The sequence below is a fragment of the Squalius cephalus genome (genome assembly GCF_949319135.1).
Source record: "Squalius cephalus genome assembly, chromosome: 2".
NCBI classification, from domain to species: domain Eukaryota; kingdom Metazoa; phylum Chordata; class Actinopteri; order Cypriniformes; family Leuciscidae; genus Squalius; species Squalius cephalus.
This window is the reverse complement of record NC_137123.1, coordinates 11,802,609-11,946,787: the sequence shown is the minus strand read 5'-3', so window position 1 is coordinate 11,946,787 and position 144,179 is coordinate 11,802,609. Positions and strand designations below refer to the sequence as shown.

Genomic DNA, 144,179 nt, shown 5'->3' with positions numbered 1-144,179 from the left:
AGGACAAACGCGCGCACGTTCTGGAGATTATCACGTGAAACGAAACAATATCCAATCAGAAACTGAGATGATGGAAGACGGTCATTCTCACACACACACACGCACACGCACACATGCAGGAAGCTGAGTGTTATAAGGGTTCAGTGAGGGATTAAATAGGCTAACTTTTTCTAAAGAGACAATAAATACAATAAAGAATAAATAAAGACAATAAAGAATGAATATATTTCTGTATAAAAGGTTATATATAATGGTGGGTACAATGTTTTTTTTTGTTTTTGTTTTTTTATGTGAATTTTCTGTGAAAATCATTCCAAACACTATCATCATAATTTCTTCCTGCATATCATCCGACATGCTTATTCTGAAGTCTCGCGAGATTTTGCGAGATTTCCTGTGTTCACAGTCGAGAATCTGGTTGAAAATCTGTTTGTGTGTGGTGTGCTGTCTTTGTCACATCATGGCACACCACACACTAAAGGAGCAAAATGCTTAAATCTAGGATTTTTTGTCCTCATGTCTGTGGTCTATCACATTTTGAAAATCTTATAAGATGTAAAAAATCTTTTGGTGTGTACCCAGCATTTGTCATCAAGTCATACCAAGTCACACACAGGCTCGTTTTACACATTCTTTAACTCTGGGACTTTTATTTCTTATTTAGACACAGAGGACTGATGGGTAAAAAAATAAATAATAATAATTAATTCCTTTTTTAAAAAATAAAACTTTTCCCATCTTGTGCTAGCCCTACATAGTTATTTTGCTGTGATGTCCTCTATGAAAGTGTAAACGAAACAAAAACATTAAAAATGTCAATTTAATCCAATTAGGCCAACGTGAACACACTCAAAAAAAAAAACAATTGTCTAAACATAAGATTTATGTATTTAAATTGCATATAGAATTTCCATCCATTACATAGTTTTAACATAAACCAATTAATAATCTGAATGTAATTCATATTTTTAAGTCATATATAAATGAAACAGATAAGATTTATGTAATTGTATTAATAAACTGAATGTGATTCATATATGTCAGTCGTATGTAAATGAAACAGATAAGATTTATGTAATAGTACACAGAAAAACGCCCATGTTAAATTAACACTTCTCAGTGTTCATATGTGTGCACACTACAGAGTTAAAGTACCATTGAAGCAGTGTTGAAGTTAATGAGATAATTAAGTGGTGATTGAGCATTAATTATGAACACCTGCTGTTAACAAGCAGAATCACTGAAGAACAGAGAAACACAAGAACTACAACTGACTTCAGACACAGGCTGAGTCCCAATTCGCCTACTTATACTACGACCTAAAAGTATGTACTTTTTTTGTGATGAAAAAGTACATACTTTTGAGTGTGTAGCAAAAAAGTATGCACGTTCTGGGACATACTTCGATGACGCCATGCAACGTGAACTTGAACGTGGTTGCCTAGTTACGCACACCGCGACTGTTAACAAAACATTTAACATTTCATTAATTCTTATATATCCAATATAATTTTATTTACTATTCCCATCTTTTTTTCCACAATACATTTACAATGTGTTTACCAAATTGAGGAGTGAAGCAGGGCGTCGTCGTGGATCAACCAAACGCAGGTCGTTTGTGAGGCGGCTGGTTCTGACGTTCATGTGCAAAGTGTGTAACGAAAGCTAGCGCTACTTATTTTCTGAGTTAAAATATTTAAAGTTTATAGTGTAACTATTGTTTAACGTATTTTATACTTAATCTTATACTTATGTATAATACTTAAAAATACCCCGATGAAAATGAACCATGCTTTTACTATAGTAAAAGTGTAGTAACCATGTTTCTTTGGTTGGACTGATAAAGTTAACATATGTACAGCCACAGTATTACTACAAATAAGTCAGACAGAAACATCAAAAGAAATACATACAAAAAGACACTTGCATGACACTGTACTAGAGCCTTTTTATTTATTGTTTTGTAGCCTGCAATGAGGCGCTCGGTATCTTCATTGGACCTTACAAGATAAACACGGTACTTTTTTGGCACAACATAAACCCATTAATATTACGAGACAATAAAATATAACTTTAATTAGGGTTAAACATTTGAATTCTTACACTTAAAAACTGAGGGCGCATCTCCGTTGCTGCATCCGACTGCCAGGTTTACATCACCATCATCACCGCAAAGCTCCTCCCTCCCGCACGCAATGGGTTGTGGGCAATATTAGCCGTTAGAGTGTGCATTGATCTGCACTTCGAATTCTAACCGGAAATAGTAGACCATCCGGGTATCTTTGGAATACTCATTTCAACATGCTACGATTTGGGACGTACTAATTCTAGTTTCGCATACTATTTAGGACGGATAGTATGCGAATTGGGACTCAGCAACAGTCTTAGATGAAATCAACAGAGGTGGAGAGTCCAGGGGTCAGAAAGTAAAAGTCCTGCCATATTTTTATTCCACCCATGAACTCACACAGCAAAAACTCCAGTGTTAAATGAACTCTCCTGGGAGTTTATTTGGCTCCAGACTCAAGAGTGTCAAAGTTAATAAGCTAATTAAGTAATTGATTGAGTGATGATTGTGTCACGGGGTGACAAATAAGCCCGGGACGATCCCCGCTAGAGAAACGTCCCTGTTGAGATTTGGGAAGTGAAACACCGTCCCAAAGCCGAGTGAGTGCCTGTCGCCATGGTAATTAGTGGCGGATTGACAGCAGGTGTGGGTAATTTGCGCTGAGCTTTTGAATGAGGCCACGCTGGCTCATGAGAGTATAAAAAGTCAGAGGAAGAGAAAGTTGGGGTTGTTCTTCTCCTGCTTGTGGTGCTTTTGTTCCCGTTTGGATGTGGCTGGCTCTTGTTAGGAAGCGTTCTCAGAAGTGTGTCGTTGAGGGCTCGTTGCGAGGAAAAAGGAATGTCGTGTGTATGAGGAATTGAAGACGGAGAGAGAGAGAAGGAAAGAGGGAAGTGCCTCGTCTGGATGAGAGAGTGAAGATAAGTAACCGATTAATTGAATCTCCTACCACACGTTTGATATTGAGATAGATGTGGGTTGAAGTGCTTGGAATGTGCTGTACGAATATCACTGAGTGAATTAAACTGATTCTCTGCCATTCTTATCTCCTCTTCCCGTTCGGACGGTGAAGTGAATCCAGTTTATGCCTATGAAGAAGTGTTTAAAATCTCCTTCCTCTCGCCGCCGATCCTTTGCTCTTTAAACCGAGACCCAGGGTGAGTGCTGGCCTTAAGTACACTAAATGAGTGGATTTGCAGTGTTTGAATTGCCGTTCCTTCTCTTCCCTCGCGTTGTATATTGGAGTGGAATTCCTGTGAGTGTGTAAAAGTCTGTTTTTAACCGCCGTGCGCTCGCCCAAGAGGCAGGCTGGTATATTGTACATCTTCAGAGCTTGGAGAGATCGAGTACGTCCAACTGAGGAAAGGTTTGGGAAGGACAGCTGGCGTGAAATCCTGTTTCCTCCACGACATACGTAAGAACGTTATATTGCTGTGTGAAGCATTGACTCTGTCTGCCCTAGAGAAAGCCCAGCCCAGTCTGTGACTGTGAGTTCGCTGCAGCCCTGAAGCCCACCTGTATGGAGCGAAGTTTCTGTCTTTTCCACGACACATGTGAGAACGTTATATTGCTGTGTGAAGTGTTGACTCTGTCTGCCCTAGAGAAAGCCCAGCCCAGTCTGTGACTGTGAATTCGCTGCAGCCCCCAAAGCCCACCTGTATGGAGCGAAGTTTCTGTCTTTTCCACGACACATGTGAGAACGTTATATTGCTGTGTGAAGTGTTGACTCTGTCTGCCCTAGAGAAAGCCCAGCCCAGTCTGTGACTGTGAGTTCGCTGCAGCCCCAAAGTCCACCTGTAAGAGGAAGCTGTGGTTATCCCTTCACTGGAGAACTCACCTGTCCATCACCTCCCACTGTGTACCTGATACCAGCGTGGAGAAAGGAACCCAGTTAACCTACTTACCGTAAGACACCTACCTGAATCCTATCGACTGCTGTGAACTGCCCCCTACTTCAAAGAGAAGAGGAAGCTGTGGTTACCTACTCACTGGAGAACTCACCTGTCCATCACCTCCCACGGCGTACCTGATACCAGCGTGGAGAAAGGAACCCAGTTAACCTACATACCGTAAGATACTTACTTGCATACTATTGACTGCTGTGAACTGTCTCCCACTTGAAAGGAGGAGAGGAAGCTGTGGCCATCCACTTACCGGAGAACTCACCTGTCCGTCACCTCCCATTGTGTACCTGATACCAGCTTGGGGAAAAGAACCCGGTTAACCTACTTACCGTAAGACATCTACCTGTATCCTATCGACTGCTGTGAACTGTCCCCTACTTCAAAGAGAAGAGGAAGCTGTGTTCATCTACTCACTGGAGAACTCACCTGTCCATCACCTCCCACTGCGTACCTGATACCAGCGTGGAGAAAGGAACCCAGTTAACCTACATACCGTAAGATACCTACTTGTACCCTATCAACTGCTGTGAACTGTCCCCTACTTCAAAGAGAAGAGGAAGCTGTGGTCATCCGCTCACTGGAGAACTCACCTGCTCATCACCTCCCATTGCGAACTTGATACCAGCGTGGAAGGAGCCTGGTCGATCTACTTACCGTAAGATATCTACCTGCATATTTGACTGCCGTGAACTGTTCTCTATTGAAAAGAGGAGAGGAAGCTGTGGCCATCCATTCGCCGGAGAACTCACCTGTCCATCACCTTCCATTGTGTACCTGATACCTGCTTGGAGAAAGGAACTCTGTTAACCTGCATACCGTGAGATACTTACCAGTCCGGTACTCCTTACTGGGAATCGCCGTCTGTGGGGAAGACTGTGTCCTCTTGCCGTCTTGGACTCCTCCCTGGACGAGGGAGAGAAGAAGACTTTTAGATTAGGATTACCAATTGTTTTATTCTTAATAAAATTTGTTACTCTTTATTCCTTGACTCTGGTCTCGTCTCTGGCACGCTCCTCAAAGTGTTCTGGGTCTAGGGGTGGGCATAGTCTGGTTCGGCCCATCCCGACCTGTGACAATTGAACATTATTGAAGACACCTGATGTTAACAAGCAGAATCACTGAAGGAGAAAAATCACAATTTTAGTCACCATTATGGAGATGAGTGTTCGATTTAGTTGGGCAGTTGACCTTCAAATGATTATCTTTAGATTTTGTTTGGCTGTTGATCTGAATTATAACAGCCAGATGAACAAAAAGAAAAGTTGATCAGGTGGTGTTGATTATATTTTAACATAATCATAATTTGATCTGAATCACTGATCTCATTTAGAGCCTAATCTCTGACTTAAATGTATATTGGTCATTACAACATTACAGTAATTCTACAGATTAAGATCCAGATTTTTCAATATAATTCAAATTATTTCTTAAAAGTTGTTCTGATAAAGAAAAAGAAAATCTTTCTTTAAGGCACACAGACATCAAGATTCAGTCTATGAATCTCAACAATGGTGACAAAAAGAATATTCAATTAGGAAAACAAGACAATTCAGATCATAATTTATTCATACCGCAATGCATGATAGGAGTCATGGATGAGTTTTGATTGGTGGCACCCAGAATGCACTGCAACATGCTTTATTATTGTCACCATTGTTGAGAATCACAGGCTGATTCTTGGTGTCAGTGTGTCCAAATAATATAATTTTTCAAAGTCTTTTGATCAGAACAACTTTCAAGAAATCTTTCTGATTACATTGAAAATGATTAACATGGCATAATATTAGAATCACAGGCAGCTATAATCATTAAGGTAAACTTAACTCTCTAAATGACTTTTGTGATTCAGGTCAAATTATGATTATGTCAAAACATAACCAACACCACCTGATCAACGTTTTTCTTTGTTCATCTGAGAGTTGTAACCCAGATACAACAGCCAAACAAAATCTAAAGCTATTAGTTTAAGGGTCTAGAGCCCAACTAAAGCCAACACAGATCACCATAATGGTAACTTAAAAAAGAGATTTTCTCCTTCAGTGATTCTGCTTGTTAACATCAGGTGTCTTCAATAATGCTCAATCATCACTCAATCAATCACTAAATTATCTCATTAACTTTAACACTCTTGAGTCTGGAGCCAAATAAACTCACAGGAGAGTTCATTTAACACTGGAGTTTATGCTGTGTGAGTTCATGGATGGAATAAATATATGGCAGGACTTTTACTTTCTGACCCCTGGATTCTCCACCTCTGGAAATCAACTGAAGAGAAAAGAAGACATTAAATCTGTGAAGATCTCAGCAGAGGAGGATTAAACAACTCAAACAGCTTTACCAGCTTCACCTATTAGTAACCAGACTGACTTTATTTAATATCCGTTTTAATGAAATCAATAGTTGTATTTTAAAGTCACCACGATGGTGGTTAGCATTTGCTTTAGTTGGACTCTTGACCCTTGACTCTTTAATGTAAAGAGTGCACTGCAGCATGAAACATTTCATTGATTGTCACCATTGTTGAGAGTCATACACTGATTCTTGAAGTAGTAATGTAGAGAAAAAAAGTTTAATGCACTAAATGTTATTTGACTATCAACATTGCTCTCATGCTGTAAATTAACATGGCTTCTATTATATAACAACATTACAAACACAACTTGTATATAATCAAAGCATTAGACACAGAGTAAGATCAGAGATTCAAACAATTACATGATGATTAAACATCCAATATCACCTGATCTAATCTTCTCATGGCTTTTTTTGCCTCAACAAATGTGCTTTATATACACACAAATGTAGCAGCCAAAGAAAATGTAATACTAAAAAGTTAATGGTCAAGAGTCCAACTAAAGCAAATGCTAACCACCATCATGGTGACTTTAAAATACAATTGTTGATTTCATTAAAACGGATATTAAATTAAGTCAATCTGGTTAGTAATAGGTGAAGCTGGTAAAGCTGTTTGAATTGTTTAATCCTCCTCTGCTGAGATCTTCACAGATTTCACAGTTGATTTCATCTGTGTCTGAAGTCAGTTGTAGTTCTTGTGTTTCTCTGTTCTTCAGTGATTCTGCTTGTTAACAGCAGGTGTTCATAATTAATGCTCAATCACCACTTAATTATCTCATTAACTTCAACACAGCTTCAATGGTACTTTAACTCTGTAGTGTGCACACATATGAACACTGAGAAGTGTTAATTTAACATGGGCGTTTTTTTGTGTACTATTACATAAATCTTATCTGTTTCATTTATATATGACTTAAAAATATGAATTACATTCAGATTATTAATTGGTTTATGTTAAAACTATGTAATCCAAATGGATGGAAATTCTACATGCAATTTAATACATAAATCTAGACATTTTTTTTTTTTTTTTTTTTTTGAGTGTGTTCACGTTGGCCTAATTGGATTAAATTGACATTTTTAATGTTTTTGTTTCGTTTACACTTTCATAGAGGACATCACAGCAAAATAACTATGTAGGGCTAGCACAAGATGGGAAAAGTTTTGTTAATTCTTGTTTACTTGTGTTCATTTAATTTATTTTTATTTTAGAGCATTTAATGTGCTTCTTAACAATATTTTATTTATTACACACAAGTAAATTTTTTTTTTTTTTTTTTTACCCATCAGCCCTCTGTGTCTAAATAAGAAATAAAAGTCCCAGAGTTAAAAAATGTGTAAAACAAGCCTGTGTGTGACTTGGTATGACTTGGTCCGTGTAACGCTTTGCAGTTCTTTGTTCAATTTGAAATTTAATAATCAGAAATGAGAAAACGGCCCCTTTATTCGTTTTTCGTTTTTTCAAAAAAACGAAAAAACGAGATTTCGGCTTGATTTTTCGTTTTTTGGTTCACAGTTAAAAAAACGAATAAATGACTTCAAAATTTGTTTTCCACATCTGGGCAGCCTGACACGCCCCCTTCCGCCGATTGGTCAAGCAAATCTGAGCATGTGACGTCATCAGTTGTCGCTCAGGTCAGGTCTGTTCAACAAAATAATAGTCCTCTACTATGGCTACAGATACAGATTCTTAAACTGTACAGGGCAGTTCCGGGCTTTCTTCTGTGCAACTTTACACGTTTCACAGAAATCATTACATCAGAAATATTAATTATTAGTCTGCCACCAGCCTGTTTTATTTAGCTGTGTGTGGTGAAGCTGCGCTTGACAGCGCCGAGCGGGAGAGGCTCACTGACCAATGTCCAGTCAGCAATCAGAACTTTTCTTTTAGACGCTCCGTTTTGCCACGGGATGGTGATTTTGCAAATACTGTAATGCCAATCGGCTGATGGTGAAATACATTTTTACTGAAACTGTAATCATAGCCGCGACCCGTGAGAATGAGACAGATGATTGACAGGACGATAGCGGAGGCAATTAAAGGCGCAAGATAACTTCTGTTAACAAACTGTTTCTGTTTTTCTCCACCTCTGATAATATATGAACTGAACATGCATGAGTTACTTTGCATATTATATTATTGCAGTGAGGGAATCTGCATACATTTAAATTTCACTGTAAATCTTTTCATCTACACATGTAGGCTACACAAAAAAAAAAAAAACAATTAGTAAATTTACTTCATTTTTATTTGGCAAGTTTTTGAACGCATATTTTTAAGTAAACTCTACTTAACTAAATTAAGTGAAAGTAACACAAAAATAGGATAAGTAATTTTAACTTGGCTATTAAAAGGTTGAATAGTATCTATTTAGTTGAAGTTTCCTTTGAAATACAGCTCACTCAAACAACATAATACTGAACTAAACCACACTTCTAAACCAACATCTGCTTTATTTAAAAAAAAAAGTAATACAAATAATAGATATTGTGTGAAACACCATATATACATATAAAAAATTATATGCAATTTGTGAACGCAGAGACATTTGATGGATGGTTTTTGTGTTTGAATGTGTTATTTTGAGTAGAAAATAAACTCCAAATGTCACAAAATGGCAAGTTACTAATCCTAACAACAAAAGCAATGATAAAACACTGTAAATACAGTGAAAAATCAACCTCATTAATTATTCAAGGCCCAGTGCATGATGGGTTTTATAACGTTGATATTTATGCTTTCATTTCTACACGCTTGAATTGAGTACTAATATAGAATTTACTTTTTTTAATTCTTGCCTTAACTAACTTTTTCATGTAAATTACATGTTTTTTTTTTTCCGTAGTATTTACTTCACCACAAAATCATTTTTATCAGTGTACATTACATATCAAACACAAGGCTGTTTGGCAGAGAAACTGGTTATTCCTATTGTGCTGATGTTTTAAAGAGCTAGAGAGGAATAGTTAGGTGTCTCCATGGTGACAGGAAGTGAGGTGACACTTAGAAAGTTTTTACAAGTTTTTTTTTAAACAAAAAATGAGCAGAAAAGATTTGCCAGATGATGTGGCTCCCTCACCTGGCCAAAGAGATAAAACACATCTGTGTGCAAAACTCATAGTACACGTGTACACAAAATGAATTAAATTAAATATACTGGTGTGATTAAGTGGAGGCGAGGAACAATTTGCATATTCATGGGACAGATAGACCTAATTAGTGAAATCAGCTGGATGAGTTCATGGAATAAACATCTAAAAATGAATAAAAATCATGAGAATAAAATATTTGGATTAAGTTGATCAAACAGTCACACTCAGACATCAAGATTTTGCATATGAATCACACCAATGGTGACAATCAAAACAAAAAAAGCTTCATGCTGCAATGCATGATGGGTGGCTTCATATATAATACAAACTCATCCTTAATTCCCAAGCTTCTTTGTTTTTATTGTCACCATTGTTGCAACCAGCAGTGGCTGGAGAGAGCTGTGGTGAGGAGATCTGAAGCTCCAGCCAGCAGCGATCAACCTGAAGCTTTCGCCTGCACTCCCACCGAAGCTCAGGAGGGTTGAGCCCAGTCTTCATCTGGTTGGGAGACCTCTGGGAGACTGGGTCGCTGCTGGAAGAGGTGTTAGAGAGAGCACAGGTCTGATCAACCTGAGGCCTGAGTGGGTCCTAATGCCCCAGTACAGTTGCAATAAGCTGTACTGTATAAAGGGAAACCCTGGTGTAAAATAGTCCTTACAGCACATATCGCCAACGCCCCAGTACAGTAGCCATAAACTGTACTGAATAAAGGGTTAAAATAAACCCCAGACTATAAGGGGTGTAACCCTGGGGCAAAAAATAATCCCTAATATCACATACTTATTTTTTTAAAATTTCACATCACAAATGATCTAGTACTTTATTTAGTTCTTACAACTGCATTGAAGTGAAAAAAAAAATGCCATGAAAGAAGTCTCTTATGCTCATCAAGCCTGCATTTATTTGATCAAATATACAGACTGTCAATCCAAATACGATTTTTGTGCATATCCAATTGATCCAATCAGATACATTGTATGTAGCCTTTGAGTCCACACTCTTACCCCTACCTTTTTTCCGAAAGACATCCTGTTAGTGAAATCAGCTGCACAGCAAAAACTCCAGTGTTAAATGAACTCTCCTGTGAGTTTATTTGGCTCCAGACTCAAGATAAGAACCCTGATAAACTCTCCTGTCTGTAGCTTTCTAGTAATCCTGAAGACATTGATTAGCTGGTTCAGGTGTGTTTGATTAGAGTCCCAGATAGACAGAAACCATCAAAATAATGTTAATGTGTCAATGTTAATTGTACTGAATCAACATCTCTTTCAAATCTCCAGCAATTAATGTTTTTTTTAATTATTTTTATTATTTGCATCCATAAATAAATGGTGATGGCATTGAGTCAATGTTGCAATGTGATGTTGGTTCAACATCATGCTTGCACTCTCAGAAAATGAAACACAACAATTACAACTGACTTAAAGCCTGAAATCAACTGCACATTTTTTGAGAATTAACAGAGGTTTAGTAGTTGATGTTTTAAAATGTTTGGTCACCATTGTTGTGATCAGTGTTTGCTTTAGTTGGATAGTATGACTCTTGGCTTTTCTGTGCGCTTCTGGTCTTTGCAGTGTTTACCTAAAAGTAACTTGTTGCAAAAACGCAAAAATCAAGGATAATCAGGTGAAACAGTTTTCAGCATGATTAGAAGTAGAATAACTTACTAATTTTTCTCCTCAAATAAAGTGGGTATTATTTTCTTACAACAGATCAAATGTTCAGAATTTTGATCTTTAAATACATATAATAGTTGTAATTTTCTTCTTTTTTTTTTAGACACACAGACATCAAGATTCAGCATACAAATCTCAACAATGGTGACATACTTCATGCCAATGCATGCTGGTTTTATACTATGGTGGCTCCCAACATGCATTGCAGCATGAAGCATGTCACCATTGTTGAGATTCATATGCTGATTCTTGATGTCATGATGTGTATCTAAAATAATTTGTCTTTTTATGTATTTAAAAGGAGTGGTTTGTTATGATATCACTTTTCTAAATTTAATCAGCGTGTAATGTTGGAGATATTTGCTTTTAAAGAAATCACTTTTCAAGGACTACAACAAACGGCTGGTAGGAACTACACAACATTCCTCCTGGGTTAATGACATCACCAGCCCTAAAATTTACATAAACCCCGCCCCCTGAACATGATTTATAGATCATCAAGACAGAATATGGTAATCAATGACTAGAAGATAAGTACACATAACCTACATAAATTCATCAACTAACCATTCAGAAATGGCCTGTTGCATTCTACATGTTGTCACTTCTTCTTGAGTAGGGCTGTGCGATATATATCGTGAGATTGTTATGCGCATCTCGTCAGTAAAGCCGGTTCCTTGATTAGTAGTAAATCACCATCACCTGCTTTCAGATGGAGCGGCATTTAGGGCTGAGGAGATAATTAAGTGATTAATTTAGTGATGATTGAGCATTATTGAAGACACCTGATGTTTACAAGCAGAATCACTGAAGAAGAAAATCACAAATTGTAAGTTACCATTAAGGTGATGGGTGTTTGCTTTAGTTGGGCTCTAGACCATTATATGTTTACTTTAATATTTACTGTTGTTTGTCTGCTGTTATTGATTTATAACAGTTAAATGAACAAAGTAAAATGTTATCTATCTTATAGTGTTGGTTATGTTTTGACATAATCATGCTGTGATCTGAAAAAGGAAACTTATTGAGATAGTTTGGTTTAACTTGTTAGCTGCAGTTTAGTGATTCTTCAGCCTATGATTATCAGTATTTTACTTATAATTCTAAATATTTAATAAACATTGTTCTGATCAAAAGACATTCAGATAAATTCATTTAAAACACAGACATCAATAATCAGCCTGTGAATCTCAACAATGGTGACAATAATAAAGCATGTTGCAGTGGCTGCCACCAATCACAACTCATTAATGGCTCCCATCATGCATTGCGGTATGAATAAATTATGATCTGAATTGTCTATGTAATTTACTTTTCCTAATTGAATATTCTGCTCCTCACCATTGTTGAGATGCATAGACTGAATCTTGAGATCTGTGTGTGCCTAAAAGAATGATTTTTTTTTTAAAGCAACTTTTAAGAAATCCTTTATATTATATCAAAAATGCTGGGCATTTATGCAGATTCACTAACCAACAACATAAATCGAAGTCAGAAAGAAGGATTTTAATGAGTTCAGTGATCAAGTTCAAATGATGATTGTCATAATATAACCTACACCATCAGATCACTTTTTTTTTCTTTGTTTATCTGTCAGTTATAACTCAGATACAGCAGCCAAATAAAATCTAAAGTACACATATAATGGTCTAGAGCCCAACTAAAGCAAACACCCATCACCTTAATGGTAACTTACAATTTGTGATTTTCTCCTTCAGTGATTCTGCTTGTTAACATCAGGTGTCTTCAATAATGTTCAATCATCACTAAATTAATCACTTAATTCTCATTAACTTAAACACTCTTGAGTGTGGACTCATACACTCCCAGGAGTGTTAATTTAACACTGGAGTTTTTGCTGTGAAAGAGCCGTAGTTAACTGACAAGCTGAGCCATATCGCATTAAGTATCGCTGGCGATACGTCCGCGATATTAATGCGATATGGCTCAGCTTGTCAGTTAACTACGGCTCTGTGTAGTAAATGCCGCTTCATCTGAAAGCAGGTGATGGTGATTTACTACTAATCAAGGAACCGGCTTTACTGACGAGATGCGCATAACAATCTCACGATATATATCGCACAGCCCTATTCTTGAGTCTCTCCATCATTGTCTGACTCTGGTTTGAACATAAAAGGCTAAAAGTTTTTGAAATTAGCAGTGCATGACTGTGTGTGTGCAAGCTGTTGAAGCTCCGCCCCCTGTGCCGGGAGCAGCAGCTCATTTGCATTTAAAGGAACAGACACAAAACGGTGCGTTTTTGCTCACCCTCAAAAAGTTAACATTTTAACATGCTATATAAAAATATCTGTGGGGTATTTTGAGCTAAAACTTGACATACACACTCTGGGGACATCAAATACTTATTTTACATTTTGTGAAAAGGGCAGAATGTCTGATCTGTGTAAAGTAAGTATTGTTTGTGAATGTAATTTTATTAATGAATTACCACTTTTGAAATTATTAGTAAATTACTGAATTATGATGCTGAAAACTTGTTAAACTGATTATCTTTGTTTCTGGCTTTCTTTGCACAAAATTATGTATTTCAGCACACACTGTTGCAAAGATCACACACTCTCATAAAAGCCAAGAGTCAAACTGTACAACTAAATGAAACACTGATCGCCATAATGGTGACCACATATTTTCAATTATCATCAACATCTAAACCTGTTAATTGTCAAAAAGACCTTCCGCTGAGATCTTGAGATATGTATTGTATTTTATTTGCAGTTGATTTCAGTTTGTGTGGCTTTAAAGGAGAACTTGGTAACTTTTTTAACTAAATAAAACTGTCTAGAATTCATTTGGATGGTTAAACAACCTGTTCTGATGATATTGGTGACTTTCCCCGCTCCCCCCAGCGTTCCCAGGCGGAAAACCAACCTTGCAACTTGGGGATTACCGTCCCGGCAAGATAGAAATTGGAAGTCTCGTGAGAAGCGAGAGAATGAGAATGAGAACGAGCGCGAAACACGAATTGCTTTACGGCAATTCGACATAAACACGCACGCATGTATGATGTATTACCAGATTACCCACCTCGGTAAACATAGCTCCACACGATACAGTTGGCTTGCTCCGATCAAAACAAACGCACATGAGCAGCGGTAGAGAGGGGGAGGAGGCCGCCGCAAGTGAGTTTTTTACGACCGTGTTGTGAAATATACGCCCCACCACAGCTGTAGGGGGAGCTCGTGGGAAAAACATGCGACAACAAAAGGGAAAATCAGCGAAGAAGTGACTAGAGTTCACTAGAGTTGCCGAGTTCTCCTTTAAGTCATTTATAGTTGTTGTGTTTCATTTTCTGAGAGTACAAGCATGTTGAACCAACATCACATTGTAACATTGATTCAATGCCATTACCATTGATTTTTTGATGAAATCTTAAAAAAAAAAAAAAAAAAAAAAACTTCATTAGTTGTGGGAGCAAAAGTGACGTTGAGTCAAAAATGTACACATTAACATTGATTTAACATTGTTTTGATGGTTGCTGTCTATCTGGGACTCTAATCAAACACACCTGAACCAGCTAATCAATGTCTTCAGGATTACTAGAAAGCTACAAGCAGGAGAGTTTATCAGTGTTGGAGCTAAACTCTGCAGGACAGTGGCCCTCAAAGGCTAACTTTGTAGAGAAGCAAGGACTCATTCTTTAAAGAACTGTGAGTTTGCCTATTGTTTGTTCTATTAACACCTGTATAGTTCACCTAAAAATGGTAGTTATCTCATAATTTACTTAACCTTGTGTTGTCTCTTTCTCTTGGAGGAAAAATTAAGATATTGTTGTGGAGAAATGATGTCTGTTTTCCCAAACGATGGAAGACGAATGGGGACCAAACCTTCAAACTCCAAAAGGAACATAAAGGTACAGTACCATTAAAGGGATAGTTCAACCAAAAACCCTGAAGCCATCCTAGGTGTATATGACATTCTTCTTTCAGACAATTACAATCGGAGTTATATTAAAAAATGTCTTGGCTCTTCCAAGCTTTATAATGGGAGTGAATGGGCACCATTTTTTTGAAGTCCATCGAAGTGCATCTGTCCATCATAAAAGTGTCCCAAATGGCTCTCGGTGGTTAATAAATGCCTTCTGAAGTAAAGCGTTGCATTCTTGTAAGAAAAAATGTAATATTTAAAACTTTATCGACTAAAATAACTAGCTTCCGGCAGATGGCTATACGCAAGTCGACTTATGCCAGTTCAAACAAACAGGGCTGAGCAACCGCGTTCGTCATTACTTCGTGCGTCATGTTCAAGTGTTACTCTTTCGCCGTAAATCGATGCGTACGGCCGCCGTTGCGTACGAAACTAGTTATTTTAGTTGATAAAGTTATAAATATGGATATTTTTATTTTATCTTACACCAATGCATCGCTTCACTTCAGAAGGCCTTTATTAACCCCTCAAAGCAGTTTTGGGACACTTTTATGATGGATAGATGCACTTGTATGGACTTGCCATTCACTCCCATTATAAAGCTTGGAAGAGCCAGGACATTTTTTTTTTTTATATACATCATCTATTTTGAATATGTTAGGCCTATTGTCTCTGTAGAATATAAGCAACAAGTAGCACATTAAGTTTTACATTTTTTATTTACAGATACAAATACTGTCAGTCATCTTAAATTGTTTTCTTTACCAATAGATGTCTGCCAAACCTGCTGACCTTGAGAAAATGCTTGCCTGTGTCTCCTTGTTTGATCCTTCTTGGCAAGTATGTCATATTAGACAAGTTAGACATGCATTTTGTTTCTCTAAAACAAAGCTCACACTCCAGACTGACACATAACTTTTGTTTATCAGGATAAGATCCACATTTATGGGCCTCATGCTAGAATCTACTGACTATAAATGTACTCTGTATGATCTCTGCAGTTAATTCCAAGTCTTCAGTGAATTATCCAGTAGTTTTTGGTTAGAAATTTTTAGATAATCAAAATTATACACTGCAAATCATTTTAATTGAAAATTTTCTCCTCTTATTTTTCAGATACTTTATTGGAATAAATCCGGAAAAGAGAACCAAAGCTGCACAGAGAAAAGAGGTGTGTAAAATAACTGGGAAAACTGCAGAAAAAGACTTTAACCATCAGTCCAAAAGTATAAAATGCTGATATATATTTTATAAACTATTTGTTTTGATATAAAAAAAAATGGCTAGTGTTCACTGAAGCCTGACTTAAGAGTATATTTGTATTTTATGAACAGGTTATGTATGTATGTATGTATGTATGTAATTATGTATGCCTGTTTTAAGGCATATGGTAAAAGTCTATCTAATGTTGTATGAGAATAAATCTAAAAGTTTATCTAGTGTTGTGTTGTTCTTAAATGTATTAGCTTTAATAAAAGCATGTTTTAAGGTCATCTTTTGTTTGAGCCATTTGTTTGCAAGCAATTTTCAGTGTGTTTTAGAATGCAAATTTAATGTAAATGTTTTAATTACAATGTAAAGCTCACATTTTAGAGTACTTTAATACACTTTTAGTAATGCACAGTTTGTGTATATGCAGCTGAACACCTGACAGTATTATACTGTGCAGCCTATATTTTCTACAGCACAGTACTGTAATATTTTTTGCAGTAATAAACTGTTACTTCAGATTACAGCATTCTACAGGTAAATCTAGCTGCCTGTAGTTTACTGTAAATTAACGGGAAAATTTTTACAGTAATAAACTGTTGTTTCAGATTACAGCAGGTCCACTGTAAAATTACAGCATTCTACAGGTAAATCTAGCTGCCTGCAGTTTACTGTAAATTAACGGGGAAATTTTTTACAGTGCAGTCAAGTGAGAGCAAATCTTCAAATGCATCATATTTTTGCCAGCGATGAAGATCTTTATTAGTTGAACATCTTCGTAAGCTGTCTGTGAATTGTTTTGCGCAGTGGCGTGCGAACTCGACTTGAAAACGAATGCCTTTGCCTGCCGTATACAGTTAACCAGTTTAAACATGCTTGCAGAAATATACAATAGGTTGGTTTCACATGACGTCACGCCGCTGCATGGCGAGAGCGCGAAACTCAGATGGAGGGCAGGAAGTGAATTAGCTGAATCTGCCGTCTGAAAAAATGCCAGTGTATTGTGTAGTTTACAGCTGCTCCAACCATTCTAATCGAGAAAAGGGAAAGGGTTTTTAATAGAGTACCTAAGATTGTCACTTATAAAGGTGAGAAATGTAAAAAGCTCACAGACCAATGCCGTAAAAAGTGGATTTTTAACGTAAGTTACGTCTGCGGTCGGGAGGAGCAGAGTCTGTTAAAGCCCAAGTCTGCAACGATCACTTCGTCGGAGGTATGTTAGCTAGCCAACGTGTTTTTTGTGTCTGTGTTTATATAGCATTAGGGCTCATTTACCTCGTTTACACTGTCAGTGAAACGTGATCCAATTCCGATTTTTTGCTCATATGTGACACAGATCTAATGTGTTCTATGACAGTGTAAACAGGAAAAAAACGCATGCATTCGGATATTTCGAGATCCGTTTCAGGCCTCATTCATATGTGGAAATAAATCGGATATGTGCCAATGTGACTGTCATGTAATCAGGCAGATCGCATTTTCTGAGGCATTACGTTAGGCAACGACTCCGCGGTTAAAGCCAATATTTAAACACAATATGCTCCCACAAGTCCTGAGATCTCTCTCACACACAATAACTGAAGCATATGTGCAATGATGCCACTTTTCGTCCTCCTTCGCCTCATAATCATGGTATGTATATCGCAGAGCATCAAGCATATTTCGCGTTCGTCCATCTGTGCAAGAGAATTTAACCCTTTAAGCATGCGCGATGTTTCAGATAGTATGGCAAGTGTAAACACATGAATCGGATATAGATCAGAGTTGAAAGAACGTGTAAACGGACGGTCAAAAAAATTGGATAAATGTTCAATACGGACACTCCGCAACAGTTTCCTCCATAGACGTATTCTCCGTGTTTACTGTACTTCCTGCCCTCCATCTGAGATCGCCCCGCCTTCGTGCGTCATAATAATCACGTGACTGAAACCCAGCTATTGATTATATTTTGGAGAACAGTCAGAAGAAGATCCGTCGATGTACTTTTATTTTATTTATTTTTTTTGTGTTCAGATGTTCAGTGGCAGTCATGAGCGCGAGCACATGTGAAGAGTTTTTAACTCTTCTCTGTCAATACATGCATTTGAATGCAACACTCTGCAGATTCACTTTATTTCGATATTGTTTAATAATCCAAATGTAGTTGTATAAGTTACTATTATACAAATCAGAGGACAGGCAATGATTTTCGAGCTATACAGATGGCAGAAATAATGCTTACGTCTCTCTTCTGTTTTTGTTGCAAATATAGCCTATCTATTATGATAATAATAGTCATTTAAATAAACAAAATCTAAATAATATAATTTTATATATATGACGACTTCAGAGGCAAAAGCCTCTAAGTACCATCTGAAATTTTCTTCAGAAAAGAGCATTTTTATCAAGCTTGTATGTTTATGTTCACACTTAAATGGCAATGAAAAGTAGCCTACCTATTAATTGTCATTAAAGTGAAATTACTGAACTTAAATATACGAGCTTGATAAAAATGATTGTTTTAGAAGAAAATTTCAGATGGCACTCAGAGGCTTTTGCATCATGAAGTATTCATACACACACACACACACACATACATATATATATATATATATATATATATATATATATAGGCCTATATGATCTGAAATAACTAGTTACTCTCTACTTGAGTAGTTTTTTCATTGGATACTTTTTTACTCTTAGTCAAGTAACTATTAAGATTATTACTTTTACTTTTACTTAAGGTAAATATTTCTATAAGTACTTGTACTTTTACTTGAGTACAGTTTTTGATACTCTACCCACCTCTGAATTCAACACAGATGAAAACAAGGCTGAGGGATAGACAAACAGTCTTTTAAAGTTTAAAAAGACTTTAAAGTTTTTAAAAAAGACTCATAAAGTTGTTGTTTTTTTCCAAAGACATTTAGGTCAACATCTTAGTAAACTATCGGTATGTTGTTGAACATTAGTAAAAGATAATGCACTGTATTCTATCTATCACAGCCTCGTTTTCATTGCTGTCAAAAATGACAAAAAATCTGCACAGACTCACAACCAGCGGAAAACACGTACTGACATGTGGAAGAAAAAAATAATAATTCACTGACACACTCATGAACATAAAGTTGTATTTTTTAAACTTTAAAGGAGAACTTGGTAACTTTTTGAACTTAATAAAACTGTCTAGAAATCATTTGGATGGTTAAACAACCTGTTCTGGTGATAGTCTGAAGTCTGGTGACTTTCCCCGCTCCCCCCAGCGTTCCCAGGCGGAAAACCAACCTTTCAACTTGGGGACTACCGTCCCGGCAAGAAAATTGGAAGTCTCATGAGAACGAGAACGAGAACGAGAAAGAGCGCGAAACACGAATTGCTTTATGGCAATTCGACATAAACACACACGCATGTATGATGTATTACCAGATTACCCACCTCGGTAGACATAGATCCACACAATACAGTTGTCTTTCTCCGATCATAACAAACGCACATGAGTAGCGGTACAGAGGGGGGGAGGCCGCCGCAAGTGAGTTTTTTACGACCGTGTTGTGAAATATACGCCCCCCCCACAGCTGTAGGCGGAGCTCGTGGGGAAAACATGCGACAACAAAAGGGAAAATCAGCGAAGAAATGACTAGAGTTCACTAGAGTTGCCGAGATCTGCTTTAAAAGGCTGCTTCTGTGTAGACTAGTCCGATTTTAATTACAGAAACATGCCGTTATCAGTTTTCTCCACTCTTCCCTTAATTCACGCCATGTTGTAATTACCGTAATGATTATGAAGTGTTAAAAGCCTGCACAGGATGATTAGTGTGATCAAAGAGCGATTAGAGAGCAGACGGCTCCTTATTGTATTTTCTGTAATGTACACAGCAAAATTCCCAGTGTCCACACTACAGAGTGTTAAAAAGTTAATTAGATTAAGTGATTTTGCTGTGTATTTTCAGGTCTCCATTTAATGTTTTTTAGCAAAAATATTTACATATATTTAATTCTCAGTTAGTATTTAAAATGTGCCATACATTAGTTCCAAATCAAAATAGTAAAAGAAAAATACCCACTTTTATAAACAATGAGCACCATAATGGATTCTGATGGTGTCCACTGTTTATTATTTTATACATCAATCCAGTTCAAGAGTTGATCTTCTGAAATAAATTTAGAGACAAAACAAAAATTAGCTGTGATGAGGAGATTGAGGAATGTAGTAATAAAACGTTATCCCTGAGAGAAAGGAATGAGTATTGCGTAAGTAGATTGCGCTATGGGAATATTTAAGCCAAATTTTTAAAACGCAGTGCAGCTCCACAGCATAGCTGAGCCTCCAGCGTGGCCATTGGCTGTGGTACGGCAACTGCATGAACCTGTGGCGAGGTGGCTCAGGCGCGTTAATCTATCAGGCCGCTTCACGCCCAGGTGCGGCAGAGCCCGCCATAATGGGTGTGGCTTATAGCTATACAAGCCCCCATTTTTGCCATAGAATCAGGGTTAAATCGGCTGAAACGATCCCCTGATTTAAGCACAGTAGCACGGCGGGTTACACAATACTCATTCCCTTCTCTCAGGGAACCGAGGTTACGTCAGTAACCGAGACATTCGCTTTCAAGTGGTCTCTTGTATTGCATAAATAGCTTATGCTATGGGAACCCCTTTCAAAATGCTGTGCGTGCTTAAAATTTCGAGTCCTAACAGAGGCTAGACTAGTGATGAGCCTCATACAGAGAACCAAGGAATGGGCCTTAAAAAGGGCCAAGCTCCTTATCTATAAGGTATAAAGAACTGTAGTTCGAGTTCAACTAGGACCAGATATACATTGGGCGGCTTGGGTGGTGGGCTAGCGCATCCCTGTCTTTGGAGAAAAATGTTTGGCAATGAGTGTTGTCTTCTGAGGCAAAAAGGGTTAACCTATGCCTCACCAAAGATGCTCCGATCAGCTGAACCATTCGTGGGTGAAGCGACCATTCCCCTGGGGGAACATTGTCTCTGGATATCATATCCGCAACCTGGTTCAGAATGCCTGGCACGTGTGCCGCTCTCAGCGAGTGCAGGTTGTTCTGAGCCCATGTAATGAGGTTTTTGGCCATGGTGTGCAGGTTGCTCTACCTGAATCCACCTTGGCGATTTATATAGGACACTTCTGACATGTTGTCTGTCCGGACCAAGACGTGGTGGCCTTTTAGGGATGGGAGAAAAGCTTACAGCGATAGAGCGACCGCTCTCATCTCTAAACAGTTTATGTGTATGAACCTCCCCGGGCTTGACCATAGGCCGGAGATGGGCCTGCCCTCGTAAAGGGCCCCACAACCTGCGCTTTGTTCAGGTGTCTGAGACCAGCAGTGGCTCAGTGGTTCATGTAGGTTGTCTACAAACCGAAAGGTTGGTGGTTCAATCCCCGGTTCCACCTGACCAAGTGTCGAGGTGTCCATGAGCAAGACACCTAACCCCAGCTGCTCCCGACGAGCTGGATGACGCCTTGCATGGCAGACACCGCCATCAATGGGTGAATGTGAGGCTATGTAAAGCGCTTTGGTGGCCATAGGTCTGTGAAAGCGCTATATAAATGCAGTCCATTTACCATAAAAGCCTGACTCGCTTTGTGATAAAGGGACTGGCTCTACAGCCCCTTTTGCTAACAGTTTCGACACTTCGGTGCGAAGGACATGAGCCACATCGCTTCTCAATGTTGTCTCGACCACGGCTAGAAAGTGCGGAGGTCTGCGAGTAAACTGTAGCGAGTAGCCTCATTTTATTATGTTCAACACCCATTCTGATATCCCGGGGATGGCCTCCCAGGCCTTGACCCGCATAGCTAGGAGCTGAATGTCTGGGGATGGGCCACTTTGTGATAGGGACCCGGCCACCCAGCTGCTCTGTGCTTGTGATTCTTCGGGAGCAGTGCTTATGTGCAAGAGAAAAGTGTTCTTTTCGTGATTTATTTTGCATGTTTCAAAACAGACTTGTTTACTGCAATATTGACATTTCCAGCCACCTGAACTAAAGAGGGGACTGGGAGATGTATAAAAGGCTTTTTGGAGGTTGGTCCGGCCTCGGCGGGACTCAAAACTCTCTTTTCCTTCCTGTCACCATGGCTACGAAGGCTTCCGAGGCTCGGGGTCCAACACAATGTTGGGTTGGGGTCCCTGTCATTCTGGGAACTGATGTCACTTCGTTGAACGAGAGTGGTGGTGGACCTCAGCTGCTGGGTGGGGCTGGGAGACAGGCGGCACTGGTTTAACTAGCTGAGGGAGTGGTGCCTTCTTGTGGCGGCCCGAAGCACAGCTGGAGCGTTTTGGGAGGAAGTAACGCATAGCCTGCAACGCTTTCTGAGGACCGCTAAACCCTTGACTGCTGGGCCGAACAGACCGGTGGTGGAGATAGGGGAGTCCAGAAAACCTGCCGTTCAAGCACCGTCAAATTCGCCATGGTCCTACCAATCGCCTGGGCGGTTGATTTGGTGGCTCGCAGAGTCAGGTCTGTGGCACTGTGCTGGTCCCTGAAAGCTTCCTGTTCAGGTCCAGACTCATCCATCGAGTGGAGAAGTTTGGCCTGAAAAACTTGGAGGACAGCCATGGTGTGAAGCGCCGAAGCAGCTTGGCCAGCGGAGGCATAGGCTCGGCCAGCGAGCGGTGAAGTGGTGTGGCAAGATTTGGACGGGCAAAGGTGTGCGGCCACAGCTTCTTCGAGGGGAGGAATTGCTTCGTATCCTTTCTCCACAGCACCGTCAATAGTCGAGAGCGTTGAGGAGATGGAAGGCTTTAGACAAGCTGAATGTGGCGCTTTCCACGACTTCGTTAGCTTGTCGTGTACCTCGGGAGCAGGTCTTTGCCGAGGGGCCTGCCGGTGCCCCTGTAGGAACCATTCGTCTAGCCTGCTGCGCGTGGGCTCCTCAGACAAAGACCACTCGAGCCCGAGGTCTTCAACAGCCTTAGTCAGCACACGGAGAAGCTCTACGTCAAGGCTGGTTCTCACGTCGCTTGTGCTGGTTTGTGTTTGTATGTCGGCTCCTCGCATTCGGATGCAGCGAGAGAAAGGCTGTCATCCTTCTAGTCTTTCTCGTCTGATCCCCCGAAAGAGACGAGACCGGCCACTCACTGAGAGGGGCGCTGGTCCACCTGAATGAATAGGATCGGCGAGGGGGTTTCTCTGGGAGAGAGAGCGAGGCACGCGGGGACTGGGCCAGCTTGTGCTCACTCGTATTTGTCCGCTCTGGCATCCTCTGTGCACGCCGCTTTTTCTTGCGCGGCTCGAGCAAAGCGTGGTCACGTGGTCGAGTGTGGTCACAGCCCAAACAGGAAGCGCAAAGGATGTGACAATCTCTGCCGAAGAGAGGGCCACTGCATGAGGCGCTGGTGACCCGAGGCATTTGAAACAACGCCTAGAATTTTTTCTTTTAGAAAGTGAGTCACAGCGGAGAACACACTAGCTTAAAAAGAAGCTGAAGGTGGCGTCCAGTTGAAACCAGGATGCCGGCGTCCTCAGAGCTGCTTAGCAGGTGGCTTGAAGGCTTTTCGACGGCGGCGAAGATGGCTTCTCACTCTGGAGGTCAGCGAAGTGAAACTTGCTGAAGAAGATTAAATCTGATCTGATATCTATGGCAAAAATTGGGACTTATATAGCTATAAGTGATGCCCACTCTGGCAGGCTCTGATGCACCTGGGTGCGAAGCGGCCTGATTGGTTCACTCGCCTGAGCCGCCTTGATAGGTTCGTGCAGTGACCGCGCTAGATGCTCAGCTATGTGTTCAGCTGCAATATTCTCGAGAAAAGGAATTTTCCCATAGCGTAAGCGATGCAATACGAGAGACCCCTCGAAAGGGAACTACAGTTTAACCAAACAGAAATGAGCTGCCTTTATAGATTTGTTTTTTTTTTAAAGGTGCTACTTCATATTTTTACCATTTTGTATTCAATTGCTGAAAGTGAAATACATCCAGATTCAGAGATGTTCTAATCTTTGTTCTAACAACAGCCATGCAAATAATTGACTAGATGTACAATTACAATTTCAGCAAGTGCAGATGAACCACTTGAAAAGAGCCGCTTGGCTCATAGTTCAGTCAGTTTTTCTATTTTTCTTTTTATTCATTAAATCACATGGCTCATACTGGTCTTACTGTATAGTACAGAATTATGCATACTCATACACAGAGACATTTTTCATTTGAACTTATTTTACCTTGTTATTCCATGTGTCTGTAACCCTTTAACTGTCTTTGCAACATTGAACATCCCTTTAATATCGTTAAGCATGATTACAATTAAATCACACCTCAGTATGATGAAGTATATATGTTTTGAAGAGTTTGATTGTCCAACCTCAGGATAAATTTATCAGAGATTAGATAATCTAAAGATGAAAATTTATTTGAGTATTTCAATGTTTACATTTCTCTTTCTTTATTTTTCTCTCTTTCTTTCACGAGTTGCAGTAAGAGCCCATGTGCAGTTTATTTAACATAAACGTGAACAAAATAAACAGATACCTGACTTGAAATTTGCCTTGAAATATACATGAACTTATAACAACAGCAGTTTCATGAACAAAGCTAAACAAAAGACAATGGAAATATTAGGGCTGTATATACTAACAGACTATTGACTAACAAGAAACACCTGTGAGCAATCAAACAATGAATCAATGAGAAAAAACAGGAAACACGACCAGAACAACCAATCAGGACATAATCATGGTATGCACATGACAAGAACACATGAGGGGCCAGGGAAACACATGACAGGAAAAAGGTACTAAACTATTCACCTTATTCCGGAAGTAGTGGCGCCATCCGCGTAATCTCACTTCCTGGTTTAGCTACTTAGCGCTTTGTTTGCCCTGGTCCAATCTGTTATCTGTCTTGATATAAGTAGATAGACTATAATGTTATAGCCAAATGCGTTGGCCTATGGTTATTAACAACTGCTGCAACGTACTAAAGTACATTTCACTTGAATCTTTTGAAACAATGCCACAATCAAATTATTTAATAGCTTTCTAATAGCTATTACTTAGTTATGAAGATGTGCACAAACACTACTACATGTAAAGTTTGAAACATTATTACACCACAGTTTGTTTGCTTAATCACCAGATACATTTGCATTTGCCAACAGATGAGAAAAAAATAGCCACGAACTGGTGTAGAAAGAAAGTAGAGCCTCAACTAGATGAACAAGAGGGTAACGTTAGCTTAGCTAACTGCTAGCTGCAATTTCTTATGGTTTGATCTCTAACACAAGTAATGGCTGTAAAATAAATCCAGCGACTGAATTCTAGAGGACCATAGCTTTCAAACAAGGTATAGCATGTGTATGTGTCCTGTAGTGAGACCATTACAACATTAGATGTTTGTGGCTAATGTAGGCTAAACACTACACATCGGCCGGGCTGCGATCAGACAGGCAGACGGGTCATATAAACACCTAAAAGTCGTTTAAAAATTACCCCGAGAAACAGTGCATTGCTGTGCTGTTGGTACACACGTACATAGCACATTTGGCACAAATTAGCTTAACTTATGTGACATTTTATCAGTGAGACTTCTCTGCAGTTCTCCTCGAAATTGAATGAGGGTCCGCTAAACCGGAAGTTGGTTTACATCGGAAGTACTGGACAGAAGTAAAAGTGGGCGGGGCGGAATAAGGTGAATAAAAGACATGAAACATGAACATGAAACAAAACCCGAAACCAAATGTGACACTTAAAGCACATTTTGAAAACTCATACTGACCCAGAGTGCTGTACAATACACATACCCACTAAGCAAAATGATGTCCGAAAGACGTCTTTTCAATGTCTTTGTTACAAAAATCGGACGTTGAAATGACGTCCACTGAGGAGCCAGAATGAAAGTTTTTATGACGTCTTTTTTCGACGTGTTCTGCACGTCCGATATAGATGTTCATCGAACCTTCGTGCAAAGTTAAAACTAGTTCAGATGTGGACATTGTGGACATATTTCAACATCATTTATGGTCTCATTTAGACATAATTACTTTGTTAATTCTCACTAAGATCATCTGACAGCAATAGTCAGAGGTTTAGATGTTGATATTAGTTTCATTTGAAGTGTCACCATTGTGGTGATCAATGTTTGCTTTAGTTGGGCTCTTGGTCCCCTTTCTTTTTACTTTAACTTTTCTTTGGCTGCTGTAACAGTGTGTTTGTGTAACACAATTGTTGTGGCAGAGAAAGCCTAGAAAAAGTTAGAGGTGATATCAGCTCAATGTTGATGATGAAATAATCATCACAAAATGGGCCTTTAATATTGTGTTTAAAGTTTTGTGTTTATATTTGGCATTAATAACCACCAACCTTGTGGAACTGCATTATTGGTGCCAAAAGCATTAAAATGATCACTTATTTGAAGGTGTATAAAAAGCATGTGCACATGATGTTTTGAGCTAATGTGTCATATAGTCACACACAGACATCAAGATTGTGCATATGATTCCCAACAATGGTGACAATTAAAAAAAAAAAGCTTCATGCTGCAATGCATGATGGGTAGCTTTCATAGTACAAAACTCATCCTTAATTCCCAAGCTTTTTTGTTTTAATTGTCACCGTTGTTGTGATTCATATCCAAAATCTTGATGTCTGTGTGATTACATGATACACTTGCTCAAAACATCATATGCACATGCTTTTTATACACCTTCAAATAAGTGATAATTTTAATGCTTTTGGCACCAATGATGCATTTCCACAAGTATGGTGGTTATGAATGCTAAAGCATCTGACAAAATTAGATACTTTTTTTGTGATGATTTCATCATCAACCATAAGCTGAAAACAGCTGAACTTACTTATTATTGGCTTTCTCTGCCACAACAATTGTGTTTTACAAACACACAGTTAAAGCAGTCAAAGAAAAGTTAAAGTAAAAGGAACGGGGACCAAGAGCCCAACTAAAGCAAACACTGATCACCACAATGGTGACACTTCAAATTAAACAAATATCAACATCTAAACCTCTGTTAATTCTCACTACGATCATCTGACAGCAATAGTCAAAGTAATTATGTCTAAATGAGACCATAAATGATGTTGAAATATGTCCACAATGGCCACATCTGAACTAGTTTTAACCTTGTACGAAGGTTCGATGAACGTCTATATCGGACGTGCAGAACACGTTAAAAAAAGACGTCATAAAAACTTTCATTCTGGCTCCTCAGTGGACGTCATTTCAACGTCCGATTTTTGTAACAAAGACATTGAAAAGACGTCTTTCGGACATCATTTTGCTTAGTGGGTATACTCAAGCAGAATAGAAAAGAAAGTACAATGCAATATAATACAATAAACTAATTTATAACTAGTTGAAAAGTAGGGAGAATAAATGTTTCTTTGGCAAGAACTGAGTCTTAATGCCCAGTACTGATTTTTTGGCCCGCCTGTTTACATTCACTTTAGACAGGACTGGTGTCCGATATCTGTGTTTACATTAATTCCCACCCAAAACCGTGACCGTTTTACTATCCACATGGTAGACCTTGCCCAGCAAGCAATAGTCATCATTTCACCGTCTCGGTTAAATATAGACCCGATATAGTCCGACTATGTGTAACCCACTTTTAGCCAAAATAACATTGAATCTGGTTAAATGTCATTTTTTCCTAAATAACTTGCGAGATGTATGATATTCCATCATGTAGGCAAAGTCAACTGTGATTACAAGGTGTTTGGTTTCATTTCTTTGACATGTTCTATGTGTGGGCTGTGCATAGCCACGATTTACCTCATAGTCAGACCGGCTATTTGTAGCCCACTTATAGTCAAAACTGATTAATTGTAGTTTTTTTTTTTATTGTAGCCAAAATAATCTTAAAACTGTACATGTTTTCCCCCCACGCAGCTTCATGTTTGCTGTCACACATAACATTCATACACAATCTACGATATTATTTGAATGTCTTTCATTTTAAATTAAATTAAATTAAATACAAATGCAATTACATTTCTCAACCGCTAGATGGCAACAGCCCTACTGAGACATGACTACTGGCAACGCGAGACTTGATAATTAGAGATCACTGACTACGTTTACATGCAGCCAATAACCGGGTTATGGTCGGGTTAAGGTCACTATTCGAGTTTCTGAAACATTCGGAATAACCCGTTTACATGCGTGAGCAGAGAGAGTTACTACTGTATACATGGAATTTGTAATCAATTGGTAATGTCCCGATGTAAACGGCGACGCACGGTTAGCGTCTGGACGTACAGACAACCTTAAGACGCAATATGCGTAATTTCCGATTCTTCTTCCTGTATCCAAAGACAACAACAACAGCAGCAGCATGCGGATAATGAATAGTTCGGGGCAGATAGCGATCGCGTTTGTTTGCGCTTTCCTCCTCGCTCCAAAAGTGTGGTGCTGTGCTGCGTCTCGCCATGTTTACCTCTACTTCTTGTTTACTTCCGGTATACTGCACGCGGGTTTCTGTATGCGCCGTCTCTACTCAAAAGACCAAGATTCCTTGTGAATAGAACATGCGCAGAACACAAATCAATGTTCCTTTTGATGGGGATATGCCGATACGCGTTTATATGACCAAATATTCGGGTTAGAAAAGGGGTACCCCAGGGTTCATATTCGGGTTTTTAAAAACCGGGATATGAGCATATTCGGGTTTTTGCCGGTGTTTACATGGCCGTGCGCGACCGGGTTATTGCTAATATCCCGGTTTTGAACGGGTTATTGGCTGCATGTAAACGTAGTCACTGTTCTTGCAATCGCGCGATAAACATTTTCACCATTTTGAAACATTTTAAACGAGACAGAGCATTGCATTCACTTATCTGTCGGTCGAAGAGAACAGGTAAAAGACATTCCTCCTTTTGTCTTGTAAGTATCTGTGTTTTCGTTTTGACGTGCTAATTTTTTTAATCTAAATGATTTGTTGTTGTTGGAATCGTGACATTTTAGCAGGTAACAGTGTACAGTGAACTGTAACCTGTTTCCATGTGCCCTTAAACTCGAATTATCTGAATTCAAAGGGGTAGACATGAAATATGTGCAACCTATTATAATGTGTTATGAAAGCCACAAATATATTTTACTCTTTTCTTTAGATCATTATGATATGAAAATAGGACTTTTTAACTTGGCAAGTTTATTTGTATAGCACATTTCAACAACATGGCAATATAAAATGTAACGAATACGACTCTGGGTAAATGTGAATTAGCTCAAGAATATGGGGAATTCTGGGAATATTAATATTTATGACTCATGGTCATAATTCATAAGTCGCATGTACATTTATTTGATCAATTATCGAGATTACCTTGTTCTGTAACTGGTCTGACCAACATTTAATTCGTCCAGCGAAACAAATGTAAAATCATTACAGTCAGAGGTATTCACAAACTTCAAGGAAGTTTATGTCCTGGCCACGAACATTAAACTTTATTGAGTTTATTAATTGAAACTACTGAATGTAGTCTAATATCGAGCTTGTAGCTTAAGATCTTTTGTTTCATTGACTTTAGAATGGTGGGTTTTCAAACACGGAGACAGTGAAAAGTATTTATGAATTTTAATAAATGCAAAACTATAGATTATATGAGCTACGAATATAAACGTACGTAAAGATGCAAACAATAAACAAACAAACAGATAACCAAACAATAACATAAGTGATCAGAATGAAATGAAAGAAAGAAAGAAAGAGAAGAGAAGAGGAAGAAGGGTAACTTAATTCACAGACCTAAGAGATAGACACCCGGAAAACAGCTTTTATCAAACTCAATATACTTGCAGAATTCTGTGCTCTTTCTGGTGAGGCTGTAAAAGAGGCGCGCGTGTGTCCGGCTGGTTTGCGTCTGGCTTCGTCTTCTGGGTCGTTTCGCAAGATGATGTAAAGGCTTACTTGAATTTAAGTTACCGCGAAAGTTAGGTTCGTCTCCCGGGATGGGAGAGGTTTCAGATCTTGGTTGCAGAGACGGCAGGCTTTTTCATGGTGCGGGCCATGTGTCCCAGAGGCCAAGGCAAGGCCAGTTCATCTGGAGCAGCGCTGCACGTGGAGAAGGAGGAGGAGGTCAGCGGGATCGATGAGAGAAGAGCGGTGAGCGAAGAAGGAAGAGAGTGTGATGAGGGGGTTTCTGCCTTTTAACAAACATCTGTTTACGCCTTCTCTTGGAACGACAGCGAATCAGATTGTCTTTTCTGAAGCGGGAAAATTCTCTTTGTGTGAAGAAGAAAACGCCTACTTTCACCATATGTCTTATGAGAGAAAGAATTCATATTTCTTCTTAAGATTGTACACCCGGAACAATACATCTTACTGTAATTTACTATGTGTGACGGGTTGAATTAAAACAGGACGGTCAGACAGATACTAATTATGACAGATAAAGGTCGGGGAAACATGATGTTACATCTATATGCATAATTACACACACACATAAAGTTTGATTAAACACACAATAAAATTGTCAGCGTTTCCGTTATGGCAAGTGAAGGCACCTGGGAAACAAAGGAATATGTTTTCTCTGAAGAGTTCCATGAAAAGTAAATGTGTTGGAATGTTGGTTTGCCAAGGAACTGGATGAGCTGCAGCTTTGGGGCCATAAAATTTTATGAGCAAATTACCAGATCGAACCAGGTCGAGTTACAAGACACTATGGAGTGATTTTCTTTCAATGAACCTTCAGAATTAAAGATTTTACTCTAGCAAGCCACACCTCTATTATAAATTTGTAATGAATGGTAAAATGACATTTTACTATGTGGAAGTCCATATATGGCAATGTGCTTCAGTTGCATCTCGTGGTGGGTTTCTGGTTGAAAGTCCACGAGTGTGTGTGTGTGTGCGTCTGTTGGAATGTATTTGAGGCTGTAAAGTCACAGGAAATCCATGCTGAACTGGGGGGTTTACAAAGGGGTTCTTAAAAACAGGGTCCTCTTTATGGCTCAAATGTCCCTCTGGGGAGATTATTAACCAGATTGCAATTTTGACATGTCCAAGTAGACTTAGCGACGCCATGGACAGACCCGTTGTCTAAAAAGACAACGAAGGACGTGTTTGGAGACAAGGAATTACTAATTGGAACAGCATGTGACCGCATGTCAGGCATTGTCGCTACAAAAAATACAATATAAGAAAACAATTAAAAACACTTAAATACTTAAACAAAAACAAGATAAGATAAAAGTTACAGTGCATTGTAAGAAATTTATATATTTTCCCAATTATTAAAAGGTAGTGGCAAACAAAATTAAGCTAAAGGTTAGCCTTAACTTTAAATAAGTTTTCTTGGAGTTTGTTCCAGATATATGGTGCATACAAACTGAAGCTGAACACTGCTTCTCTGTTTAGTTTTGACTCTAGGGAGTCTGGGACAGAAAGCAGACAAGCAGAAGATCAGAAATGTACTTTGGTCCTAAACCATTCAGTGCTTAAACCAACATGAGTATTTTGAAATCAATTCTTTTACAGACAAGAAGCCGGCGTAAAGACCTCAGAACTGGAGAGATGTGATCCGACACTGTTTCTTGCAAATTATCCAGCATTACAGTCAACTAAGCACAACAATAAATATACAGAACATAACACTTAAATTTACAGGCAGCACATTACTCACATAAAAGAATAAAAGCAGCTTTCCCAATTGCCTATCTCGTTGTTCTAATGCAACACGATGGCTAAAAACATGTGATGTGTTTAAGTATACTTACATCTACATTAGACATAAATGGGATAGTGATGAATGCCTTAAAATTTATGAAAACGACTAAAATGAAAGTTGTTTTTACCTCCATATTAATTAGAAATGTATATTTTAATTTCAAATCCTATGATGTTAGTAGTCAAACGTGTCTTATGCGGTAACAGTGATTAATTATCATATTCAACAGTTATGGATCTCAACTACTTAAGAGAATGGCATCGACTGAGAGGCCGAGTTTTTTGGGCAGATGCCGTGATGACCAACTTCCCGGCGGCAAAAGAGTTTGACTTGAGAAATGCAATTGGGGAGCATTTTAAAGGTGCAGTGTGTGATTTTTAGCGGCATCTAGTGGTGAGATTTGCGAATTGCAAACATTCAGTCACTCACGGCCCATTCCTTCAAATTGCAAACTCGAATGAGAAGCTACGGTGGCCGACGTAGGATCGGAAGATGTCGTTGTCTGAGTCAGCAGAGAGTAGCAAGTCAAGCAATGAGGTTTCTTTATATTATATTTTATATTAAATTTTTACCATTTTTACCGTGCGATTTTTAGATGACATTTAAAAAAGCTAAACTCTGCAGAGCTGTGGCCCTCCAGGACCGAGTTTGCCCATCCCTGGGTTAGAGTAACCCTGAAGCAGTATTGCAGTAACTGAGATAAGTAAGTGATGATTGACCATTAGTGATGAATACCTGCTGTTAACAAGCAGAATCTCTCTGTAGTGTGGATTTTGCAGTGTGAGTGTTGTCAGCATAAAGACAAAAAGTTTCTTAAAAAAATCGATCTCACTGGGCAATATTTATAATGAAAATAAAATCATAGCAAGAACTGATCCCTGGGGTACACCACATCTGTTTGTTCAATAAAGAAAATAACCATTTTAAAATAACGCCCTGTAGTCCAACACAACTCTCCAAGAACATTGTGCTTGACCATGTCAAAAGAGCTTAAATCTAAAAGCACCAAAACAGGAAATGTTTTCGCTAATTTTTTTCCCCAGAAATACCATGTAGCCTACTTTATCACAACCAGCTATTAATTACAAAACTGCAAAAACTGGTAGATTGATAGTTTCATTAAAGCATTAAATTCTCATTTAAGCATGTAAAGAGAGACTCACCTGATCTGAGCTTCTTCACCCAACTAGACTGACTACACATAAATATGTGTGTCAGAAGATTATGACAGTTTTCTGTTCATCTAAAGAGGAAACAAACATATTTTGTCAACCCTTCCTGCTTAAATTCAAATTTACATTCAAATTTAGATGGAAAGCACTAGGGCTGGCCGTAGGGCTGGGCGATTTAAATCGCGATATTGTTATGTGCATCTCGTCAGTAAAGCCGGTTCCTTGATTAGTAGTAAATCACCATCACCTGCTTTCAGATGAAGCGACATTTAGGGCTGAGGAGATAATTAAGTGATTAATTTAGTGATGATTGAGCATTATTGAAGACACCTGATGTTAACAAGCAGAATCACTGAAGAAGAAAATCACAAATTGTAAGTTACCATTAAGGTGATGGGTGTTTGCTTTAGTTGGGCTCTTGACCATTATATGTTTACTTTAATATTTACTGTTGTTTGTCTGCTGTTATTGATTTATAACAGTTAAATGAACAAAGTAAAATGTTATCTTATAGTGGTGGTTATGTTTTGACATAATCATGCTGTGATCTGAAAAAGGAAACTTATTGAGATAGTTTGGTTTAACTTGTTAGCAGCAGTTTAGTGATTCTGCAGTTTAGTGATTCTTCAGCCTATGATTATCAGTACTTTACTTATAATTCAAAACATTTAATAAACATTGTTCTGATCAAAAGATCTTCAGATAAATTCATTTAAAACACAGACATCAATAATCAGCCTGTGAATCTCAACAATGGTGACAATAATAAAGCATGTTGCAGTGGCTGCCACCAATCACAATTCATTAATGGCTCCCATCATGCATTGCGGTATGAATAAATTATGATCTGAATTGTCTATGTAATTTACTTTTCCTTAATTGAATATTCTGCTCGTCACCATTGTTGAGATGCATAGAATGAAACAACTTTTAAGAAATCCTTTAGATTATATAAACAATTCTGGGTTTTTATGCAGATTCACTAACCAACAACATAAATTGAAGTCAGAAAGAAGGATTCTAATGAGTTCAGTGATCAAGTTCAAATGATGATTGTCATAACATAACCAACACCATCAGATCACTTTTTTCTTTGTTCAACTGGTGATTATAATTCAGAAACAACAGAAAAACAAAATCTAAAGTTAATAATATATGGGTCAAGAGTCCAACTAAAGCAACCATTGATCGTCATAATGGTAACTTACAATTTGTGATTTTCTCCTTCAGTGATTCTGCTTGTTAACATCAGGTGTCTTCAATAATGCTCAATCATCACTAAATTAATCACTTAATTATCTCATTAACTTCAACACTCTTGAGTGTGGACTCATACACTCACAGGAGTGTTAAATTAACACTGGAGTTTTTGCTGTGTACAAAGAGCCGTAGTTAACTGACAAGCTGAGCCATATCGCATTAATTATTGCTGGCGATACGTCCGCGATATTAATGCGATATGGCTCAGCTTGTCAGTTAACTACGGCTCTTTGTAGTAAATGCCGCTCCATCTGAAAGCAGGTGATGGCGATTTACTACTAATCAAGGAACCGGCTTTACTGATGAGATGCGCATAACAATATCGCGATTTAAATCGCCCAGCCCTAGAAAGCACACCATTTACAAAAACATATGAAATGAATACAGTGATCACATTTCTAAAAACATGGTACATTTGCTTTAAAGCAGATTTAAATATCTATCCTTGTTATCATTTATTCTCTGTATCCTTAGACCTTTATATCAGGCCTTCATATTTGTCATTATGCATATTTTTGATGTTTTGCAAAAGTGTGATTGCAAAGACGACCACAGCTTCACATTCATCTGTAATTTTAAAGCCCAGGAAGAGTGACCGAAAGCTCATCAAACTGCTCTTCATTACAAACTTCAGCATGTCTAATATTCATGACCATTGTGAATTTATAGGAATCCATTGTTTCTACATTGTAAAATATTGTTTGCAACAAATATTCTGTCATAGTATTAATAAGTCCATTGGAGTCTGTTTATGTGAATATGAAATGCATAAATAGTTCTATAGAAACATTCATTTCTTTATATAAACAAATCAATCTCTCAAATTCTGAACACATTTTAAACCAGGTTTCCCAAACACACTAGTACAACATGAAGTTCTTGTTGTCAATTATCTGATTTTTAACATGAAGCACTTGAAGGCTAATACTGGAAATCATACTTTGGAATGACAATATGGTGAGTAAATTATGATCAGTTTTATTTTGGAAATGTGTCACTTTAAAGTGCCATTTGATAATGTTTTGAAAGCAGGAACCTTGAGAAATAATCAGTGTTTCATCTCACTACTTTACATGTTGTATCACATATGCAAATCCTAAAAGAGTCAGCCCAAATTTTCCATATGTTAAAATGTGTGTAATATTATTATTTAACCATTTATTTGTTCAGCTAAGTTGATTCAACAGGGGTAAAAGGCAACAAATACACAACAAAGCAACTAATTTTTCTGATTTTTCAGCATCTATAAACATTAGAAGTGAAAGAGGCAGATTCTGAAGAGATTCCTTAAAAAAAGCTGCAATTTATAATATCTTGTGAATAGATTAAAATGTAACATGTTTGTTATTAAAACATTGTAGGACTGAAAATAATCCAAGATATTTTAAATGAACAAAGATATTTTCTTTACTGTTTCTACCCCCTCTTTCTACCACAAGGACCATTTGGAGCTCCTAAAGGCACAGAGGGGCTGATAGTGATCTAGGCCTGTAGGCCAAGTTTGTACTTTGGGGGTCGATGAATTGGATGAATACCTTTAGTACAGTGGGGGAAGTGTAATTATCTGATTGGTCAGTTTGAATGTCTCACATCTGTTTTTTAGTCACATGGTCAGGAAAGGATAAAAGAAGATTGCAACTGTTGCTGTCTCTTTTGATGCTCTGGCTCTCTTCTTCTCTGGGTCCCTTTCTTGGGTCTCTCTCTCTCGCTCTCTCTCTCTCTCTCTCTCTCTCTCTCTCTCTCTCTCTCTCGTAACATTTTACATGCTGGGTAAGATTAATGGTATAAGTTATCCTCATCTCATACATCTATTTTGTAACTATTTTAAGTGTAACCATATTTTGTCATTAAACCTTTTCAATTACAACTAATGTGCTAGCTAGTTTTGATTTGGTATTGACGTTGAAGTGCAATACAATATTGTCATTCTCTATAGCAACGCTCTCCCACAAATATTAAGCTATTGTAACTGTGCTTATTTCCGTCGTTGGTATAAGTGGCAGTGGGTGGAATAGACAAGAAATGTGCAAGCTATGGGTTTAACATTTTATTTAAGTTTGTTTAAATGTGTACATCTTACCCGTGGTTCCGCCGGGATCCATAACTGCAGCATGGAACAAAGGCTTGGAATTAAAAGGGCATGGCCTTTCCTGGTGTCCTTTATATATTCCGTTGGGAATTATGGGAAATGTAGTTCTTGGGACAATATGTTTTGGGGGGTTGTGTGTTAATTTGAATGTGTTTAAAAGATGTTTGTGTGTGTGTATGTTTAAGTGTATGTTCATTATGGCTTTATGGTAAATGTGATTTTTATTTTGTTCATTTGAGTTTGTGTATATTTCCTCCTTCCCCCTTTAAGTTTGATGTAATTGAGAATTTGTGAGACCCCTGTAATTATAAGAGTGGTTTGGTCCGGCTTGTTAAAAGGGCTTAATTTTCTGTGGCTGGGTTAGTTTGGGTGAGGGATCTCTGAGAAACATCTGAGACCCAGAACTCAGTTGTGTACTGATGCAACATTTATCAGTCAGTGTTTTTTTTTTTGTTTGTTTTTTTTCTGCACAGTGTTGTCAATAATTAAGTGTTGCAGTCAATAAAATGACACTTTGTTGACTCCATGAATGTCTCCTGAAAATTTAATGGAAGAACCCTTACAAACATTAAAGTAAAACATCCTGCATTTAATAAACTGAAAAACACTGTTATTTTACAGGTATTTCCTGAATAATCACGATCTTATACCTTCATTGTAAAAACAAATCATAAAAAAAATGGTCAAATGATTGTCAGCTGTGGCTGCCAAACAAAAACCATAAAATGTAAGTAAAATATGATCATTTAAATAAAGTGCAAAAAACTTTAACAGAAATTTGATGTCACGGTGATGGTGATCAGTGTTTGCTTTAGTTGGGCTCATGAACCTTGAGTTAACTGTGTTACTGATACACCTTAATTATGGCAATTAATACAGGAGAAAGTTGCTTATTGGTGAAGATATAGTCATCATGTGACTTATAGTCAAATCTCTAAGGATATTAGTTGAGTTTAAGTAATATATAGAGATAATTTATTTATGATTTTTTTTATTTAGAATTATAGAGTATGTTTAATGTACGTAACAAATTTTCACATGACCCTTGTGTTATTTTGGTATCAGTATTAAGACAATCTGATAATCTGAAAGTAAGGAAAAAATATATATATATATTATACTGAAAATGTTTTTTTGTTGTTGTTGTTGTTTTTTTCAGTATAGAGACATCAAGAATCAACATATGAATCTCAACAATGGTGACAATCAACAAAGCTTTTTTGTGACTTTAGTAGCTGGTTTTGTGACGAGTTCAGAGTTGAGCTGATTTTTTTAATTTATTTTTTTATTGTCACCATTGTTGCAATTCATACGCTGATTTTTGATATCTGTGTGAGTCTGTTAAAATCTATGTAAAAACTTTTTTAAATCTTGCAAAATATCACATGACAGTATTGGAATAATTCAGACCATTACATGATGATTATCATCACTAAAAATTTACCAGCATCATCTAATCTCAGTTTCTCTTGGATTCCTATCATAACAAATATGTATCAGAGACACAGTTAAACCAGCCAGAGAAAACCTCAAGGGTCAAGAGCACAACTAAAGCAAACACTAATCATCAAATTTTATTATTTTCAATAAAACTTCAACTTCTAAACCTCTGTTAATTCTCAATAAGAATGTTAGTATGAAAGAAATAAAGTCTGGATTGTAATAAAGTCTGGAGATCCTGAGAGATCTGGTAGTGTTTAATGTTCTTTTGGGGTTTAAAGTGTTTCTGTATGGTGTGTTTCGTGTGTCACCATTGTGTTGAAGAGTAGAGCCTGAGCTTCAGTTCAGGATGAGCAGAGAAACACTGATGATATGCTGTGTGATGCTTTATTTAACATTCATCAAATGTGTAATTGCTGATGCAATGCCATTTAATCACATGCATAATATCATGCATGTAATTTAATGATCAATAATCCCAAAAATGAATAAAAATCATGAGTGTAAAATATTTTGATTGAGTTGATCATGCAGTCACACTCAGACATCAAGATTGTGCATATGAATCACAACAATGGTGACAATCAAAACAAAAAAAGCTTCATGCTGCAATGCATGATGGGTGGCTTCATATATAATACAAACTCATCCTTGATTCCCAAGCTTTTTTGTTTTTATTGTCACCATTGTTGCAACCACCAGTGTCTGGAGAGAGCTGTGGTGAGGAGATCTGAAGCTCCAGCCAGCAGCGATCAACCTGAAGCTTTCGCCTGCACTCCCACCGAAGCTCAGGAGGGTTGAGCCCAGTCTTCATCTGGATGGGAGACCTCTGGGAGACTGGGTCGCTGCTGGAAGAGGTGTTAGAGAGAGCACAGGTCTGATCAACCTGAGGCCTGAGTGGGTCCTAACGCCCCAGTACAGTTGCAATAAGCTGTACTGTATAAAGGGAAACCCTGGTGTAAAATAGTCCTTACAGCACATATCGCCAACGCCCCAGTACAGTCACCATAAACTGTACTGAATAAAGGGTTAAAATAAATCCCAGACTATAAGGGGTGTAACCCTGGGGCAAAAAAAATCCCTAATATCACATACACAGCAATTATATTATTAAAGATTCTGAAGACTTCTGAATTAAGAAAAATAATATTAGCTTCCTATATATTTTACCAAGCTCTCATGTACATACTCATTCATGCTCAAATCACATTCCATTTAATCAACTCACAGCCTTGAATTAAGACCTGCATCGGGTTACATAAACCTCTAAGACTAGTCTTACAAGTTAGACATCAGTTAGACGGACTGCCCCTGACTAACTGGGAGTGGGTCATACTTGAACTTAAGACACTGCCTTAACATAATGGCTATGTTTATGCAACCGGCGCCTGGTTATCTTTCGTAATCACTGACTGGACAAGTAGGTTGTTAAGATAGCTTTGAATAACTAGTCTAGCTGCTAGGTCTGCTGTTAGCTTAGCTGGCAGATCATTTGGCTTCATACTAGGGGTGGAACGGTACACAGAAGTCACGGTTCGGTTCATACCTCGGTTCAGACATCACGGTTCGGTACAATGGAGGGAAAAGCAAAACAGAAATGCAGAAGGCTTGTGCATGTCTCAGGCTGTACCATCAAAGGAAAATAAATTACTTAAGCCTTGTAGTTTTATAAATAAGTTTTATTAATAGAGTAAAGGCATAGAACCAGTTTATTTGTAGTGAACTGACAATAGTTTTATATAATTAGTTTATTAATTCAATTAATAACAAGACAAAAAGACCTTGAGATATGTTTGGTAACGGTACCTAAATTAATTGAAAATTAATTTGCTACATTTCAGATTAATACATTTGTTTTCCTTAAAATTTTAACTAACAGTAACTTATTAACTTTTTATGAAAAGTAACTTTTTATGTTTCCAGTGTTCGATCGCGCCCGCCCTTCACACACACACAAACAAATATAAGTAAACACTGCGACTTTTCGATCGCGCCCGCACCTCCCTACCTCCCTCTCTCCCTCTCTCCCTCTCTCCCTCCCTCCCTCTGGTTCAATACGAGTACATGTACCGTTCTACTTCATACACATACAGCTAGCAACAGGGCTGCCAACTTTTGAGTTTAGCTTGGAGTGAGTTTTTTTGGGGGGGGATATTGCATCACAATAAGTGTAATTGTGATTGTATACTGGTAGTATACAGTTTTTGTTATTGCTTGACAAAAATTTCAAGATTTCAATTCCATTCTTGTGATTTGATTCCGATTTTGATTCAATATTGACTAATTTGGATACATGTTTATTTTAAATTTTATTTAAAAAAATAATCTCACCTAATGCTGTAAACATAGAGGGCCTAATCTGCTGGTATTATTAAAGGTTAAAAATAACAAATTAAATTAAATATAATGCAGTTTTTGTTATAATAACAATTATTTAATGGCATAAGTGAAAATATAATAAATAGCCTATGTAATATAGTGCTCAGCAAAATCTCCTCTCAAGCTATTTTTTTCTATTCAATTAACATGCTATGGTTATTAAATGTCTTTCCTGAGGTAAATGTAACGTTCTCTTACGAGAGGTCTCTCGTATTGCGTAAGGTTAGCTTACGCATCGGGAAAGTCTTCTTTCTTCGAGATCTGAAGTTAAAAAATTATCCTTAATTGTCAACGCAGTGCAGCAGCCGACAGACCTAGGCAGGCTGTATAAGCGTGCTCATTGGCTGCTCGGCAGCAACTGCTTAAGCCTATCGGTGAGCGCCCTCCACACCCTTCTAACCGTCAGAATGGGTGTGGCCAGCGTGTATATATTCAGCGCTCATAGGCTAAAATTCTGATTTTCTTGTCTTCAGCGACGCTCTTCGCATCGCTGGATCTTGAGAGCCGCTGCCGTTGAAACCAGCGACCAGCAAGCTTAGGACAGCGCCTGAGGAAGCCATCCGTGCCTGCTATGCTATCCGGCGACATATCCTTTACATTATTACTGTTTCTGTGTGTATTCTAAAAGAGCACGAGGCGTTTTTGTAAAAACGCCTCGTTTTTGCGGCTCTTGCCGCGCCCCGCTCAGCAACGGAGACCGCCACCTCTCTGCGCTCTCCGCCTGGGCCGCGGGCACGCCGCCACCGCACTCTCCGAGTGCGAAGAGCTTTCAATGTCGACCCTGCGGGCTCGACTTGAAGCTTCCGACCAAGCTGTCGCTCCGCCTGTCCCTGCCGGGCCGCGCAATAAGAAGCGCCGCTCGCAGCGACCACCGGAGACTGTTGTGACTGAGGAGCTCGCCGGAACCTCTCCCTCGAGCTCTCTCTCGCCCTCTCCCTCCCGGCCGCTCAACCGCCGGCTCTCGCCCGCGCCGCCACCGCGTCAGGAGATGAGGCGAATGTGATAGATACCCGTACTCTCCCTCTGTTCGAGCCGTGCAACTGCGCCGCTCACAAGGGATGGCAGAAGCGGACGGTCTCGGAGCGAGTTTCCTCTCCCTCTGTTCGAGCAGTGCAAACTGAACCGCTCACGAGGGATGGCAGGAGCGGACGGTCTCGGAGCGAGACTGGAATTGTTACTATTGCAGTATACAAGCCTGTTATAAATACACGCTCGCCTGCAAGCAAACGCCGTCACAAGACATGATGATGCTAACCGAGTGCTAATGTATTCTCCCCTGTGACTCAGTGGCGGAATCCTAGACTGTCAAACTAGAGACCCGGGTTCGGTCCCCGCTCTCGCGGCAGATAAAGTTTATGCTGTTCGCTTCTCCGAGCTCGCGGCCAGTTTTTCTTACATACAGAAAACAAGCCTGCTCTCTCCCTCATTGGGCCGCGCAGTTTGCGCCGTTCAAGGGATGACAAAGCGGACGGTCACGAGCAGCGTTCAGCGTGCGTGCCTCACTCACCGGCGAAAAGAGAAGAGAGTGTGTTAGTCTCGCTACGGCTGGACAACCGCCAATCCTCACACATTTCTCAGTCCCCTCTTAAGTTCAGGCGACTGGAAATATTACTATTGCAGTAAACGAGCCTGTTTTAAACACACGCACGCCTGCAAACAAACGCCGACGCGACACATGAGGTCGCTTTTTATATGCTCGCGCTAACTGAAAGCTAATGTGTTTTCCCCTGTGGCTCAGTGGCAGAGTCATACGCTTTCATGCGGGAGATCCGCGTTCGATCCCAGCTCTCGGGGCAGATAAAAATGTTTGCTGCTTGCTTCTCCGAGCTCGCGGCCAGTCTTTCTTACTTACAGAAAGCGAACCCGCCTCTCGCACCACACCTTCTCAGGGTGCTCGAGTATTTTTGAGCGTCTAAACACGAGAGAAGAAAAGACGGTTAAATCCCGCAGCCCTGCGGCTGGACCACCATCGAAGCTTAACGCTCTGTCAGTCCCCGTTGACACGGCTACTGCAGCTGTTTACCTCGCAGTCAACCAGCCGGTATATCTACCCGCTCGCCTGCGCGCATCCGCCGTTCTCACGGCAACCCAGAGAAATTTCATAAGAGCATAATGTCTGGTTGCACGGCTGACGCCGTATGTGTTTCTAGTACAGTGAATGTGCCCACGTTTCTGTGCTCACCCCTGTACACAAGCACTATACATCCCGTGCCTCTCACAGAGCCCACTCTCATGAAGCAGGCAAAAGCCGCTTTAGTGTTAAAAGTAGGTCACGTGTCCACTTCTCCGTGCCCACACCTACTCACTGCCCGCTCTGTCACATCATTGTCCGTACGCCGTATCTAAGCACCAAGAGCGTGCGCGCCACGCCCGCCCCTGAATGTAAGTCCTGTGCCCACCCTCGAGCGCTCACACATACTAACGAACATTTTCGCCCCCGACGCCGCCATCGCGCGTCGCGCCTCACACTTTATGTTCCCCGTCTAAAGCCACCGGGACACTGTGTGTAAAACGGCCAGCTATCGCTGCGTGCGATCCGCCGTATCTAAGCACCAAGAGCGCGCGCGCCGCGCCCGCCCGCCCTTCCGTTTCGAGCTCTCGAGCCCGCGATGCGCGGCGATCGGAGCCCGTAGGCCATTCTGCCCCTGGCTACACATGCAAAAGCGTGGGAAGCTATTCCAGGCGCATCAGAACGGGTGCTAAGCACAGTAAAACAGGGCTATACTCTGCAGTTCGCTCGCCGCCCTCCGCGCTTTCAAGCGCGTATCGAGACCAGAGTGAATGGGGAAGTAGCACATCTACTTCGAGCAGAAATAGCTACACTTCTGTGCAAAAGGGCTATAGAACCGGTTTCCCCTTCCATGAGCGAGTCGGGCTTTTACAGCCGTTATTTCCTCGTTCCCAAGAAGGACGGAGCTCTCAGACCAATTTTGGATCTGAGACGTTTGAACAAGGCTCTTATGAGAAGACCGTTCAAAATGCTCACAACCAGACAAATTCTCGCGCAAATTCGCCCGAGGGACTGGTTTATATCTCTCGATCTAAAAGACGCGTGCTTTTCAGATCCAGATGATACCCCGTCACAGGCCATTCTTGAGATTCGCCTCCGACAGTCAGGTATATCAGTACACGGCCCGCCTGTCGACACAGCGCGCGCGCTGCATTCGACGCCTGGCCGCGTCCCTCCGGCCGGGCAGCACCGTACCTCTCAAAACATTTCAGAGGTTACTGGGTTGTATGGCCTCAGCCGCAGCAGTGCTTCGGCTGGGTCTTTTACGAATGCGCCCGCTACAATGCTGGCTGAATGCCCGAGTGCCTCACAGAGCATGGGCTTCCGGCGGTATTCGCATCAGAGTGACTCAGAGCTGCGTTTCAGCTCTGAAGCCCTGGTTAGCGGCCGACTGGTACCAGCGGGGAGTGACAATGGGAGCTATCTCACACCGCAAAGTTATCTCGACGGACGCTTCCACCTCAGGCTGGGGCGCTCTGTTCGAGGGCAAACCGGCTTTTGGCCTATGGTCAGACCGGGAAAAATGCCTCCACATAAACTGTTTGGAGATGATAGCGGTCGAGAACGCGCTCAGGCGCTTCCTCCCATTCATACGGGATCACCATGTGCTAGTCCGCTCGGACAACACGTCCATGGTATCCTATGTGAACCGACAGGGCGGTGTCAGATCCAGGAATCTGTGCAGGCTGACAGAACGCCTTCTCGTGTGGGCTTACCGCTCGCTGCGCTCGCTGAGAGCCGCGCACGTGCCGGGCCACCTGAATGTCGGTCCAGACAGACTGTCCAGGGACAACATTCCCCCGGGAGAATGGTCTCTGCACCCCCAGACAGTCCAGTTTCTCTGGCGCCTATTCGGCAGAGCGGAAGTCGACCTCTTTGCGTCGAAAGACAATGCTCAATGCCCGAAGTTTTATTCAAAGAGCGAGGACGCGCTGTCCCAGACATGGCCCAGCCTCCCGCTGTATGCTTTTCCTCCGATCTCCCTGTTGCCACAGGTCATTTCGAGGATCAGAGAAATGCACCACTCAGTGCTGCTTATAGCCCCGCGATGGGAAAACCAAACTTGGTACCCAGAGCTAGTGAGGCTGTCGCACTCACCCCCATGGCCGATCCCGGTGAGACAGGATCTCCTCTCCCAAGCCGGTGGATCGATCTGTCATCCCCATCCAGAGCGCTGGTCGCTGCATGCATGGGTGATCAACGGATACCCGTTGACCTGTCAGAAGGGGTCGTGAACACGATCACACAGTCGAGAGCCCCCTCCACGAGACAGCTCTACGCGTCTAAATGGTCGGTGTTTTCTAAATGGTGCGCTACTAAAAACTTGGATCCGCGCGCATGCGGGGTCCCGCGGGTGCTCTCCTTCTTACAAGAGCTGTTGGAAAAGGGCAGATCCCAGAGTATATGTGGCCGCTATTGCAGCGTTCGCTGAGACGACGCGCGGCCGGGCAATGGGAAGGAATGAGCTCATTATCCGCTTCCTCAGAGGAGCTAGACGGATGAATCCCCCGCGGCCCCCCTCGGTTCCCTCGTGGGATCTGTCCTTGGTCCTAGCGGCCCTAGAGGCTTTTCCCTTTGAACCGCTTGAATCCGCGGATCTAAAGTATCTGTCGCTTAAAACCGTTTTTCTGATAGCTCTGTCTTCAGTCAAACGAGTGGGTGATTTGCACGCGCTATCTGTTAGCCCTGCATGTCTTGAGTTCGGGCCGAATGACTCGAAAGTCATTCTCAGACCGAGACACGGTTACATCCCCAAAGCAATTGGAACCCCGTTTAGGGCACAAGTTATGTCCCTCTCGGCTCTGCCAGCATCCGACAGTGGGGACAGTGATAACCTCCTATGCCCTGTCCGGGCGCTGAGAGTTTACATCACGCGCTCCGCCGCTTTCAGGCGTTCAGAGCAGCTCTTTGTTTCCTTCGGCGGACGCACCAAGGGTCTCGCCGCCTCGAAGCAGAGCTTGTCCAGGTGGATAGTGGACGCGATAGCAGCAGCTTATGCCTCCAGACACCTGCAGTGCCCTCTGGGCATCAGAGCCCACTCCACTAGAGGCATGGCCTCGTCGTGGGCCTGGTCCAGCGGAATTTCTAATCACGGTATTTGTATGGCGGCGGGCTGGGCCTCCCCGTCAACATTCGTGAGGTTTTATAACCTGGAAGTTCCTGCCCTACAGGCAAAAATACTGTCAGCATAAGTGACATGTATGCTCTGCCCATTTCTCGTGTGCAGACTACGTTCATATGCTGGCGCTATTCTGGTACTATACTCAGGGTGAAGTGTTTGACTCAGACCGGCTGATCCGCTCTGTTTCCTACTTCCCGTTACGCACTGTTGTCGGTGCTGGCCCGCGCTGCTGGCCGCCCGTATTATTCTCTGTCGCGCGGGAATTTTTCCCTTCATGTGAGACCGACTATGTCGTTTTTCTCCTACCCTTATGAGTGCTTATGTACTGTATGGGCTCGCTCTGCCGGCCCTACTGTTTGTACTGTTATATGTTTATAGGCCGGCCGCGCCGCTCTATTTCATATGCTGCATGAAGTGCCTGTACTGCGCTGGCCCGTCTCTCCGACCGGCCACATTTCCCAGCAGAGTGTTTTCCCCGGTTTCCCTGGGATTCATGGGCTGGATGCTCGGCGCACACGGCGTTGACAAAGGGTTCCTGATGCGTAAGCTAACCTTACGCAATACGAGAGACCTCTCGTAAGAGAACGTACTCGGTTACTAATGTAACCTCGGTTCTCTCTAGAAGAGGGAACGAGTATTGTGTAACCTGCCGTGTCGCGCCACGAGCTTTTTGCGCTTCAGACTGCGAAAACCAGAATTTTAGCCTATGAGCGCTGAATATATACACGCTGGCCACACCCATTCTGACGGTTAGAAGGGTGTGGAGGGCGCGAAGCGCCCTCATTGGTTGCCGCATTCAGAGCGATCACCGATAGGCTTAAGCAGTTGCCGCCGAGCAGCCAATGAGCACGCTTATACAGCCTGCCTAGGTCTGTCGGCTGCTGCACTGCGTTGACAATGTATACAAAATTAAGGATAATTTTTTGGCTTCAGATCTCAAAGAAGGAAGACTTTCCCGATGCGTAAGCTAACCTTACGCAATACTCGTTCCCTCTTCTAGAGAGAACCGAGGTTACATTAGTAACCGAGTACGTTATGTGACATAATTGTTCTCCTGCTGTTATATATTGACCTCTTTCAGTGGTTGAAAAACACTAATTGGTCGATATTATGTATACTTTCGGTTGTACTGCAGTTGTACTGCATCTTTAAATAAAAAAGTAACAGATAATCGGTTCACGTGCACTTGAACTGAGGCGCTCAGCGATCTGTCACGTCACATTTACAAGCGCCAAATGTATTTTTGTCTGAATTTCGTAATAAAATTTACGGAATCTAAGAGCTGAGAATTAGTTTAATATTAAAAGTACCTCTTTGCTCTGCAATTTTTCTGTGCGTGAGAAAATGGATGTGTGGCGTGAGAGCGTGTGAAATGTGTCAATTGTGTGAGTCTCACGCTCAATGCGTGAGAGTTGGCAGCCCTGCAGCAAGAAACGTTGACAAATGTACTCTTCTAATCATTACACTGGGTATCGTTAATGCAACTTTTGATATAGGAACTCAAACTCCTAATATTTTACTATAAGCAATTATGGAGATATAAACATAATCGAAGCACTTACAGGATTTTCGTTCAGGATTTCACTCTTTGTGAGGTTTCGTTCTGCCGCGTTCAGCTACAGTAAAGAGCCTTTTATACATTGTTGTGTTTCTTTAGAAATAAACAATGGACAAATGGGGTCTTTAAACGCCTCAGATGTAAAGTTATTCGCTGTCAAAGTGACGCCAAAATGAATGGGAGTCAATGGAATGCTAACAGCAGGTGATGGCTTGTTAGCCAATGGATGCCCCCATAGAAGGTACGCTCTCCGGGTGCTGGATTACTCCTTTGTGTCTTTCACGGGGAAATGAAGGGTGCATTTGGCTGCGCTTTTGAATCAGGGCAGCCTTCGTCGCGCAGCGATGATGCAACCAGCCTTCGAGTACGGCCTTCGAAGGATGCAGAATTAAATTGGGACAGCCTTCATCGCGCCGCGGTGACACAATCGGCCTTCAAATGTGACCTTCGGACGATGCAGCCTTCGCATTGGGACAAAGCTATGAGTGCTGAAGAGTGATGACGAGGTGACGGCTTGCAGGTGCAGGTGATGGAGGAGTGTGTGCCGGTGAAGGAGGAGTGTGTGCAGGTGATGGAGGAGTGTGTGCCGGTGAAGGAGGAGTGTGTGCAGGGGATGGAGGAGGAGTGTGTGCAGGTGGTGAACAGGAATGATTCTGGGAAGTGTAGTGCTGAGGGAGACTGTGCCTGTGACTTTGACAATCATTTTGTTAAGATATTTTGTAACAAAAATGCATTTGAATAATACAGGAAAGCATGAATGTGACCTGAACAAAAAAGCAAAAATCTTTTGTGTTTTAAAACAAAAACTCAAGACACAGATTTACTTTGAATGAGACATTAGTTGCACATTAAATAATTTTTTTTATAGCTTAGTTTTTAAATTTATATCACAATACCAATAAATCCTCTGGCCCTCCCTCTTGAAAATACATTTATGACATATTTTGTACGAGAAAATTAAAGTTGTGTAGCCTACTGTAAAATCGGTCATTACAAAAAGAAACAGCTTTCTGACCTTCACAAACAAAAATATAATTCTGCAAGATTACCAAATTTATAACTTTACAACTCTGAATGTAAATTCATTTATTTCCCTTCACCATGCACACAAGAAACAGTTTTTAGTCAACATTTACTTGAAAATATTTCAGCTTAATTATTCTGAGGAATCTGTATAAAAATAATATTTTCACCCTCCACCAAAAACATCCTAAGACTATTTAATTTTTTTTTTAAAAAAACATTAACAGCTATAAAATAAGACACTCGTAACATGTTTTCTGTCATTCAAGTTGAATTATGAATTTAAAAATTACGAAACATTCACTATGTTATATAAAATACCCATATAATAATGGCACTTTTTATTTCCTGATCGTGATTGCTGTAGTCCTCAGTGTTGTTGTTTGACACAGCAAAGACATCTGAAGAACTTCCTGAACTGCTGTCTGACCTGGACAAGAATGAGACGAGAGGAGCTGAGTGACTTCATGACATCCATTTAACCTCTGAAACTCATCAACCACAGTGGAATTTCCTTATAATAAACACGTAAGAAAACATGTTTAAAGAGACTAGATTTGAATTTTCAGAAGTAAATATAGATACTTTACTTTTATATACTGTCTCTGAAGAGAGTGAAACGGTTTTCCTATGGAGTGTGATGATAAAATGGCTGAAATAATTACGGAGGACAAAAATGATTTTAAACATGTCTGACCTCATTATTGAGGACACAATAGACCAGGAAGATGAAGGTTCCCTGCTGGGAGTTCAAGATCAGGAAGAGGATCTCCAGCTCCTTCCTGCCATTAGTGAAGAAACCCAGAATCCAGGAGCAACCAAGAATCACAAACTGAGCCAGTGTTTTAAATACCATAATCCTGCAGAGAAAGAGTTAAAGTGTCTTTATTGACTATTTTTTTTGTATGGAGTGTTTGAATCTGAATGTTTGTTACTTGGTTTGTTTCATCTGTGAAACTTCAGCGTTCAGATTTTTGAGAGTTGAGTTCAGATTGATGATGATGTTGATGAAGAGAATCATGTTTAACTGAAAAGTAGAACAATAATAATTAATCACCTTGTTTTCCCTGTAATATAAATTAAAATCATGAGGAAAAAAGATATGTGCTTACTGCTAGTATGACACAAACAGGACCCAGAAAACTCCAGATAAAACCTTTATCCATTTTAATCCAGCAACTGTTTAGAGGAAACATAATATAAAAACTGAATGAATTTGGCAAAAATACTGTCTGGTGTTGACTTTTTTTTTGTCTTTTTAATCTTGTATGTGCTTTTACAGTGTGTGTAAGTTTTTTTATAGTTTTTTTATCAGATTAGAAATGTCTCAAAAGTCCCAAGCTGCATTATTTGCCTTTAATCAAATGAACTTAAAACAACAACAACAACAATAACTCACTGTTCGCTGCCGTATCCTTCAGGAAGCAGCCCGATAGACACGGCCACCACAACCAGAGCAACCGTATATCCAATCACACACAGGAATCCACTGCTAAGCACCTCCCTCTTTTTGGAGCTGATCTGTGATAGGTTCTTGACACAGATGAAGAGCAGCACAGCTTCAATGAACATCCACACAAAGCCGGAGAGAAAGAGGAAGTGCAGCACACCTGATATCACGGCACACAACTCCTGGAGATCATGAGAGACGGTTATGATGATTCTCAGTGAGACCGTGCTGAGCTGTAGGGCTCCTTCATCATTCTCACCTGATGAGGGCGTATGAGGCTCAGGAACTGTTGTGTGAGCAGGAACAGAAGGTGAGCCAACAGAAGACTCACACAGAGGTTGATTCGAGCCACATTATTCACTCCAGGACTCCACTGACAAAGGGCAAAGGTCAACAGGGCCAAACTGAAGAACACCAGCCCCACGATCACACACACCAAATTCAACAGGTCCAGCATTGAGTCGCTCTATGAAAACATGTTAGAGTACATGAGTGCCAAATCTGTGTTTCAATGCTCACTATAAATGTTCTCGTACCTCTGATGGGCGGCTGGTTTGCATGATGAGAGCGAATGTGGACAGATGAACACAGGAACACACAGTGTAGTTGCTGTTGGTCTTTAAAACAGAACAACCATCTACAATCCACTCGCTGATATTCCAGTACACACAGGACAGAGAACCGTTGGGGTCAAACTCCTGCAGAAAGAAGAAAGAACATGTAGAAAATATAACAACACTGAATATTAGATGTTTTCAGATGTTCATCAGTTCTCAGGTTGGACAAAAACACATTTCAGTCTCTCACTCTGATGTGTTTGAGGGTGAAGTTGACTGGTTTGGTGAGTTTAGTGTTGGTGGTTTTGGGAAGAGTAGCTGAGATCACAGTGGACATCATGGTTTTAATCGTGTCATTTGATGTGTTGAAGAAGTCTGGCTTCAGTAGATTCTCCATTGTGTTATAACTCATGAAAGCCACAGCAGCTGATCCTGTGTGACACAAACAGAAGCTTACATGTTTACAATACTAAAACAATAACAACAATCAAAAAAACAAAAACAAAAAAACATTTATAATAACCAAATGTGGCTTAGTGGTAACCCACATAGCAACATTGTGTCGGCCCAGATCCGGCCCACATTTGGCCCACATGCAGCTTGGAATTACGGCACTTGGGTGGGCCGCTCCTGTTTGCCAGATCTGGGCCACAAGCAGGCCATAGCAATGCCACATGTCAGCCAAGAGCAAAGAAATAAACCAGAACTGGACCTTATCTGAGCCACAAAGTCTGTGTATATTAAATATGGAGTCATCTCAGCCTTAATAAGCCTGTTAACAAGCAGAATCACTGAAAGAAAGAAGAGAACAGAAAAAGAGACGAGCAGAAACACAAGAACTACAACTGACTTCAGTCACAGCCTCAGATGAAATCAACTGAAGAGAAAAGAAGACATTAAATCTGTGAAGATCTCAGCAGAGGAGGATTAAACAACTCCACAAACAGCATTACCACCTTCACTTATTACTAACCAGACTGACTTTATTTCTGTCAGACGTCTACAGAAGTTTTATTGAGAATTAACAGAGGTTTAACTCTAATGTTTCATTTGAAGTCACCATAAGAGTGATTAGTGTGTCCATTAGTTGGGCTCTTAACTCTTATTATATATTTTGTCGGTTTTGGCCGCTGTGACAGTGTGTTTGTCAGACACATTTGCAGCAGCAAAGAAAGCTAAAGTGAAATAAGATCAGGTGATGATGGTTTTATAATCATCTAGGCCTGTCGCGATAGTCGATAAGTCAATTAATCGCACGATAAAAAAAAGAGCTCGATAATTTTTCCGGCCGCGATAATTCCATTTGCATGCTTGTTTGTTTTCCTCGTCTCTCTCTCTCTACCAAAGAGACTGGATGACCACTCTCGCCTGTTATGTCACTATTTATGCCTAATGTCTAAAGCCTAATGTTTAATATTTTTTGAAGTGCAATTTTGTTTACATCCATTTTATTTATTAACAGACATTTATTGTGTTAACAGACACTAAGAGTCCATTGCTTTTATTGTTTTTGGTTGTTTTGTTCATTTTTTTGGATATCTAAAATGTTTTCCGTTTTTAATGTTTAATATTCTTTAGAAATAAAAGTTTATAGATCGTTGAAAAGGTGTACCTGCATTATTATGCCATTATAATTATATTAAATGAAAATGGTCTCAGAACGACAATATTATCGTTTATCGCGATAATTTCTTGGACAATTTATCGTCCAGCAAAATTTGTTATCGTGACAGGCCTATAATCATCATGAAATAACCTTATTCACTGATGTCTTTTGAATCTAACAATTGTGTTGTACCATTAATATATTCACATCACAAACCCTGTGTTTCTGCAGAATGAGATCCAGGAATATTGATGATAACTCTAAGATGTTTCAAACCTACAGAAACATCTCACATACTTGTTTCATTGTTGTTCTTGGCGATCCCAATGAGATCGATGTCCACAGAAGAATTTGTTGTGTCAAGTTGAGGGATTTCATCTAAGGTGACCTGTGGTCCAACCATGAAGACTTCAACCTCTGATGAAAAACAAACAAGCAGTTATGTGATATATTAATTTATTTACAATTATTATCTTTTTATGAAAGTCCAATTCCATTGAATTTGCACAAAAGACAAACAAATAAAATAAATATTCACTATTGTTGGGTTTTCATCTCTAATGAACCCTTTAGGTTTACTTATATTTACATTTATTCAGTTAGCAGATTCAATTAATCACTATTAACTGTAATGTCATCTTGAGGTCAAATGTTAGATCTTACAGTACACTGTATAGTCAAGTACTGTACAAGTGATTTAGTTCCCAACTGGTTTAGCTTCCAAATGTCCAAAATGTCCTTAAAATCAAACATTTTTCATGGTTTTTCAGGATAAGTGTTTTTCAGGACACGACCTGTCCATCTGGAATCTGTCTACACAGTAAATTCCCCAGTGTTAAATCAACACTGCTCAGAGCACATATGGTCCCACTCTACATGGTGTTAAAGTAACACTGAAGCAGTGTTAAAGTTAATGAGACAATTAAGTGATTAATTGCGTGACGATTGAGCATTATTGAAGACACCTGATGATAACAAGCAGAATCACTGAAGGAGAAAATCACAAATTGTAAGCCACCGTTATGGTGATGGGTGTTTGCTTTAGTTGGGCTCTTGACCCTTACTGTATATTACTAACTTTAGACTTTGTTTGTCTGCTGTTATTAATTTATAGCAGTCAAATGAACAAAGAAAAAGTGTGATCTGATAGTGTTGGTTATGTTTTGACATAATCATGCTGTGATCCGAAAATTAAACTTATTGAGATAGTTTGGTTTACCTTGTTAGCAGGAGCTTTTTGATTCTACAACATGTGATTATCAGCATTTTTCTTATAATCCAATATATTTAATAAACATTGTTCTGATCAAAACACTTTCAAATGTATTCATTTAGAAACACAGACATCAATAATCAGTCTGTGAATCTCAACAATGGTGACAATAATAAAGCATGTTGCAGTGGCTGCCACCAATCACAACTCATTAATGGCTCCCATCATGCATTGCGGTATGAATAAATTATGATCTGAATTGTCTATGTAATTTACTTTTCCCAATTGAATAGTCTGCTCCTCACCATTGTTTAGATGTATAGACTGAATCTTGACATCTGTGTGTGCCTAAAATAAAGATTTTTTATTAAAAAAAGCTTTTAAGAAATCCTTTATATTATATCTAAAATTCTGGATATTTATGCAGAATCACAGTTATGCTGTAACCAACAACATAAATAAAAAGCATAAAGTTCAAATGATGATTGTCATAACAACCAACACCATCAGATCACTTTTTTCTTCGTTCATCTGGCAGTTGTAAGGCAGATACAGCAGCCAAACAAAAATGAAATGAACAATTTAAGGGTCAAGAGCCCAACTAAAGCAAACACCCATGACCATAATGGTGGCTTACAATTTGAGATTTTCTCCTTTAGTGATTCTACTTGTTATCATCAGGTGTCTTCAATAATGCTCAATCTTCACTAAATTAATCACTTAATTGTCTCATTAACTTTAACACTGCTTCAGTGTTACTTTAACACCATGTAGAGTGGGACCATATGTGCTCTGAGCAGTGTTGATTTAACACTGGGGAATTTACTGTGTAGGTAAGGCAAGGCAAGGCAAGTTTATTTATATAGCACATTTCATACACAATGGCAATTCAAAGTGCTTTACATAGAAGAAATTAAAATAAGAAAAAGAAATAAGAATAATTAAAACAGTTTAGAAAAATAAAAAATAAATTAAAAACATAAAAACATTGGCACAGTGCTCATTCAGTAAATGCACAGCTAAACAGAAGTGTTTTGAGTCTGGATTTGAAAGTGACTACTGTAGGAGCACATCTGATCTCCTCTGGAAGCTGGTTCCAGCTGTGGCTGGCATAATAGCTAAAAGCGGACTCACCATGCTTAGAGTGAACCCTTGGTATTTCTAGCTGATATGATCCTAGTGATCTGAGTGATCTGTTGGGTTTATATTCAATATAAAGAGCATATCTGCAATGTATTGAGGTCCTAGGCCATTGAATGATTTATATACCAGTAATAATACTTTAAAATCAATCCTAAGTTTAACTGGGAGCCAGTGTAAAGACCTGAGGACTGGTGTGATATTTTCATATTTTCTAGTTCTGCTCAGAATCCTGGCAGCAGCGTTCTGTATGAGCTGCAACTGTCTTATGGTCTTTTTGGGAAGGCCAGTGAGGAAACAATAATCCACAATAATCGTTACAATAATCCACCCTGCTGGTGATGAAAGCATGCACAAGTTTCTCTAAGTCTTGTCTGGAAACAAAACATCTAATTCTTGCAATATTTTTCAGATGATAGTATGCTGATCTAGTTATTGCTTTGACATGACTACTGAAACTAAGGTCTGACTCTAGTGTCACACCAAGATTCCTGACTTGATTTTTAGTTGTTTGACCCCTAGAGTGAAGGTATGCATTCACCTTGAGAACTTCATCTTTGTTTCCAAATACAATGACTTCAGTTTTGTCTTTGTTTAACTGAAGAAAGTTTTGACACATCCAACTGTTGACTTCGTCAATGCATTGGCACAGGGAGTCAATGGGGCTGTAATCGTTAGGCGATAGGGCTAAGTAGAGCTGTGTGTCGTCTGCATAGCTGTGGTAAGCAATTTGGTTCTTTCTCATTATTTGGCTCATTGGGAGCATATACAGGTTGAACAGGAGTGGCGCAAGAATTGAGCCTTGAGGGACTCCACATGTCATGGATGTCCACTCAGACTTATGATCTCCTATACTCACATAATAACCTCTCCCATCTAAGTATGACCTGAACCATTTTAGGACTATCCCAGAAAGCCCCACCCAGTTTTCCAGCCTGTCAAGAAGTATGTTATGATCGACAGTGTCAAATGCAGCACTGAGGTGGAGTAGTACCAGCACTGATAATTTGCCTGAATCAGTATTTAAGCGAATATCGTTTATTATCTTTATGAGCGCTATCTCTGTGCTGTGGTGCGGTCGGAAACCAGATTGAAAATTGTCAAAGTATCCATTAGAGCATAATAATTTGTTCAGCTGATTGAAGACAACTTTTTCAATGATCTTGCCTATGAAAGGAAGATTTGAGATGGTCTATAGTTGCTTAATATGTGACCCGTCACGGAAACCAGGGACTCGAGTCGGCAGCACAACTTTCGAGCAAAATGAGAAAGAAGCTTTTTTTTTCAAAATTTGTGATTTTCATTTTTTTGCAGAATCTGTTAGTTGAGATCACGAAGAAGCCTCTGCATGTTTGAGATAGCAGTATTGGTATATTTAAAAGCGTACATTTTGATTTTGAAATCAGCTTGTTTTTCGGAGATTCTAGCACGCAGTATGGGCGTGTCATTGTCGGTGTGTATTTCCATACTGAATAAGCCGGCGTGGCTACTTATTATGCAGCGCTCTGGCCGGCTCTATCTGATTTCAAAATTCAATGAAGATGGACGCCAATAACATTACAATGTCCAGCAATCGATTTAAATAGTAGGTTACATGGGGTTTAATTTGTCATTTAATGAGATGTAGCCTAATACATGTTGTCAGTGGCAATATATAGATCCGCCAACTTATCTAACGTGTATCTTAATGGTCCAGTGGTAGAGCTTTCGCCAGCTGTGTCAGAGGGTCTGAGTTCGAATCCACCCTTGTACAGGTTTTATTTTTTTTTCGTATAGTTTTTTTCTCTCATCAAAACGATTATGTTCAGCAGTGGTTGTATATCAAGCAGGGACACGCAAACGTTTGCATTATGTTTTGTGATATTAAACAGAACGAATAGAGAGTATACGCAACGGATTGAAGCGTGCGTCGAGAAGACGCGAGCCACATGAGAAAACACTGCATCTGCGCCACTGATCGCCGCGGCAACGAGCACTTTGATCACTTGATTTAAAAAAAACACATTTCAGCTAGTATCTTATTTAAAAAACGAACGAAATGAATGTTATAGACTACTAATAGCCTACTCATACTATATATATATCACATAGCACATCTTGTTTTTGATTTGAACATTGTCTAGAGTTTATCTTATTTTTTATTCAGTGTACACAAGAGTTGCCTATACAGTTTTATCGGTAGATGCTAAGAGACATTTATTTATATATTACCTGCAAACTTTTTTTTTCATTTTTCTTTGATGGCACATTTTCCTGGCCTTTCTGCTCCCCCCGTGCTTACAGCTTTACAGGGGGGTATGGCTTATCTAAATGAGATGTAAATGAGCCCTATTGTCACTCCCAGCAGGAGAAAGGTGAGAATCTTCAGACGCTGTTTTCTCCCCTTTGTGCATTTTTGAGTGCCTACCTTTAAATGGCCATAACTTCTCCAAATATTATCAGATTTCCTTGTGTTACACATCGTTGGAGACTACACTTTCAGAATATGTGAATAACTCAAAATGCCCCAGAACCGACATGTGTCCTTACTTTCCGTGACTGGTCACATATGGTCTTATCCAGATTGCTCTTTTTCAGGAGGGGCTTGACAACTGCAGTTTTCAGGGAGTTTGGAAAACTCCCAGAGAGAAGTGAGACATTTACCACTTCTAGAAGATCTGCTTCTAAACTGTTTAACACACTTTTGAAAAATGATGTGGGAAGTGTGTCAAGAGCGCAGGTTGATGTTTTAAGGTGCTGTATGGTTTCTTCCAAAATTTTGCCATCAATTTCTTTGAAGTCAGACATAGTAACTACTTTCTCAGGTGGTCTGATCTGTCTGACCCCAGCGCAACTCAAGGATGTGCTGATCACCTTTCTGATATTATTGATTTTCTCAGAAAAGAAAGAAGCAAACTCACTGCACTTGTTGTCTGAGAGCATTTCACTGGGAATCTGGCTTGGGGGGTTTGTCAGTCTCTCTACAGTAGCAATAAGAGTGCGTGTGTTGTTTAAATTATTGTTTATAATATTTGAGAAGAAAGTCTGTCTACACAGCAAAATCCCCAGTGTTAAATTAACACTCCTCAGTGTTTATATGTGTCCACACTACAGGGTGTTAAAAATTAACACTGAAGCAGTGTTGAAGTTAATGAGTTAATTAAGTTAACACTGAAGCAGTGTTGAAGTTAATGAGATAATTAAGTGATTAATTAAGTGATAATTGGCTATTAGTGGTGACACCTGATGTTAATAAGCAGAATCATTGACGGAAAGAGAAAAAACAATAACAGAAAAAAGAGAAACACAAGAACTACTGACTTCGAGTCATTACACATTGTTGCACTTATTATTACCAGTTTGACTTTATTTCTGTCATACATCGACAAAAGTTCTTGAGAGTCAACAGAAGTTTAGACGGTAATATTTTATGGAATTTTTCTTTTCAAGTTACCATTTTGGTGGTCAGTGTTTGCTTTAGTTGGGCTCTTGACCCTTTTTTATATTAGTTTTTCTCTGGTTGCTACAACTTTGTGTTTATAAAGCACATTTGTTACTGCAAGAGAAAATATGACCTGCTCACAATATGTTTTGATGATAAAAACATTATCATGTAGTGTCATGATTCACTAGCTGCGTTTACATGGACACAATCGGAATGAAATCAATCCGACTGATGAATCCGAACAAGGTGTTTACATGAATGATAAATAAAGTAATCGGGTTGATGCGCGCGTTTATATGTCACAAGTTTCAAATCGGATCTGATGTTTTGACATGCGCACACTGCACAGTTTCCCGCTTTTTCGCGCATAAATATTCTCCTCTATTGGATCTTTATTTGTTTTAAACAGCAGACGTAATATTAATTCGTCTCTGGTCATAATTTAGAGCATATTAACCGTTTTGCCGTGCTGCTTATTGATCACGCAGTAAAAATGCCCCTCCCCGTGGCCAAAACCAGACGTCTGTGGATGAGAATCCAAAACAAGCACTGGTGGGACGTTGTCCTGCTTTACTTCACAGACGCGCGAGTGAAAAATTTAAAATTTTTGAATGACGGGAAACTTATTAATATGACACTTTATTCAACAGGATGAACAGCTCGTTCCGCGCGTCATACGTCATTACGCTATTTAACGTCATTGCACATGCGCAGTCCTTTCAGTTTCGGTTTTCAATCCGATCAAGTGTTTACATGTTCTCTCGATCGGATTACAAAAGGGATAAACCACCCCTTTCAATCCGATCGAAATTGCATTCGGATCGAGCTCAATCGGATCAGTTAAGGTGTTTACATGAAGGTTTTTTAGTCCGATTGAGCCGTCAATCCGATTATAAGTGTCCATGTAAACGCAGCTACTGATGTGAGAGTCTAAATTTTTGACTATCTGCTTGATGTCTTGTTTTAGTATTGGTGGTTGTAGCTCTGAGATTCTACAGTTTGAGATCCAACAGCAATATCAAAAATTTTGAAAATACTTTGAGCAAAGAAGTTATTGTGTTTAAACACACAGACATCAAGAATCAGCATTTGAGTCTCAACAATGGTGACAATAAACAAACTAGTGACAAACAGATCAACTCTGAACATCACAAAACAAGCTACTAAAGTCAGAACAAAACAATAGCAAAATAAAAGCCAACAGAAAAAACAATGAAAATTACAGGACAATTCAGCTGCATAATTTATTCATGCTGCAATGCATGATGTCAGCCATTGATGCGTTCTGATTGGTGGCTCCCATCATGCACTGCAACATTAAAGGTAGGGTAGGTAGGAATTGTCTAAAAAACTTCTTTTCCAAATTTGTTAAATTTAAAAAAATTAAACTTTATTTATATATCAATACATAATTAAAATGTAAGTACTCTGAAAAAGAAAGTATAAAAATCGTATCTGTAGACCTCTCACGACTGTTTTAAAGACAGCTCATTATTTCCATTCACTCCACCCCCTCCCTTCTGAGCTCCTTCCAAAGCCACGCCCTCAAAAGACATGAACGCGCGACTCCGACCGCTGAGCTGGAAGACGCATTTATTATTTACCTGAGACGAGCAGAGAGGAAGGAGCACAGTGCATGTAGTGACATCATGTCAGAATCACATGTAATAAAAAAAATCTAACTTTATCATTATGAATATAAACAAATAAGATGTATTTTAGTACTCACTATCAAGCTAGCATATTGATATTGGTAAAGTTTAAAAAAATAAATTATTTTGATTCGCTAACGAGCTAGTTATATCTAGAAGGCAAAGCTAAAAACAGGTTGCATTGATACACGTTTTTCCATTACCATCAGTTACACTGTGATGAAGGTGAATTTCGTGTAAGATTCATAACATATATGGTGGTGTTCTTCATGTAAGAGTTTCCATGATGAAAGCATTGTTGACTCTGATGAGGACTAACATTACACTCCGGTGACAAGTACCGCATAGTCAGCTCGAGGACAGGTCCGGGGTCGAGGGCGAAGCAGAGGAGGTCGTGCAAGCAGCCGTGCAACTAGGGTCCGAGGAAGTAGAGGCCGAGGGCGGGGTGGTCGAAGTGCAGGGCAAGGAGCACTTCTTGGACATGAGGACCTGCGGTGAGTTTTGCATTCCGTTCCTCTTGAATTCCTCAACTCAAACTGGTGCGCGCAGCCGCGCACGTGGGCAGATCCTTAGCAAAAGGGTGGTTGCCATGGTTGCGAGAGAGAGTGACAGTCGCCTAAGCCAATCCTTTGTTTCGTCCCGAATGGAAATAATGAGCTGTGTTTAATGCAGATTAAACGGTCTAGAGTCACTCGATTTTTATACTCTTTTTTTTCAGAGTACTTACATTTTAATTATGTATTTATATATATAAAGTTTAAACAAATTTGGAAAAAAGTTTTTTTATAAAATTCCTACCTACACTACCTTTAAGCATTTGTTTGATTGTCACCATTGTTGAGATTCATATGTAGATTCTTGATGTCAGTGTGTGATTTTAAAATCCTTCAGATCTTTAAAACATTGCTGGAAGTAACTACTGTAGTGTAAAATTAATAAAACAATTAGATAATCAGTTTATAATGCTGGGTGACATTGAATCAGGTCACTAGTAATTTCATCATTGAAACATAACCAGGGCTGCATTTCCAAAAGCATCTTAAACTTAACTTGATTGCAGACCAACTGCAACAAATGGTCTGTACGATCAAATTAGGCTTGCAATGTTTTCAGGAAACACAGCCCAACTCATAGCTTCTCTTGCCACAACACATATGCTCTATAAGCACAGAGTTGGAGCAGCCAGAAAAATACTAATGTTAAATAATAAAGTGTCAAGAGCCCAACTAAAGCAACCACTGGTCACCATAATGGTGACATGAAATGAAACATTCCATAAAACATTACCATCTAAACTTCTGTTAAATCTAAATAAGACCATGTGTAGATGTATGACAGAAATAAAGTCAAACTGGTAAAATAATAAGTGCCATAATGTCTCGAAGTCAGTAGTTCTTGTGTTTCTCTTTTTTCTGTTCTTGTTTCTCTTTCCTTCAGTGAGTCTGCTTGTTATCATCAGGTGTCACCACTAATGGCCAATCATCACTTAATTAATCACTTAATTATCTCATTAACTTCAACACCGCTTCAGTGTTAATTTTTAACACCCTGTAGTGTGGACACATATTAGGGTAGGGCTGGGCGATTTAAATCGCGATATTGTTATGCGCATCTCGTCAGTAAAGCCGGTTCCTTGATTAGTAGTAAATCGCCATCACCTGCTTTCAGATGGAGCGGCATTTACTACAAAGAGCCGTAATTAACTGACAAGCTGAGCCATATCGCATTAATATCGCGGACGTATCGCCTGCGATATTTAATGCGATATGGATCAGCTTGTCAGTTAACTACAGCTCTTTGTACACAGCAAAAACTCCAGTGTCAAATTAACACTCCTGGGAGTGTATATGAACACTCAAGAGTGTTGAAGTTAATGAGATAATTAAGTGATTAATTTAGTGATGATTGAACATTATTGAAGACTCCTGATGTTAACAAGCAGAATCAGTGAAGGAGAAAATCACAAATTGTAAGTTAACATTATTGTGATGGGTAGTTGCTTTAGTTGGACTCTTGACCCTTTTATGTGTACTTAAAATTTTGTCTGCTGTATCTAGTGAGTTATAACTGCCAGATGAGCAAAGAATAAAGTGATCTGATGGTGTTGGTTATATAATGACAATCATCATTTGAGCTTGATCACTGAACTCCTTATTTGCTGATTTCTGACTTAAATTTATGTTGTTGACCACAGAATAACAGCTTTTCAGCATAAATATCCAGCATTTTAGTTGTAATATAAAGGATTTCTTAAAAGTTGTTTAAAAAAATAAAAAGTCTTTCTTTTAGGCACACACAGACATCAAAATTCAGTATATGCATCTCAACAATGGTGACGAGCAGAATATTCCATTACGAAAAGTAAATTACATAAACAATTTAGATCATAATTTATTCATACCGCAATGCATGATGGGAGCCATTAATGAGTTGTGATTGGTGGCAGCCACAGCAACATGCTTTATTATTGTCACCATTGTTGAGATTCACAGACTGATTATTGATGTCTGCGTTTCTAAAAGAAAAATTTGAAAGAATTTGAATCAGAACAATTTTTTATTAAATATTATTGGTTAAAAGAAATATACTGAAAATCATATGCTGTAGACTCACAAAGCTGCTGCTAATAAGGTAAACCAAACTATCTCAATAAGTTTCATTTTACAGATCACAGCATGATTATGTCAAAACATAACCAACACTATCAGATCACAACTAATGGAAACACTATTCACTGTAATGGTGACTTTAAATGAAACACATTATAGTTAAACCTCTGTTAATTCTCAATAAAAACTTTTGTAGACGTCTGACAGAAATAAAGTCAGTCTGGTTGGTAATAAGTGAAGCTGGTAATGCTGTTTGTGGAGTTGTTTAATCCTCCAGTTCTGGTTTATTTCTTTGCTCTTGGCTGAGATGTGGCATTGCTATGGCCTGCTTGTGGCCCAGATCTGGCAAACAGGAGTGGCCCACCCAAGTGCCGTAAGTCCATGCTGCATATGGGCCAGATCATCTTTCCATGTGTGCCAGATGTGGGCCGGATCTGGGCCGACACAATGTTGCTATGTGGGTATCTATGTGGATGTTAAAATCTCCAGCAATGGCAAAACAGTCAAACTCTGAGGTAATTGTTGATAACAGTTCTATAAAGTCCTCAGCAAAGGCTGGAGAGTATTTTGGAGGCCTGTAAATAATGAAAAGTAAAATGCGTGGAGCACCTTTTAACACAATACCCAGATATTCGAAAGACAAGTAATTTCCAAAGTGAAAGGGCTGTTGCTCTGGTGTTATCGGAGGCTGTAATATGATGTCCAGGCTTCCCTGGCTGTTTTCCAGGAAGTCGTCCTTGGGTGCTGAATCTTCAAGCAGTTCTGATATGTCTGTCTGTGGTGAGCTCTGTGGGCAGGGCTCAGCTGAGATTGTGTCCGTGAGCAGAGGTTGTTGTGGCGGAGTGGTGTTATCATTGTCCTTGTGTGATATGTCAACCACATGTCCATTTTGCTGCTGAAGTGAAGTCCCGTGGTCATTCATACTGTGTCCAGGTGTGTGTGTGCTGTTCAGATTGAGTGGATTGGCACAAACTGCAGAAGGATGATTGAGGGAGAAGTAGATATTGTCCTTTAACACTCTTGAACCAAGTTTGTTTGGGTGATGGCCATCCCAATGAAACTGTTGTCTCTGACTCCAGAAAAGATTGAAATTGTCAATGAAGTTTACTCCTTTTATATTGCAGGTTTTTTGCAGCCACGTATAGTCCAAGTAACCATGAAAACCTGTTTGTTCCTCTTGCTGGGAGTGGTCCACTGATGAATGTTTGAACTTTCAGTCTTTTAAGTGTTTCAAAAAGTTCATGGAAATCCTTCTTAAGGAGTTCTGACTGCTCTTTATGAATATCATTCTTCCCCACATGTATGATGAGTCGATTTGCAGTCTTATGTTTCATCAGAATGTTCTGAAGTTCCCTGTTTATATCAGAAGTTGTTGCTTGTGGAAGGCAGCACGTAGTTGTATCCCTGCTGCTAATGTTTCTGATTATGGAGTCCCCCACTATCAGAGTCCTGGGCTCGGCTGCGCTCTGAGCTGAGTGCCGCTGTCTGCTCGACCTTGAGCGCCAGTTAGCATCAGTGTTAGCTACTGGCCCATTCAGTCTGTGTTCGATCACATTCATCACGTTTGGGGATTCCTCATTTACATTCCTTAGTACTTCAAATCTGTTCTCAAGATGTATAGGCGGTGGTAGGAGACCACTGTTTGCAATCCTTGTCAGAGCTGTATCTGGGGTAGAGGATGCTACTGCGGCAATTTGTGATGCTCGTGACAATCTGATGTTTCGAGTGCCTTTGGGTCTAGCTCCCTGTTTGTGCCATCGATTAGTAAGTCGATCGGCTTGTTTCTCTATCTGTCGAGGAGTACTAGTTTCATGGGACTCATCGGTATGCTGAGGGTGTCCATGACGAAGCTCTGTTGTGTGCTTCGTCTGGTTTGGTGGTCCCGTAAGTAACTTTGTTTCAAGAACTGCAATCCTTTGTAAAAGTCTGTGGCAGTTAGTGCAGCAAGTAGATTCCAGAAGAGGCATTTTCTCTTATCCTTGAGGCAGTTGTGTTTTCCTTTCCCGGAATGTAAGCTGGTCGGGTAAAAGAATTCTCAGTTTTTGTAGTAATCCAAACTTTGTCGTATGAGCACTGTGCTGATTTGCTGAAGTTAAAATTAGGTGATAAAAGGAAATAAAATAAAGGAAATAAAATATAAAAAAATAGGAGATAAAATGTAAAAGTGATAGAGCAAAGCGCAGGGCAGTAAGCAAGAGCGTCCGAACAGTAGCTGAGCAGGAAGTGAAGCAGTGAATAACCCAGTCTACTGTGACAAGCTTCTACCAAATGATGAATGACTTTGAACCAAAATACTGACCTTTGACATCAACAACAAAAGACACAAAAAGAGCAGAAAACACTGTCTAAAATATTTGTAATTCTTCACAGTTATATAGTTACTGTAGCTGCATTTATCATCCTCACCGTCTGACACCCGTGATCCACTGCTGCTCTCTAGACTATATAAACTCCCTGATATCATATATAATCTCAGTTTCATCATCAATAATAACAGTTTCTCCACTCACCTACAACAGCAAGAGTCAAACTGACATTGTCACTCGTGTCTGTCGGCTTCACCAATGTAGAGATGAGTTTCTCACTGGTTTTTAACACACGGTTTCCATAGGAGGCTAGTTCAGCTGGGCTGACTGATGATGAAGATGATGAAGATGACTCTAAAATCTTCCCTGAAGCGTTGAAGGCCACAGTCAAAATGTTGGTCACAGTCTAATTTATTGATCAGACAAACAGTGTCACAGTAAATGTCAACAGAGCAAATAAGACAGCACTGTTTTGTCAATCATATATTATCCACAGTATATAACTGACAAATGTTTGATTATTTGATTATTTTTCTCTTGAAGACTTACAGTCACAGAGAGCACTTGAGATGTGATGTTCTCGATCTTCTCAAGAAGATTTTGGAAACAGTTCTGACTCTGAAATCACAATTGTGAAAGCAGTAGGCTGTTGATTTTGATCATGTTTTTCAATATTAACAGAGAGCCAAACATGTATTGTTACTGCACTTAAGGTCACTGTGAAGGTTCAGTGATGTTAGTACAGACACACAACACAAATCTAGCATAGTGATGTTACGTTCGTGAACGAATCGTTCTTTTTGAACGAATCCTTTAGGTGAACGAATCGTTCTCGTTCACGTAATCCAGTGACTCATATTTCTCGTTCACTGAAATGTGAAATCCCTCCCTCTACAGCGCATGCGCAGCTCAGTGAACCAGTGTTTTCAACCTGTCAAAGAATGAACCTCGAGCCAATAGCCTTTGAGTATGAGATGTGACGGGCATGTGATTTGTTGGATGTAGTGAACGAATACGCCCTTCACTGAGTCTATGACCGAGTTGCTTTTGAGTCTGAACGAGAGAGAGATCTTATCATTTGTGAACGAGTTGAACGAACTGGTATGTCGTTCATGAACGAAAATAACCAGTTGTTTGAACGATAATGATGGCGAACCCACAGTCTATGTGGCGAACCGATAGAGCTAGGTTTGTGTAGTTAACATGTTTGCATCAAAGAAAGAAATTTACACTTTACCATTGTAATGAAAACAGTTTAATAACGCAAGTTAATGGTTAAATATAACAAAGACAAATTAACATCGTCATTTTTTACTTGGTTTGAGCTAAGGGGGGTGCACTTGGCTGTTTACTTGATTTAAATTTACACTTCGTTACCTGCTTTTCTTATATTTTGTTTGTGTGTTTTAGTCTTAGTTTTGTGGTATTTTGCACTTTGAACAATTTACTTGACTACTTGTGTTCATTTTGTATTATCAAAAATGAATTCATTACGTTTTATTCATGTCATATGCACTTAAAAACTAAAACAAACCAAAAAAATATGACAGTATTGGTTAGGTCTAGGGTGACCACCCGTCCCGCGTAGCGCGTGCGCGCACAGCGTTTGAAGCCCAATTCACGCGTCACGCAAATTGAGACCGTGTCACGCATAATCTATGCTTGCTCAAAAAAAAGTTGGTCGCTCTATATACACGAGCCCCAAGCAGACAAACGAACATTACTTGACATTTCAGCACGCTATTGTTGCCACACAAACCCCTCAGTTGAACTGCTGACTAGGTTGTTGTCAACTTTTTCGTTGTTGTCATGACAGCGCACGCACGCGCATACCAGACACACTTGGAAGGAAGGAACTTTTAGATGCGCGCTTTCTAATTCGAAAAATTCTAGAAAGAGACTGTCTGAGAGGCAACGCCATCATCAATTAAAAAGAGAAGGTGTGAGTACAAGAAACAAGAATGGGGAAATGAATATTTGTGGCTGAAAGGTGTTGAGGGGGATACCGAGAGGGCTTTTTGTGACCTTTGCAAAACGTCCTTCTCAATCGGACATGGAGGGAGGGGAATACGAGGTCAATCGTATTTTTTTTTTTATATTTTTTTTTTAACTGTTCCTGTGGTGTTGAGCAACTACAATTCCTGTAATCCTATAAATTTATATTATAATTTATTAATTTATTTAAAGTAAATAAATTGTAATGAAAAATAAATAAAATTAAATAGTAAATCTTAAGTGGAAGTACATCTGTCAATTCATTGAATGTTCAAAATATTATGAGTCTTTATTTAGAAAAAAAATACACATTGGTTGGCCTATTCATGAGCATACATCAACAATTACACGTTTAGGAGAATAGGGCATTATTAATACTATGCAAGGTGGTATGTGCTAGAAATGGGTAAACCACTATCAGTGAGTCTGCCAGTGGGGCACCGCCGCGCCAGACAGTGTCCCACATTGTCCCTCAGAAACATACCCCTTGTCCCCCCTTGGGCTTATTAGCAGGTGGTCACCCTAGTTAGGTCTCATTTGCGTATAACGTCAGCAAATAGCATTTCAGTTTGGGCTGTGAAGGGGCATGTATTTGGTTGGATCTACTGAACGAGTATGCCTATCACTGACTGAGATCGCTCTGTTTTGAACGAATTGAACTAACTGGTACTTTCGTTCGTGAATGAGAGTACTGGGTAGATCGGTCGTTTAGCATGTGATTCAATCTCATTCAAAGCGCAGTTATAGGTGTGCACATATAATTTTTTATATTCATATTCAACATACAGACCATCAACGTTTAATATAATGCCTGATTTATGAATGTGTATGTCTGACTAAACAATTAAAATGTTAATTATGCAAGAAAACCTTGGTTTGGTCATCTGAACCACTTATTTAGATTTATGTTATTAATTTAGTAAATAAGGCACACATTTTAACAAAGCCAAATCATTTTTTTTGTAACAAGTAAATACGTTTGTTAAAACATAGCATAAAATACACTCTTTTTCGCCACCTGCTGCAGTATATATGTAATATGAAGAAATTATCACTGAACGAATCAGTGAACTGAAAATGAACGAGTCTCTGGAAAGAATCTAAATTTCCACCACTAATCTAGCAACAATAAGTAGAACAGCACATTCATATTTTACATTACAGATATCTACAATGCATATTTTATTGCACTACTCTTTGAACTAATAAACCATTTCCAGTTACGAATTGAGCAAAAACATTTAATATTGCATAAAATATATAAAAGATTTGTGCAGAAAAATGCTCCTCAAAGCTCAGATGAAACCAAATAATAACCCAGTCAACACATGATCACAGTGACATCACACCATTCTCATATGGTGATGCTCACAGTGTCAGTAATATTTGAACTCATTGTGAATTAAAAATGTTGAGCAGGTTGAGAGCAGAGGTGGAGAATCCAGGGGTCAGAAAGTAAAAGTCCTGCCATATATTTATTCCACCCATGAACTCACACAGCAAAAACTCCAGCGTTAAATGAACTCTCCTGGGAGTTTATTTGGCTCCAGACTCAAGAGTGTTAAAGTTAATGAGATAATTTAGTGATTGTTTGAGTGATGATTGAGCATTATTGAAGACACCTGATGTTAACAAGCAGAATCACCAAAGGAGAAAATCTATTTTTAAGTTACCATTATGGTGATCAGTGTTTGCTTTAGTTGGGCTCTTGACCCTTAAACTAATAACTTTAGATTTTGTTTGGCTGTTGTATCTGGGTGATAACTCTCAGATGAACAAAGAGAAACGTTGATCAGGTGGTGTTGGTTATGTTTTAACATAATCATAACTTGACCTGAATCACAACCTTGACCTGATTCTACTTCCTGTTTCTCAACACTATCACAGTGATGTCACAGTGATGTCACATGGTGAGCTCTCAGTATGAGTGCACACCCAGATAACAGATTTTTCTTATAAGAACATTCTCCAAACATACAACTGACTTCAGCCACAGCCTTAGATGAAATAAAAGAAGACATTAAATCTGTGAAGATCTCAGCAGAGGAGGATTAAACAACTCCACAAACAGCATTACCAGCTTCACTTATTACTAACCAGACTGACTTCAGACGTCTACAGAAGTTCTTATTAGGAATTAAGATGTTGTTTATTAAGATGTTTTAGATGTTGACGTTTTACTATTTAGTTTGACGTTACCATGATGGTGATCAGTGTTTGCTTTAGTTGGGCTCGTGACTTTTATACATTGCATTTTTTTGGCTGCTGTAACTGTGTTTGTAAGGCACATTTGTTATGGCTAAAAGAAAATGTATCCAGGTGATGTTGGTTTGTTGTTGGTAAAGATATCATCATCTAAATTCAGTATGTAAGTCTTTGTGAGGTATTTTAAATTATAACATAACTTTCATTATACAGTTTGAAATTCAGCAGTGTCATAATCATTTATGAACGATGATGATTGCATAATTAGACAAAAACATGTGAATTACTGTGTCATTTAGACACAAAGAGACATCAAGGGCCCTATTTTAACGATCTGAAACGCAAGTATCAAGCGCGAAACACAAGTAACTTTGTGGGCGGGTCTTGGGCGCTGTTGCTATTATACCGGCGGGATAAATGACTCTTGCGCCCGACGCAAATCTAAAAGGGGTTGGTCTAAAGTAGCTTCATTATTCATAGGTGTGGTTTGGGCGTAACGTGAAATAAACCAATCAGAGCGACATCTCACATTCCCTTTAAGAGCAGATGCGCTTTTTCCATGGCGGATTGCTATCATAACGGCGGATTTGCCAGACGCGCGCCAGGAGCGGTTCACAGCCGAGGAGACCGGTGTTGTGCCGAATTTCGACCCCCGCCAAATGATTACCCCCCTAGTATTGGTAGGTTTAAGATTAGTTGTGGGGGAGGGGTTAGGATTAGGGGAGGGGTTAGGATTAGGCAATCAGGTACTGACTTCAACGAGGGGGGTAATAATTTGGCAGGGGGTCGAAATTCGGCACAACACCGGCGTTCTCGTCAGGGCTGTAAAACACAGAGAAGTGACATTGGGGATGGAGAAACCCCCGGGAGCGCAAGTGTATTTGCTAGTTTACCGACGTGCGTTTGTGGAGGGAAAAGTCCGCTTTGCGCGGGTGCAAAATAGGAATGATACATGCGTCGGTGTACAAAGTCAATTGCGCTGGGTGCAAGATTGGGCCCCAAGTATTAGTGTATGAATTTCAACAATGGTGACGATCAAAAGCTTCATGCTGCAATGCATGCTGGGTATCTAGGCTTTGTGCACTTTGACCTCACATTGTGGCCATAGTATGAGTATCCTGAGAGCTCATGGTGAGATCACAGTGAGATCAAATAGTTGACTGGGTAACACTGTCATGTTATCTTTTGTTCAGATGCCTAATGTGTGTGACAGTTCTGGGAGATAATCAGACCAAATCATTTTGATGACAGGCATTTCAGAATGACCAAAACAAAACTTTAGATGGTGTGTGATGAGATTGATCAGTCCAGTTATCTAATCACATAATCGTATGCAATATCCCAAAAATTACATAGGCTACAATACATTGATGGAAAGATTGCCATTGTTAGTTCAACTCTAAGGCTCTATCCCACACCCGGTGCAATGCAGCGCCAGGCGCTACGCAAGTGTGTTTTGCTAGTTTCAGCCCGACGCAGTTTTCATTTTCACGTCCTGCGCCACGTTGTTTAAACAGCAAATGCATTTGCGCCCATTTGTGCGCCTATGGGCTTCTGGTCTGAAAACGAAGTGTGTTCAGGCACATTGATGGTGCGTTTCTATTTTGAGGAACTGAAATAGACGCGCCATTGACCAACTGAAACCTGGTCTAAAGTCAATGGTGCAGTATTTATTTATTTATTTTTATTATTTAAAGAGCACGTTAGTAATATGAGCCTATAGGCAAGTCCACAACGCGCATACACTCTGCTTATTACACACACAGGGACGCGCAGCAGCACACAAACATGTCAAATATTAAAAACAAAAGGATTACAATGTAAAAGATTAATATTGTGTACATAAAGATAACGTGGAATCCGGCTTGTTCCGTAGATGGTGTTCTTGCGCTTTAACCTCGCACATAAGCAGATCCGTTTCCTCTCTGGAGAAGCGTTCAGTCTTTCCGCTTCCAAATTGCGTAATGTAAATAGCGAATCCACCATGGCGCGAGCGCAACTGACTTTTAAAGGGAATGGGAGATGAGACTCTGATTGGTTTGTTGCACATTATGCCCAAAACACACCCAATACTCATTAAGAGAATAGAGACGACCCTTTTAGACCATGCACTTATATTGTTAAAATTAGGGCTGGGTGATATATCGCATGACATTGTTAGGCGCATCTCGTCAGTAAAGCTGGTTCCTTGATTAGTAGTAAATCGCCTTCACCTGCTTTCAGATGGAGTGGCATTTACTACACAGCAAAAACTCCAGTGTTAAATTAACACTCCTGGGAGTGTATATGAGTCCACACTTATGAGTGTTAATTAACACTCAAGAGTGTTAAAGTTAATGAGATATTTAAGTGATTAATTTAGTGATGATTGAGCATTATTGAAGACACCTGATGTTAACAAGCAGAATCACTGAAGGAGAAAATCTCAAATTGTAAGCCACAGTTATGGCGATCAATGTTTGCTTTAGTTGGGCTATTGATCCTTATATTATTCACTTTAAATTTTGTTTGTCTGCTGTTATTGATTTATAACAGTTGTAGCGACTGGGCTATTTGAATCATTCGTTCGTTTGATCCTGAATTAACAAATTCGGACTCTCTGTGTTTTCTAAGCACATTCCTGCCCAAAACGTTCTTTGCTAAGCTTATCAGAGCTTGTAACCTCCTGACTTCGAAATTACAAATCATACGCCAGGCTCCATAAAGACTGGAACAAATTGACTTTTACGACACTAATTTCACCTCAGAGACATTCCGAACCCCCCCCTTTCCCCTCTCTGGACCACAGAGAGATAACGAAACTTGAAACTTTCTACACACAGACACACACACACACACACACAAACATCCTCCTATAGAAATATAGTTTTAATGTATGTAACTCAGATTTGGGTTTGACCTTCCTGTATGCATGTTAGTAATTTGTTTGATCATATAATTATGATTTTCTAGAGGTGTGGTTTTGAAATGTATTCTTTAATCAATAGTGTTTTAGTTAGAGAAGGTTCACTAACATTCTCTTGCAATCCCTTCCCCCATGTGTTGAACTGTGTTTTATTGCCTAAAGGAATGTCCAGCAACAAAGATTTGAGGAGTGGAGCAGTGTTAATCTTTAACCCTACTTAAATCCTACATTTTCTATATGTATAACCATTGAAGAAATATGTAAACCTGAATGTAATTTCTCTTTTCCACGATTGTTCTTCTCTGTGATGGGTTGTTGTATTCTTGTAAACCTTAAAGGAATAATGTTTCAGATGTGCACCCTGTTGCAATCATAGATATGCCATGTGGATCTTTTTAAAAAGTCCAATTTTCATTCCCACTTGTAAATGCACATCACATTTTAGGTTAGTCTTATTCCCAGTTTGTTAATCGAACTTTTAATACTTATCTTACAGAGTAAGAAGGTACTTCTAGGCCGTAGCTTTTAAACATACCAAATTTGGTCTTGAATTAAACCTCCATATACCCGTAGGAAAGATATGGATACCAAATTATGATAAAATGCATTTTACTGCAGTTATAATTGTTTAACGTAGAAATGGCATGATCCTAAGACTGCCATAAAACATGCAAATCAAACTCATAGTGAGACAAAGAACTTTTCTCCCGCCTGGAATTTCGCATTCCAATTGGCTCAAGCCCCAGGGAGGAGTGAAATTCCTGTGCCCTAGAAAAGTGGTTACACTCCGCGTTCCGTTCAGTTGAGTCCGGTATTTTCTTTCGTCTTGTTTGTTCCTGCTTGTTCGAACCCTCCTCATCAGGGAGACCATCAATGGCTCCCGTTTAGGGGGCTTTATATTTTATTTAAGTCTTTTAGTTTCGTTTCGTCTTCGAACTTCAGCCGACAACTTCAACTCAAAGTGAACCTTTAAACTGCGCGCCCCGAAGACACGAGGAAACACGGCCCGCTCTTAAAGGAGCTCTTCTTCAGCAAATACAAAGAGAACCATGTGCATGCAAGTATCGATTATTGAATTGAACTTACAATGTGATTTCTTTGTTGTCTCTTACGGGTTACTGTCTGTGATTTTTGCCATGCTGAGATCATCTCGGTGATCTCTCTCGTCCTGAAACTTTAGTTTCACTTTCTCCCTTCCTCTCCCTCTCTCATCTGTTATCCGTTTAGTCTTGTATTTTGTTTACGTGTCCTGTACATACATATTTACTCGTGTAAATTGTAGAACTTGTATTCCTTAGTTCGATGTAGTATTAGTCCAATTATTAAATTCCATATGCCCTTGACTGACTCTGATTTAATTGCCCATGTTACTTAGTCCCTGAAATGTTCGATCTTAGCTATATGCTTTATCTTGGTAGGCTACGCTTTAAGTAACCTAATTTTAGTCTACAAACACCGAGAGTGTCTTTTCAAGGCCTGGAAAAGATACTCTTTCTCGTGTTTGTAAGAAGGATAATTTTCCTTGAGAGTTAATTTAATCTTACGTACAATCTGTTCGCTGGACAAACAGATTGTTTGATAACTAAATTAATTCCATTAAAGTTATCCCATAACTTCGAGCTGAAATAAGAACAATTGATGTATTAATGACGAACCATAACCCGTTATGGTAATCGTTCATATATCAATCTAGTTCAGCTGCGATAAATTAATGTAACTGTAACGTACAAAATATTAATCATATTCATGATTAATTATTAAAATTCCCTATAGATCATTTGAGCTAATATTAATATTAATGTACGACCCATTGTTCTTACAGTTTTGGTGGAGAACGCGACGCATTTCAAACTTTGTTTATGGGCAATATTCAGTTTCAGTCTGTTTATATGGTTATTAATAATTTTTGCGCATTATGAAATTATGAATTTGTGAGTTAAGTCGCTAACGCGAACTCACTCCTAACTGTCCAAGGCAAAAAGCCGAAGTCAGTAGGCCTACGTACATTTTAACAAGTTGCTAAAATATGCCTAGACGATTTTAGCACTGTTAAATGCTACGTACACTGCAGTATTTAATATTACAAATGTCCTGTTAAGAGATGAAGAAATATCTCTGCAGTTGATACATTTCTAATATTTGTTTTAAATCGCTGTGAACGAAGAATTCTCACGTGCGTACTACCGGTATTAATAAATATGTTTTCTAAGCGAGATTCCTTATTAAACATAGGCCTTGCATGCATGCTATATCGTTATTGAATTCGTGGTTAGTCCAGTGATATTCAACAAAACGGTAAACTCCTGGTTAACATTGACCTAGCTAATCAATCGAAAACCTAAATACACAAATGATAAATGTGTAATATGGGAGTCTAGCAACAGACGGAAAATTCCTGTTGTCCACATTTGAGTATTTGCGGGGAAGAAACCCCGCCATACTTTCCTGTGCAGTATTAATAGCACCAAAAGGTCCGCCGAGACCTCTGTCCTATTTGTGAGTGTTGCAGAAATCAGCGCGTGACGCGAGCTGGAAAGCTCTTAGCGTTTGAATCACATTGAAGTTGTGTAATTCCATTTACTAAACGCCAGAGGGCGTAAGTGTTTAGCAGCCTCAAATTACCCCTTTTGCCCCCTGATTTCCGCCTGCATGAGCGCAACAACGCCATCGCGTGGCCAGTTATCAGATAACGCTCTCTTCACGGCTGAATTCATTTCCCTGTGAATTAATGTTTAAACTCTAAATAACTATTCGCATTTATAGCTTTGCTCGTGCGTTTATTATTTTGTGTTAGACAATTTTCCTGCTTTTGGACTGATACATTTACTCTGAGTTTGGTTCAAACAAGATTTGGATTAAAACTCAGATTAAATCTCAGCCATTCCCTTAGAGGAAACAACGGCACCTAGTGGCCGCCACCCGCGAGGTCGGTTCACTCAGCTCTCTTTCCTCTCTTTTCAAATCCTTTCGTGAATTGTTTACTTCTACTTTTCTCTTTTGGTTATCTTAATAAATTATTGATGAGACTTCACTGTTAACATTAATTTTTATGGGATATTATTCTGAGTTCTCCGTTTCTTTACATGCTCATTTAAATTTGATTTGAACTAGTTTGAATTTTAAATTTAAATTGAGTTGTCTATTCAGCCACTGGTATCCACTTGGAGGAAACAGCGCCACCGTGTGGCCTTGTGGATACTAAGTCGGCATCACTGTTTCCCTCCTTTCACTCTTTTATATCGTCTTCCTCTCCTGATTATTTTTATAAATAGGACTGATACTTTAGGGTATCTGGATTACTATAAGAGATCATTCTTATTTTTACATTTCCTTACATGCTTATTTTAAATTTTAATTTAAACAAGTTTTGAATTTTTAATTTGAATTAAGTTTTATGTTTGGCAGGTTGAGCACAGAGAGGGAGCACGCCCCCTTGTGGTGAAAACCAGCTACTGCGGCCTGCTTCTTCTCCCGTGTTTCAATCCTGTTCCTTTCTATTTTGATTTTTACATTTTTTTTTTTTTTTTTTTTTTTTCCTATTATTTTATTCCTACTGTTATTCTTTTCCTTCTCTCTTTCGGGTTAGGTCATTTTGATAATTAACATTATCATAACTTCCTATTGTTTTATCATTATTTAGTAAAACCTTTGACTCTCCTTTCTACATACATAACTACTCAATTGGTTTTAAACAAGCAAGCCTTAATTCACTTTAAGTTTCCCTTGTTCATCCTTCTGTGTATTTATTGTAGTACTCCCTTTGTGATCTGACAGCCATCTCTGCTTGGTCTCCGGCAAGCGAGCTCACCTGTCCGACGCTACCTGACACTGGCCGTGTGTCTCGGACTCTTCCGAATCTCGTACCTCCGGTTGTGGCACGCCACCCCGACATCAGCAATTTGGCCCGCCAAAAGGTTAAGTCAACGTCAGCGACACACAAGGCAATTTTGAGACAATCACTCGAACTGGGGTCTGCTGAAAGGACCACTCCGAAAGGAGAGTTCTGAGGAAAACTCAATCTTTCCGTGCCGTCTGATGATTGACACCTTGGCGTTGCCACTTTGTGTTTAAAGTCGCAAGTGGTTTGAGTGGGCACACCGTGGTACCGAGAGACGAGGTTGCCCGGGAGCACTGCGGTCAAGTGTTGGAGAACTGTCGGAGAGGTTGACCGAGCCACTGGTTTCCACCTGAGTGGCCTCAATTCACATCAGGTAAACTAAATGTGATAAAACCCATTCTCTTAGTATAAGCCCCAGAATATTAGATATTCCCCCGGATATATTTTAAGTGTTTTGACCCACCTTTCCTCTCCAAGCCACACCCTCTTCCTAGGCTTCCTGCCCCGATAGCCCCACTCACCTGTTGGCCCTATCCTAAACCCTAGCAGTGGTAATAGCTTAGGTCTCGTTACCCTCTCTAACACGTACCGTGTTACTGTTCTGTTTCATTTAATTCCAGACCTAGTCATCACTAGTGTTTTGTTTCACTTTGATCTTTTCTATCCTTTGTTTTGTTGTGATTTGTTTCTTTCAGTTCACCTAAAGACAGTAACCTGTGAGAGCCACCAAAGAAAACTGAATAAGTAGAGCGACAACCAGAGCCGGCGTCACAACACGTGACCCGCCAGGCTACTGCCTGCCAAAATCTCCATTTCAGGTCCTTTGTCGACCCGAGTTAATTGGCACAGTCTAACTGTCTGCATCAGTTAGCCCAAATTCTAATAGACGGCATAGCCGTATTAGCATAGCTCGTTAGCCTTAGAACGAACTTGCATTGGTCTCTGTGTGTGTGCTGTGTTTCTCTCGCCTACAGTAAGCCAGTATGTCCCGCTCATCCAGCCCTGTAGTTCGCTGGAACAACCTCTCGACATGGCTGAGAGCAATGACAACCCCCTTCCTGCCCGAGGGTACCGAGGACCTGCAGCACCGGAGCCAAGAGCAACTGGACGCCGAGCTAGAGAAGCTGATAACCCAGGATCCGACACAGAGCTACAACTACAAAGACTGGGCCAGGATCGTCGGAAGCGTCGCCCACAATCTCGTTGCCCAAGCACAGCTCAGCGAAAGGAGCAACATCGACCTGGAGCAGGAAGCCGCAGCGCTAAAGCTTCAAGCGGACGAGGCCCGGAAGGACCAGGCCAGAACCCAGAGCCGTCTAGATCAGCTCCTCCTCGAGACCCAGTACCAGCGCGAGAAAGAGGACGCCACAGATCCAGAGCTACAGAAAGAAGTAGAAAGACTTCAATATACCCTGCAAGATCTTCGCCTTGACACAGACCAAAGAGAACAGTCGGCGAAAGAAACCAGAAGAGAACTCGACGAAAAACTCCAACAAGGTGAAGCTCTCCTTGCAAGAGCAGAGACTGAAATAAAAGACAGAGACGCTAAAGCCAGAGCCTGCGAGAAACACTTGCAAGCGGCCCGAGCTGAGATCCATGAGCTTACTCTGCAGAAACACGATCTCAAAGACGAACTTGACATTGTTCACAGAGAGCTGAAACATTCTTACAGACTGCAGAGTAGCTGGAACGGAGAAACACACATCACAGAGTTTCTCCCGGCCCGCCACTCCAATTCTTTCAGCCAAGAACCCAGAGCTGAAAAGGTAGATGTAAGCCCACGGCTCAAGACATCACCAGCCAGCTTTCCAGAACACCTGTCAGCAGCAAAAGGGGGAGGACCCCTTCAGACAACCCATGCCACTAACCACGGCACGACCCCCCGAGAACTTGACAAGCTAGCTCGAAACATTCCTATGTTCGATCCAGATTCTGCAGAAGGTCGTGACGTTCATGCTTATTTAAAAGACATCGACTTTCACTTGCAAACTGTCGCCGACATGACAGCTTGGGACAATTTGTATCTGTTAAGAATAACGGCTAGCAGTGATGTTCGTAGCTTCCTAGACCGTCAACCTCAGACTGTCAAAACGGACGTCCAACAATTACGGCAAGCTTTGATCCGTGAATTCTCTGATCCAGACTCCGATCAAGGTTTCTTCGCTGCTGTAGACCTCAAGCAAGGTCGGCGTGAACACCCCCAGACCTACTACAACCGACTCCGACAAGTCTTCTTCGGAGCACGGAATGAGCCCGGGATGGAACAGGACATCAACTTTAAGACTCTGTTCCTCAGAAACCTACATCCCACTTTAAGTTACCATTTGGGCGTGGCCGTGTGCCCACGTAGCATGTCTACACAACAGCTGCGAGAACTAGCCCATAAAGCCTACACCAAGCAAAAGACTATTTCTGAAAAGACTGTGAAAAACCCCACAATCTATTCTGTCTCTGAACACTGTTCAAAACTGACTTTAGAGGGTGTCCCACAACACCACAGTCACAGACATTTTTACAGAGAGTCACGACCGTTCCAAACCAGCAGAGGGCAACACAATCGCGGTGGTGCTCGTCCAAAGCACCAGAGCGAGCGCTCTAAAAGATTCCGGGAAACCGGCCGGCGACCCAAGAAGAGCCGATCTCCACCGTCCAGGACAACAAGCCCCGACAGAGAGTGGAACCACTCTCGACACGACACTGGTAAGCTCAAGCCTGAGCTCACATCAGATAACCACAGTGCATCCACGTCTGAGACAGCAGAGATCCTAAAGGTGCTGAAAGAGCTTCTTCACCAGAAACGTTGCAAGAAAGACAAGAAGGACGAGCCAGACATCTTATGCCTAAGCATAAGAACTGAAACCAAACCGTCTGTCCGCCATCTGACTGAGCCAAGCACCTCTAACACTGCTCATCATCCACAGACCACAGAGCTAACTGTCACATCACAACGTGACAGCATCACCCAAGCCCCACAGCTGACAGCTGCACACCATGAACGAAACAGCACACCTCCTCACACCAGGTACCAAAATACCCAGGTACCAGAAAACGCTGTTCTGTCTAACTGCCTCCACAGCAAGCTACACGAGACCGGTCCTAACCACCAATCGACCGTCACACCTGCCATGCCAACATTCCTGGGCAACCTAATCAAAAAGGGGGTGGCCCAAAAACTCTACCTGAACATCACGTTGGAAGACGAAGTGAGCATGGAAGCCCTGATCGACACAGGATCAGACATTACGGTGATCTCAAATGAACTTTTCAAAAGACTCCAATTTGAAGCTAAGAGACAAGACCGAACTCTTACACCTCAAACTTGTGAACTGAACATACAGTCATACAGTCAACATGACATCCGGCTCGAACAGGTAGCCCACATTCACCTGACGATTGGTCCTTTGAGTCTAGTCCATCCCGTGTTCATCTCAAAAATGGACACTTTTCCGTTCCTCATCGGCAAAGACCTTCTAGATCGTTTTGAACCGTTACTGGACTTGAAACAGCTCAAAGTCTGGGCTCAAGTACGAGAACTTTGCCCCCTCCAGTCACAGCCAGACGGTCAGGTCACAACGGTCACAGAGTTCATGGGAACTCCCACAGCCAGCCAAAAAGACACAGACTCAGCACCAACTGAAGGTTCGAATCCGCTACCCTGCACCTTACAGCCCACCAAAGACTTTGACACTTGCTGCCTCAATGTCATGACTGACCTGCAGCGACATGACCTCATTCAAGCCATTGCCAAGCCTGGCGCACTAAACAACAAGCTGTGGCCACTTTCAACCCACCCACCCACCCTAAAGAAAGTGAAGATTAAACACAGCATAAGAACTTTACAAGCTCAACTGCCTACCTCAGAGCCGCTTACGCTGGCTCCGCTGTTTGCAAAGACAACCATAACTGACATGCGGGCTTCTGACATCCACATAAAGACTTTAAATGCCCACCTCTCAAAACCCTCCAACCACCCTCGCATGCCGTCTGACCTCACTGACAACCAGTGCCTCAGACCACTGCATAACACAACGCACATGCTGCGCGTACAGAACAACATTATGAGTTGTGCACCGATTGACATCACAATGCCAAGGCTTGTACTGCCACGGCGCACAAAGGGGGATAAACTGCTAATGTTCGTCTATAACGCATCATGTGCTGCACAACGCAACACCAGAGACACTGACGAGACACTGAAGCAAGCGACAAGCCGACAGCAAGATGTGGCAAAACATGGGCCAAGGCGAACTAAACCCAGTCGCCGCCCACAAAGTAAAAAGACTGACCTGTCCAATCAAAGACAACCCTTGCTGGCTTCTTCCTCCCCTTTTTCTCTCTCTCTCCCTGTTGTCTGTGCCAGGTTGCTGCTGTGGTTCGCCATGCTGTACTGTTTGCCAACCAGAGGACAGCTGCCACCGAGAGAACGACCGAGACCCCAGATCACTGACGGCAGAACCTACCCCCAGCAAGTGCATGTTCGACTCATCCAGCCCCGCCCGGTCTACAGAGCACACCACCCCAGCTCCGTAGCCCAATACATCTGGACAAGTGTCCGACGGACAGAGGACTCCCTCTCTCACGCCGAGGCCAAGGTCGAACACATGTTCAACCAACTTGAGAAAGTGACTGTTGCACAATCGGGACTCCTAAGCACCAACCACCACTCCAGCCAGTTCCTGGGAGCATTGCTCAGAACCGGAGCTGCTGCCAGAACTCTGTTTAACATTGGTGTGTCCAGTGTAAATGCAGCGAACCAGACCGCAAACTCCATGAAGCCGCAGTTTACTGTCTTACAGAGTGACTTTGTCCAGACTCAGCTGGTTACAGTGCCAACGACAGACATGCTGTGGGAGGTTAGCTCCTCCAATGACAGCATAGCCACAGGTGTAATCCCACCATACCTGATACTAAGCCTGATGCTAACTGTGCTGGTTTCCGCCATCAACATGCCAGCTGACTTTCTACAAAAACACCTGGCCTACTCTCTGGGTAGCGCCATCTCACTCTGCTTCGATCCCGAGCAGAGAGAAGTGGGCCTTCTCCTAAATCCGCCTATCATCGAGTCAAGCCAAGTCTACAGACTTACAGACATTTGCAAGGTCAGATTTTGGGAAAATAACACCCACCTCAAGATAAGCCCTCCAGACGTGGTGGCCTACCACGATGGCGACACACAACGGTACTCAGCTCCAAACCTACACCTGTGTACTATGACCAAAGACATTTGTTATCTCTGCCTTAGCAAACCCTTACTCAGAGACAACGCTGAAGAAATCTGCGGGTTGCACCCCCTGGTCAGCAAAGTCACCCACACACAAGCAGAGATAGCAGGTGAAAGGTGGCGTGCTAACGCACCTGTGCACACCGCCACTGTCACTCACGACCAGCATGACACAACCAGCCGTGTCAACATGCTCAACCAGAAAATGGGACTTCAAGTACTGAAAGGTGTCATCCTACACCTTGATGGCCTGACATGGTACCAGCTTCCCAGCAAAGAGTACCAGACAGCACTGAAACTACCATCCTCCAAAAACTTCAACGTCACCTTGAATCCAGGACTGGAACTCCGTAGTGAGAAAAGGGGGTCCCAACTCATGGACATTGCCCCTGCCAACAAAGCCCTCCGAGCACCGGCTCGACGGCCCGTTCTGAACACTTCATCTGCGGTCCGAGGCTGGAACGCCGCCGACATTGGGCTGTGCACCTTTGCAGGTTTCAGACGGAATCCCCAGAAAGGTGGTGTCAAGTCAGAGACCACGCCGAACCTCATCGAGCTGAATCCTCAGCTCCAAGCACCACCTGCCTTCCTACCGTCATGATCCACCTGCTACACGACTGTCATGATTCACCTGCCATGTGACCATTGTGATGATTGTCGTCCGACGATGTCCACACGGACTTCATCGGACGAAAAGGGGGACTGTAGCGACTGGGCTATTTGAATCATTCGTTCGTTTGATCCTGAATTAACAAATTCGGACTCTCTGTGTTTTCTAAGCACATTCCTGCCCAAAACGTTCTTTGCTAAGCTTATCAGAGCTTGTAACCTCCTGACTTCGAAATTACAAATCATACGCCAGGCTCCATAAAGACTGGAACAAATTGACTTTTACGACACTAATTTCACCTCAGAGACATTCCGAACCCCCCCCCCCCCTTTCCCCTCTCTGGACCACAGAGAGATAACGAAACTTGAAACTTTCTACACACAGACACACACACACACACACACAAACATCCTCCTATAGAAATATAGTTTTAATGTATGTAACTCAGATTTGGGTTTGACCTTCCTGTATGCATGTTAGTAATTTGTTTGATCATATAATTATGATTTTCTAGAGGTGTGGTTTTGAAATGTATTCTTTAATCAATAGTGTTTTAGTTAGAGAAGGTTCACTAACATTCTCTGGCAATCCCTTCCCCCATGTGTTGAACTGTGTTTTATTGCCTAAAGGAATGTCCAGCAACAAAGATTTGAGGAGTGGAGCAGTGTTAATCTTTAACCCTACTTAAATCCTACATTTTCTATATGTATAACCATTGAAGAAATATGTAAACCTGAATGTAATTTCTCTTTTCCACGATTGTTCTTCTCTGTGATGGGTTGTTGTATTCTTGTAAACCTTAAAGGAATAATGTTTCAGATGTGCACCCTGTTGCAATCATAGATATGCCATGTGGATCTTTTTAAAAAGTCCAATTTTCATTCCCACTTGTAAATGCACATCACATTTTAGGTTAGTCTTATTCCCAGTTTGTTAATCGAACTTTTAATACTTATCTTACAGAGTAAGAAGGTACTTCTAGGCCGTAGCTTTTAAACATACCAAATTTGGTCTTGAATTAAACCTCCATATACCCGTAGGAAAGATATGGATACCAAATTATGATAAAATGCATTTTACTGCAGTTATAATTGTTTAACGTAGAAATGGCATGATCCTAAGACTGCCATAAAACATGCAAATCAAACTCATAGTGAGACAAAGAACTTTTCTCCCGCCTGGAATTTCGCATTCCAATTGGCTCAAGCCCCAGGGAGGAGTGAAATTCCTGTGCCCTAGAAAAGCGGTTACACTCCGCGTTCCGTTCAGTTGAGTCCGGTATTTTCTTTCGTCTTGTTTGTTCCTGCTTGTTCGAACCCTCCTCATCAGGGAGACCATCAATGGCTCCCGTTTAGGGGGCTTTATATTTTATTTAAGTCTTTTAGTTTCGTTTCGTCTTCGAACTTCAGCCGACAACTTCAACTCAAAGTGAACCTTTAAACTGCGCGCCCCGAAGACACGAGGAAACACGGCCCGCTCTTAAAGGAGCTCTTCTTCAGCAAATACAAAGAGAACCATGTGCATGCAAGTATCGATTATTGAATTGAACTTACAATGTGATTTCTTTGTTGTCTCTTACGGGTTACTGTCTGTGATTTTTGCCATGCTGAGATCATCTCGGTGATCTCTCTCGTCCTGAAACTTTAGTTTCACTTTCTCCCTTCCTCTCCCTCTCTCATCTGTTATCCGTTTAGTCTTGTATTTTGTTTACGTGTCCTGTACATACATATTTACTCGTGTAAATTGTAGAACTTGTATTCCTTAGTTCGATGTAGTATTAGTCCAATTATTAAATTCCATATGCCCTTGACTGACTCTGATTTAATTGCCCATGTTACTTAGTCCCTGAAATGTTCGATCTTAGCTATATGCTTTATCTTGGTAGGCTACGCTTTAAGTAACCTAATTTTAGTCTACAAACACCGAGAGTGTCTTTTCAAGGCCTGGAAAAGATACTCTTTCTCGTGTTTGTAAGAAGGATAATTTTCCTTGAGAGTTAATTTAATCTTACGTACAATCTGTTCGCTGGACAAACAGATTGTTTGATAACTAAATTAATTCCATTAAAGTTATCCCATAACTTCGAGCTGAAATAAGAACAATTGATGTATTAATGACGAACCATAACCCGTTATGGTAATCGTTCATATATCAATCTAGTTCAGCTGCGATAAATTAATGTAACTGTAACGTACAAAATATTAATCATATTCATGATTAATTATTAAAATTCCCTATAGATCATTTGAGCTAATATTAATATTAATGTACGACCCATTGTTCTTACACAGTCAAATGAACAAAGAAAGAGTGATCTGATAGTGTTGGTTATGTTTTGACATAATCATGCTGTGATCTGAAAAATAAAACTTATTGAGATAGTTTGGTTTAACTTGTTAGCAGCAGCTCTGTGATTCTACAGCATCATTTTCAGTATTTTTCATATAATCCAAAATATTTAATAAACATTGTTCTGATCAAAACACTATTATTTAGAAACACAGACATCAATAATCAGCCTGTGAATCTCAACAATGGTGACAATAATAAAGCATGTTGCAGTGGCTGCCACCAATCACAACTCATTCATGGCTCCCATCATGCATTGCGGTATGAATAAATTATGATCTGAATTGTCTATGTAATTTACTTTTCCTAATTGAATATTCTGCTCGTCACCATTGTAGAGATGCATAGACTGAATCTGAATTTTTTTTAAACAACTTTTAAGAAATCCTTTATATTATATCTAAAATTCTGGATATTTATGCAGAATCACAGTTATGCTGTAACCAACAAAATAAATCAAAAACATAAAGTTCAATTGATGATTGTCATAATATAACCAACACCATCAGATTACTTTTTTTCTTTGTTCATCTGGCTGTAATAACTCAGATACAGCAGTCAATCAAAATCTAAAGTTAATAATATAAGGGTCAAGAGCCCAACTAAAGCAAACACCCATCACCATAACGGTGGCTTACAATTTGTGATTTTCTGCTTCAGTGATTCTGCTTGTTAACATCAGGTGTCTTCAATAATGCTCAATCATCACTCAATTAATCACTTAATTATCTGATTAACTTCAACACTCTTGAGTGTGGACTTATATACACTCCCAGCAGTGTTAATTTAACACTGTAGTTTTTGCTGTCTACAAAGAGCCGTAGTTAACTGACAAGCTGAGCCATATCGCATTAATTATCGCTGGCGATACGTCCGCGATATTGATGCGATATGGCTCAGCTTGTCAGTTAACTACGGCTCTTTGTAGTAAATGCCGCTCCATCTGAAAGCAGGTGATGGCGATTTACTACTAATCAAGGAACCGGCTTTACTGACGAGATGCGCATAACAATGTGATGCGATATATCGCCCAGCCCTATATAAAACTTAAATTTCAGAAACTCAACTTACTTTGCATCCTTCCTCCAGCGTTATATTTATATCTGCAATGACAGAAATCAGCATGAAGACAATAATAAAATACATCTGAGTCAGACAAAACTTTAGAAAAGTCCTATCCATTTATGTTGTATTTTATTCATTTTGATCTTAGTCCAGAGTGAAAGGCAGTGTCTCACTTTAAACTGTTATGATGTTTCTCCATTAGGAGCAGAACTCATGTTACCAGCACATAAAACTATCAGTGTAAATCACTGTGCTAAACAAGATTAATAGATTAGCAACAGTCAGAATTAAAGAAAAAATAAATGATCAAAAATAGAATGATGGATGCGACCATAAATATGGGAATGAAGAGACGTTGCCTGTAGATTTTTATCATATATGGACATAAAATCTCCTCTCAGTCAAAAAATTAAATAACAAATAAAAATAATAAGTAAATAACTTAATATACACTAGCTTGTGTGCAGACATTAATTTCATGTTATAAAAAAATGCAATGTTCTGAAAATGCACATTTCACACACTCTTAGATAACTAGAGACACAAACACACTCACACACCAAACATTCAGACAAATTTACAAATGCAAATAAATACAAATGTAAACATATTTACCAGCACAGTTTGAGAAATATTGGCCAATTTGCCTGACCAATCCTTAAGCATAAAAAATGCCAAGTCAGGCTTTTGTCTAGGCTAGTTGAATTTATTTTAAACTTTTCTGAAGAAGATGAAGAAAACTACCAATACGGCCCTAGTAAATTTATTACAAATACGGCTGCAATAAGGCTCTAGTAAATCTACTGCTGGAGAGCCAAATAATTCTGACAAATTTGACTAGTCAGCTCCAGCATAATTTCCTCTTTCCTTCAGTGATCCTGATTGTTAATATCAGGTGTCTTCGCTAATGGTCTATCGTCACTCAATTGATCACTCATTTACTTTCAACACTTTGAAGTTTGAAGTCAGACTCTGAGCAGAGTTAGGGGCTTTTTACATGACACCATTTTGAACTAAAAACGTAAATATTTGTATGCATTTTGAACGTTAATTTACATGAAAACGGCGTTATGGGTGCCAGAAACCGTAAACTTTTGAAACCCGGTTTCAAAGTGGACGTTTTTGAAAACGGTCTCCGTGTAAACTACAAAAACGCAAATCTCTGAAGATGATGATGTCATGCACGTGTATGACGTGTTCAGTCTATAGTGTTTCATCGCCATCTAATGGCCCGGCAGCAGAATACAGCATTTTTAGTCGTTTTTGCGGATCCGTGTGAATGTGGATCATTTTGACAATGGTGTCGACTGTACGTGGAAAACTCAAGGATAAACCCTCCATTTTAAGCGTATTGTTGTCGAGTAAATGTACCCTTAATTTAACACTGGTGTTTTTGTTGTGCAATGAGCCGATGAGTTGAATCAGGTGTGTTTGATTAGGGAGACACAAAATGTGCAGTGTTGGGGGTCTATAAGCAGGGTTGAGAATAATTGATTTTCTGGATACAATATTTTCATGCAAAACTTTAATTTACTAATGGCACAACAACTTTATTAATGGTTATTAGATTTTGGATGAGATTAGTGAATCAGGAAACTTAATGATAAATTACCATATCATAATTTACCAACAACAACTTACCTTGGCTTTTTTTGCACAATAAATGCATATTATAAACACACATATTTCAACAATCAGAAAATACAAAAATTAAAAGTCAAGGGTCAAGAGCTCAACTAATATAAACACTAATCACTAATCAGTAAAAAAAAAAAAACATTAACCACTTAATTATCTCATGAACTGCTGCACAGTGTTGAACTTCACTTTCAACATTGGAGTACTTGATAAAATACAGGCTGGTGAGTTTGAATGGGGTTGGAGCAGAAAAATGCAGGACGGCAGAGCAGGGTTGGAGACCCCTGCTATAATGTATGAAATACAAGCAAGCAATTTTCTCAACAGTAGTCCAGCGTGTCGGATACACATTTCCATGTTGTAAAACTTAATAATAAGACAACATCTGTATTGCAAACCCCTCCATGATGCTGTTGTTGTATTTAGTGTATGCCTACTAACGCAACATCATTAAAAACAATGCAGATATTCCCGAAACAATCAGAACACACATTCTTCATCTTTAAATATATATGGAGACACAAATATCATGACTGTGTAGAAAGAGCTCATGTGAATATAAATACCTGCACAATATGGTGAACAGTACACTCATAGACATAATAATTGTCTGGACAGGCTTTGACTTTAATGGGAAAAGACCCATAATAGCAGCAGTAACTCCCAGCGTTACCGCAGACATCTCGAGTGAGATATACAATCTCTGTTACCTTAAATTATACGTTTATCTCTGTAAAGCTGCTTTGAAACAATCTACATTGTTAAAAGCACTATGTAAATGAAGATGACTTGACTTGACGACTCCATCTGTTACTGTTTTTTTGTTCTTCTTTTATTTATTTTTTATTTTTTTACAATGTATAAGAGTAAGTCTTTTATTCTTCTGACACACACACACAAATCTATCCAATTGTACAGAGCAGAGTTTCCCAAAAGCATCGTAAGCCTAAGTTGATCATAGAGACCATTGGTGTTGTTCGATGCTTTTGGGAAATGCAGCTCTGATCTGTAGCCTACATACATTAGAAAACATTCAGAAAATAAGCCAATGGAGACACAGTGTGTAACATTACCAGGTGAGATGGTCACTGGTGTGACAGTTGTAGGGCTGGTGTTAATGCTGCCAGTGTCTGAAAGTTTGGATGAATAGTGATTAATGAACAGAGACACAAATATCATGAGTGTGTAGAAAGAGCTCATGTGAATATTATTACCTGCACAGTATGCAAGATTGCAGATAGTTGTTCTAACCAGCTCATAGACATAATAATTGCCTGGACAGGCTTTGACTTTAATGGGAAAAGACCCGTAAAAGCAGCAGTAACTCCCATCATCACCGCAGACATCTCGAGTGACGACTCCATCTGTTACTGTTGGGTGTCCACCACGGATCCACAGTGAGATATCAGTGCCACATCTGCCCCTCGCAACACACGTGTCTGGGATATGAGCGCTAGTGTTGTTAATGAAGAGACGATACCAGCCGCTCCAGGAGACATGGTAGTCACAGTTTATGACTGAAGCATGTGTATTATTGATGGATCTCCATGGATTGTTCAGCACAGTGTAGCTGTAGCAGGGGTCTGCAGAGAGATAAACTTATGAAAACACCAAGTCATAGTCTAAATATAAATGTTCATGAAAACACATGGTATATACTGTATTATACATACATATATTATGTATTATGTATTATAAATGGTGTTTTCCTAATATATATATATATATATATATATATATATATATTAGGAAAACACCAGTACGAAGTTATAGTCTCGATATAACTATATTCACAAAATACAATTCCCAAATGCATAACCGAATTGATATTCACAAATTATTATTTTTTTGATTATTTTTGATTATTTTAAAACAGTTTTTTCTTTTTTTTTCTTTTTTTATTCTACATTTCTTGCATTTGCAAATTGTCTCATATTTGTAAATCACCCTGAATTTGTGTGTAAATATTTTGGCTTGTTTTTTAACCCAAAATAAAAGGATGGAAGAAAAAAAGATTATCCCATTAGATGTGTTTTTAATCCGGCCAATCATAACAGGCCATGCTCATCCATACAGAGCGAATGAGGGATGAATGAGGGATGAATGAGAGATGAATGAGGGATGAATGAGGGATGAATGAGAGATGAATGAGGGATGAATGAGAGATGAATGAGGGATGAATGAGAGATGAATGAGAGATGAAAGAGGGATGAATGAGAGATGAATGAGGGATGAAAGAGATGAATGAGGGATGAATGAGGGATGAATGAGAGATGAATGAGATGAATGAGAGATGAATGAGGGATGAATGAGAGATGAAAGAGGGATGAATGAGGGATGAATGAGAGATGAATGAGGGATGAAAGAGATGAATGAGGGATGAATGAGGGATGAATGAGAGATGAATGAGGGATGAATGAGAGATGAATGAGGGATGAATGAGAGATGAATGAGGGATGAATGAGAGATGAATGAGAGATGTATGAGGGATGAATGAGAGATGAATGAGAGATGAATGAGAGATGAATGAGAGATGAATGAGGGATGAATGAGGGATGAATGAGAGATGAATGAGAGATGAATGAGGGATGAATGAGAGATGAATGAGGGATGAATGAGAGATGAACGAGGGATGAATGAGGGATGAATGAGGGATGAATGAGAGATGAATGAGAGATGAATGAGGGATGAATGAGAGATGAATGAGGGATGAATGAGAGATGAATGAGATGAATGAGGGATGAATGAGGGATGAATGAGAGATGAATGAGAGATGAATGAGGGATGAATGAGAGATGAATGAGAGATGAATGAGGGATGAATGAGAGATGAAAGAGGGATGAAAGAGATGAATGAGGGATGAATGAGGGATGAATGAGAGATGAATGAGGGATGAATGAGAGATGAATGAGGGATGAATGAGAGATGAATGAGGGATGAATGAGAGATGAATGAGAGATGAATGAGAGATGAAAGAGGGATGAAAGAGATGAATGAGGGATGAATGAGGGATGAATGAGAGATGAATGAGGGATGAATGAGAGATGAATGAGAGATGAATGAGAGATGAATGAGGGATGAATGAGAGATGAATGAGAGATGAATGAGGGATGAATGAGAGATGAATGAGATGAATGAGGGATGAATGAGGGATGAATGAGAGATGAATGAGGGATGAATGAGAGATGAATGAGAGATGAATGAGGGATGAATGAGAGATGAAAGAGGGATGAATGAGGGATGAATGAGAGATGAATGAGGGATGAAAGAGATGAATGAGGGATGAATGAGGGATGAATGAGAGATGAATGAGGGATGAATGAGAGATGAATGAGGGATGAATGAGAGATGAATGAGGGATGAATGAGAGATGAATGAGAGATGTATGAGGGATGAATGAGAGATGAATGAGAGATGAATGAGGGATGAATGAGAGATGAATGAGAGATGAATGAGGGATGAATGAGAGATGAATGAGAGATGAATGAGGGATGAATGAGAGATGAATGAGGGATGAATGAGAGATGAATGAGGGATGAATGAGGGATGAATGAGAGATGAATGAGGGATGAATGAGAGATGAATGAGAGATGAATGAGGGATGAACGAGAGATGAATGAGGGATGAATGAGGGATGAACGAGAGATGAATGAGGGATGAATGAGAGATGAATGAGGGATGAATGAGAGATGAATGAGGGATGAATGAGAGATGAATGAGAGATGAATGAGAGATGAATGAGGGATGAATGAGAGATGAATGAGGGATGAATGAGGGATGAATGAGAGATGAATGAGAGATGAATGAGGGATGAATGAGGGATCAATGAGAGATGAATGAGAGATGAAAGAGAGATGAATGAGGGATGAATGAGAGATGAATGAGAGATGAATGAGGGATGAATGAGGGATGAATGAGGGATGAATGAGAGATGAATGAGGGATGAATGAGAGATGAATGAGAGATGAATGAGGGATGAAAGAGATGAATGAGAGAGATGAATGAGGGATGAATGAGGGATGAATGAGAGATGAAAGAGAGATGAATGAGAGATGAATGAGGGATGAATGAGGGATGAATGAGAGATGAATGAGAGATGAATGAGAGATGAATGAGGGATGAATGAAGGATGAATGAGAGATGAATGAGGGATTAACAAGGGATGGATGAGAGATGAATGAGGGATGAATGAGGGATGAATGAGAGATGAATGAGAGATGAATGAGGGATTAACAAGGGATGAATGAGAGATGAATGAGAGATGAATGAGAGATGAATGAGGGATTAACAAGGGATGAATGAGAGATAAATGAGAGATGAATGAGAGATGAATGAGGGATTAACAAGGGATGAATGAGAGATAAATGAGAGATGAATGAGAGATGAACTGCTGTACAGTGAATGACAGCCAGACACTCCTGAGAACAATCTACAGGTTTCATACATTTCTATAAATATATTTCCAGGACTTTTGAAGCAAATATTAATAAACTAACCCTAATTCACCACAGCATATCTTTATTACAGTTTTTCTCGATTGCTTAAACACATTTCTTGAAACTATGCCTCGTATTCTCAAAACTATAAACACAAATCCATAACGTCTCACCCAATTCCCCAAACATCCTATTTTCAGGTCAAAATGAAGCTCTACACTCAAAACCATTCACTCTTGCTGAAAAACCAAACTTTGCCCTCAGACAGGACACACAAGCCCTCAAAATCACACACACTACAACATAGTCTAAGACACTGGTGCAATAAATTCAAAACAACATTTCCAAAACTGGTAAGTTATGTTGCTTGTGGTTCCCCCATCACAAACCTTTTCACATGATGAACACAAAAGACACAACCAGTGGATACATTGGCACATTTTTATTCATACACAGAAAACACACACACACAAAAAAACATTTTTTTTTTTCCTGTTTTACTCTTTTTTTTACTTTTTTTTTTACTCCTCTAATTTTTTTTTTTTTATATTTACTTGCAGTAAGATGTGTGTGACCAACATATGACAGTAAAAGAGCACACACAAACCATATTCTAATATGAAATTCGAATTGTATTGGTAAAGTGACTCAAATTTGACCTTACTCGTAGCCGAGCCTCCCTCATAGTCATACCATTGATAAAGACATGGGCAACTAGAGTGCACTGTTAGACCTTACCGGGTTTTTTTACAGTAAAATACTGGCAACACTGTTGCCAGTAATTTACTGTTAATTGTGCAGTTCTTTACTGTAAAAATGCACTAAACTCGAGTTAACTAATTTCACTTGCAGAAACTGATTGCCTTAAATTGACCAACTGTCATTTAAATGTATTAACTAAAATTTATTATGCATTAATAACGTGAGCAAAGCATTACTGTGAACTTCTTTCATTTGAAACCACAACAAAACTTTTGTAAATAAATAAATTTCCACTGGACCAGCAACTACACAGTCACCGCCTGTTAAATAAAGCAACATGCAGCAAATCATCAATGTTTGTAGATCTTCTCCTGGACTGAAGCACAGGCTCTACTCTTCTGCACAATGGTGACCCAAAAAATACATTTTACAGTAAACTACTGGCAACAGTGTTGCCAGTATAAACCTGTTTTATAACTTACAGTTTATTACTGTTAAAATACATTTTGTGGGTGTGTCTTTTTATCTTACACTGTTAACCCTTTCAACCCCACAGGGAAATCCACACTACAAAGAGTAAAAGTAACATTGAGACAGTTTTGCAGTGAGATAATTAAGAGAATATGTCAGTGATTGTTGAGCATTAGTGATGAACACCTGCTGTTAGAACAGAAAATAGAGAAACACAAGACCTACAACTGACTTCCAGTCATTACACATTATTACACTTATTATTAACCAGTATGACTTTATTTCATACATCTACAGAAGTTTTTATTGAGATGTTTAATTGAAAATGTTTGGTTTGAAGTTACCATTATAGAGATCAGTGCTTGCTTTAGTTGGGATGCTGATGCTAAAACATTAGTGTTTATTTTGCTGTTTGAGCTGTGATGTTGCAAGTCACACTTGTGCACACCCACAGTTTATGAATAATTGTGCTTTTTTTTTAACATATCAAGCATAACCAGAGAAACAGAGATACACTGATTTATAGAAACACAGAGATATCACAATTTAGCACATGAATCTCAACAATGGTGGCAATATATATATATTTTTTATTCATGCAGCAGTGCATTCTGGGAGTTTATATTATTCTGGAACCCAGCATGCATTGCGACATGAAACTTTTGATTGTCACCATTGTTGAGATTCATGTGCTGATTGTTGATGTCTGTGTGTGTCTGAGTCAAGCAGGAGTATTTTAATGCACTATATGATTACAATATTTTCCAGAAGACCTTATTACAGAATTGTTGATTTTATGTTGTAGAATTACAGATATATGTTAAATATGAAATACCCATATATTCAAAGAATAAATACAGAAAAGATCAGAGAATCAGACATGTCCAGGATGATTGTGACTTTATCACAAAAGCCAAAAACACCTGATCATTTTCCTCTTGACTCTTTCTGCCATAACAAATGTGTTTTATAAACTCACTGTTACAGCAGTCAGAGAGAGATGAATGGTAAGAAGTCAAGGAACAAGTGACCAACTAAAGCAAATACTGATCTCCATCATGGTGACAACAAACTTAATTATTAACTATATCTCTGTTAATTCTCAACAAGAACTTTTGTACATGTATGAAAGAAATAATCGTAAACTGGTTTCACACTCAGTGTGGCTGGAAGTCAATTGTAGTTTTTGTGTTTCTCTTTTTTCTGTTCTTGTTTCTCTGTCCTTCAGTGATTCTGCTTATCAGGTGTTCATCAGTGTCTCAATTCACTCACTTCTTTTATTCACTTTGTCAAGAGGACTTTACTAGTGAACTAATGTAGGGAATAGGGAATGAGGGTATAGGGTGTGACTGGGAAAACAGTGTCGATTTTGAGCAATGTTAATTCACAGTATATTCCTGTAGGCTAGTTTTGTTTTCTACGGTATATTACTGTTTTAATGGAAAATGGTATGATATTGTCAGAATTTGGCCTTTTTTTACAGCAAGGGTTAACAGTGTGGCTTGAGTTTCATCTGACACTGCTTGTCTTCTTGTCCTTACCCTTCCTCCTCCTCATTTTTATCCCTCTTCCTTCATGTCTTTCTGGATCCATTGTTCCAAAACGCAATAAACTGATTTGGGCCCTTTTATATATCTATTGAAGGTTCTGATTGATGTGTGTTAAATTTTGACTCTTAGTGTTTCCACCTGGGTAATTGTGTGCTAACTGAGCTGAAGCTGTGCTGACTTGAGTGAACAATATTGAATGCTAGTGCTTTCTAAATGACAACATGGTGTAGGCAATGAGAAATGAAGGGATTTGTGTGTAGAGTTTTGCAGTGACAGTTCAACAAATCTGACTCATGTGTCAAAACAGGGAATAGTGTTTATAGTTTAGTGAAATGGGTGTGCTTTTTGATAAATGGCATTATGGTTTTGAAATTTTAGTTCAAAAGCCTGGTTATAGTGTTTAAGCAATCGAGAAAAACTGTAAAACTGAATGATAACCCAGGCTCTTGACTATTGTTAAGTTACTTTTTTTTTAGCCATTTTAGAAGTTTTCAGAAAACATTTCTACATTGGTAAATCAGATCAACATGGCAGCTTTAATGTCCAACAACTGCTTTTTCTGTAATTGAAGCATTATTGAGAAGTATTAAACTCAGCTGAAATTATTAAGATTGATTATTGTAACTCTATTGCTGTGTTTCAGATGCTGAATGATGATGTCAGAGAGTGTAGAAATAACACTGTCATTGCTAACTTTATTTAAAACTTGCTTAGTGTCTTTTATACACTCACACACATCAACATTCGGTATATGAAACACAACAATGGTGACGTTTTCTGAAAACTCCTGCAAAGACTGAAACAAAAGAGACTTAAACATCAAGAGTCATGAGCACAACTAAAGTAAATGCTGATGGAGATCAACGGTGACGTCAAACGAAACAATCATTCATCAACATCTAATCCTCTGTTAATTCTCAATAAGATCTTCTGTAGACGTGACAGAAATAAAGTCAGTCTGGTTAGTAATAAGTGAAGCTGGTAATGCTGTTTGTGGAGTTGTTTAATCAGATCTTCAGAGAGTTAATGTCTTTTATCTTCAGTTCATCTAAGGCTGTGTCTGAAGAGTTGTAGTTTGTATTCTTGTTACTCTTTCTTTTAGTGCTTGTGTTGCCAATAACAACGACAACCTTTTCTCGTCTGTATTTGCCCCGGTTGTTTTTCTCTTTTGTTTTCTGCGACCGATTTTGGGGCTGAAAGTTTTAACATGAACAACAACATGCGTTAACTGCGCTTCTTCTCTCCCTTTTACTCACTAGTCTTTTCTCCTCACAGCGCCCCCAACAGTACACATATTCTCCGAAGCCCTCAATATTAATCCCCTTTACATTATATTAGTGCAAATTATCTACAATAAACAAAGACATAAAACAAATTAAAATAATTATTTGAGGTCATTACACTTGTGTTTGAATGGAACATCACACTAACCTTTAAATAACATTTTGGACATTTGATAAATGTATAAATTGACATTTTTTTATGTTCCCTGAACCAACTCTGAATATTTGGAGAATGTTCTTGTAACTAAACTCTGTTTGCTGGGAAGCTTTGTGGTTTATTATAAAATAAACATTTATTTAAATAGCGCTGACACACGAGCAAGACATACTAATGACCCTGAGAAATCACTGTATGGATTAACGAATCAATTGGAGGCAACAATATGTTGCTACTGTATTTCCTACAGTAAAGTACTGGCAACAACAGCTGACGTTTTTATTTAATTATAGTGATGCAGTAAATATTTCATTCTTCTGACACACACACACATCTATCCAGTGACACAGAGACCATTGGTGTTGTTCGATGCTTTTGGGAAATGCAGCTCTGATCTGTAGCCTACATACATTAGAAAGCACTCAGAAAATAAGCCAATAGAGACACAGTGTGTAACATTACCAGGTGAGATGGTCACTGGTGTGGCAGTTGTAGGGCTGGTGTTAATGCTGCCAGTGTCTGAAAGTTTGGATGAATAGTGATTAATGAACAGAGACACAAATATCATGAGTGTGTAGAAAGAGCTCATGTGAATATAATTACCTGCACAGTATGCTGAATCACAGACACTCGGACTAACCAGCTCATAGACATAATAACTGCCTGGACAGGCTTTGACTTTAATGGGAAAAGACCCAAAATAGCAGCAGTAACTCCCAGCGTAACCAACCCAGTGACCGCAGACATCTCGAGTGACGACTCCATCTGTTTCTGTTGGGTGTCCACCACGCATCCACAGTGGGATATTAGTGCCACAGCTGTACCTCTCAACACATGTGTCTGGGATATGAGCGCTAGTGTTGTTAATGAAGAGACGATACCAGCCGCTCCAGGAGACAGACGTGTCACAGTTTCTGACTGAAGCATATGTATTACTGATGGATCTCCATGGATTGTCCAGCACAGTGTAGTTGTAGCAGGGGTCTGCAGAGAGATAAACTTATGAAAACACCAATATGAAGTCATAGTCTAAATATAAATGTTCATGAAAACAAATTATATATACTGCATTATACATATATTATGTATTATAAATTCTATATATATATATATATGTAAGGGATAATCCACGGCTAGCCATGCATTAAAGAATTTTAATGCACGACGTAGAGGCGAAGAACCACCCGACGCGAAGCGGATAAACTTTAAATAAGTTAAAGCTGTAACTGATGTTTACAGTGTAATTTTTTAACAGACGTGTAAAAATGACGGTTATTTCTTAAGTTTAGGCTCGTCAGTTCTTGCACTCCGTCTGCTTTAAATAAAGTAGAGCCATCGGATTGCTTTTATTTGAATGAATTCACATTTATTTAAATTCATTATTAAAAGAGAGAGACAGAGAACTGAAGGAGAAGGAACAGAGAGAGAGAGAGAGAGAGAGAGAGATGCGTGCACGAGTTAACGTTACCTGTGTGCGTCGATCTCTTCTTTAAAGTCTAGCAGCTACAGTCCCCTCGTTGCTTAAGCCTACCTAAACGTTTTCATATGCGTCTCTCACTCTGCTTGCAAGTGTATCTGTGTTACTATGGTTACCAATGTAGCGGATTAATTTCGAACTGTAATCAAACTGACTGGAACTACCTGTGCATTAAACGGTTTTACTGCACACCTTCCAGCCAATCAGAATCGAGTATTTAAACAGCCCATGGTATAAATATATATATATATATATATATATATATATATTAGGAAAACACCAGTACGAAGTTATAGTCTCGATATAAATATATTCACAAAATACAATTCCCAAATGCATAACCGAATTGATATTCACAAATTATAATTTTTTTGATTATTTTTGATAATTTTGAAACAGTTTTTTTTTTTTGTCTTTTTTTTTTTTTTTTATTCTACATTTCTTGCATTTGCAAATTGTCTCATATTAGTAAATCACCATGAATTTGTGTGTAAATATTTTGGGTTGTTTTTTAACCCAAAATAAAAGGATGGAAGAAAAAAAGATTATCCCATTAGATGTGTTTTTAATCCGGCCAATCATAACAGGCCATGCTCATCCATACAGAGCGAATGAGGGATGAATGAGGGATGATTGAGAGATGAATGAGAGATGAATGAGGGATGAACGAGAGATGAATGAGAGATGAATGAGGGATGAACGAGAGATGAATGAGGGATGAATGAGAGATGAATGAGGGATGAACGAGAGATGAATGAGAGATGAATGAGGGATGAACGAGAGATGAATGAGGGATGAAAGAGAGATGAATGAGGGATGAATGAGAGATGAATGAGAGATGAACGAGGGATGAAAGACAGATGAATGAGAGATGAATGAGAGATGAACGAGAGATGAATGAGAGATGAACGAGGGATGAACGAGGGATGAATGAGAGATGAACGAGAGATGAATGAGGGATGAACGAGGGATGAAAGACAGATGAATGAGAGATGAATGAGAGATGAATGAGAGATGAATGAGGGATGAACGAGAGATGAACGAGAGATGAATGAGGGATGAACGAGGGATGAAAGACAGATGAATGAGAGATGAATGAGAGATGAATGAGGGATGAAAGAGATGAATGAGGGATGAAAGACAGATGAATGAGAGATGAACGAGAGATGAATGGGGGATGAATGAGAGATGAATGAGAGATGAATGAGGGATGAATGAGGGATGAATGAGGGATGAATAAGAGATGAATGAGGGATTAATGAGGGATGAAAGAGGGATGAATGAGAGATGAATGAGAGATGAACGAGGGATGAACGAGGGATGAATGAGAGATGAATGAGAGATGAATGAGGGATGAATGAGGGATGAATGAGAGATGAATGAGATGAACGAGGGATGAATGAGAGATGAATGAGAGATGAACGAGAGATGAACGAGAGATGAATGAGGGATGAACGAGGGATGAACGAGAGATGAACGAGGGATGAATGAGGGATGAATGAGAGATGAATGAGAGATGAATGAGAGATGAACGAGGGATGAACGAGAGATGAACGAGAGATGAATGAGGGATTAATGAGGGATGAAAGACAGATGAATGAGAGATGAATGAGGGATGAATGAGGGATGAAAGAGGGATGAACGAAAGATGAATGAGAGATGAATGAGGGATGAATGAGGGATGAATGAGAGATGAATGAGGGATGAATGAGGGATGAATGAGGGATGAACGAGAGATGAATCAGAGATGAATGAGAGATGAATGAGGGATGAACGAGAGATGAATGAGAGATGAACGAGAGATGAATGAGGGATGAATGAGAGATGAATGAGAGTTGAATGAGGGATGAGCGAGAGATGAATGAGAGATGAATGAGGGATGAACGAGAGATGAACGAGAGATGAATGAGAGATGAATGAGGGATGAACGAGAGATGAACGAGAGATGAACGAGAGATGAACGAGGGATGAACGAGAGATGAACGAGAGATGAACGAGAGATGAACGAGAGATGAATGAGGGATGAATGAGAGATGAAAGAGAAATGAACGAGGGATGAAAGAGGGATGAATGAGAGATGAATGAGGGATGAATGAGAGATGAATGAGAGATGAACGAGGGATGAACGAGGGATGAACGAGGGATGAAAGACAGATGAATGAGAGATGAACGAGAGATGAATGAGGGATGAAAGAGGGATGAATAAGAGATGAATGAGAGATGAACGAGAGATGAATGAGAGATGAACGAGAGATGAACGAGGGATGAAAGACAGATGAACGAGAGATGAACGAGAGATGAACGAGGGATGAACGAGGGATGAACGAGGGATGAAAGACAGATGAATGAGAGATGAACGAGAGATTAATGAGGGATGAAAGAGGGATGAATGAGAGATGAATGAGGGATGAATGAGGGATGAAAGACAGATGAATGAGAGATGAACGAGAGATGAATGAGGGATGAACGAGGGATGAAAGAGAGATGAATGAGAGATGAACGAGAGATGAATGAGGGATGAATGAGGGATGAAAGACAGATGAATGAGAGATGAATGAGGGATGAATGAGGGATGAATGAGAGATGAATGAGGGATGAACGAGAGATGAATGAGAGATGAACGAGAGATGAATGAGGGATGAAAGAGGGATGAATAAGAGATGAATGAGAGATGAATGAGAGATGAACGAGAGATGAACGAGTGATGAAAGACAGATGAATGAGAGATGAACGAGAGATTAATGAGGGATGAAAGAGGGATGAATGAGAGATGAATGAGGGATGAATGAGGGATGAAAGAGGGATGAATGAGAGATGAATGAGAGATGAACAAGAGATTAATGAGGGATGAATGAGAGATGAATGAGGGATGAAAGAGGGATGAATGAGAGATGAATGAGAGATGAACGAGAGATGAACGAGAGATGAGGGATCACGAGGGATCTTTCATCTCTCATTCATCTCTCATTGAGGGATGAATGAGATCTCTAATTCATCTCTAATTCATCTCTCATTCATCCCTCATTCATCTCTCATCTCTCATGAAAGAGGGATGAATGAGAGATGAATGAGGGATGAATGAGGGATGAAAGACAGATGAATGAGAGATGAACGAGAGATGAATGAGGGATGAACGAGGGATGAAAGAGAGATGAATGAGAGATGAACGAGAGATGAATGAGAGATGAATGAGGGATGAATGAGGGATGAAAGACAGATGAATGAGAGATGAATGAGGGATGAATGAGGGATGAATGAGAGATGAATGAGGGATGAACGAGAGATGAATGAGAGATGAACGAGAGATGAATGAGGGATGAAAGAGGGATGAATAAGAGATGAATGAGAGATGAATGAGAGATGAACGAGAGATGAACGAGGGATGAAAGACAGATGAATGAGAGATGAACGAGAGATTGATGAGGGATGAAAGAGGGATGAATGAGAGATGAATGAGGGATGAATGAGGGATGAAAGAGGGATGAATGAGAGATGAATGAGAGATGAATGAGAGATGAACAAGAGATTAATGAGGGATGAATGAGAGATGAATGAGGGATGAAAGAGGGATGAATGAGAGATGAATGAGAGATGAACGAGAGATGAACGAGAGATGAGGGATCACGAGGGATCTTTCATCTCTCATTCATCTCTCATTCATCCCTCATTCATCTCTCATTCATCTCTCATTAATCTCTCATTCATCCCTCATTCATCTCTCATTCATCCCTCATTCATCTCTCATTCATCCCTCATTCATCTCTCATTCATCTCTCATTCATCCCTCATTCATCTCTCATTCATCTCTCATTCATCTCTCATTCATCCCTCATTCATCTCTCATTCATCCCTCACTCATCTCTCATTCATCTCTCATTCATCCCTCATTCATCTCTCATTCAGCTCTCATTCATCCCTCATTCATCTCTCATTCATCTCTCATTCATCCCTCATTCATCTCTCATTCATCCCTCATTCATCTCTCATTCATCCCTCATTCATCTCTCATTCATCCCTCATTCATCCCTCATTCATCTCTCATTCATCCCTCATTCATCTCTCATTCATCTCTCATTCATCTCTTTCATCTCTCATTCATCTCTCATTCATCCCTCATTCATCTCTCATTCATCCCTCATTCATCCCTCATTCATCTCTCATTCATCTCTCATTCATCCCTCATTCATCCCTCATTCATCTCTCATTCATCCCTCATTCATCTCTCATTCATCTCTCATTCAACCCTCATTCATCCCTCATTCATCCCTCATTCATCTCTCATTCATCCCTCATTCATCTCTCATTCATCTCTCATTAATCTCTCATTCATCCCTCATTCATCCCTCATTCATCTCTCATTCATCCCTCATTCATCTCTCATTCATCTCTCATTCATCCCTCATTCATCTCTCATTCATCTCTCATTCATCTCTCATTCATCTCTTTCATCTCTCATTCATCTCTCATTCATCCCTCATTCATCTCTCATTCATCCCTCATTCATCCCTCATTCATCTCTCATTCATCCCTCATTCATCCCTCATTCATCTCTCATTCATCCCTCATTCATCTCTCATTCATCTCTCATTCAACCCTCATTCATCCCTCATTCATCCCTCATTCATCTCTCATTCATCCCTCATTCATCCCTCATTCATCTCTAATTCATCTCTCATTCATCCCTCATTCATCTCTCATTCATCCTTCATTCATCTCTCATTCATCCCTCATTCATCCTTCATTCATCTCTCATTCATCCCTCATTCATCTCTCATTCATCCCTCATTCATCCCTCATTCATCTCTCATTCATCCCTCATTCATCTCTCATTCATCCCTCATTCATCCCTCATTCATCTCTCATTCATCCCTCATTCATCCCTCATTCATCCCTCATTCATCCCTCATTCATCTCTCATTCATCCCTCATTCATCCCTCATTCATCTCTCATTCATCTCTCATTCATCCCTCATTCATCTCTCATTCATCCCTCATTCATCCCTCATTCATCCCTCATTCATCTCTCATTCATCCCTCATTCATCCCTCATTCATCTCTCATTCATCCCTCATTCATCTCTCATTCATCCCTCATTCATCTCTCATTCATCTCTCATTCATCCCTCATTCATCTCTCATTCATCCCTCATTCATCCCTCATTCATCTCTCATTCATCCCTCATTCATCCCTCATTCATCTCTCATTCATCCCTCATTCATCCCTCATTCCCTCATTCATCCCTCATTCATCTCTCATTCATCTCTCATTCATCCCTCATTCATCTCTCATTCATCCCTCATTCATCCCTCATTCATCCCTCATTCATCTCTCATTCATCCCTCATTCATCTCTCATTCATCCCTCATTCATCCCTCATTCATCTCTCATTCATCTCTCATTCATTCATCTCTCATTCATCCCTCATTCATCTCTCATTCATCCCTCATTCATCTCTCATTCATCTCTCATTCATCCCTCATTCATCTCTCATTCATCCCTCATTCATCTCTCATTCATCCTTCATTCATCTCTCATTCATCCCTCATTCATCCTTCATTCATCTCTCATTCATCCCTCATTCATCTCTGATTCATCCCTCATTCATCCCTCATTCATCCTTCATTCATCTCTCATTCATCCCTCATTCATCCCTCATTCATCCTTCATTCATCTCTCATTCATCTCTCATTCATCCCTCATTCATCTCTCATTCATCCCTCATTCATCCCTCATTCATCCCTCATTCATCTCTCATTCATCCCTCATTCATCCCTCATTCATCTCTCATTCATCCCTCATTCATCCCTCATTCATCTCTCATTCATCCCTCATTCATCCCTCATTCCCTCATTCATCCCTCATTCATCTCTCATTCATCTCTCATTCATCCCTCATTCATCTCTCATTCATCCCTCATTCATCCCTCATTCATCCCTCATTCATCTCTCATTCATCCCTCATTCATCTCTCATTCATCCCTCATTCATCTCTCATTCATCTCTCATTCATTCATCTCTCATTCATCCCTCATTCATCTCTCATTCATCCCTCATTCATCTCTCATTCATCTCTCATTCATCCCTCATTCATCTCTCATTCATCCCTCATTCATCTCTCATTCATCCTTCATTCATCTCTCATTCATCCCTCATTCATCCTTCATTCATCTCTCATTCATCCCTCATTCATCTCTGATTCATCCCTCATTCATCCCTCATTCATCCTTCATTCATCTCTCATTCATCCCTCATTCATCCCTCATTCATCCTTCATTCATCTCTCATTCATCCCTCATTCATCTCTCATTCATCCCTCATTCATCCCTCATTCATCCCTCATTCATCTCTCATTCATCCCTCATTCATCCCTCATTCATCTCTCATTCATCCCTCATTCATCTCTCATTCATCCATCTCTCATTCATCCCTCATTCATCTCTCATTCATCCCTCATTCATCTCTCATTCATCCCTCATTCATCCCTCATTCATCCCTCATTCATCTCTCATTCATCCTTCATTCATCCCTCATTCATCCCTCATTCATCTCTCATTCATCCCTCATTCATCCCTCATTCATCCTTCATTCATCTCTCATTCATCCCTCATTCATCCCTCATTCATCCCTCATTCATCCCTCATTCATCTCTCATTCATCTCTCATTCATCCTTCATTCATCTCTCATTCATCCCTCATTCATCTCTCATTCATCCTTCATTCATCCCTCATTCATCTCTCATTCATCCCTCATTCATCCCTCATTCATCCCTCATTCATCCCTCATTCATCTCTCATTCATCTCTCATTCATCCCTCATTCATCTCTCATTCATTCATCTCTCATTCATCCCTCATTCATCTCTCATTCATCCCTCATTCATCTCTCATTCATCTCTCATTCATCCCTCATTCATCTCTCATTCATTCATCTCTCATTCATCCCTCATTCATCTCTCATTCATCTCTCATTCATCTCTCATTCATCCCTCATTCATCCCTCATTCATCTCTCATTCATCCCTCATTCATCTCTCATTCATCCCTCATTCATCTCTCATTCATCTCATTCATCCCTCATTCATCTCTCATTCATCTCTCATTCATCCCTCATTCATCTCTCATTCATCCCTCATTCATCTCTTTCATCTCTCATTCATCCCTCATTCATCTCTCATTCATCCCTCATTCATCTGTCTTTCATCTCTCATTCATCTCTCATTCATCTGTCTCTCATCTCTCATTCATCTGTCTTTCATCTCTCATTCATCTCTCATTCATCTGTCTCTCATCTCTCATTCATCCCTCATTCATCCCTCATTCATCTCTCATTCATCCCTCATTCATCTCTCATTCATCCCTCATTCATCTCTCATTCATCCCTCATTCATCTCTCATTCATCCCTCATTCATCTCTCATTCATCTCATTCATCCCTCATTCATCTCTCATTCATCTCTCATTCATCCCTCATTCATCTCTCATTCATCTCTCATTCATCCCTCATTCATCTCTCATTCATCCCTCATTCATCTGTCTTTCATCCCTCATTCATCTCTCATTCATCTCATTCATCCCTCATTCATCTCTCATTCATCTCTCATTCATCCCTCATTCATCTCTCATTCATCCCTCATTCATCTCTCATTAATCTCTCATTCATCCCTCATTCATCTCTCATTCATCCCTCATTCATCTCTCATTCATCCCTCATTCATCTCTCATTCATCTCATTCATCCCTCATTCATCTCTCATTCATCTCTCATTCATCCCTCATTCATCTCTCATTCATCCCTCATTCATCTCTCATTCATCTCTCATTCATCCCTCATTCATCTCTCATTCATCCCTCATTCATCCCTCATTCATCTCTCATTCATCCCTCATTCATCCCTCATTCATCTCTCATTCATCCCTCATTCATCCCTCATTCCCTCATTCATCCCTCATTCATCTCTCATTCATCTCTCATTCATCCCTCATTCATCTCTCATTCATCCCTCATTCATCCCTCATTCATCCCTCATTCATCTCTCATTCATCCCTCATTCATCTCTCATTCATCCCTCATTCATCTCTCATTCATCTCTCATTCATTCATCTCTCATTCATCCCTCATTCATCTCTCATTCATCCCTCATTCATCTCTCATTCATCTCTCATTCATCCCTCATTCATCTCTCATTCATCCCTCATTCATCTCTCATTCATCCTTCATTCATCTCTCATTCATCCCTCATTCATCCTTCATTCATCTCTCATTCATCCCTCATTCATCTCTGATTCATCCCTCATTCATCCCTCATTCATCCTTCATTCATCTCTCATTCATCCCTCATTCATCCCTCATTCATCCTTCATTCATCTCTCATTCATCCCTCATTCATCTCTCATTCATCCCTCATTCATCCCTCATTCATCCCTCATTCATCTCTCATTCATCCCTCATTCATCCCTCATTCATCTCTCATTCATCCCTCATTCATCTCTCATTCATCCATCTCTCATTCATCCCTCATTCATCTCTCATTCATCCCTCATTCATCTCTCATTCATCCCTCATTCATCCCTCATTCATCCCTCATTCATCTCTCATTCATCCTTCATTCATCCCTCATTCATCCCTCATTCATCTCTCATTCATCCCTCATTCATCCCTCATTCATCCTTCATTCATCTCTCATTCATCCCTCATTCATCCCTCATTCATCCCTCATTCATCCCTCATTCATCTCTCATTCATCTCTCATTCATCCTTCATTCATCTCTCATTCATCCCTCATTCATCTCTCATTCATCCTTCATTCATCCCTCATTCATCTCTCATTCATCCCTCATTCATCCCTCATTCATCCCTCATTCATCCCTCATTCATCTCTCATTCATCTCTCATTCATCCCTCATTCATCTCTCATTCATTCATCTCTCATTCATCCCTCATTCATCTCTCATTCATCCCTCATTCATCTCTCATTCATCTCTCATTCATCCCTCATTCATCTCTCATTCATTCATCTCTCATTCATCCCTCATTCATCTCTCATTCATCTCTCATTCATCTCTCATTCATCCCTCATTCATCTCTCATTCATCTCTCATTCATCTCTCATTCATCCCTCATTCATCTCTCATTCATCCCTCATTCATCTCTCATTCATCCCTCATTCATCTCTCATTCATCTCATTCATCCCTCATTCATCTCTCATTCATCTCTCATTCATCCCTCATTCATCTCTCATTCATCCCTCATTCATCTCTTTCATCTCTCATTCATCCCTCATTCATCTCTCATTCATCCCTCATTCATCTGTCTTTCATCTCTCATTCATCTCTCATTCATCTGTCTCTCATCTCTCATTCATCTGTCTTTCATCTCTCATTCATCTCTCATTCATCTGTCTCTCATCTCTCATTCATCCCTCATTCATCCCTCATTCATCTCTCATTCATCCCTCATTCATCTCTCATTCATCCCTCATTCATCTCTCATTCATCCCTCATTCATCTCTCATTCATCCCTCATTCATCTCTCATTCATCTCATTCATCCCTCATTCATCTCTCATTCATCTCTCATTCATCCCTCATTCATCTCTCATTCATCTCTCATTCATCCCTCATTCATCTCTCATTCATCCCTCATTCATCTGTCTTTCATCCCTCATTCATCTCTCATTCATCTCATTCATCCCTCATTCATCTCTCATTCATCTCTCATTCATCCCTCATTCATCTCTCATTCATCCCTCATTCATCTCTCATTAATCTCTCATTCATCCCTCATTCATCTCTCATTCATCCCTCATTCATCTCTCATTCATCCCTCATTCATCTCTCATTCATCTCATTCATCCCTCATTCATCTCTCATTCATCTCTCATTCATCCCTCATTCATCTCTCATTCATCCCTCATTCATCTCTCATTCATCTCTCATTCATCCCTCATTCATCTCTCATTCATCCCTCATTCATCTGTCTTTCATCTCTCATTCATCTCTCATTCATCTGTCTCTCATCTCTCATTCATCTGTCTTTCATCTCTCATTCATCTCTCATTCATCTGTCTCTCATCTCTCATTCATCCCTCATTCATCTCTCATTCATCTCTCATTCATCCCTCATTCATCTCTCATTCATCCCTCATTCATCTGTCTTTCATCTCTCATTCATCTCTCATTCATCTGTCTCTCATCTCTCATTCATCCCTCATTCATCTCTCATTCATCTCTCATTCATCTGTCTCTCATCTCTCATTCATCTGTCTTTCATCTCTCATTCATCTCTCATTCATCTGTCTTTCATCTCTCATTCATCTGTCTTTCATCTCTCATTCATCTGTCTTTCATCTCTCATTCATCTCTCATTCATCTGTCTTTCATCTCTCATTCATCCCTCTTTCAGTAGATGTGAAAGATATGTATAAAAATGATGTTATTTAAGCCAGCACAAATACCTGTATACATCCTGTTTTTCGGTTGAAGTCCAACGTAGTCGATTGCCGAGTTCACACGCATAGGTTTAGTTACCTATGATCACGCGCGTGAACTCGGCAATCGACTACTTTGGACTTCATATACTATATTTTTATATGACTGACAGACAAGAACGGTTTGACCTAAAAATATCAAAATTGAAACTACTGCAGAAACAAAGACACCTACATCTTGGATGCCCTTGAGGTAAGCTAAAACATCAGAAATTAATTTCAAAGTGAACTATCCCTTTAAGTATAGGGTCTATTCTAAGCCTTCACTTTGAAATAACATGCGCAGTTTTTCCTATTTGACCATTCTCTCTCTCTCTCTCTCTCTCTCTCTCTCTCTCTCTCTTTCTCACACACACACACACACATTATATATGTATATATAAATCCTTTTTTTATTTACCATGCTGTTAATTTCCTATAAGGTATTTGAAACGAAATGAACTGCAACACAATAAGAGGTTCTGAAAGCGCTGTAATTGTTTGTGTGATCACTCTGCTTACAGAATGTTGTGACAGACCCAAATCATCACTTCTGCATTGTTGCATTTTCCCAGTTGCCAAATATCTTAATGTAGTGATTACTTTAATTTCTGCGCTGTGTCGGAGATGTTAGCGTGTCTCTAATAAGATCAGTCACAAACATGATCCCTGCACGATCTAATCTATAGCGTCTTATTAACTCACTGTCATCCATTGTCTGCAACACATTTCTTCTCCCTCTTCGTCTTTCTGCCATGTTGTCCTCTGCTAAAGAAACTCTTAAGCCTCTTAAAAGTCCTTGTCCGTACTCCTTACAATTTTGAGCTTAAGACCTCTTTTAAGGGTTAAGATGCTTTCTGAATTACTTTTTTCTTTACTAGGATTTTTTCTTTAATTTTAAGAGTAAACGCCCACATTTCTAAGAATTTTCTTAGAATTTTGTCACTAGGAGCTACTCTTTGCAAGATTCTTTATGAATACGGGCACAGTATTTTATTTTACAGTAAATAAGTGAGTTTCTGCGCAGCGTGTGAAGTGTTTTATTCTAGTAGTGTCCTCAGCAACACTGTATCAGTGGTTTGATCGGGTCTGACTCTAAACTAGCACACTATTGAGAGAGAGACAGAGATCTGTTGTTCACTCAGTGACAGTCAGTGTTTGAGCTGAGAAGAGATCAGACACGAGGCGCTCAGAAAAGTGTCACTAAAGCTCAGGATGGACAGATTCGACACATGCGCACTGCGACTGCACCAGTCCTATAGAGGGCAGTGTAGTCATGACTCGTTTCAGCTACAGGACCTCTGCTCTGAAGGACAAAGAAGAAGAAAAGGTGTGTGTTCCACTTCCGAAGATACACAACCTCAAAGCGACTGCTCATGTTCCACTGTGTGTGTGTGTGTGTGTGCTGTGCTCTCCGCTGTGTGTGTGTGTGCTCTCCACTGTGTGTGTGTGTGTGCTTTCCGCTGTGTGTGTGTGTGCATAGATATCATATAAAGGCTAGATGTCTCGTCCGCGCTGCTGGCCAATGGAGCTCGACATCCACACACGGCGGCCATCTTACGACAGGGTGCTCGCTCACTCATAACATGGTGCATGTACTTTTAAATAACCATAACTTGCTCAATTTTCTACCGATTTTATGTTCAAAATGTTTAAGCATTCAGAATTATAGCCACATTAATAACGTTTGTAAGAAACCAAACCGTTTGTAAATCTGTCCAGATTTCAGCGAGATAAGAGGATTTGTGTGCGTGCTGCTCACTCACCTTAATTCACAGAGTCCTGTCCTAAGATGGCCGCCGGTGATGCCGGAAGTGACTCCGCCTTAAGACATCTAGTCTTTATATGATATCTATGTGTGTGTGTGTGTGCTCTCCATGGTGAGTGTGTGTGTGTGTGTGTGTGTGCGCTGTGCTCTCTGCTGTGTGTGTAAAAGCAAAGTCTGCTTAAAAATGCTCTGGAAAGTTTCTCTGGACTTGTTTCTGTTTGCAAATCTTCTGAGCTTTAACATGGTGTATGTAGCAGTGCTGGGCAACGCTGGTGTGTGTAGCAGTTCTGGGCAACGCTGGTAAATGACGCTCTCCTCTCGTTCACTCGTCCTCTCCCTGCTTTCTGCTCACATGCTCTGATAATAATAGCGCTGTAACACTACTCTATTTTGATAAGCGTTTAAAAAATCTGTTAAATTTGATTCTGTTCAGAACTGAATGAAGAATAAGATATATATTTTAATATAGGCCTATTTCCTGTCCAATGTGTGTGTTACTTTATTTCATTGGCTATACAGGTTCACAGGTTCACATCTACTGACAGTTAAGCTTCAATAAAACCTTGTTTTTTTAAGGTTGGTTGAAATCAGTTATAATCTGTAATCTTAAATAATTTATTTCATTTCACCATTTCAACCAGTTATTGTAGATGTTTCCAGATTAAGTACATTATAGGTTGAAATGACAAAACATTTTTTTCAGTGTACATTACCTATTGCAGTCGTCGCCGGTGAGACAGTTGAAAAGGCCAAGTACAGTCTTAAGACATCTAAAAAATAATTATAAATACAAATGAATCAACATGTTTAGGACACAATAAAATATAAATAAACATATATAAATATAAGCTTGTACTTAAAATAATAGTTCACCCAAAAATGAAAGTTCTGCCATCATGACTTTTTCTTTCACAGAATATTGTATTTTCTATCCTATAAATGATTAATCTCACACATCTTTTCCACATTATGAAACTCTCAAGCCTTTCTGTTCAAACTAACAAAAAAGCACCATTGCAGCTCTACAGTATCTATATGAAGATGTGTGTCTCATATTTCAAATCCTCTGAAGTCAAACAGCAGATTTATGTGAAGAGCAGAATGAAATGAAGTGGTTGTTGTTTAGAGTGATTTCTCTACACAGATAAATCAATCATATTGTAGTTGTATCAATATAAATTATTGCATGAATGACCAAATGATTCAGGAATTCTAGAGGTTTCAACAGAAAGAAAAGTAATTTCTGCCAAAAGGATCCTAACATGCAAAAAAGCATGTGAGTGACTTGCAGAGGTGTTCTTGACCCCAAGTTCTTGACCACTATTTCAAGGACAATTAGGAAGAAAACAAATGAAAAGCTTTTATGTAACTCAAATATTACATATATTTTTCACAAATGGGCCTATTTAAAATAAATAAATAAATAAATAATTCCATAATTTAATGAGGCCCCAGTTCTGGCCAGTTTCATGTGGAGTATTTGGATATGTTTTTCTCCTGAATTACCGTGGGGTGTGAATTGTGCTAAAAAAAACGTCGCCTTATCTTCTCTAAAAAGCGTTCCGTCCATTCAACTGACATTAACCACAATTTCAGTAAACGAAAAAGCCTATCCAGTGATTAAATGTTTTTGACACAAATCTTGCGCGATGTCATAAACTGCCGAGATAATCACACAATGCGTGCCGTAGACTACACGTCCACTAATGACACATCCGATACGCAAACGAATGACTCCTTTGTACCATTCACTTTAATGAATAGTTAAAACAACTGATCTGTCCAACACTGAGCTCACCTCTCAGAGGAGTGAAGAGGAAGATCAGAGGAGAGAAAGAGCAGAGGAGAGGAAAAGCAGAGGAGAGAAAGAGCAGAGGAGAGAAAGAGCAGAGGAGAGGAAGATCAGAGGAGAGAAAGAGCAGAGGAAGAGCAGAGGAGAGGAAAAGCAGAGGAGAGGAAGATCAGAGGAGAGAAAGAGCAGAGGAAGAGCAGAGGAGAGGAAAAGTAGAGGAGAGAAAGAGCAGAGGAGATGAAGATCAGAGGAGAGAAAGAGCAGAGGAAGAGCAGAGGAGAGGAAAAGCAGAGGAGAGGAAAAGCAGAGGAGGGGAAGAGCAGAGGAGAGGAAGAGCAGAAGAGAGAAAGAGCAGAGGAAGAGCAGAGGAGAGAAAGAGCAGAGGAGAGGAAGATCAGAGGAGAGAAAGAGCAGAGGAAGAGCAGAGGAGAGAAAGAGCAGAGGAGAGGAAGATCAGAGGAGAGAAAGAGCAGAGGAAGAGCAGAGGAGAGGAAAAGCAGAGGAGAGAAAGAGCAGAGGAGATGAAGATCAGAGGAGAGAAAGAGCAGAGGAAGAGCAGAGGAGAGGAAAAGCAGAGGAGAGGAAAAGCAGAGGAGGGGAAGAGCAGAGGAGAGGAGAGGAAGAGCAGAGGAGAGGAAGAGCAGAAGAGAGGAAGAGCAAAGGAGAGGAAGAGCAGAGGAGAGGAAGAGAGGAAGAGCAGAGGAGAGGAAGAGCAAAGGAAGAGCAGAGGAGAGGAAAAGCAGAGGAGAGGAAAAGCAGAGGAGAGAAAGAGCAGAGGAGAGGAAGATCAGAGGAGAGAAAGAGCAGAGGAAGAGCAGAGGAGAGGAAAAGCAGAGGAGAGAAAGAGCAGAGGAGAGGAAGATCAGAGGAGAGAAAGAGCAGAGGAAGAGCAGAGGAGAGGAAGAGCAGAGGAGAGGAAGAGCAGAGGAGAGGAAAAGCAGAGGAGAGGAAGAGCAGAGGAGAGGAAGAGCAGAGGAGAGAAAGAGGAGAGGAGAGAAAGAGGAGAGGAAGAGCAGAGGAGAGGAAAAGCAGAGGAGAGGAAGAGCAGAGGAGAGGAAGAGCAGAGGAGAGGAAAAGCAGAGGAGAGGAAAAGCAGAGGAGAGGAAGAGCAGAGGAGAGGAAGATCAGAGGAGAGGAAGATCAGAGGAGAGGAAGATCAGAGGAGAGAAAGAGCAGAGGAAGAGCAGAGGAGAGGAAGAGCAGAGGAGAGGAAGAACAGAGGAGAGGAAGAGCAGAGGAGAGGAAGATCAGAGGAGAGAAAGAGGAGAGGAGAGAAAGAGGAGAGGAAGAGCAGAGGAGAGGAAAAGCAGAGGAGAGGAAGAGCAGAGGAGAGGAAGAGCAGAGGAGAGGAAAAGCAGAGGAGAGGAAAAGCAGAGGAGAGGAAGAGCAGAGGAGAGGAAGATCAGAGGAGAGGAAGATCAGAGGAGAGGAAGATCAGAGGAGAGAAAGAGCAGAGGAAGAGCAGAGGAGAGGAAGAGCAGAGGAGAGGAAGAACAGAGGAGAGAAAGAGCAGAGGAGAGGAAGATCAGAGGAGAGAAAGAGCAGAGGAAGAGCAGAGGAGAGGAAGAGCAGAGGAGAGGAAGAACAGAGGAGAGGAAGAGCAGAGGAGAGGAAGAGCAGAGGAGAGGAAAAGCAGAGGAGAGGAAGAGCAGAGGAGAGGAAGGGCAGAGGTGAGGAAGAGCAGAGGAGAGGAAAAGCAGAGGAGAGGAAGAGCAGAGGAGAGGAAAAGCAGAGGAGAGGAAAAGCAGAGGAGAGGAAGAGCAGAGGAGAGGAAGAACAGAGGAGAGGAAGAGCAGAGGAGAGGAAGAGCAGAGGAGAGGAAAAGCAGAGGAGAGGAAGAGCAGAGGAGAGGAAGGGCAGAGGTGAGGAAGAGCAGAGGAGAGGAAGATCAGAGGAGAGGAAGAGCAGAGGAGAGGAAGAGCAGAGGAGAGGAAAAGCAGAGGAGACGAAAAGCAGAGGAGAGGAAAAGCAGAGGAGAGGAAGAGGAGAGGAGAGGAAGAGGAGAGGAAGAGCAGAGCAGAGGAAAAGCAGAGGAGAGGAAGAGCAGAGGAGACGAAAAGCAGAGGAGAGGAAAAGCAGAGGAGAGGAAGAGGAGAGGAAGAGCAGAGGAGAGGAAGAGCAGATGAGAGGAAGAGGAGAGGAGAGGAAGAGGAGAGGAAGAGCAGAGGAGAGGAAAAGCAGAGGAGAGAAAGAGCAGAGGAAGAGCAGAGGAGAGGAAGAGCAGAGGAGAGGAAAAGCAGAGGAGAGGAAGAGTTTCTTCTGTGTTTCTTTGAACACTCTGCTGGAGTTTCCCTTATGAACACTGAGCGATGGTAATTCAACACCGGGGAATTTACTGTGTGAAGTGACGTGAAGGATAAACCAGATCTGATTCATTACATCAGCATACAGACAAAAAATTAAAAAAATAAACACTTTTTAGACTTACACAGAATAGCAGAGATGAGAGGATGAGTTTTTATAAAACCTGAAAAAAAAAAGTAAATAAAAACACTGAAATTGTGTTGGATTGAGTCTGAGAAAACGTTCACAGTTCATAAGGTTTTTGGGTCGATGAGAGCCAACCTGTAAACACAAGAAGATTACTCACCTTTATGTAAGGAAACCATTGTCAGTTTATTTCTGTTTATCCACAAACCAGTTCAGAGGACGAGTTTCCTTTACAGTTAGAGAATAAACAAATTAGCCATTGCATTGACACATGACTTATAAAAAGCTGTTTTCTCTTTGTTTCAAACACACATGTAAAACCTTCCACAGCATTTGATTTTGGAGCAGAGTTCAAATTTAGACTTTTAAAACCGTTATTGTCAAGCACAATGCAATAAAGGATGAAACAACTTGATAAATTTCTCATATTTTATGAGGTGGCTATTGGCTAATTCGTACAAATGACCAACCCCTGACCCCGCCCCTAAACCTACCCCTTACTCCGCCCCTAAACCAACCCCTGACCCCGCCCCTAAACCAACCCCTGACCCCGCCCCTAATCCTACCCCTCACTGGTGTTTAGACAAATCAGTCATCGAATTAAATAATGCTCTGTTGTTTTCCTAGAAATTAAGCATCACAAGTGCTCTGGGGTTATTCATGAAGTTTCATCCTTAAAAATGTTAGTAAGAGTCCTGACCTGGTCAAAGCCCAAATTACTCAACTATAACTACACACAAATCAATTATAACTATACAACTGTAACACACACACATTAATATATGATTTTGACATAAAGAGAGTGATGAGGATCATTATGAGCAGAAAGAAGATCTTACCTGATATAATCTGATATACAGTGATCATCACCCAACACGACTGACTGAAGAAAAAGTTTGTGTGTGTTGAGATAATAGTGAAGTTATCTGTCCATCATTCTAATGAGGAAATATGAAACCAAGTCCACTGTTTTCCTTCCTCAAATTCAAATACAACTTTCCACACAATAGGCCTATATGTGTAATTTCCTTAGTTCCCCCTTCTCCCTATTTTTCTCAGATCGACGCAACCCACTATGGATAATCCCAACATTCCCAACAGTCTCGTCCATCCCTCAAACTCAGATTATTGACTCGTGTCATACATAAATTGTACATAGACGTTGTAATCAGATTCTCTGATTATTTCACAGATATCTACAGTTAAGACTTTTGTATGTTACATTTTAAATAGATATGTTGCAGAAGATGGCTTAATTTCATTTTTTATATCACAAACTAGGATATTCTTCTCAAATTAGGGTCAGTCTATTTTATATATGTAGCAGGGTGGAGTAACTCCACCTATTGGGAGATCGTGCGCATGCGTGTGGCTTATTGTCTGCCCTTGTATGGGGTATAATGGTGCGTTCAAGTCCTCCTGGGAAGTTCGTACGTACGAGGTGGGAAGTTGTGCTTATAACCATAGATATTATATAGAGACTAGATGCCACATTAGCCGCTGCTCACTGAGAAATGCGGCCGCCATCTTAAACCGGTCGTACTCCTAGTTTTGTTTGCTTGGCAGCAGTTAGGATGACAGAGCAATGTGGAGCATTTTCCTTGTTCTAATCGGCGGATCATCGCAAATAGTGCCCGGGGGATTACTTTTAACATTACCGTACTATTGGTTGTATTTTGTGAATAGAATATTACCAGATAATTGAGAAGGAGCAAGGATCTTTGATATTACTGTACTGAAATCGTAGCCAGCTAACGTTAGCTAGGCTATGTTTACTGCACCAGCCGGTGTTCACCCGTCATGGAGAGGTGGGGTAAAGTAATAATTACAAGAGCTTCTCAGTTATTTTACTCCCGTCCGAATGTGCCATCTCAGTAGGCTAATCATTACGGACAATGTCAGAAAAAATTAAGTTGTCTTTTACCTTCTGTAAAATACAATTACCGCAGGTAACGTTTATAGACGTGCAAATAGACCCTCTGTGAATGAAGTATTTCGTGTTTAGAAGTAGTTTCCTGTGGTTTTTCAAGAATTGAGACGATTAAAAAGGCATTCAGTTGCGTTCTAGACACTGAGAGAATTCTCCCTCCCTCAACTCAAGTGTTTTAACTTTACACACACCATTCAGATCAGAAAGAAGTTCGAAAGCACTTGTTAGAGGAACGCAATTTACTTTTAGCGCTAGGTGAGTGCCTATTACCAACGCAATCCAATCTGAAGTTAATTCATACATTGTTCGACCAGACATAACTGTTATATAACGTTATATGTTATTTGTGTATGCGCACGTGATATCGGGAAGCAGTGTAATACACACGTTTCTTCAACTTATTAAAATATCTTACTTTACTGCAACTATCTGTTTCTGCTTCTTTATCATATTTATAGTGTGTGATTTATAAAATACCTTATATCTTACATCACATATTTTGATTTTGGACGTCTGGTCACTTTATTATATCAGAATATTATATAACTGTTAAGCCCTACTATGAATATTAAAATACGCCAAACCATGTGTCCTGTATCATAGCTACATGAATAACCTTTGCAGAAAAAAAAACCTGCATGAAAATCAGTTCGGTATTCAGTGAGGTATGATTAATTGAATGCGCTGACAGCTCATTGCACCTGCCATACAGATTACACTGAGTGGAGCTTGTGACCGGTCTAAGATGGCGGCCTCACGGCTCAACCGCGCCAGTAAGCGATAGCGGTCGATAGGGCGTCGATCTATATGATGTCTATGCTTATAACGGCATGTGCGTTCAAGTCACTTTTGTCGGAGCAAGATGGCGGAGTACTTTCTCTTAATTAATTAAACAAAAATACAGTAAGGTTCTTAAACTCTTGTTCTAGAAAACGAAGAACAAAGACATGTGCATCAGGTGTACTTTGTATTTTTATGTTTTTAAAGGGGTCATATAATGGTACATGCACTTTTACAAGTTGATTGCACTAAAATGTCTGTTGGCAGTGCCTGTACACAACCATCCTATCATGATAAAAATCCATCCAGTGGTTTTGTTTTAATCTCCTTATATGTTTGACCCTCTATGAAATCAAGCCGTTCGATATTGTGACGTCATAATATCCAACGCCCCTCCCGCTATTGTGGTTGACAGCCATGTTTCAACACAAGACCCGCCCTGAGCAAGCTGTGACAGCCGTCGTCATAGTAGTCCGCCATTGTTAATATGCTGGAGTAGAATGGCGTCTAAGCGATTGTGGTGTTCTGTTCTTAGATGTAATAAGGAACACAGCAGTCATTTGGATGTTCCTAAATCCGAGTCGTTGAAGATGCAGTGGCTGAGTTTTGTTTTTGAAGCGATATGCCCAAAGGATTGACGCGGGGATTCCCTCACGGGGATTCCCCACGATCATCCATGCTTTCATGTTTGCGCGAATCATTTCACACCAGACAGCTTTACAAACGAGAAAAAACGGATCGGTACCATCGTGTTCCTGCTGAACCTCCAGAAGATGTGAGTGTAATGTTTTATTAACCTTTATATTAGTATTTATATTAATCTTTGCGAAATTTGCAAACCTTGCTGTAGGCTTCACGATGAATGCATCTAAGGTTTACACTCAGGGTACATTACAGCATGTTGTCTATGTACGACGTTCTCAATATAATTCATAATCCCACGTTTATAACGAATAACACGTGGTTATTGTGTTAGATACGGTGTACCCACAGAACAGAGGGGCGGGGTGAGCAAAGCTCATTACCATTTAAAGACACATGCACTGAAACAGCGTGCTGAAAACAGAGCTGTTTTTGACCAGGTAAAATTTGTGTTTTCTTACAATACTAATGAGAATTTTTAATTAAAGTATATTACAAACTTTTAATTTAGACCCTAAAGAATCATATTAGCTTGTACAAAAATGGCATTATATGACCCCTTTAAATAATTTCTGAAAATCCTGAGCTCCCCACTGGTATTTACGACATTGTGGTGGCGTTCAAATGCGTTCAACTCGTAAATACGATCTATAGGAGATAACTTGAACGCACCATAAAAGAAGTGGGTTTTGGCGACCGGATATGCGTTTTGGTATTGCCGTGATGTCATGTCATCTGTTGACGCCGACGGTTTAGGGCTGTGTTCTTGTCTTCCTGTCTGCTGTGCGCTCGCTGTCTACTTATTACAGGTATGTGCAGCCTTATAAACAAGTGTTGACCGTGTGAAGCTGCTATCTGTTCTATTTCCAGTAAATATTTATAGCATGTTATTTACAGCGGTATGTTTCGGATCGAGCAGCTGTATTCCCGCATGGTGCGCGGCCATGAATGGTTTGTTTACATTGACCATCCCGCGGTATGTATAATTATAGCTTTGTTGTTTAGTAATCTGTTACTCTCTTTTACATATTGTTGTTATGCTCTGCAGATCTGAGGGTCCTCCCTGCCTACTCAATGGGATTGAGCGTCAATATTGAATCGTGAAGCGTCTAATTGTGACTACGTTGCTGTTTTGCCTCTACGTCTAGTTAGTAACTGTGCGCACGTTGCGGTGTCGTTAAGCGCCTCGATCGGGGCTGGTGCGGCTTGCTGGCTGGTTCGTCTTTACCAGCTGCTACCTGCTTGATCCTTGATTGATAAAAAAAAAATAGACTCAATATGCTGGTGCTCAATGTTTATTTTTTCGTTATGGTTCATAATTCACTCTGGGCATTGTAATTTATAACTGCTGAGAGTCTGAGTGAAGTGTGTGCTTTTAATTTGTTTTCTCTTAAGATAAGTCATTTGTATTTTGTGTCCGTTTTCTTTTGTTGTTATACCTATATTGTCTTTTATAAGTTTTTTTGATTTTGTATGTTTATTTTCTGTGCAGGAGCTGGGGGTTTCTGGAGCGGGGAGGCTAGCTGCCATCGTATATGGTGTGTGGTGATTACACCTAGTGCTGTGTGTTTTCTTGCATCCAATCTTCACATGTGTGTTTGGGTTACTAGGGTTCTTCTAATTGAGGCAGCTAGCCTGTGCCCCCAGTCACCACCGCTGCTGGTAAACTAGTTCAATTTAAATATAGGTTTGTAGTTGTTATGTGTGTCTGGTACAAATTGTGCACGTTACTGTAAAATTGATTCTAAGAATCTTGTTGTGACATTTTAAATATTTATATTTTCAATGTTGATGAAAATAAACGTGTATGTCTATTTCTATATGACTCGCGTCTAGGGATCAACCGATATGGATTTTTTAGTGCCGATACTGATTTTTTTTCATCAGCCTTAGCTGATTACCGATACGGGCTGCCGATTTTCTTGGGCCGATATTTGGAGCAGATACTGCTTTACTGCTGAGACTGAATTCATTCGTTTTAAACGTGTTTGAATTAATGATTAACATTAGTGTTTTTTTTTATAAATAGACTGGAACATGTTATTCTGTGTAGTTGTCAGATATATGTAATCGTGATCTCCATTTTAAACACAACAAAAACGATTTTAAGATGACATCACAAGTCCATGTCATTCGTCCGCCATGTTGGATTGAGCAGAAAGCGAAACTAAAGTTTCACAGGTCACAAATTTGGTCTGATCTTCACGAAACTGGACGTACATGATCCTTGGACCAAGCCTCACAAAAGTTACTAGAAGGATTTTTGATTTTCGGAAGCGTTTGCCCGTCACAGCCAAACGAAATCAGCGGAGTAGTAGCCAAAACAGGAAGTAGTTCATATTTCAGGAACGCTGTCACGTATCAAAACCAAACTTTGTACATTAACTCGAGACTCCAATGTGAGGATGCACAAGATCTGATTTTTTTTTTTTTAAATATATAATTTCAGGCTAATTGACAAACCCATTTACTTGTGTCTATGCAAAAGATTTTCACCTCATACTTTTAATGTTAATGCATTTAGACAGTGGGTGGCACTGTTGTATTACATTTCACAGAGCTGCCAAGTCAGTGTATAGACTGCATTCGTTTTTACTAGGTTTGTCTTAATAAATGCAGGCATGAATTTCGTTTTTTAACTGTGTTTGTGTGCGCGGGAAATATGCTGCGCATAACAATAGAAAACGAGGAGAAACGCGCAGTCACATGCTCAAACAATCAACAACGTCGCTCTAGAAGTGCGTTGTGGACTGCGAAGTGGACTTCACAGGGTATTCCGCCATCTTAAGTGAGATTCCAATCCGAAGGTAGCGAACATGTTCAGTTCAAAGGGCACTGCGCACGGCATAGGGAATAAGGGAACATCGATACATCACTTCACAGGAAGTGGAGAACGATGATCACCCAACTATCATTTCGCGAACCACGTCATTACCAGTAAGAACGGACATAACTAACGTGTGTGTAAGTATTCATACATTTCGCCATTGTTAAATGACAGAGAATGCAGCCAGCTTAGCTAGTTTGTGAAGTAAAGTGATTTTATTTTAGGTAGTTGTAAAATAGTGCAATATAATTGTAAATATATAATATAAAAATACAAATTAAAATATAATGTAGTCCTATATATATTTATGTTATATCATAATCCCCGTAGTTTGATGACGTTTGCAGGGTGTTTCAAATGAGCTGTTATTGTCAGTGAAGTCCACTTTAACTGATCTACCGTGCTCAGGAAGTAGGGGAGCAGTCAACACTGCATATGGACCCTGTCGAATGGAACACACCTTAGATGTGTAAAAACAAGTGGAAAGCGCGAGCGCGCCGCTGTCTCCTTTCGCGCTTGCTCTGCCGTGGCGTCTGTCGTTGCTATGCAAGTTATGCAACCATGAACTGTGCTCTCCATGATGACAAGGAAGTATCAGCAAAAGATTAATTGATTTCTAGCCCTTGCATTAGCTTTACTACTAGATATATTTATGGAGTGTAATGGAAATTTTACATTTAGATGTGTTCTTTTACATTTAGGTGTGTGCAACTTGTTAACGTTGAACATTTATTTTTACTCATAAGCATTTAAAGAAATATAATCATATAGGCTTGCAGGGGCAAAATGTTCTGGGTAGCAAAGAGACTATGATTACTCAAAGTGACCTATTGTGTACTTCAAGTGTGAAAAGTATGTGCGCAGCTTTGATGAAAATAGAGATAGGCAAAATGTGTGAAATCGAGCAGCAGCTAATAACAGGAAACTTTTGCAGACATGGTATATTTTTGCAGACATGGTATTGTCCTGTCTAGATAGAATTTATGTTAGAAGAGATCTCGAACAAGACGTGTTGCCTTTTAAGGTAAACCAAGGCGATCTTTTGAGACAGACCAGGGTGTGTTAAGAGTATATAAGCTTGGCAAAAAGGAGAAGTCAGCGCCTTCTCATATCAGACTCTGACTGATGTGTGAACAGCCAATTTCTTGCAAGAAATAAAGATCTTTATAACTTTTGAAATCTCCAGCTGTCTTCCAATTATTATTTAAAGTTGAGAAAAGAATTTCCACAACAAATGGCGACGAGGATGGGATTCGCAAAGCTGATGACCTCCGTGGACGAAGCAATTGATTGAACATCCCAAAGACAAGAAAGTCTCTGGCTCCGATACCCCAACGCTAAAACTGCAAGGGACGGGAGAATTGTAGACACCACAGCAGGCCTAGGTGGACGCGATCCCGAATAAAGAACCAAGCTGCAAAAAGCACGGTGAGAGAAAATTATTTACGTGAGTAAATAAGAAAATTATTTGCGTATTGAATATTTTTCCTAAAAGGGTCAGGAGTTTGGAATAAGCCTGAAAGTAATTTCCAAACAGGGTTTGAGAATAAGCCTGATAGTAATTTCTCAAATGCCATGTGTTAATTGTTTTCCCAGAAGGGCCAGAGTTTGAGAATAAGCCTGATAGTAATTTCTCAAACGTCCAGACAAGGTGCTGTTTGAAATAAGCCTGATAGTAATTTTCGAACATTTAAGAAGGCACTTGTTTGGGAAAAAGACCTAGCATCGACGGATGTGGGCATTTTGAAAGTCCTAAATTGACGGATTTAGGCAGGCGTGGTGGCCACGCTGGGGGAAAGAATTAACACAGTGAATATAGTGCGTGGTGACCACGCAGCGGAAAAATTTAAATACGCAAATACAAATACTGTTGAGTAAAATTAGTGCAAAAATGGGTAATGTTAATGATAAAGAGTTGGAGACAGTGGATTTCTCAAAAGGGAATTATTGTTCCATGACCAAGAAAAATGGAACGTGGTGGCATCATAGGATACCACAGTTAATTAAATTGTACGGATTTAATGTGTGTTTAATGTCTGAGTGTAAGCCATCTGCAAAAGACAAAGGAAAATTGGACAAAAAACAAGTCCAAAAAATATACAGAAAAAGATAATTATGACTTTGATGGTCGAATTATAGATGTATGGTTAAATGAGGCAATTACCAGACAAAGAAGACAGATAAACGCAGCATTAGCACCATTAGAGAGTGCAAATAGTAGAGAGACAAAGGCAGAGGAAGCCAGAAAAACTTTACTAAACTCTGTTTCTAATTCTTCCGAGGAAATGAGATGCATGAAAACCCGCCTGGCTGAGGACGACCGCTGTCCGGCTCCCTACTCCCCCTACCAAACACCACCAGCAGTGGCCCTCCACGAACCACAAAGACAACCAGAAGCAATGGGAGGTCAAGATCCTGAGGAAGGCAAAGAAGAAGAGGGAACGAGTCTGCAAGCAAGACCACCAAAACACCCATATCGAAGCCTGCTAGGTTCGATCACCCTGCCCTCTGCTCCTCCAGACTACACTCCTCCATCTCCAAAGTTCGTAAATGTTTACCAACCCAAAGAGAAGCACAGGCCAGACAATCAAAGATAAGTACGTATGAAGAATATCTGAAAACTGTTTTTCTGGATGGTCTGGACCCTGAAATAGGGAAAAAGGTCAAAACGTCTTGTGTGGGGTACCACCAAGCGCGGCTGGAAGAAATCCGACGACACGCAACGCATCAACAAAAGCTGCTGAGAGACCAAGCCAAGAACAAACAGAAAAAGACTGACAAAAACACTCAACTGGCTCTGCTGAAGATGGGAGGGTTGATGATGGAAAATTACTCAAGAGGAGGAGGAAGAGGTGGCAGAAGAGGACGAGGCAGAGGAGGAAGAGGACGTGGAATGGGTGACCAACCCGCAATGGACCCTGAAGCTTGTTATAATTGTGGGCGAAAAGGACACTGGAGAAATGACTGTCCGGATCCTCCGAAGAAGAGAGGATTCCAACAGCCACCAGAGCCACAAGGAGATTGAAAGGAGGAGGGGGAGGGGAGCGACGGTGAAGGGTCTGACTCCCAGGTGGTAAATATGTCTAATCTTATCTCTTTTTCTGCTCCTTGCAATGAAGAAAATGTGCTTGCTGTTTCTTGCAATGAAGAAAATTCGCTTGCTGACACTGAACGAATGTATAAAGCATTTGCAAAATTACCAATGATTGACATTAGTGTCGAGGGAAAGAAAATTAAGTTCTAAATTGACAGTGGAGTGACGAACTCAGTAATTAAAAATGAACAATTGCCTGATTTAACTGTATTATCTGGAAAATGGACAACCTCCAGAAGTGCCACAGGGCATCTGGTAAAGGAACCATATACAGCAGATTTGTCTTGTCAGATTGGTGATCACTCATTTTCTCATGCTTTTCTTGTGACTAATACCTCTGTCCTTGTAATCTTCTGGGAAGAGATTTGATGCGTAAACTAAAGCTGAACTTGTATTGTGATGACAGTGGCCTCACTGCTGATATGAGCATGGTGCGAAATCTGCGAATGCCAACTGAAACATTATATGTTTTTGGGTGGAGCACTCCTCAGTGTGGTCTGCAAAACAAAGCCACAGATAGGATGCCTCCTGACCATGATTTCATGGAAGAAAGTGATTTGCATCGCACATGTCATGTTAGCAATGAGCCAGATTAAATTTTTGCTGAAAAATGGTCTGAACTAGAGATTGAGGAACTAAAAACCTCAGAGTTAATTTGGTCAGATAAATGGTGTGCTGTGAAGGTTGAATTGACTGATAGCCAAGCATCACTGTATGATGTGGAGGGGGCCGTCCCTCACATCTTTTTAGCTAAACCACAGACTGCAGAGTGGAGAGAATGGGGCTTTTTGTGAAACAGTGTCACTAAAAGATTGGTGGCTGACAAAATGTGTGGCCATCTGAGAGCACAGGGTTTTACAAACAGTCACTAAGAGAAAATATTAAGGGAATCAGAACTGTTAAAGTGATGAATAAATAGTACTATATGAATTGCACGTGTTTAAATATTATACTTTTTATATGAAGGCGTCTAGAATTTGTATCCCGTTATCCCTGGGAGACAGTGTGGAAAAATGGTTTTGATCTATGAGATTCTAAGAGTCAATGGTTTACTGTATGTTTAACTAAGATACTTTTTTGTGCATTGTGCATATGAGAATGAGATTGGGTGACCAACTTTAAATATAAATTGTGGGTTGACAAAAATATTGGTCACTCCATTTCATTTAAAAGGTCATTTTCTGGATTCAATAGAAACAATGTTTTCTAATTATAAACATTTGAAATCACATGCTGTCATCATCAGCGAGATAGAAATGTTTTTTATTTTTGTCCATGGATCAAAGATTGTGTGAAGATTTCTAAATCTTCTTTTAAATAGCTTATGAGCAACAACAAAAAGTTTGAAAAATTTAAATTGTGCAAAGAATGACAAATTGCATTTGAGAAATTAAAACGGATTCTCTCAACTGCAATTGTAGGTCTATACAATTATTTTAAAGTGTTTCATCTATTTGATTTTGAAAAGTTAGGTTTACGTTCACTGTGTAAACTTAAACATATGATGACTGCATCGGACAATTGAAAATTGATATCGTAACGTTCAGACACTGTTGCAAGGGGAATGCCACAGTGTGTCTACGTTCAGTAGTTTCTGTCGTCGTCGAACTTTGTTACCGTTCAGATTTGGTGGTATTCCACTCCTAATATATGTTCCCCATTCAGTTCATAAACTGCTAAGGCAGACATGAATGAATGAATGAATGAATCTCTGGCCAGAGAAGGGTGTGTGGAGTGTGTGAAAGTGAGTGTGTGAATTATGGTGTTCAGAGACATAAATGATGTCAATCAAAACAGCTGTATCTAAACAGATAAAATATGACCCAACAGGGAAGAAAATATTCCCAATAAAATAACAACCATGGATGAATTTGGCTTACTATTGTGGTATGGGTTATTGTTGTGGCAGAAATAAACAATATCACACACGCGCAGCGTATAACTTTGGGAAGGCAGAGAGCAAGCAAGCTTGCCCTGTCTACCCCATATTTAACTTTTGACTTTTACAGGATGTCATGATGGATCTCAGCCAACATAACTGATTCTGTTTCAAATGTATAAAATATTGTCTTGTTACTGTTTAACATGACATTTTACAGGTCTCATCAAAAAGGATGACCGGCCAGACAAGCAGATGAGTTAAATGATGTTGTCACTAACAAAAATACTTAAGGTCTCCATTCACAGATTGTTCTTGTGGTTCACTCCACAAACATGGTCCAGTGGAGTGCGGTTGTGTTCTGAGGAAAAATCTTGCAACTATCAGCAAGGTTGCAGTGTGTGACACCTCCATCCAAGGATCTCGACTTAAACTACACCAACCAGCCTCAGCAACCCCAAACGCCGACACCAACGACAACGCAAAGCGTAAAGTGAGGGACAAAGGAAGTGCTAGTAACTTTTCCTCCCTTGCCAACGTGGGATAAGCCCATTGCAACGTTTCGCAAAGAATCACCCTGGTGAAGATGGAACGTCCATGGGGCAACGAGATGATCAACACATCTGGAGGAAGATGTGGACCAACTAATGGTTCAAGCTTAGCATAATAATTAATTGTGTGTTATGTTAATTGATGTTTTTATTCAGTTCAATCAAACTGTGCGACTGAGAATTGATATAGATCTCATGATTTGAACAATTACTTAATTAATAGGTACATTCAGGTACTCGTAAATTAAGAAGAGGAAAATGTCTTAATTCTGTAGAGTATAAGGACTCTAAATAGGTACATTACTGTAAAGATAAAAATAATCTAGGGACTATTTTTTGAGGAAAACTTAAGGGGTTAGAACCCTAATTCAGATATCATAGATGCTAAAAAATGAATAGTTGTAATAGTTGTTCTCTAATAAGAGAAGTTACTTTGCTGGACTAGGTCCGAATAGATAATTGGGTAAACTTCTATAGCGATTAATTAATGACTACATTAAATATTTTTTAGGTGTTTCCATTTGTTAAAATAGCAAAAGAAAAACTTTCAAAAGGAAATTGATTTTGGGAAAGATATTTAATTTATGGATGATTATTAGTTAAAGAAGTTACCAGTGTGATTATTGAAATGTTCCTTTCATGTATTGTCTAATTTCTGTATTTGATATCTGATAGGTGACTGCAGGTCTAGTCTATCTAGGAATACAGTAACAGTACTTGCTTATTTAGCCGGCTTCCAGAAATGAAATATGGACTTGTTTTGTTGAGAAAAAATTATGTAGGGGGCACAAAGTTAAAACCTAGACCAAGAACAATGTAACACTTTTGTATTTGAATTTAACACAGTTGGAATGTTCAATTTAAAAACTAAAATGAATCTAAACAGTTAAGACATTTCAGTGAAATAGAATATTTGCTCAAAGCAAAATTCTAAAAAGCTTTTTAATTCAGAATGAAGTTACAGATTTAATGATCTGGATCAATGGATCCATTATGAATTATTCCGCATTTCGGTGACACTTTGAAGTGGTGGTGCATTGGTTAACATTGGATAACATATTGACTAGCATGAGCTAACAATGAGCAATACATTTGTAGCAGTATTTGTTAATCTTTGTTAATGTTGGTTAATAGAAATGCAGCTGTTCATTGTTTGTTCATGTTATTTCACAGTGCATTAACTAATGCTAACACATACAACCTTTGATTTTAATAACGTATTAGTAAATGTTGAAATTAATATTGACTGAGATTAATAAGTGCTGAGTAGGTGTTGTTCATTCTTGGTTCATGTTGATTAAGGTAGTTGACTAATGTTGGCTAATGAACCATTATTTTGGGGTGTTACCCGCATTTCCAACAAATAGAAGCAGGACATGTTATGTCCATCAGTTAATTCTGGGAAAATAGGACTGTAGGAAGATAGGTAATTAAAGATTAAATAGGTAATGGCAAGACCTGGTTTGAGCTGAGTTAATTTTAAAATTAATGACATTGTTTGAAACAAGATAATACAATTACTGATATTTGTGTTAAGGATAAAAATGAAAATTATAGAACTTTTTTGGTTAGATTTTATTACACATATCCTTAAATAGATCTGACTAAGTAAAACAATCGCCTACTTGAATTAAAAGCTAGCAAAATAAGGTTAAGAACAATGGTTAATCAGCAGTATCAGCCTGTTAAAGGCCTAATAGATCAATGTGATTCAAAATTTAGCTTGATTCAAAGTTAAAAGGCAATGTACTATGGTATGATTAGTTTTTTGAAAATAGAATTAGATTGCTAGAATTAGAATGTTGGGAAGAAGATGAAGTTGAGGTTACAGTGCCTGAAGATGAGGTATACGAGAACGAGAGCGAACATGAGTTTGACTAAGAAATTAAATGACCATGGGAAAATTTACCTGTTGTAAATTACTATGATTATAGGAGAAGTAAATGTCAAAATTTGTGTGTATGTTCTTTGAATGAACATGGGGTGGATTGTAATGGAAATTTTACATTTAGATGTGTTCTTTTACATTTAGGTGTGTGCAACTTGTTAACGTTGAACATTTATTTTTACTCATAAGCATTTAAAGAAATATAATCATATAGGCTTGCAGGGGCAAAATGTTCTGGGTAGCAAAGAGACTATGATTACTCAAAGTGACCTATTGTGTACTTCAAGTGTGAAAAGTATGTGCGCAGCTTTGATGAAAATAGAGATAGGCAAAATGTGTGAAATCGAGCAGCAGCTAATAACAGGAAACTTTTGCAGACATGGTATATTTTTGCAGACATGGTATTGTCCTGTCTAGATAGAATTTATGTTAGAAGAGATCTCGAACAAGACGTGTTGCCTTTTAAGGTAAACCAAGGCGATCTTTTGAGACAGACCAGGGTGTGTTAAGAGTATATAAGCTTGGCAAAAAGGAGAAGTCAGCGCCTTCTCATATCAGACTCTGACTGATGTGTGAACAGCCAATTTCTTGCAAGAAATAAAGATCTTTATAACTTTTGAAATCTCCAGCTGTCTTCCAATTATTATTTAAAGTTGAGAAAAGAATTTCCACAACAGGAGATGAAAAATAATAAGGCGCCCTGTACAGCTATCAGCTGTTCGGCCGAGCATTCAATGTTGTTACGCTGCGATCTGATCAGTTGGTTCGTTGCTCTATCACTCGCACACCATAAAGAGCAAATTGTTTTTTAATTGTTGTTTCAATTTCGTGATTAAAATGACATAATTTGGAAGCGGATAATTTCTTCACAAAAAGCTCATTATGACTCAATGTTAGAATGCTGCACCTACACTCGATAGTGTGAATAAGATCAGCGCAACGCAGACCGCTGCATTGACAGGGTAAAACACATGATCTGTCTACGGCCAGGGCTCAGCGGAATGCCGGTCCAGCACTGATTGAGGAATTAAATTTGAAAATAAAAGACAGTTTGACATCTTTTTTCTCACATTCTCGCATTTTTTCTCGCATCTCGCATCTATCCACTACCTGCTAACGTTAGTGCACTGCACCCGAGCAAGCACACTTTGCAGTTCCTCCGGAAATGCATTTTTCTAGTTTATTTCTAGCCCTTTATGACTACATATATTTATGGAGATGAGAACTAAAAACCCGCCCTGTCCAGCTATGATCAGCTGTTCGGCAGAGCTTTCGATGTTGTCATGGAAAGGTCAGTTGTTTTTTGTCACATGACCTGCGTGCGCTTGCGGCATTCTAAGAAAGTTTAGATGTTTTCATCTCACCACGGCACAGGAGCGCCTGGACAAACGAGCGCGCTGCATTGCGCTTGACTTGACTTGACTTTACGACTACATATATTTATGGAGATGAGAAATAAAAACCTGGAGCGCCTGGACAAACTAGCGCGCTGCATCGCATGCGTGTCGCAACCGCGTCGCTTCTTTTTATGAGCACTCGTCCAAACTTCAGCCAGGTGGTCGCTGAATAAAACTCCCACAAATATCACGGAATCACGGAACAACGTTGACATAAGTGTTCGTAACAGATGCCGTATGCATATGGATAGCCTCAAACTTAGTTATTTGCAGCTCCCTATATACAATGTCAAGCAGTTTTATAGATGAGGCATTCACGTTTTCCATTTGGACCCACAAACTTGCTTAGCTATAGTTGCATGCACATATAGAGCAACGTGTTTCCACTTTCAAAGTGTATGGCAATATTTCAGCTAAGTCAAACAGTTAAAAGATGCTTTGAAAGTTTAAACCTTACAGTTGTCTTGAAGAGGCTTCCAGCACTCTGCTAGTGTGTGTGGGAGGGGCAGTGCATGGGCTGCATGTGAACTGCAGCGTCTCCAGCAATGTTGAGAGCTGCCTGCGGACGCCTGTCTGTAATTAATGGCGGGAAAAAACTATCGGCGAACGCAGCAGCCGTGTATCGGCCGATATATATATTTTCTGGCTGCTATAATTGTATGTTTATAAAGCACAGTTGTTATAGCTAAAAAAGCCATGAGAAAATGAGATCAGGTGATGTTGGCTGTTTATTGATATTGATGATGACGACGATATCATCATGTACTTTCGTGAATCCCTGATCTTATTCAGTGTCTAATGCTTTGATTATATATGACTTGTGGTTGTAATATTGTTTTATTCATAATAGAAGTCATTTGATTCTACAACATATCTAGCAGTGTTAATCAAAAAAAAAAAAAAAAAAAAACTTGTTTTTTAAAGGTGCATTAAGCAACTTTCTGAGTTTTTGCATAACTATGCCACCTCTGGCGGCAAGCGAAACTGCAGCCAGAGATGTGCACGCGTCGCTCATGGACCACACGCACACGCACGCTTGCACGAGCACGAGCTATTCATAACCAAAGGAGCATCAGCCGCAAATCTTTTGTTTACAATCATAATGTCTTCAGAGGTAAGAAAGTTATAAATCTGCAAGTCATTTTAAATATGTGAAAGGAAAGGCAATTGAGTAAATTACACACTTATGTGTGAGGGAAAAACGGGGGTAGTAGAAAACTTCATTTTTTATTTCCATCTATCTCCATGTTGAACTGTGTTATGTGTTTACTGTATCCACTTATGATTGTATTATTATGGAAACACGTTCATGAACAATATAAGTTGTTACTTTGTAAAAGCTCAAAGCTACACAGTCGGTCAAAAAAGTACACTCAATTGTCTCAAGGTAATAAACAATTAAATGGCACTATGACCTTACCATAAAAGCCAAACAGGCTAATCCGCCGAAGATTTGCGGGGGTTTAGCCTGTTTTATTGATCTGCTAAGTAGCATATTCCAATAGCAATACATCCTAATTAAGCAGTAATTTGCTCACAATTTGTGTCTAATTATCTAACTTATATATCAGCCTTCCCTATGTTTACTCTCGTCTTACTCCTGTCTGAGTCCAATTTGGCCCTTTTGGTAGCACTAGACAAAAGTTTTCTTTTTTTTATCTTACGTGGAGTTTGCGTTGGTGTTTGAAATTAACTACAAGCAGGTCTCTTACAATCCATCTTCTACGGAGAATGCCGGCGAATACACAAACCTGCCAGACATGGCTATGACGTCACGCCCAGTCCAAAATTTCAGGCCCGAATCTCTCTTATTTATTTTACTTTACAGGATTATAGAGACAATCTCAGTGATCAGAGAAGGGCTCATTCAGCCCATCAGGCAATTGTTTAAGCATCTATTCTTCATGGCTAAGTAATAATATAGAGGAAAAAGTTTAATGCACTAAATGTTTTTAAAGTCCTTTATATTATCTGATAAACAACATTGCTCTCATGCTGTAAAATTAAATGGCTTCCTTTATAATACAACATTAAAAATACAAATCCAATATAATCAAAACATTAAACTCTGAATAAGATCAGGGATTCTTTTTTGCCACAATAAATGTCTACAGAAGTTCTTATTGAGAATTAACAGAGGTAGATGTTGATGTTTTAAAAGCAACATTATGGTGGTGAACAGTGTTGCATTTAGTTTGTCAATTTGACTCTTATCTTTTTGCGTTAGTTATGGTCTTAGTAACATTTGTTAACCAAAACACATAATGTTTTGCATAGAAAGCCAGAAACAAAGATGGTCAGGTGAGAGGCCTATTGATTCAACATCATAAAGTACAAAAATTCACTAATTTTATCTTTGACCAAAAATGTATATTTTTTTATTAATAAATTATTAACAATAATTACTGATCTTAGTATTTTAAAACGCAAAGAGTCAAACTGCTCAAATGAAAGAAACAAATGATCACCATAGTGGTGACCAAACATGTAAAACATCGACATCTAAACCTCTGTGCATAGACATGACAGAAATAAAGTCAGTCTGGTTAGTAATAAGTGAAGCTGGTAATGCTGTTTGTGGAGTTGTTTAATCCTCCTCTGCTGAGATCTTTTTTTTTTTTTCAGCTGATTTAATTCCAACATTATGAAGCTGCAGACTCGGAGCCTGCATCTGCAGTCCCGCACCCAGAGTCCCGCATTCTCAGACCCCTCATTTTTCGAGACAGCGCCTCCTGCTGTCCAAAAGATCGCCTTATCCAAATGCCATTGAAAACAATAGGATGCAATATTACGGTCTCGTTTTATTTAAAGTTATCCAAATAAATATTTGCGTTCCCTGCTTAATGCATGTGTCAAAAAAACTCATTGTGTTCTCTGACTAACAAATTACCCAGTAGTTATTTTTTGAGCGTGGGTGTAATTGAAAGAATTACCGATGGAAGGGATACAATTACAGATTGAACTATCCTCTGAAAAATATTATGTGATATTATATTGCTACAATGTTTTTTTTTTTTAATTCAAATTCCTATTTTCTTTCAGTTCAACCTATAATGGTCTAATTAACATTATACCATGCTAACATTACTAAACCTGTTTTTTGATATTCTGAATGCGAAGCAAAACTCAAATAAGAATAGACAAAACACCAATAATAAACAATTTTATACTTTATTTAACGATCACCTAAACTTGATTGACCTAAACGATCATCTTGCTGTAAACAGCAAAAAGGAAGAAAGAATTGTGTTAGTGACTTTACTTTTCGTCTTCAATTGCATTAAAAAAAAAAACTCATTTATAAGTCGTTTTGGATAAAAGCATCTGCTAAATGAATAAATGTAAAATAAAATGTAAATGCATAAGGTAAAATAATTACTTTCTGGTAGGCGAATGATTCTTCTTTTTTCATTCTTTTTGCAATCGCTCTGTCAAATGCCTCGACGTCACTAAAATAAAAGATGAATGCAGATGAATGAAAGTAATTTTAATACTTACGTTTTATAAGAACTCATTTAAGTAGTCTACATAAGTTATATAGGCCTAAAATAAAAGAATTACTCCGACATTAATTAGGCTAATTCAATTTATAAAAAAAAAAAAGGTCAAACGGTAAATATGATTAAATAATTAATGATGACATTCTTTGATATTAACACACTTAATGTATTTAATTGGTCTACTTTAATGTCAACTAATTTTAATCAAATTTTTACAACATGCTTTTCTACAAAAAGTCCAAGGTTTAAGGATAACTTTCAAAATATTTTCAGGGAAAAAAGGCGAAAAAACATACATTAACGGCTCAAATTTAACTATCTTTACAAATATTAAATGGACTATTCATATGTTGGTGTATCGATGAGCAATAAAGTAGTTTGATTAAAAAAGAAATCGAATGAGTATGATTCGCTATATAAAATTAAATTTGATAGGAGGCGCTGTCTCGAAAAACGAGGGGTCTGAGAATGCGGGACTGTAGCTGCAGGCTCCGAGTCTTCATACTACTCATTTAATTTAAAGCTGTGAGGTCAGTTGTAGTTCTTGTTTCTCTTTCCTTCAGTGAGTCTGCTTGTTGACATCAGGTGTTCATCACTAATGCTCAATCATCACTTAATCACTTGATTATCTAATTAACTTCAACACTGCTTCAGTGTTGCTTCAACACTCTGTGGAGTGGGACCATTATGTGCTCTGAGCAGTGTTGATTTAACACTGGGGATTTTGCTGTGTACTCAAAACTATATAAAATGACAAATAATATCTGTAAATTAAAAATTGCTATGCAGAGGTGTAAAGTCCAGGTTCAGAAAGTAAAAGTCCTCCTCAGTATTTTGTTCCAATCACCTGGATTTGCTAATTCAGCAGGAGAGAGAACTAATTAGTGAAATCAGCTGACTGAGTTTATGGGTGGAATAAACATGTGGCAGGACTTTTACTCTTTGGCCCCTGGATTACCCACCTCTGGTTATAACTCAGTTACAGCAGCCAAAAAAATCTAAAGTTAAATATTTAAAGGTCAACTGACCAACTAAATCAAACACTGATTGCCATAATGGTGATTAAACTGTGATTTTTGGTTTTCCTTCAGTGATTCTGCTTGTTAACATCAGGTGTCTTCAATAATGCTCAATCATCACTCAATCAATCACTAAATTATCTCATTAACTTTAACACTCTTGAGTCTGGAGCCAAATAAACTCCCAGGAGAGTTCATTTAACACTGGAGTTTTTGCTGTGCAGCTGATTTCACTAATTAGTTCTCTCTCCTGCTGAATTAGCAAATCCAGGTGATTGGAACAAAATACTGAGGACTTTTACTTTCTGGACCTGGACTTTACACCTCTGCTCCTGAGATTCTTCACGTTAGTGAATACATAGATCCTAGTCTAAAACTCTTTTTTGGATTCCCTAATGGTCTAATGATAAATCTTTTGTTAAGCACATCAGAGGTTTCAGGATTTCATTTATTTTTTCCTCATTAAAAACAGCAAATAGGAACACTTGTGTGCAATTTATTTTTTAAACTCACCAGATTAAAGTAATTTCCAAAAAATAATATGATATGATTTATGACATGATACATAAAAGCTGATTAGAATATATTTTTAGAAAACACACACATCAATAATCAGCCTGTGATTCTCAACAATGGTGACAATAATAAAGCATGTTGCAGTGCATTCTGGGTGCCACCAATCAAAACTCATTCATGGCTCCCATCATGCATTGCGGTATGAATAAATTAGGATGTGAATTGTCTTAGTAATTTCCTTTTTTCTTAATGTTTTATTTCTGCTGTTTTTATGTGACTTTTAGTAGCTTGTTCTCTAATGTTCAGAGTTGATCTGTTTATCTGAATATTCTGTTTGTCACCATTGCTGAGATTCATACACTGATTCTTGATGTCTGTGTGTGCCTTAAAGAAAGGTTCTGTTTAGATTTAAGATAACTCTAATTCAGTGATTCAGGTCAAAATGATGATTTTGTTAAAACATTATCATCACGTTATCATTTTGTTAATTTGGCTGTTATAATTCAGTTACGGCAGCTAAACAAAATCTAATTGTTTTAATAATCTAAGGGTCATGTACGGTGTCCTGCTCAACACGCTGCAACTGAAGAAAAAACATGCAAATAGAGAAAACATCTTCATCAGTTTCACAACACATGAGTGCTCCAAATACTCACACCACAAGAAAATACAGAAACACTGCAAAAGTTCACAACACAAGCAAATACAGACAGTTTTTACAAGATTTTTTTTAAACAAAAAATAAGCAGAAAAGATTTGTCAGATGATGTGGCTCCCTCACCTGGCCAAAGAGAGAAAACACACCTGTGTGTAAAACTCATAGGCTACTGTGTGGAAAGTTAACAGAAACAAAACTAAAAACATAATATGAAGATTAAAGTAAGAGTAAGCAAGTCATTTTAATTATTAAAATACTAAAATGTCACCTGGATCATGAGGGAATCTTTCAGGGAGGCACATATTGTATGTAAATTAATATTGACTAGCAGGTTTGATTTTTTAGAAATGGGGGAAATCAGTTTGGGACATTTTTTTTGCCATTGAAATGACTGGGGAAAAGTGTCCCAATCAAAATAAATTCACCCAAATTATGCTCCTGTACACAAATGACACCTTTTTGCCATCTTAAAATATCCTTGATACTTAAAAACGCGTTATAATCGCTACAATCACCAACGGAACAAATCCCATAGTGTCATCTTCAGACTACACTCTAAAAAGAGATGTGTTAAAAATGACACATGTTGTGTCAGTTTTAACACATGTAGTGAGTGTGCTCAGGGACAACACATGTTGTGTCAAATTTAACACAATAAATGTGTAAGTCATTTTAACACACAAATTGTGTCATTTTAAAAAATAAAGCGAAAGGGCCAGATGCAAAAATATTAACCGTTTAATCAATAGTCGAGTACAGAATGCATGTGCACACAAAGTACAATGTTTCAAGCTCAATGACTGGACAGACTCGCTGTACTGGACATTATTCAGTTATTCATGCTTCAACCCCTAATTGATAATGCTGCTTTTGACAAAAGTTCATGAAGAAATAAAGGTTAACCGAGTTTGCACTTTGAATTTTATTCAAATGTAGCAACTGACAAAATATATGTATATAAATAACTTGTATTTCCACAGGCCTGTTTGTTTGAGAACATAGCAAACACTGCATACCATTCACAGTGATGGTGAGTGTTGGCGCTCAAAATGAGGAGTTGAAAACAACACAACCTGTAGAAAGAGATGTTAAAAATGACACATGTTGTGTCAGTTTTAACACATGTAGTGTGTGTGCTCAGGGACAACACATGTTGTGTAGATTTTAACACATGTTGTGTAGATTTTAACACATATTGTGTCAGTTTTAACACATGTAGTGTGTGTGCTCAGGGACAACACATGTTGTGTCAAATTTAACACACAACCTGTGTCAATTCTTAACACATCTCTGTGTTTATAAGGACTACACATTTTGTGTTACCTTTAACACAACTAATGTGTTATTCCTCTTACACAGAAGTGTGTTGAAACCTTTTACACACTAATGTGTTATAGTTACACAACTTGTGTCAGATATGTGTCACATGTGACTGTAGTCGGTGTGTATTTGCCAGAGTTGCTTCCTGTGTTTTTACAACTGAGTGTTTGGATAAAAACTGAAACGTATTGTTAACTTGTGTTTCTGGAGTCCAGTGACGTTTAATAAAGAGTTTGTTTGAACATTTGGATGTTTTAGACATCATGAATCTACATAGACAAGCTCTTATTGAGAATTAACAGAGGTTTAGATGTTGATGTTTCACTGAATGTTTTATTTGAAGTCACCAGAATCGTGATTAATGGCTCCTTTATTTGAGCTCTTGACCCTTTATTCTTCTTTTAGTCTTTCTCTGGCTGCTTTAACTGTATTTTAATAAAATACATTTGTTATGGTGAGAGAAAATATGATCAGATGTTTCTTGATGATGTCATAATCAACAAGTGCTGATCTGATCAGGTTTATGAGTATATGGATGGTGTGCATTTAATTTATTTATGTGCTGTTAGTTATAACAATCTTGTGACACTACATCATGCTATCCAGCAGAGCAGAATAATAAAATAAATGTTTTCTGAAAATTTTAATCTGCAGCAGAAACTAGTCAAACACAGACCTCAAGAATCAGCGCATGAATCTCAACAATGGTGACAAACGAAAAGCTTCATGCCGCAATGCATGCTGGGAGTCATGGATGAGATTTGCATTATTGTGGCACCCAGCATGCATTGCTGCATGAAGCATTTTGTTTGTCACCATTGTTGAGATTCATTTGCTGATTCTTGATGTCTGTTTGATACCTTTGACTGTAAGATTCTGTATAAACTGTGTATTTATTAATTAATTTTGAGCCAATTGCATTATGCTAATCTATTATGTATTACACTCATCTTTCAAATATTAAACTCTTTCTGAGCTTCAGCTGAACAATTTTACATGTTCATGATGATAATATTATCATCGGAGCATATTTTTCTCATGATTATTTCTGCTGTTTCAAATGTGCAAATTAAATACACATTTACAGCAATCAGAGTAAACTAATGTTAAAGAGTCAAGGGTAAAGAGCCCAAATAAAGCTGACACTAATCACGATTCTGGTGACTTTAAATGAAACATTCAATGAATCATCAACACCAAAACCTGTTCATTCTCAATAAGAGCTTCTGTAGAGTCTGACAGAAATAAAGTTAATCTGGTTATTAATAACAAGTGAAAGCAGCATTTGAAAAAGACATTGAAAAAGAGGCATGATGTGATTGGCTGCAAAAAAAACAACCATTAATCTTTAAGTTTTCATGAATTAAGATTTAATTTATTTATTTGAATATATTGCTTTATTTATTTTAGAGCATTTTATGGGATACCAAATAAAATATACCTATATTTTTTTTTCATAAAAACTGCCCTCCACCCAGTGCTATTCTATCCAGAGTTACATTGTAACACACATTGTGTCAAAATGCCATCAACACATCTTGTGTGTTGTTTTTTAACACATCTCTTTTTAGAGTGTTTCCAGTGTTACATTTTAACACACATTGTGTGTTAAAAATCTACACAACATGTGTCAAAATGCCATCAACACATCTTGTGTGTTGTTTTTTAACACATCTCTTTTTAGAGTGTATGAGCAGCATTATACATGAATAGCCATAAATGGAGAGCCCCATTCAATCTTACATCCACTTACCTGTGTGAAGATTAACTCCATCCTTCGTTTAAGATCCGTCATTACTGCATTTTATCATTGTTTTGAATAAATGTGCAAGTTTTTCTTCACTTCGCTTGTTGTGGTTTGATGACGCGTGATACTGAAAGCTGATTGGCTTTGAATGGTGACCACTGATAATGATTGGTTATACCTGTGGAAGGAGGCAAATTTCATTTTAGTTTCCCCCTCCCTGAGTCTTTTTCTGTCTCATTGTGGAGACGATGTTTCATTTGAATACCCGTTGTTAACAGTTTATTAATGAGAGTCCTTATGCTCTCCTCAACAAAAACACACACCATTGGCCAAATACACACGTGCCTTCACACACCACAAATACATTTATTTTAACTAAAATTTTCCAGCTTTGTAATGTTATTGTTTTGCTCAAATGCTGCAACAATAGAAATCACATTGAGCTGGTGCATTTAAGTCCATAGTCATAAAAAGCAGTACACAGCAAAATCCCCAGTGTTAAATTAACACTCCTCAGTGTTTATATGTGTCCACACTACAGGGTGTTAAAAATTAACACTGAACAGTGTTGAAGTTAATGAGTTAATTAAGTTAACACTGAAGCAGTGGTGAAGTTAATGAGATAATTAAGTGATTAATTAAGTGATGATTGGCCATTAGTGGTGACACCTGATGATAACAAGCAGACTCACTGAAGGAAAGAGAAACAAGAACAGAAAAAAAAGAAACACAAGAACTACTGACTTCGAGCCATTATTGCACTTATTATTTTACCAGTTTGACTTTATTTCTGTCATACATCTACACACTGTCTTATTTAGATTTAACAGAAGTTTAGATGGTAATGTTTTATGGAATGCTTTGTTTCATGTCACCATTATGGTGGTCAGTGGTTGCTTTAGTTGGGCTCTTGACACTTTATTATTAAACATTAGTAGTTCTCTGGCTGCTCCGACTCTGTGCTTATAAAGCATATGTGTTGTGGCAAGAGAAACTATGATTTGGGCTGTGTTTCCTGAAAGCATCACAAGCCTAATTTGATCGTATAGACCATTTGTTGCAGTTGGTCTTCAATCAAGTTAAGTTTAAGATGCTTTTGGAAATTCAGCCCTGGTTATGTTTCAATGATGAAATTACTAGTGACCTATTTCAATGATGTCACCCATCATTATAAACTGATTTATCCAATTGTTTTATTAATTTTTCACTACAGTAATTACTTCCAGCAATGTTTTAAAGATCTGAATGATTTAAAATCACACACAGACATCAAGAATCTACATATGAATCTCAACAATGGTGACAATCAAACAAATGCTTAATGTTGCAATGCATGATGGGAGCCACCAATCAGAACGCATCAATGGCTGACATCATGCATTGCAGCATGAATAAATTATGCAGCTGAATTGTCCTGTAATTTTCATTGTTTTTTTCTGTTTGCTTTTATTTTGCTATTGTTTTGTTCTGACTTTAGTAGCTTGTTTTGTGATGTTCAGAGTTGATCTGTTTGTCACTAGTTTGTTTATTGTCACCATTGTTGAGACTCATATGCTGATTCTTGATGTCTGTGTGTTTAAACACAGTAACTTCTTTGCTCAAAGTATTTTCAATTTTTTTTATATTGCTGTTGGATCTCAAACTGTAGAATCTCAGAGCTACAACCACCAATACTAAAACAAGACATCAAGCATATAGTCAAAGATTTAGACTCTGAATGACAACAGTGAATCAGGTCACTACATGATAATGTTTTAATCATCAAAACATATTGTGAGCAAGTCATGTTTTCTCTTGCAGTAACAAATGTGCTTTATAAACACGGAGTTGCAGCAACCAGAGAAAAACTAATATTGAAATATGAAAAGTGTCAAGAGCCCAACTAAAGCAAACACTGACCACCATAATGGTGACTTGAAAAGAAAAATTCCATAAAACAATACCGTCTAAACTTCTGTTAAATCTCAACAACTTTTGTCGATGTAGAAAAGAAAATAAAGTAATAAAAGTCAGTTTGACAGAAATAAAGTCAAACTGGTAATAATAAGTGCAACAATGTGTAATGACTCGAAGTCAGTAGTTCTTGTGTTTCTCTTTTTTCTGTTCTTGTTTCTCTTTCCTTCAGTGATTCTGCTTATTAACATCAGGTGTCACCACTAATAGCCAATCATCACTTAATTAATCACTTAATTATCTCATTAACTTCAACACTGCTTCAGTGTTAACTTAATTATCTCATTAACTTCAACACTGTTCAGTGTTAATTTTTAACACCCTGTAGTGTGGACACATATAAACACTGAGGAGTGTTAATTTAACACTGGGGATTTTGCTGTGTATGAACATAATTACTTCTTGAAATTCATCTCAGAATGGCCTGTTTGAACTCATCCAATTTTCTCTTGCTTTATCATAGTGTCAAACACGTGTGCTTTAATTTTTAAGCTCAGAAAGCAACAGAGAGAAAAAAAAAAAGAGTCTGAAAAAGAGCCAAAGTTGTACCTTTAGCTTGTCATTGATTTCATACTAATTTTTTAATGACTGTGAACAATATTGATGAACTTAAAAAAATGAAAAAAATCACACATAAGTTTACTGGTAGATGCTTCCCTAATCCTCTGATCTTTATATTGTAATTTCTTTCATGTTGCGCAAACAATGATTTTTGGTTGTTTTGAATGTTTTTTTTTGTTTTGTTTTTTGTATAACATATCTTTATTGAATTTCTATATTTTATACATTGTGAAAATATATTAATCAAATATTGTTCAATAGTATATAAATACAAATATACAGGCATAAATATATGACGATTTCTAACTTCACACATCCAGAGCCTCTTCAATATCTCCGTCTTTAACAAAGTCCAAAATACCACCTATAGTTTTTTACCGTAAACTTTAGTTCAGTGCCGTAAAAGCAAAAATAAATTCTACCGTATTTTTTACGGTAAAGTACTGGCAACCACAGCTGCCAGTTTTTTTCCGTAATATTTAGATCACTGCCGTAAAACCTAAAATATTACTACCATATTTTTAACGGTAAATCACTTGCAACCAGCTGCCAGTTTTTTACCGTAAACTTTAGTTCAATGCCGTAAAACATAAATATTTATACCGTATTTTTTACGGTAAATTACTGGCAACCAGCTGCCACTTTTTTCCTGTAATTTTTAGTTCGATGATGTAAAACTTTGTAAAATTAGTAAACAATTGCTACCGTATTTTTTACGGTAAGGTACGGTAAATGCAACGGTAAGTTTTTTTTTTTACAGTGTACTTCCAAAATCCGTACATGTAACAGTTTATTAATGTAAAATTACATGAAATGTCCCGTGAGAGCTATTACAGTTTTTCACTGTATATAGTAAGGGTACATACCGTTAAGGAATTAACATGTCTTTTCCGTTGCTTTTTTACAGTTTTCTACTGTTAAAATTACGAACATGTTTTACAGTGTAGATATCATGCAATTATTTTTTTTTCTTATTACATATGTACGTTTTTCAAGAGCTAAGCTATTAAAGGGATACTTCACCGATTAGCATTAAGCTTTGTATCAGTAGAAACCAGGTAGTATTTTCGAATGACTGTGCTTCCCTCCCTCATGTGCCCCTGAGACGAGAGATTTCTGTATTTTGTGTCTGGAAAATCATTTTGCATCATCAGAGGCTTTTTTGTCCAGAGGCGAGAGACTGCAACCAGTAGGAGGAGCTAGTTCTGCATGTCTTCAACCCACCCATAGGGGGATCTCACGATAAAACGCTGTCTTTTCAGTTTCGAGTTGACTAGTAGCCTAGTTGTATGATTTCTTCTGATACGGCCCTCTGTAACCGGTAGGCGTTGCTTGGGAGTGGTCTCGTAGGAAAGCGAAGCAAGTGCATTCTGGGAGTTGTTGTCTTTCATCCACATGAGCCAAAAATACATTTTCTGGCTTTTCTCAGTCTAGAAGGCACCAACTTCTAAAATAATTTCACATTTCTACTACATAATTGACCCAATTTAAATACAAATTCATCTTTGCAGCGGTGAAATATCCCTTTAAGTTTTTCAGCCATAGTCCACGGTTAGGAGAGCTAGTATTCTTCCAACGCGTCTGGCTTGTAGTAGACATAAGTCCATCCAACTTTCTTTCTTTAATAGATAAATAATATTTGTCTGTGTGCAGATACTCAGTAGGGCTTACAGGGATTGGAGAGGAAGTCAATTGAGAAATATATTGAGTCACCCCACCCCAAAACTTTTGCACCTCCTCGTAGTCCCACACACAATGAAAGAAATGTACCTTGTAGCTTATTGCATGCACAACATAGGTCAGGGTTATGAGGGTTATACAAGTTCTCATTATCCAGTTATACTGTAAGAGTCTCTCTGTAGGTTGTCTACGCATCACCAGCACTTTCTATTCCCTGCAGAAACTTTTCCATATCAGCCGCGTCTTCAAACTCACAGGTCTGTCCATCAGTTGTCAGACGCAGCTTGGCAGGGTAAACTATCCCATAGTTAATGTTCAGGGATCTCAGTTGTTGCTTAACCCCATCAAAACACCTCCTTTGACGGTGAAGCTCTGCTGATAAATCAGGGAATATCCTGACCTCTTGCTCACCATACATGATCTTGCCTTTAGCTCTGGCAGCTCACTTCACTCAGACTTTATCTTGAAAGTTCAAGAACTTCATGATCTGCACTCTTGGAGGAGATGCTGTATTGGATTGTGTCTGAGCAGTTGGTCTGTGTGCTCTCGTGATGATGGGAGGAGTCGGGAAGGTTGCGGGTCCCAGCGTTTCACGCAGTCATTTTTCAAAGAAGGCAACTGCGTCAGGATTCTCCACCTTTTCGGGCAGATTAACCAGTCTGAGATTCGACCTCCGAGAACGGTTTTCAAGATTGTCTAGCTTGTGTGAGAGGAAAGCTACACGCTTCACTACCTCTTCCATTTTGCTCTTCTCTGAATTAACGGTTTCTTCTACATTGCTAGTGCGCTCCTCGGCAACTTCCATGCGCTCAGAGAAGTCTCTCACATCCTTTTTAACATCATGAATCGCATTCAGAAGAACATCAGTCTTCTTGGCAAAATCAATTCTCATCATCTCCAATTTTTGGATCACATCTAGATTCTGGCTGGAGTTGGCACAAGTTTCCTCAGACTGGGAGGCGCTGCATGCATTAGCTGTTGAGCTAGCTACACTGCTAGCATCCCACTCGTCCTCATGTTCCTTGACTGGAGAACAGTCCGATTTGTGCTTAGTTTTGGCCTTTTTCGACTGCATTTTAATCCTCAGTTCACCTCGAAGAGTTAATAAGACAAATTAACATGTATGTGCGCTTATGGATTCATAAACACCCCCCACCCCCCCCAACAATGATGGTAATCATTTACCCTGAACTGTTACTGTAAGTTATTTTATATGAAATGCATCTGAATAATTGTAACAGTTGCTCAGTAATTGTTTATTTAAACACAAATAAAGTAGATCAAAACACAGCTGAATTATAAGGACTTACAGAAAAAGCAATAAACAGAGAAAAAACTATAACGGAAAACTGGAGATAAACTACAAACAAGACTGAGGTAAAGGGAACAATGAACAGAACAGACAAACTTCATAAAGAAACCACGAAGACCTGTATGCTTTGATTGCACAATCTGATTTGCAATTGCTAAACTCTCTTTTGATTGGGTTCTATCGAACTTTTTGGGTACCAAATATGAAGCGCCTCATAGAATCCTGTAATATTCTATATAGAACCTTTTCTTCTGAGAGTGCAGAGGAAAGGAGCTTCAGAAATCATGTGTAAACAGTTGTCAAGAATGGTAAGAGACTCTCTTGTAATTGTAAGGGTTCATTGTGTGTCATTTACCTTTTTTTTTATTTCTGACTTTATCTGCGATAACTTTTGTGCCAACGAGAACAGCTCCTTTTGCCATTATAGCAGCAGGAACCGCGAGTCCACAAGTGACCACCGCAGCTCCTGCGACAGCGGCTGCTCCTGCTCCTACAGCGGCTCCCACCAACACCTTCTTCATGATCCGCTTACGGCGCCTTCTCTTCTCCACTCTTTTCTCCTCTTCTGAAGTCTTCCGCTGATCTTCCTCTTCTGCTCTCTGCTTCATCATCTTCTTCTTCTTCTCTACTTTACATTTCTCTTTATGCTTGCTTTCTGAGGGTGGTGGAAGTGTCAATCAGCAGACAAACAGCAGTGAGATTCATGAATTAGGAAAAATGAGTCTAATTTAGAAAAGCAGCGTGTGCTCATGCTGAAAATATTGAATGTCCTATAGACCATTTTGCATCTTGAGTGCTCTTAACTATTTGAGAACACATTACATACATATTGGACATATGTGCAAAATAATGAGATTTAACAATTAAACAAGAGGACAATTACACATTCAATCATTTTTATTCATTTTTTAACATACCCAAGGTGACTGATAATTCTTCATGATCTGATTCTAAACAAGAAGAACGATTCAAATTAGAATGGCATCACAATACATAGTACACAGCAAAAAGTCCAGTGTTAAATTAACTCTCCTGGGAGTTTATATGGCTCCAGAGTCAGTGTTAAAATATGAGTGTTAAATTAACACTTAAGAGTGTTAAAGTTAATGAGCTCATTAAGTGATTAATTGAGTGATGATTGAGCATTATTGAAGACACCTGATGTTAACAAGCAGAATCACCAAAGGAGAAAATCTAATTTTTTAAGACACCGTTATGGAGATCAGTGTTTGCTTTAGTTGGGCTCTAGACCCATAAACTGTAAACATTAGATTAACTTTGGCTGTTGTATCTGAGTTATAACTACCAGATGAACAAAGAGAAAGTTGATCAGGTTTTGGTGGTTATGTTTTGACATAATCATAATTTTACCTGAATCACTGATCTCATATAGAGTCTAATCTCTGACTGTATATTGTTGATTACAGCATCACTGTGATTCTACAGAATAAGATCCAGAATTTTTGATATAATATAAAGGATTTCTTAAAAGTTGTTCTGATAAAACAAATATTTATTTTAGGCACACACAGACATCAAGAATCAGTGTATGAATCTCAACAATGGTGACAAACAGAATATTCAATTAGGAAAAGGAAATTACAAAGACAATTCAGATCATAATTTATTCATACCACAATGCATGATGGGAGCCATGAATGAGTTTTGATTGGTGGCACCCAGAATGCACTGCAACATGCTTTATTATTGTCACCATTGTTGAGATTCACAGGCTGATTATTGATGTCAGTGTGTCCAAATAAAGTAATTTTCCAAGCATTTTTATCAGAACAATTTTTAAGAAATATTTTGGATTATATTGATAATGATAAAAATCATTTGTTGTAGAATCACAGGCTGCTGTAATCAACAAGGTAAATCTGACTCTCTAAATGAGAGTTGATATTCAGGTCAAATTATGATTATCAAATCATAACCAACACCACCTGATCTCCTTTTCTCTTTGTTCATCTGGCAGTTATAACTCAGATACAACAGCCAAACAAAATTTAAAGTTAAAGCTTTATGGGTCAAGAGTCCAACTAAAGCAAACACTGATCTCCATAATGGTGTCTTAAAAAATTATATTTTCTCCTTCAGTGATTCTGCTTGTTAACATCAGGTGTCTTCAATAATGCTCAATCATCACTCAATGAATCACTTAATGAGCTCATTAACTTTAACACTCTTGAGTGTTAATTTAACACTCATATTTTAACACTGACTCTGGAGCCATATAAACTCCCAGGATAGTTAATTTAACACTGGACTTTTTGCTGTGTATGTTCATTAACATTAAATGTAATCATCATCACGTACGATGTCTGAACGTTCAGATTTCTGTCACCTTCAAAATCTGAGGTATGAGTACTCAAATCTTCATCAGATGATAAGGACAGTCCGGCCAGTTCCTCGGCAACGTCTGAAAGGAAAGACACTAGATTAAATACACAGCTGCTCTTCTCTTCACCATTGGCTGCCTGTGAGGTTCTGTATCAGTTACAAAATAGTTCCTTAAAAACCTCTAAATGGTTTATTGTCTGAAGGAGTTTTCTCCCCGTCACAGGTGCTTACTAGAGGGTTTGAGTCATGAAGCTCGGTTCATGAAGAATCGCATTTTCATATAAGACATCATTATTCTTTGAAAACATATTTCCTGTTAAACTCGTTCCCAGAGACTCCCTGCAGCCCAAGCCTCAGGTCATGTAAATCTTGTGGTCTGTCATGTTTAATGAAGCCATTCATTGAGCTCTTG

The 144,179-nt window shown here is 39.3% G+C and overlaps 1 protein-coding gene and 1 long non-coding RNA gene across 2 annotated transcripts; both read right to left on the bottom strand.

The window, feature by feature from the left end:
* Positions 1-47,908: 47,908 nt before the first annotated feature.
* Positions 47,909-113,057, bottom strand: LOC307149149 (adhesion G protein-coupled receptor E1-like). The gene is made up of 20 exons (XM_079855266.1): positions 113,010-113,057; positions 112,331-112,398; positions 112,169-112,207; positions 108,662-108,718; positions 94,847-95,227; positions 94,706-94,762; positions 86,859-87,227; positions 86,718-86,774; positions 84,013-84,044; positions 64,368-64,436; positions 64,023-64,224; positions 51,772-51,891; positions 50,119-50,300; positions 49,848-50,009; positions 49,571-49,777; positions 49,261-49,493; positions 48,974-49,040; positions 48,797-48,888; positions 48,559-48,721; positions 47,909-48,291 (listed from the first exon to the last, which is right to left on the bottom strand). Exons 2-20 carry the CDS (start codon positions 112,347-112,349, stop codon positions 48,232-48,234), a joined length of 2,568 nt encoding a protein of 855 aa, XP_079711392.1. The 5' UTR covers positions 112,350-112,398; positions 113,010-113,057; the 3' UTR covers positions 47,909-48,231.
* Positions 113,058-141,954: 28,897 nt separating this feature from the next.
* Positions 141,955-143,832, bottom strand: LOC307153669. The gene is made up of 3 exons (XR_013820186.1): positions 143,772-143,832; positions 142,342-142,374; positions 141,955-142,079 (listed from the first exon to the last, which is right to left on the bottom strand). It is a non-coding gene; the product is annotated as an uncharacterized lncRNA (long non-coding RNA).
* Positions 143,833-144,179: the final 347 nt, after the last annotated feature.

What these genes read in the sequence shown, in the direction of transcription:
- LOC307149149 (XM_079855266.1), bottom strand. An exon ending in TCACCCTCAAACACATCAGA is followed by an intron (nt 50,010 to 50,118) that starts GTGAGAGACTGA and finishes TTCTTTCTGCAG; the next exon opens with GAGTTTGACCCCAACGGTTC. An exon ending in CTGTTTGTGTCATACTAGCA is followed by an intron (nt 48,889 to 48,973) that starts GTAAGCACATAT and finishes TCTACTTTTCAG; the next exon opens with TTAAACATGATTCTCTTCAT.